Source organism: Chinchilla lanigera, unplaced genomic scaffold (assembly GCF_000276665.1).
Source record: "Chinchilla lanigera isolate Chin_1 unplaced genomic scaffold, ChiLan1.0 scaffold00093, whole genome shotgun sequence".
Taxonomy (NCBI): Eukaryota; Metazoa; Chordata; class Mammalia; order Rodentia; family Chinchillidae; genus Chinchilla; species Chinchilla lanigera.
The window spans coordinates 7,059,571-7,166,912 of record NW_004955494.1 but is presented as its reverse complement, the minus strand read 5'-3'; the positions used below and the strand labels follow the sequence as shown (position 1 = coordinate 7,166,912).

At 40.0% G+C, this 107,342-nt stretch overlaps 2 protein-coding genes across 4 annotated transcripts; both read left to right on the top strand.

Moving 5' to 3' along the window:
• The first annotated feature begins 18,648 nt into the window (after positions 1 to 18,648).
• Nup205 (nucleoporin 205kDa) lies at positions 18,649 to 82,763 on the top strand. Of its 3 annotated transcripts, XM_005405474.2 has the most exons (43): positions 18,651 to 18,873; positions 21,353 to 21,495; positions 23,361 to 23,532; positions 24,567 to 24,711; positions 25,065 to 25,224; positions 25,763 to 25,991; positions 26,805 to 26,969; positions 28,022 to 28,197; positions 31,906 to 32,022; positions 32,206 to 32,343; positions 34,352 to 34,502; positions 35,618 to 35,823; positions 37,086 to 37,268; positions 38,955 to 39,005; positions 39,562 to 39,771; positions 43,556 to 43,655; positions 44,088 to 44,225; positions 46,563 to 46,752; positions 47,509 to 47,629; positions 49,185 to 49,266; positions 49,613 to 49,777; positions 50,499 to 50,623; positions 54,071 to 54,185; positions 55,198 to 55,347; positions 55,969 to 56,040; positions 56,350 to 56,507; positions 56,999 to 57,079; positions 57,912 to 58,103; positions 58,583 to 58,853; positions 58,959 to 59,057; positions 61,850 to 61,998; positions 63,296 to 63,487; positions 64,754 to 64,875; positions 66,941 to 67,079; positions 68,858 to 68,984; positions 70,191 to 70,267; positions 73,079 to 73,207; positions 73,577 to 73,703; positions 76,734 to 76,900; positions 78,561 to 78,684; positions 79,267 to 79,395; positions 80,155 to 80,228; positions 82,413 to 82,763. In XM_005405474.2, the coding sequence occupies exons 1-43, from the start codon at positions 18,846 to 18,848 to the stop codon at positions 82,563 to 82,565; spliced, it is 6,042 nt and encodes a 2,013-aa protein (XP_005405531.1). In that variant the 5' UTR covers positions 18,651 to 18,845; the 3' UTR covers positions 82,566 to 82,763. The 3 variants fall into 3 exon arrangements, with proteins under 3 accessions (XP_013360454.1, XP_005405531.1, XP_013360453.1); XM_013504999.1 differs by lacking the exon at positions 38,955 to 39,005; XM_013505000.1 differs by lacking the exons at positions 76,734 to 76,900; positions 79,267 to 79,395; positions 80,155 to 80,228; positions 82,413 to 82,763 and having other exon boundaries at positions 18,649 to 18,873; positions 78,561 to 78,678.
• Positions 82,764 to 89,860: 7,097 nt separating this feature from the next.
• Positions 89,861 to 103,539, top strand: LOC106146750 (chromosome unknown open reading frame, human C7orf73). The gene is made up of 3 exons (XM_013504998.1): positions 89,861 to 89,969; positions 101,917 to 101,970; positions 102,868 to 103,539. Exons 1-3 carry the CDS (start codon positions 89,955 to 89,957, stop codon positions 102,940 to 102,942), a joined length of 144 nt encoding a protein of 47 aa, XP_013360452.1. The 5' UTR covers positions 89,861 to 89,954; the 3' UTR covers positions 102,943 to 103,539.
• Positions 103,540 to 107,342: the final 3,803 nt, after the last annotated feature.

Genomic DNA, 107,342 nt, shown 5'->3' with positions numbered 1-107,342 from the left:
TTTTAAAAATGTAATTGTAAGCCAGGCATGGTGGTGCACACCTGTAAACCCAGCACTCAGGAGGCTGAGGCAGGAGGATCGTTGTGAGTTTCAGGCCAGCCTAGGCTACAAAGTGAGCTCAAAGCCAGCCTGAACTGCATAGCAAGACCCTATCTCAAAAAGACGAAGGAAAGAAAGAAAGAAGGAAAGAAAGTAAGAAAGAAAGAAATTAAATAATATTTTAGACTTTTTCCCAGCACTATCAGAATAGCTTTTTCCCCAACACTATGAAAATCAGTTCTTCAGTTCTTTTCCAAAGATTTATACAACTGTTTCCACTTCAAGACACTTGTAGAGACTCAGTGAAAATCAAAGCAAGTGGGACAAAAATATGTGGCGCTTCACTGAGCCAAGTTGCAGTTGGATTCATCAGCCCTCCATGGGGAAAGATCAGTGAAAAATAATCCACCTGAGCCAGAAAGGAAGCTATGATGCCACCGGGAAAATTAATTGACCCCAAAGCCTAGCAAGAGCAATCCCAGAATGATGATTCAGATTATATGGTGTGAAGCCTCCCTTTCACTTCTCGCCCATCCAGCCTACAAACCTTTTGGGTGGTGCAACCTATGCCCAAGGTGCGCCTTTCCATTATCCACACCTAGAGCTATGATAAACTAATTAGTAGACTAATCCAGTACCACACACTCTAGAACCAGCCACCTCCAAAAAGTCCTATCTAAGAGTACATGAAGCTTTGGGGGGACATCTAGACACAAGCCATAACAAAAGTGTTACAGTGTGGAGGGTCCTCCTACCCCAGATGAAACTTGGTAGGCACCTGAAGAGGCAGTAAGGTACATGGTCAAGTGGCCAGCTGTCTACGTTTGTATCATGGTTCCATCATTCATCAGGTATGTGACTTGGAGCAACATATTTAACCTTTTTGTGTCTCAGATTTCCTTTCTATAAAATGGAAGTTATAATTGTATCCACCTCCTTAGAGTTATGGCAAGGATGAAATGTGTTTACACATCTGAAAAAAAAAATACCAAAATATGGTAAGCACTAAGTGATCTAAAAGTTATTATGAAATGAATATTATTACATGTGAAAATAGGATAATAATGTGATAATATTTTGCAGGTGATTTGGCCTACTTCTCCTCTTTAACTAGAAAAGCTCTCCCCCAATTCTACCTCTCTTTTATGAGATGGGTAAAAGTTTTAGAGGATTATAATATTTGCGGGGAGAGTGCTAGAGATTGAGCCCAGGGCTTTGTACATTCTAGGCAACCACTCTAACCATTGAGTTTCACTCCTGACCCCTACACCCTATGCATTATGTATATTTTTGTGTACCTTTTGCTTAAGTTATGTACCAGATATTGCCTCTTTCCCCTCACTCCTTTTTAGTTTAGCTTTTAGTACAAGTTTGAAGGAGGCCCCTTTCAGTTTTTTGCTCTTTTTATAGCACATTCACAGTTTTTAATTATTACACATAATACTTTACAATACATTTTTATAGACACATTCATAAAATTTTTCATGAAATTTTCATGAAAGAAATGCCCAGTTTCACAGCTTGCTGCACTTCGCTGTGTTGGCTTTCAGAAGGATCAAGCCACTTTGTACTTTAACATGAGCACGGGACAAATGTCTGTTTCGTACTGTTCAAATGTCACTTGGAAGTCAAAGGGGAGTCTCATTTGAAAGCATGGCCGTGAGCGCTGAGTGTGCCGTGGGCTTTCATGGAGAAGTGGGAACACTGACCAGGGGCTCTTCTTCACCAGGACCTGGAAGAGCATCGAGCTGAGGAAGAAGGGGCCCGGCAGAAGCTGCAGCAGCTGGAGAAGGTGATAGCAGAGGCAAAACTCAAGAAGATGGAAGAGGAGATTCTCCTTCTCGAGGACCAAAACTCCAGGTTTGTCAGAGTAAGGGACTTGTTTCATAAAGAGCTGATTTAGAATCCAGGAGATACCTGTGCCAATATGCTTGAAGGAGGATTCTTCGGAAATATGAAAGTAAATTCTAAAAGCTGGAACCATTGCATGCACAGAACTACCAGCATGATTTATAATACATTTTTACCCTCTTCTGGAGCAGAGAGTGAGTTTGTAGTCAAATGACTTAGGTTTTATGTCTATATAACATTCTGGGTGGTATTAGGCAAGTCACTTGTCTTGTCTATCCATTTCTCATCTGCAAAATGGGAGAATAATAATTCCTCACTTGCTGAGTTTTTATGAGGAAAAAGAAGGTAATACGGGGGGTACACATCCGTAATCCCCACACTCAGGAAGCTTGCCACAAGTTCACAGTCAGCCTGACTTACATAGTGAGAACCTGCTAAGAAAGAAAGAAAGAAAGAAAGAAAGAAAGAAAGAAAGAAAGAAAGAAAAAGAAAGACGGGCAGCCACAGGCATTTACCTATAATATTTTATCTAGTTTTCTTTTCTTTTTTCATTCTTTTTCTTTTGTGTATGTGTGAGGTCTGGAGATTGAACCCAGAAATTTCACTCTGAGCTATATCCTGAGTCCTTCCCTCCCTCCCTTCTTCCTTCCTTCCTTCCTGCCTTCCTTCCTTCCTCCCTCCCTCTCTTCCCCTCCTCTCTCTTCTCCCCTTCCCCTTTCCCTTCCCTCTTTTCTTCTCTTCCCCTCCCTACTGCTCTCCTCCCCTCTCCTCCCTTCTCTTCCCTTCCCTCTCTCCCCTCCTCTCCCCTCCCCTCCTCTTTTCTCTGCTTTTCTTTTTTTTTCTGGTACTGGGAATTGAACTCACAACCTTGCACTTGCCAGGCAGGCGCTGTGCCGCTGAGCTAAATCCCGAGCCCCTGCTTTTCTTTACTTTTACCTAAATTCCCCAGGCTGCATTTAAACTTGCATTCCTCCTGGCTCAGCCTCCCGAACATGGGCTATAGGCATGTGCCACGGCATCCCATTTATCTAGTTTTCTATGTGGCTGGCCACTTTGTGGGCTGATTATGTTGCCAAATTCTTCACCATCTGCCCCAGAGCTTTGGCTGTTTACCACAATTTTAGATCAATCCACTAAGCACAATTAAGGTTTAAATCATTGAGAGGGTAGATCTGTGGGTCTGAGAAAGAAACCAAAGTCATTTTCTTCTTTTTCACCCCACTTTTTCCTCTTCTTTCCCCATTACTTCCTGAAAAGCTCTTCATTCACCCATGCAACAAAAGAAGAGGTAAGGAAAAGGTTTCTTCCTTGGCTGTTGTCTGGATGGCTAGGTACAGCTGCATCGCGGGGAGGCATAGTGTGTTGTGCTTACGTGAATTATGTGTTGATGTATCTGTTACTACAAAACCGTTCTCTTTTTCTTTCTTTCTTTCCATTTGTTTGTGCACGGTGGGTTTTCAATACACGCATTTTGGATTGAATTTACCTGAAAAGACTATAATGTAACTGAAGCTATTCAGAATTCAGGACCTATTTCGTCCATTTATATTAAGTGATTTATTGAAGGAGTCTTTCAAGAGAGTTAAAAATAGAGATCTGGATCCAGACAATTTTGTTCAGAGAATTTTGATGGAGTAAGGTAGCTCTGGCTGTAGGGTTGGGTTTTGGTTACTGGAAAAATGTAATATACAGAGAGTTGCAAGACACCACCAGGGAAATGCCTGGGCAGCTGTGAACCTTTTGGCAAACGTATTTCTGTCTGGAGTACACTTTTTTCCTTTCCCTCCAAACTTTAATCTCCATCACAGTTTCACTGAGTAGCACATAATAAAAATCAAAATTTATGGAAATTTGTTCCTAAGTCTTGATTCTTTGAAATTATGATCTGGTAATTCCTTCTTTCACCAATAATTTGGAAGTCTGCATGGTACATAAATATGGCAACTCTATGTCCTGCCTTTTTTGCCATAGTTTTTATTTAAAATATTATCTTTTTGTATCATATTTGTCCAGGTTTTGGTTCATATTTATCAAAATCCTATAATAAAGAGTTTATAATAGACAGAATACTGGGTCACATTATTTTTCAGGCATCATGCTTTATTTAAGTATATTTTATTTGTTTTTGTTTTTGTTTTTGTCTTTTTTGAGGCAGGGTCTTGCTATGCAGTTCAGGCTGGCCTTGAGCTCGCTTTGTAGCCCAGGCTGGTCTGGAACTCGCAATGATCCTCCTGCCTCAGCCTCCCAAGTTCTGTGATTACAGGCGTGTACAACCACACCTGGCTATTTAGGTATATTTTAAAACAAAGTAGGGCCAAGCATAGTGGGGCACACCTGCAATCCCAGAACACTGGGAGGCAATCACGAGTTCGAGCCCAGCCCATGCCACTTACTCAGGCAATGTCTCAAAATAAAAACTAAGAGGGCTGTGTATATAGCTGAGTGTGAAGGCCCTAAGTTCAAGCTCCGGTATATCCAAAACAAACAAAGAAACAAAATGTAGGGAAAGAAAAATATTTGTATTTAAACAAATTAAAAACCTTCACCAGCAATCAAAAATGGAAGTTGAGATGAGATACTGTTTGTAAAAAAACACTTCCAAATTACATCCACTTAAAAATTTTAGTATTTGAAATTGAGTAAGGTTGGAAAATCAGTATAGTCTGTGACAGGAACGTAAATTGAAAGTCCTTAAAAAGCACTATATGTATATATGGAGAGCCCTAAAAAGTTCACTTAACTAATCATATTACTTCTAGGAAACATTTCTAGTGGTTGTAGACAGAGATTTATACATAAAGATGTTTATCAAATTATTGGTGATAAAATTCAGAAAAAAATCTAAAATATTCAGTATTAGGAGATAAGTCCCATAAATTTAGGATTATATATCCATGTTGGCTTGAGTCTTCAGCACATAAATGTTCTCTGAATGAAGTGGAGTCCAAATGGTTATTTAAGGAATATTGAATATTACAAATGATGTCCTACTACCTGTAGAACACAGGAACAAATTGCATTTATAGTATTAATAATTTTTACTAATACTTTTGTAACCAGCGGGAGTGAAATCAAAATCTCTGACTATTGGATTGTAACTAGTTTAAATTTTTATTCTTTGCACTATTTTGTGTTTTCTAATACCCTGTAGTGAGCATGTGTTACTGTTATAATCATTAAAAAAAGATGAGGCTGGAGACTCAGCTAAGTAGTAGAACATTTACCTAGCATTCACAAGGCCCGGGATTCAGCACCCAGCACCTATGATTATAGCCATAATAAGACATCATAGAGGTTATCCTTGAACTTTACCATAGAGATTATTATGTTGGAAGCCAAATGGGATGAGTGAGAAAGTTAGAAGCCAGTTGCCAAAGTAATTCTTACTTGGAAAGGTTAAGACAGGCCAACACAGCAGACTGATGAATTCAGCTTTGCCAGTTAAAGTCCACATACATGCTGAAAACTCAGAACTCAGCCAAGATCATAGAAGAATTTGGTTTTTTGGTTTGTTTGTTTTGTTTATTGTCTTTTTGAGACAGGGTCTTGCTTTGCAGTTCAGGCTGGCCTTGAGTTCACTTTATAGCCCAGGGTAGTCTCGAACTCGCAGCAATCCTCCTGCCTCAGCCTCCCAAGTGCTAGGATTACAGGCGTGTACCACCACACCCACCAAAAATTTGGTTTGAGCATAGTTTAAAAAAAACTCAAAACTCCTTTGTCTAGAAGGTGACATGGTCAGAAGAAAGAGCACCACTCATTGCTGTGCAGGAGAACATATATAATGGGCAACTGTGAGGCCCACAGTTGGTGTTAGAAAGTGTTAGAAATATTCAAATCTGTTCCTAGACATACATACCTATGATAAAGGTTCAAAACTGTGAGGCTCTCAGTAAGGTGTTAGAAAGGATTTAAAGAATTTGAGCTTTAGCTGGGCATGGTGGTGCACACCTGTAATCTCAGGAGGCTGAGGCAAAGAGGGTCGTTGTGAGTTCGAGAACCAGCCTGGGCTACAGAGCAAGCTCAAGGCCAGCCTGAACTACAGAGCGAGACCCTGTCTCAAAATTAAAAATAAAAAAAAAAGAATTTGGGCTTTGGTTGGGTAGTTCTGGGTGAGATCTAAGGAAGCAGTCGGGATTAGGTGCTTTCCAGACAAGAGTAATAAATCTAGGACTGCGGATCATAATATATCTTACCTAGAGGGAAGGCATACCAGAGCAAAGCTAAAGCTATACAGCAGCACCCCTTATCTATAGGAGATACATCCCAAGATCTCTTGTAGATACTTGCAACCACAGAGAGAACAATATGTTATGTACGCTACGGTTTTTCCTAGACATACATACCTATGATAAAGGTTCAATTTATAACTTAGGCAATTAAGATGTTTACAATAACTGATAATAAAATAGAACAATTATAACAGTGGGAACCTGTTTTCTGTTTCTGTCTTCCACCTACAAATATAATGCTCTTTCCATCTTTGCTAAGTGCTTATCTTGTGCTGTGGACATAGTTTTTACAGTGTGAGGTGTGACAGCAAAACCAGCATGGCTTTCTTTTTCCTTGTTGTAATTTCATAGATAGATTTGTTCTTATCGAGCCGGGCGTGGTGGCACATGCCTGTAATCACAGCACTCAAGAGGCTGAGGCAGGAAGATCATTGGGAGTTTGAGACCAGCCTGGGCTACAAAGTGAGCACAAGGCCAGCCTGAATTGCATAGCAAGACCCTGTCTCAAAAAGACAAAAAATGGGCTGGGGATATAGCTCAGTAGCACAAGGTCCTGAGTTTGATTCCTGGTACCAAAAAAAAAAAAAAAAAGATTTGTTCTTATCCTAGCTTTGAGAAACTTCAACATACTTTTTTTCTTTTACTTAATAAGTGAAGATTTTTCTCTTAAAGGAAGCACTTTAAGGCTTCTCTTTGCATATCTGAATTGCCAAAGTTGCTTTTGTGTGTTGGGGCCATAAGTAAGTAAAATAAGCGTTACTTGAACACAAGTACTGCTCTACCAAGACAGTCAAGCTGATAACCTCTACAGCTACTGACTAATGAAAGGGTAAAGGAAGGTTAGCATGTATAGCTCTGGTACACTGAATAAATGGATGATTCATGACCCAGGTGGGGTGGAACTGGATCCTATAATATTTCATCACATGACTCAGAATGGCCCATAATTTAAACCTTATAAGTTGTTTCTGAAATTTTCCATTTTGTATTTTCAGACCATGTTGATTGCAGGTAACTAAAACCATACTAAGTGAAACCGTGGATAAGAGGGACTGCTATCATGGGTGGAGAAGTGAAAGTCATCCTATTAGCCAGAGAGGATAGTTGGTGTTTTATAGTTCAGAGAAATGTTTTCTCTGTGTTCAGATATGACCATAGAGTGGTCTTGTTTTGGTCTCGATTCATCTTGGTCACAGAATACTTTCATCTGCTCCTGTTCTGTGACACTGTGTATGTTCAGTGGGAATGCATCAAAACCTAGCTGTGAGACATGGGCTTGCTCATAGCAACATCAAACCCCAAGTGATTATGTCAGACCAGCTCTGGATATCAGAAACAGCTTTTCTCTTTCTCAAAAGTAAATTAGTAAATGCAGAACTGCAAATGGTGTCAAGTGCTATACAAACTGAATTGGATATAATAACAGAGAATCAGGGGTAGGGTGGAGTCTATTTGCATAGGTTGGTTGAAATATTAGGAAATATTCAAATGAAGAGCAGAAACACATTATTTTTACCTGCATGCTAGTATATCATGAATATAAAATGCATCTCTTATTATGGGTTTCCATAAAAAACTTTACAACCATTGCATGGTGAAATGTATCACCATAAACACAAAGGTAAACAGAGGGTGGGTCCAGAAGATACAAGTCTTTATAGATAAAGAGTTTCTATTTTATTTTACATACTTGTCAATCAATTTAAAATTGTTGGCCAGGCATGCTGGCACACACCTATAATCCCAGCACTCAGGAGGCTGAGGCAGGAGGATTGCTGAGAGTTCAAGGCCTGCCTGGGCTACAATGTGAGCTCAAGTCCAGTCTGAACTGCATAGTGAGACCCTGTTTCAAAAGGCACAAAACAGGGGCTGGGGATTTAGCTCAGTGGCGCAGCGCCTGCCTGGCAAGCACAACGTCATGAGTTTGATTCCCGGTACCGGAAAAAAAAAACCAAAAAAAAAAAGCACAAAACAAAACACAAATAAAATTGTTGAAGCTGAACAAGGTGGTAAATATCTGTAATCCCACGCTGGGCTACATAGTGAGCTCAAGGCCAGCCTGAGATACATAGCAAGACTCTGTCTCAAAAAAAAAAGAACAACAATAAGAAAAGAACACGTATTTATATATTTATTGATTTTCCTTTCTAACTAGAAGTTTAACTTGATTCAGCCTAATAAGTTGAAACATGATTAAGGGGTCTAAGTAGGAAGGTGTCATGACTGGGTTATGTTGAAAAAAGATCATCTTGGCTGCTGAGTGGCTGATCAGTAGACAGGAGGCAGTCTAGAGGACAAGAAAAATGTCAGTTAAAGATGCAGTTGCTATGAAATAGACCTAGTATCCAGTCTTCAGATTAGCTGGATTGGAGGAGGGGTTTTTTTGTTGATTACCTAGTACAGTACGGGGATAAGGACTTTGACCCGTGATAAGAAAAACTCATAAGAAACTGATAGTAGTAAAAATCAGAATGCCAATTTATGAATTTGTAAAAAGAAATAAAAGCATCAAGTAGTTTTAATTTTGTGTTAACTGATTAGTGCATTTCTTTACATGGAAAGCTAAATTTTTTTTTGGGGGGTACTGGGAATTGAACTCAGGATGTTGTGCTTGCCAGGCAGATACTTGTGCCACTGAGCTATATCCACAGCCCAGAAAGCTAAATCAAAACCAACAGGTTGTTCCGTGAGATTCCAAGAAATAAGAACATGAGGAAATAATAACAGGTATAGTTAGCAAACTTTGTTGACATGGCCCCTATTTGGAAATATGTTCTGTATGATGACCTAGTTTACACTATAAAAAATATAACTGAAACACAATTTTTTTTTTTTTTTTTTTGCTTTTTTGAGACAGGGTCTTGCTATGTAGTTCATACTGGCCTTGAGCTCACTATATAGCCCAGGTGGCTTCAAATTTGCTGCAGTCCTCCTACCTCAGCCTCCCCTGAGTGCTGGGATTATAGGCATGTGCCTCAGTACCTGGCTGAAACAAAACTTTTACAAATCAAAAACACATAGTCTTATTTGTTTTATTTGCTTATTAATTTGCAATATTGGAGGTTGAATCCAGGGCCTTCAGACTGAACTCCAACCCCAATCCCTCATTTTTTATTTCGAGACAGGATCTTGCTAAATTGCCTAGGCTGGGCTCAGACTTGCAGTCTTCCTGCTTCAACCTCACAGAGTTCTGGGATTAAGCCACATCTGCTTTAAAATTGAATTTTTAAGGTCCACCTTTCACAATAGCATCTCCCCAGAATGAAATACCTAGGAATCAATCTATTAAAGAATGTAAAGGACCTCTACATTGAAAACTACTGTACTCTGAAAAAGGAAATTGAAGAGGCTGGGGATTTAGCTCAGCAGCATAGCGCCTGCCTGGCTAAGCGCAAGGTCATGAGTTCGATTCCCGGTACCGGAAAAAAACAAACAAAAAAAAGAAAAAAAAAAGAAAAAGGAAATTGAAGAGGATATTGGAAAACAGAAAGTTACCCCTTGTTCTCAGGGAGGAAGAACGATATACTGAAAGTGGTCATATTTCCAAAATTGTTATACATATTTAAAACATTTTCTTATTTTGCTTACAATTTTTTTCCTGGAGTTTTGTTAAGGTTTAGATCTAACATGTTTCCCAAAAGTCTCATGTGTTCAGTGGCAGGGCTTTGAGAAAGTGATTGGGTCACAAAGGCTGTAAATTTATAGTGGATATATCTATTGATGGATTTATAACTTGCTATTATAAGGAGATTATGAAGACTTTGGAGGTAGGGCTTAGGCATATGACCTTGAGGGTTATTTTTTGTCACTAGACCCTTCTCTTCTGCCTTTTCCCCCTTCTGCCTGTTTTCTGGATGCCATAAGGTGAGTAGCTTTCCTACATCCTGCCCTTCTGCCATGACGTTTCTGCTTTGCTACAGGACTAAAGCAGTAGAGCCAGCCAACTATGGACTGAATCCTCTGAAACCATGAGCTGCAATAATTCTTTCCTTCTTCATATTGTTATTCTCAGGTATTTTATCACAGCAATGAAAAACTAACACAAGCCTTCTGTGTGGTTCTTGCTTTATCAATCTGTCTCATGCAACAACTTCCTCCTGTACAATCATTCGCTCTATACATATTTGCTTATTTATTCATATATTACTTTATTTTTTTACTTTACAAAGAGTAGGGATTTATTTAGTTCACAGTCTGGAGGCTGGAAAGTTCAAAAGTAGAATGCTGGCACTATATCATAATGTGGTGGAGGATATCACATTGGCAAGAACTCAACAAATACTTACCAATTATTTATACAGGTGCTTGATACTGTTCTAGGTACTTGGGTAGCATGAGTGAATAAAATAATATCCTTGCAAGAGGTGGTGGCTTAATTACTTTTCTTGTTGCTGAAACAAAATACCCAACACATAAGTTAAAAAGGAAAGGTTTATTTGACTCACAGTTTGCAGAGGTTTCAGTTCATAGTTGGCTGGCTCCAACTCAGGGTGGCATAGCAGAGGGGCATCGCAGAGGAGAAACAGTGCATGGCAAAGCAAGGCAGGCAAAAGGCAGCAAGCAGCAAGTAAGCAACATGTGACCCCACTAGCCCTGTTTCTGTACCGTATATTTTTATCCAGGCTACCCACCCTTAGGATGGGTAGCACTCACCCCTAGGGTGGGGCACCCTTTCTCCTAGCCAGAACTATGTGAGACCAATTGGTGTACTAATTTAGTAATCAGGATCACACACTCTAGATCCAGCCACCTCTTAAAAAGCCCCACCTATGACTACATGAGGCTTTGGAGGGACATCTATATACAAACTATAACAGAGAGTTGTACATTTATTCTTTGGCCCATATTTATCCCTGAGCAATGGCTTTCTTCCATTTGAAATCTTAATAAGGCCCTAATAATTTAGTGGCTAGAATCTGGCACTTTGTGCCAAACTCTGTGGCCCAGTTTTAATTCCCATTCAGGGAACATGTGTTTTAGCAGGGCATGATGGCACACGCCTGTAATCCCAGCATTTGGAGACAGAGGCAGGAGGATCACTGCAAGTTTAAAGTCAGCCTGAGTGAGTGAGACCCTGCCTGAGAAAAACAAAAAACAAAAAGAAAGAAAAGAAATCTTTTTTTTTTTTTTTTTAAAGAAAAGAAATCTTAATAAACTGTTTCCTTCCTACATCTCTATTATGACTTTACAGTAGTCACTTGAAACTATGAAGTGATACAAGTGATGTTTACGTTTAAAAGTACTTAGAGGCCAGATGTGGTGGTGTATGCTTGTAATCCCAGCACTTGGGAGGCTGAGGCAAGAGGATGGCAGTGAGTTTGAGGCCAGCCTAATGAAATGCATAGTGAAACCCTATCTCAAAAAGACAAAAAAAAAAAAAAAAGTAATTAGGTGTGGTGGTACACACCTGTAATCCCAGCACTCATGAGGCTGAGCCAGAAGGATTTTGGTGAGTTTAAGGTCAGCCTGGGCTATTTAGTGAGTTCAAGGACAGCCTGAACTGCATAGCAAGACCCTGTCTCAAAAACTCAATCCATCAATATTTGTACGCTTAAATTCATAGCAGGATGATTCACAATAGCCAAAAGGTAGAAGCAACTCAAATGTCCACCAACGGATGAACAGATTTTAAAAAGTACACCTATACAATGTAATATTTATCCTCAGGAAGGAAGTTCTGACACATTATACAACATGGGTGAACCTTGAAGGCATCATGCAAAGTGGAAATATGTCATAAAAGGATAAATATTGTATGACTGCAGCTACATGAAGTATGTGGCCAAATTCATAGAGACAAAAGAGACCATAGTGTTCCCTGGGGGTTGGCAGGGAAGAATGGGGAGTTAGTGTACACTGAGAGGCTCATCTTGGTACAAGAATATTTTGAAGCTCATGGTGGGGATAGATGCAGCTCAGTACAAATGTACTTCATACCACAGGACAGTACACTTAAAAAATGGTTAAAGCGATTAATTTTAGGTTATGCATATTTTACACAATAAAAATAACACCCAGATTTGCTGTGAGGTATTACACAGAGTTAATTTTAGGAACCAAGAAGCAAAAATATTTTAATTCTAAATAGTACCATTTTTTCCCCAAAAATTAATTAATTAATGTATTTAGTTATTTATTTATTGTCTTTTTGAGATGGGGTCTCACTACGCAGTTTAGCCTGGTCTTAAACTCACACTATAGCCCAGGGTGGTCTCAGAGTCATAGTGACAATCCACCTGCCTCAGCCTGGAGTAAAAAATTTTAATGATTGCTTTATTTCATAGTTGTTATGTTTATACCAGAGAGGAAAATCTTAAAATCCCAGTCAAATCCAAGCTTTGAGTTCCTGAGGCCACATGCACTTTCTATCCAGTTTGGGGCTGGGGGTATAGCTCAGTGGCACAAGTGCCTACCTGGCAATTGCAAGGTTCTGAGTTCAATTCCTGGTACCAAAACCCCCCCAAACCCCCACTTTCTATCTAATTTTAAATGACTCTAATCTTGTATTACTTATATGCTTATTAAATGTTCAATTTAAAATGTATAAGATTGCCAGGTATGGTGGTGCATACCTGTAATCCCAGAACTCAGGAGGCTGAGGCAGGAGGATAGTTGTGAGTTCGAAGCCAGCCTGGGCTACAGAGTGAGTTCAAGGCCAACCTGAACTGCTTGGCAAGACCCTGTCTCAAAAAGACAAAAAAAAAAAAACCAAAAAAACAACAACAACAAAAAAACGTATAAGATTGTGCAATGTGGTAGAGTCAATACTGGTATGGAAACTTCACTAATTTCATTAATACTGATGCTATACTGTTACGAGTACTGAAATGATATATCTGTCACTTTGTTCAATAGCTCCTTTCCTCTATATTTTACTCTTTCATCCTTCAGTTTAGTTATTTAATTACTACTGCGGAATATCTTCTAAGTGTTTTATGTTAAATTTATATGTTATCAGATGACGTAGTGACACATGTCTGTATTACCAACACTCGGAGGGGCTCAGGTGGGAGAACTGCATGTGTGAACCCTGCCTGGGGAAATTAGTGACTTAGAGAGACCCTGTCTCATGGGATACCATGAGGACCCTGCTATCATGACTCTTCATACCAGCCTACCCTGTGTCTTCCATACTAGGGTGTACTTTTATCTTGCTCTTCTTCTCTCTTGTTTGGCCCAAGTTCACTCTGCAGAGCCAGTTTCTCCCTTATCCCCTTATCCCTTTACCTCTCACTTTTCAAATAAACTTTTGGCACCATTAGGAAGAAAGAAGAGAGCTGGGTGTCATGGCGCACGCCTGTAATCCCAGCACTCAGAAGGCTGAGGCAGGAGGATCTTTTCAAGTTTGAGGCCAGTCTGGGCTACAAAGTGAGCTCAGGACCAGCCTGAACTCTGAACTGCATAGAGAGACCCTGTCTCAAAAAGACCAAAAAAAAAAAAAAAAAAAAAAAAAAAAAAAAAAAAAAAAAGGATAGGGTTGTAGCTCAATGTGAAGTGCATGTGTTTAATCCCCAGTAGTAGTAAAAAAAAAAAAAAAATCATATGTATTTCACTAAATCTTTAATGCAATCCAGGGAAAATGTTATTAAGTATTATTTCAGTTATAATCAGTGAGGAAATGCAGGCTCAGGGAAGTTGACTAACTTGCTCACGATTGCACAGCAAGTCACTGGTTAAGGAGGAATTTAGTCTTACGGCAGTCTGCCTCAGGAGTTTCAGCTCTGTCAGTGCAGGACACCTTGCACTTTACCATTCCCTACCTGGAACCTCAGCTCTCCCTGAAGTGGGAAGAGAAAACACAAAGCATACATCGCTGAAGAACTGCACGAACCATGGGAGGAAGAGAAATGGTAACAGCTCTGTGTGCACCTGGACTCATCCTTCTCTTATTATTTATTTAGTTGCACTGTTGTATCTGTCCTGCTTCTTGGTTTCCATCATGTCCTGAACAGTTCGGTCATTTATTGCAATTTGTGCTTTCTTGTTCTTGTGGGAACATAATTTCATTGTGGGTGGGTGAATTGTGAGGACAAATGCTCTGCTCTTGGCTCATTCTCAGAGAGAACTGGGCTCTCCTCAGGAGCTCCTCACCCTCCCCCCACACAGCCTGCCCAGGCTGAGAACTGTGCAGTCATGCTGTGCCCAGAATACCATCCAGATTCTTCCTGATCATGTGAATTGATTTGCTGTCAGCATCCTTATTCTGTCCCTACTTAGTGTCCTGTTTTAGGTCACGCACAGATGTGGGTAGGGCCTTGTTAGGACCAAACCCTGACCTGGAAGGACATAGGAAGTGCTTTCCCTCCTTCGCGTCTATATTGGTCACCTGTGTATCAGGAGAGCAGAGACCCAGCCTTTTACCCAAGGGTGAAGGGAAATCTTCACCCTGGGGAGAACGTCTATTTTTTTTTTTTTTTTTTTTTTTTTTTACCCTGGGGAGAACTTCTAGCAGTGCAACTGGTCATACAGTTTTCTTGGGGAAAAAAAAGTGGCCCAGATATGTGACTCTATACCAATTCATGGGCTGTAGCCAATGGTCTGGCTGGATGGTCAGGGGGTTCCAGGAAATGAGTAGAAAATTGGTTACAAAGACATCTGGAGAACAGATATGTGGGAGACCTCTCCATGTGGGTGAAGGATGTGAAGATATTTGTGTTCCATGTAATGGTCACCAAAAGGTGACCTCAGCAGAAGAGGACTTTAATAATCAAGTAGGTAGGATGACCTGTTCTGTGGCTAGAGATCAACCTCTTTCCTCAGACACCCCTGTCATAGCCCAATGGGCTCATGAAAAAAACTGCCCATGGTGACAGGAAGGGAGGTTATAAATGGGCTCAGTAACACAGACTTCCACTTCCCAAGGATGACCTGGCTACAGCCACTGGTGAATGCCCAGTCTGGCAGAGACCAGAGCTGAGTCCCTGATACGGCACCATTCCCCATGTCTCTGGGGGGTATTTCCAGAGATGATTGGTACTTGGGCCAGCAAAATGCACGGGGAAGACCCACTGTGATTGTGGGTGGCACCAGCCAAGAGACTTGCAGCCTGGGTGAAATACAAGGGAAAGTAAAATGAAGTTGCTGCGAATTTTTTAGAAGCTCCATTCTGCTTGAACAGGTTCCTCTTTTGCTACTGCTGCCGCCTGTGCACATCAGGCTGCACTGTCTTCAGCTCTCCAGGGCACACTCATTCCAGTGACTCTTCGGGCACCTTCCAGGTGTTCATTCTCAGACTGGCCCTTCTTCCTTGATCTTTCTTTTCTTGTGGCTTCCAGCTTTTTGGGCTCAGCAGCGCTTGGATCTTCCAGCTCTCCAGCACACATGTGGCTCTTGCTGACTCATTGCTTCTGATCCTGTAAGCCTAAGTGCTCAAATCCCCTTGGATAATTATATGTATTTTTCTCTTGATTCTATTGCTCTAGAGAACCCTACCAACATAGGAGGCTATTAGAATAAGCCATCCTGTGGGTCTCTTGGGGGAAATCCAGGGCAAATTGGCTTCCTAGTTCACCAAAGGTTGCCAGTAATTCCAGGCACATGTGATTCATTTGGTTTATTTATTTAGGTACTCAGGTTGAACCAAAGTTTTTATGCTGAGCCACAAACCTTACCTTTTTAAAACATGTTTAAAAACTTGAGACAGCCTCTCACTACGTTGCTAAATTGTCCAGGCTGGGCTCAAATTTATGATTTTCCTGCAGCCTCAGCTGCTTGAGATTACAGGTGTGAACCACCACTTCTTGCTCATTGGGGCCTTTTTATAACAATCTACGACAAGAAGCAAAAAAGTTTTTGTGAGGGGCCAATTGCCATAGGACATAATGCCTTAATAAGGTGGGTAACAGTGTAATAGGGATGTGAGGAAAGACACCCCAAATGAGTTGTGGAAGTGGGGAGTGATCACATTACAGAGTTGTGGAAGTGGGGAGTGATCACATTACAGAGTCAGCACTGATACAGGCCCTGAGACCTGGAAGAACATCAGCGTTCAGAGGTTAACTTGATGTGTTGTCAGGAAGGGTTTGGAAATAGAGTAAAAGGAGAGGCTCTTGCTGCTTGTTGCTTCCTGCCTGCCAAGCCATGAACCATTTCTCCTCTGCAGTGCCACCCTGTCTTCGAGCCAGCTGACTATGAACTGAAACTTCTGCAAACTGTGACCTCTAATGAATCCTTCCTCCTTTAACTGTGGGTGTCAGGTATTTTGTCTTAGCAACAAAAAATGTAACTAAGACAGATACGAAGTAGACACTGGACATACAAACCTGAAGCTTAAAAGAGACCAGATTAGAGATGCAGATACAGAATCCATCAGCAAACAAGAGATAGTATGAAGCCGTAAGATTTCCCAGAGAGAGTATGGTAGGATAAAAGACAGAGGCTAGGCGATGACCAGAGGGAAAACTGCATCTAATAGGTGAGAAAGGAAGAGACGCCCACAAAGGAAATTTAAAAAGAATAACTAGAAAGTAGGAGAAAAACAAAGCATGGTGGTGCTCTCATTCCACAGGAAAAATAATTTCTAAAAAATCCGGAAGAGTGACCATGAAATTTGACAGTTGCCTACTGGTGACCATACTGAGAGCAGTTTCAGTTCCTGATTGCAAAGGACCGAGGAATCCATTGCAAAGAGAAAATGCTTATAAATTTAATGAGAGTCTGAGGAAGGTGCCGGAAGATCACGAATTCCTTCATAGAAAGTGAAGTAACTTACTGAAAGGGAAGTGTGTGGGCTTAAAGACTGTTCGTGGGGTGGGGTGTGTGATAGTTGTGCAGAGAAAGAAAATCTTTGAATACTACTTCCTGCCAAATTCCTACTCAGTATTATTCTTTTTCATGCTGAACTTTGTGAAAAATCCTTTCATTTCCTCTTTTTTGGTTTTTTGAGACAAGACCTTGCTACCTACTTCAGGCTGGCCTTGAACTTACTATGTAGCTCAAGCTGGCTTCAAACTCACAGCCATCCTCCTGCCTCAGTCTCCTGAATGCTGAGCACGTACCATCACGTCTAGCTTTCTGCCTTCATTCTTTAAAAACCACCTTCACTGTACTTTGGCATTTTTCTACATGTAACAGTTACTTTAAAAAAAATTACCAATGACTCATGTTTTAACTCATGTATAGTTTACATCTGATATTATTTGTTTAAAAGGAGCAAAATGGAGGATAGATATTGGGAAGGAAAGAGAACAAGGGAAGCGTGGGGAAAGGGAAGGAAGGAAAAAGGGATTTAAAAAAAGGATGGAAGAAAATATAGAAACTAAGCTTTTGTAAGTGGGGAGGAGAACAAGGGTTGAAGGGAAGAGAGAGAAATAGGAAAAGAAAGAAGAATTAAGGTGTATTATGTACAAGTACAAATTCCCTATGATGAATGCGATCATGATGTATGGCAAACATGTACCAATAAAAATTAATTTAAAAAAGAGTAAATTACTTGATATTATTTTTTGGGAAGTAGGGTATTACAAATTGAACATAAGGCCTCAGAGATTCTAGGAAAGTGCTCTACGACTGAGCTACACTCCTAGCCTTACGCCTTATTTTTTTCTTTTAGTTTTTATGCCTGATATTCTTAACAATATACTCTGACTTTGTCTAGATAATATGATTCTGATTCCTAACAGTGAGATCAAGACATAAGCTGTATTTCCTTCCTACCTCAGTAGAATGTTGGAGAGTTAATAAAGTGAGATTATAAGGGACGCAGACCACATCTGACATAGTAGCTATAATTATGTCATCTTCCCAATAGAATTGTTGCAAGGATTGAGTGAAATAATGAGGATTAAATTAGATAATGTATATAAAATTCTCCCTCTCTCTTTCCTCCCCACTCCTCCTCTCCTCCCCTTCCCTCCGTTCCCCTCCCCTCCCCTCTCCTGCCCTCCTCTCCCTTCCCCTCCCCTCCCCTCCCCTTTCTCCTCTCTAGGCGGCCAGAGATAACCTATCACAAAAACAGATTAAAAAGGCAGGGGGTGTGGTTCAGTGCTCCCTGGGTTCCCTCTCCAGCACCACAGAAACACACAAGCGCCCCACCTGAAAAAGAACCCCACCCAAACACAACCAGCCAAACAAAACTTTTATGTTGGGAGCCGGGAGGGAAGTGTTTCATGTTCTTGAAGCTAGGCATTTATTCCTCTAGTTTTGTATACATCTTAAAGTCTCACAATAAAACCTATGATTTGTTTTGCTCTATTTATTTGTGTGGACGACGCCGTACAATTGTAAACCAAAATGTGAGAAAACTTAGTGACACCCCTCTCCACTCCCCAAGGTAGGGAAGGAATGCAAGGAAGACTTGATTTGAAATAGAAATGATTGGAATAGTAGTATAATATCATAAGTGGCCTTGTATAATATCATAAGTGGACTTCATGCTAATAACTAGTCTCAGAATATCGTTTTCTAGTTCCTAGTCCATCTTTTTTCACCAGAGCCGTCCAAGTTCACGCATCACTAGAAAACTACAAATCCCAGGGCGCATCGCGCGCGAAGCGTCACAGCGAGGACCTCGCGTCTCTGCGCGGGTGGCCCTCGCCCCGTCTGAACTGGAATGGACCCTGTGAAAATCGATGACTGCGACTCAGAGTCTATTGGGAGTGCCTGGGTCTGCGCCGGTACCGCTGGCAGGGTACAGCGTGGTGCCTTTCTGTGCAGGCGTTGTCCCGGGCAGCCCCGTCCTTGCCTGGGGCCTCCATGCGGCGGGAGGCCCCATAGTGCGCCTCCAAGATGGCGACGCCGTTGGCGGTAAATTCGGGTGAGTGCGGCCGGGGAGAAGGGAGCCGCCGGGGAGAGCGGCGACAGGTTCTTCAGTGAGAGACCTGGGCTGGGGAGTTCCTGGGAGTCCAGACTCCCCCTTGTGCGCGGCGCCTGCTTGGTCCCGGCTCCGGGCCTAGCGCCCTGCCCCTCCCCAGTTTGAATGGCGCGCGCTGGCCCGCCGGCTCCGGCCCTCGCGTTGGAGTTTGAGAGGCGCGGGAGAGGGGCACGGTGCGCTCGACCCTGGCGTGCGGATCGAGCCGTCCAAGGCTGAGCCGGGTTTCTCCTATCCTCCAACTCCATTGTGCATCTGAGGCCCAGATTTCGCCCGTATGCATGATTCCGAGGCCAGAAGATCTGCGGTCTGCCCCAGCCCCGAGCGGAAGCTGGAAACTCACACCTCCGAGCGGGCACGCGGACCCCTCTCGGGGTGCAGGGGCTCCTCCAGGCCGCGAGGCCACGCTTAGGAAACCTCCAGCCGGCCGGTGGCGAGGAATCGGGTGTCCCGGGCTCGGAAGATCTAGCTCTGCGGCTGGGGTCCGCCCTAGGCGCTCCTGCACTTTTGTGGCCGTGGACTTTCGGGGTGAGGCGGAATCTAGGGAGCAGTGAAGGAACTACGGGAGAATGGGATGATTCGAAATCCCCGGGACGCTCGAAAGAGTGGCTGCGTTTTGATTGTCACAGTCCTTGGAGAGTGTGCTGGCTCTTAGTAGGCGGAGCGAGAGTGCCAAAAAGCCCTGCCCGGGGCTAAGCGGTCCTGTAAACAGAGCTTTTCCTGCTTAAAATCAGTCCCTCAGCTGACTCGCTGAACTCTGTAGGCACCTTTAGGAGAATTTCTGTGCGGTAAACGCTCGTAGAGAATCTCATTCAAGAGGACTCATCTCCTGGTACTTTTTTTGATTCTGTACAGTGATTTGCGTTTTGTTTTGATTTATTATTGGTTCTACTTTCCACGGGTCTGGGCTTTGTAAGTCAAGTTGTTTTAGAACGCCATACGTTATTTTATAATAGTGGGGGTTATGCTTGTTAAGCACCGACTATCTCCCAGCACTGGACCTAGTGGTGTACTTGCAGTGTCTCGTGCCCTTTATACCCCAAGAAGTCTTCGTCCGCCCCTCACTGGGGAGTGAACCCAAGGCCATAGTACTGAGCTAATTCTGAGTATTGAGCCCACTTTTTCTTTTTTTTTCCTTTTTTTTTTTTTTTGGTTTTTCTCCGGTACCGGGAACCGAACTCACGACCTTGCGCTGAGCTCACTTTTTAAAAAAAGTTTTATTAGTGCATGTTTTCGGTCCATGCAGTGTACAGTCATTTTGGGGCGTGGTTACATGTACACAGCATAGGTTTGTTTCTTCTCTTTTAAATACCCCCACCCACTTTTTATTTTGAGAAAGGGTCCCGCTGAAATGCACAGGTTGCGCTTGAACTTGTTATCTTCCTACCTCACCCTCCCAGAGTGTTGGGATTACAGGTCTGCATCTAGACTCCTGGCTAGTAGCTACTGTTAAATATGTTACAGATTTACGAATAGAGGCTTTGTTGCTTAAGTAATTTACCCAAAGTTAAACAGAAACGTAAGTTACTGAGAGGGGAAAAGTCTCCCAACAGCTGTAAGGAGGCAGCATTGCACAATAAAGCGTAGTAGTAAGAGTGTTGTTTGTGTGCCTGCTGGGGTTTAAGCCCACAGCCTCAGAGCCTGTGAAGCATGGGTTCTGCCGCAAGAAATACTCCTATCCCAGCTGTGGGCCCCTACCCTGCCTGGCCCTGGGGATCTAGGGTCTTTTGCAGAGGTACCTCCCCAGCCTTCTTTTTTGGGGGGGGACCCCTCCTATTCTTTATTTTGAGACAGGGTCTTGCTTGAATTTGTGATGTTCCTGCCTCAGCATCCCAGAAGGGTGAATTTAGGATTGTAGCCTGGTATGGTGACACAGGAGGTTATGGCTGGGGGCTCTCAAGTTCACGCCTAGCCTGCGTAATTTTAGCAAGATCTTGTCTCCCAGTAAATTTGGGTGTTTTCCCAATCCTGCCTTTTTTTTTTAGATGTGAGGGAAGGGAGGTGAGGCAGTTACTTGTATTGAGTGCCTGTGATATGGCAGGTTTGTAGTGTGTATTTTACCTAGTTTTCCTCATCCTTAGGAGCAGATGGTGACCCACTTTTGTATAAAAGGAAACTGAAAAGCAGTTCTTTAAAATCAATCAATCAAGAAAAGGTTCTTCTCATTTTCAGTCACATAACTAAAAAGGTGGTAAGACCAGGTTCAGTTGACACTCCAGTCAGGATTTATTTGATTTTTTTATTAAGAAAGCATATTTATATTGTTCCCTGAGAATTTCAGTAAACTGTGCTTTTATATTTTTGTTTTCTGTTTGTAACTTCTTGTATTAAAAAGTAGCCACAAATGGACAAGTCGACAGTGACTTACATTATTTTCCACATGTATGTTTTGTTTGATGCTGGTTTTATTTCTTTTTCCTTTAAGCTGCCAGTCTGTGGGGTCCTTACAAAGACATTTGGCAGACAGTGGGAAATGCTCTCTGGAGAAGACAGCCTGAAGCCATCCACCTTCTGGACATGATTTTGAAGAAACACAGACCTGACTTCATCTCATTGTTCAAAAACCCAGTAGGACATTTTCTTTTTTGCTTCTTAGATTCACCTTTTTTTTTTTTTTTTTTTTAAGGTCTAACGTGGAAGTAAACTCTTAATGCATGTAAATAAAATGTTACCTGACCTGTGCCAGTGGTTCAAGTTTTCTTTTAAACTGACTTCTCCTGGGAGCAGTTATTGTCTTCTTTTTGTTTTCCTTAAAAGTTACTACTGAATTTATCTTGGGTAATAGATAGACTTAATAATATTTAAAGAAAATTTGAGATATTCAGTATATTCCAGAAATACTAGCTGTTTTAGAATTTCTGACCTACAGTTAATGTAATACGCCTGTGTTTTATTATTTATTTCCAGATACATTTTTGCATGAGTGTATAGTATTTTATAAATTGTGTTAGCTGATACCCTTTGCAAATAGCAATAAAGTAAATCAGTGTAGGGGCTGGGGATTTAGCTCAGCGGCAAAGCGCCTGCCTGGCAAGCGCAAGGTCGTGAGTTCGGTTCCTGGTACCGGAGAAAAACTTAAAAAAAAAAAAAAAAAAAAAAAGTAAATTAGTGTAGGAAATTCACTCTTTACTGTTTAACAGTTTGCTTTTAAAATTTTCTGTTTTGAGGTGGCATCTCTCTAAATCTCTGGCTGTAGCTTGTGATCCTTCTGCTTTAGCCTCCCAGAATACTTGCATTTGTGTATCACCAATCCTGGCTTGCAAATTTGCCTTTCTATACTAAGCTGACCATCCAAGAACCGCTTATGGGATATGTTAGAAGATACGGCTTTTGAGATTTTGGGGCTTTCTTTAGTAGAAAGAGCCCTGGCAGCAAGCCTGAGAGCCAGCTGAGCTCCAGTCTGGGTTCTACCACTAGACTTGTGTGTGACCCCCAAGCAAGTTACCTGATTGAACTCGATGCCAGATTTCCTGTGTGTCATAGATAATCTGGTTTAAATCACCTATATACTTTTGTTAAGATTTTAAAAAGTTTTTCTTGAGTTTATGTAATGATCACATTCATTATAGAGAATTTGTACATATGCATGGTATATCTTAATTCTGTTTTTCCCTTATTCCCATTTTTTGAGGGTTTTTTTCTTTTTTTTTTTTTTTTTTTGTCTTTTTGAGACAGGGTCTCACTATGCAGTTCAGGCTGGCCTTGAGCTCACTTTGTAGCCCATTTTGTTTTTGGAGACAGGGTCTTGCTCTATAATTGAGGCTACCCTTGAACTCACTATGTAGCCCAGGCTAGCCTCAAACTCATGGTGTTTCTCCTGCCTCAGCCTCCTGAGTGCTGGGATTGCAGGCATGTGCCGCCACGCTACGCTTAAAATTTTAAGATTCTATGTTTTTAAAACCCTGAAAGATTGTTTTCTTTGCTAAGTTGCTAAATTTTTAATTTTTATTAGTACATATTTGTGGTACTAATTTTTAAGATTTCAGTTCTATCAGGTAATTTGGTGCTACATGTCATTTGTTGAACATTTGAATAAAAGAAAATCATATGAATTTTTGATATCAACAGGCTGATTTACTCTTGACATATATTTTGTTATTTTCCACTTGAAGACCTTAATGTTTTTATGTATTAGGTATATAATTGGAAAAATTCTTTGGAAATGCAAAAAATAAAGTGCTATTTTGTATATTTTCTCTTTATTTTGTAGTTCATAGTTTAGCAGAAACAGTTTATTGAGAAAGTAGTACTAGGCTAAAAGGTTGAAGGCAATGCAAAATGTTGCCTCATAAAGGTCTACTTCTAAGATCATCTGATAAGAAATACTTGGATTTACTATGTTATCAGTTTGTATTATGAAAAAGGTCTATAGCTACCATTGTAGGAAATGGGCTCCAGTGTACTATTTTCATTACTTGATTATAATTTTATAGCCAAAAAATGTCCAACAGCATGAGATGGTTCAGAAAGCCAGTACCGAAGGAGTTGCCATCCAGGGTCAACAGGGAACTCGACCTCTTCCCGAAAAGCTCATTAAAGAAGCCTTTATTCTCAGCGACCTTTTTGATATCGGGGAGTTAGCAGCTGTTGAACTTCTCCTTGCAGGTAGGTTGACATTTAACTGAAACTGTAGTAAGGCCATGCTGAATTATAAAGTTATGTGCTTATAGTTTTAAAATACTGTATTGTGTAGATTCCAGAATAGCTTCTGGGGGTATAAATTATTTGACGTAGAGATAATTGACAACAGCATATTCAGAATTTCTTTTACTTAGCTTTGGTTCAAGGGAAGGCTTTAGCTTAGTGATCAGAGTTGTTAAAGATAATTGAACTGCTTTAGGGTAGGCTTTTCGTTGCTAATGCACTAGAAATTCAGTGCATTCATTCAGGTTTGTGCATGATTCAGTTACAGGCTGGAAGGAATTGGGTTAGTTAGCTTGACCTTGGATTGTGCAGAGAAATCTTCACAAAGATGGTAGGGTTTAAGCTAAGTGTTGCAAAGTGGGTAAACTTACGTCAGGTGAAATAGAGGTGCTTAGAAGATAAAGGCCATAGGCAGAAAAAGTCACCTGTACCTGGAGACAGCAAGGTGACCGATTTGGAGATCCAAAGGGAGTACTGAGGAGGAATGAGAAGGGGAAGGAGAGAAGGGAGTGGTAGGAGACAAACTGAAACTGGCAGGGTGTGCTCAGTAAGACAAAGTAGGGGTTCACTCAGAGGCACGCGGGTTATAGTGTTAGTAACCACAAAATGAAAAAGGTTCTTTCAGAAAAGACTGGGAGAGAAAATTTCCAGCTATTTGAAAGATTTCATGTTAGCAAAAGCAAGGGCATTGAACAAAATTGGATTCAGTAGACAGCAGTGGGACCAAAAGATTCACACAAGCAAAGGAAGTCAGAGATGAAAGTGAAATGGAGAGTTTGAAAAGGATGGAATTCACGTTACTGCATGGGGGTGTGGCCATTTGTGCACAATGTGCAAGGAGTGAACAAGGAGGTGGGGAGATGGGTGTTTGAACTCCTCAGGCCCCTTCAACTGGCGTTCTGTGATTCCTTGAACTGAACGCTGGTGTGGTGATTTTCCTTTTTTTTTTAATGTAGTGATTGTTTGCTAAATTACTTCTTACTGTTCTTGCCTAGGAGAGCATCAGCAGCCACATTTTCCTGGCCTCACGAGAGGATTAGTAGCTGTTCTTTTGTACTGGGATGGAAAGCGATGCATTGCCAATTCCCTGAAAGCCTTAATACAGTCTAGACGAGGGAAGACGTGGACTTTAGAACTCAGGTCTGCTTAATGCTTGGGATTTCAGAGCTTCATTTGAAATTATTTGGAGAAGTACAATCTTAGAAATGGTACAAGCTTCCCCTTAGTATGTACAGTTTCAGTAAAATATGTAACATGCTGAGTGATATACTTCCTACCCTTCAAACTAACATAGCAGTTTAAACCTACTTTATTTTGTTTATAAATAATTATGTTCACAAGGTTACTGAAGCTCAGTGATCTAGAAGGATAAAAAGAATGCAGTAGTAATCCTCTTGTTTTCAATAATGTGTTATAGTCAAAAGAGCGTTTGCCCTGTTATTGTGGGGAAGTAGAACCATTAATCGATACAGCTTTGTTTCTTTCCCTTACAGCCCAGAGCTAGTTTCCATGACAACACGCTTTACAGATGAGCTGATGGAGCAAGGACTGACTTACAAAGTTCTTACTCTGGTGTCACAGATTGATGTAAATAATGAGTTTGAGAAACTACAGCGAGACAGAGGTCTGGGCAGTGAAAAACATCGCAAAGAGGCAAGCATTCAATGAGATCAATTCATAGGTTATCTGTATCAAATCCCGGGCAGAAAAAGGCATAACTCAAAGTCTTATTATGTGGGCAAAAAAAATTAATCGTGCGTTTCAAAGTATGTAGTTTTTTTTTTTTTTTTGGTTTTTCTCCGGTACCAGGAACCGAACTCACGGCCTTGCGCTTGCCAGGCAGGCGCTTTTGCTGCTGAGCTAAATCCCCAGCCCCTAAAGTATGTAGTTGACTGTGTCCATGAAATTGACTTCAGATTATTTCAGTTTCTGTATAGTCATTTATGTGCCATACTAGCTTTTTCTGGGATGAACTCTTTCAGGAATTGGTCACCCCAATTTCTAAAGAAGTTAAAGGGAAGGGGAATAAATAGGATTTGTTCAGAATCTCAGAGATGAGATTTTAGGATCACTTGAGTATTGATATAGGTTGATTTTGTTAGGCTTTATAAACAATAGCTTGCACTTTGTAGTAAGAGTAGGATTCACTGTAGTTTATTTAAATTGATTAATCATGTATTTTTATTTCTAGGTTTCTGATCTCATCAAAGAGTGTAGGCAGTCTTTGGCAGAAAGTCTTTTTGCCTGGGCTTGCCAGTCTCCTTTAGGCAAAGATGACACCCTCCTCCTTATTGGCCATTTGGAGAGAGTTACAGTGGAGGCCAATGGCTCACTGGATGCAGTGAATCTGGCTCTTCTCATGGCACTGCTGTACTGTTTTGACATCAGTTTTATAGAACAAAGCACAGAGGAACGAGATGGTACTGATTTTATACCTTTATTTTTAAAAATTTTTTAAAAATACATTTATTTTTAAAAATCAGATTTAAAAGTGTGGAAGTATCGTTCAAGAAGGGTGACGTAAGATCACATTTAAGGCTTGGATCATAGCTCGGTTAGAGTGCTTGCTTACCGTGTACAAGGCTGAGTTGGACTCCAGCACCATGTAAAACATCCAGCTCTTTTGTTACCCTGGGATTTGTTTCTTTATAGCTGTGGAATGGAAGTGATGAAGGTTATTTAATATGTGTTCATGAGGGGCTGGGGATTTAGCTCAGTGGCACAGCACCCGTCTGGCAAGCACGAGGTCATGAGTTCGATTCCCGGTACCAGAAAAAAAAAAAAAAAATATGTGTTCATGAGGTACACGTGCCTGTAACTTGCATCTTTATTGTTTATTGACATGTTTAAATCCTTCATGAAAAGATAGAATTGTGTTGAAGTTCTATAAAAAATATTTCATCTTTGACTTACAATTTTTGTGAGGTACATAAAACTTCAGATAGTATTTGTATTTTAGAATTATATGTAGAAAAATGAATGACCTCTTTTCTAATTTCTTTTACACTTACAAAAACGATTCAAAGTAGTACGATTAAAGTTTAGTCTATTTCTTCTTTCACTTAGTTTGTATACAATGTTTAGCAGTAGTATACTTTTTGTGTGGTAAACACTAATGTTAATTAGTCTTCTTTTCAGAAAATGCACAGGTTTTCTGACTTAAGACATTCCTTTGTGTCAGGAATGAGGATTTATGGACTCTTTGGGAGTGTCCTCTATTTTTGTGTTTTCAGATGTGATTCATCAGCTTCCACTGCTGACAGAGAGACAGTACATCGCCACAATACACTCTCGTCTTCAGGACTCACAGCCGTGGAAGCTGCCTGGGCTGCAAGCTACTGTTAGGCTCGCCTGGGCACTGGCACTCCGGGGAATTTCTCAGCTACCCGATGTGACAGGTAAATTGTAGGTAATTTTGGTAAGAGAAAGCAGTGTCAGCATTTAATGCAATTTCTAAAGAGGTGTTTTCTTTGATGTGTGTAATAAGGATAAGCATAGGAAGATGATCTAGAGTTATATGAGAAGAAATTTGGGAAGGTAGTAGTGGAGTACTTTTTTTCCCCTCTCATCTCCCAAAGTAAATTATATGAATTACTTACCTTTTTTTGATTGAGTGACAAAGCTCTTTCGCCATTTTTTTCTCTTTTATGAGACAGGGTCTCGCTATGCAGTTCAGGTTGGCCTTGAACTCACTTTGTAGCCCAGGCTGGCCTCAAAACTCACACCAATCCTCCTGCCTCAGTCTCCCAAGTGCTGGGATTACAGGTGTGCACCACCACGCCTGGCCTTCTTTTACCTTAGAGTAAGAGTTTAACATTGAAACAATGGTATAGCATTCTTTTTTTTTTTTTTTTTTTTTTTGAGGTTTCAGGAGTTGAACCCAGGGCTTCACTCACACATGCTAGGCAGCACCAGCCCTAAATAAAATATGTTTTAAATTAAAATTTACTGTAAATTTTATTTTTGTATATTTTCCTTCCTGATTTGTTTAGACAAACTAGTTTTTCACATTGTATCAAAATTAAAATTCATTATTTTTCAAAAGAAGATGCTTGGGTTTTAGAAAGGAAATATGTGATTAGTCAACAGATGTGGAATTGTGACTTTAATAATGGATTCTTTGTGCCATTTTGATTCATGTAGTTTGGTTTTGGTTTTTGTTTTTGTTTTTTTGAGACAGATAATAGCTCTCTCCTGTCTGTATTACATTGCACATCTCTAAATTAGTTTTCATCACTCGTTATTATAAAGAGCATGGATTTTTCTATTAGTTTTTCAGTAGTTCTTTGGTGTTTATGAGTCAGCTACAATTGTACATAGTCTCATTTGTGCTTTATACATGATAGAAGGGTGAGGAGATGTCTGAAATATGAGCCATCTGCAGAATATTGTGGGATAGAACCTGAACTAATGACTTTTCTTCTGTCTTCTTTTCTAAATATCCTTCTAGCACTGGCTGAATTCACAGAAGCAGATGAAACAATGGCAGAGCTTGCAATTGCTGACAGTGTTTTCCTGTTTCTCACTGAATCGGTAGTGGTGTCAGAAAATTTCTATCAGGAAGAATTTTATCTTCGTAGAACCCATAATCTTATCACAGATTTCCTTGCACTTATGCCAATGAAAGTAAGTATAATAATGTAGGATGAGTGAACAGTGTGGAAGAACTTTTATAAAATAGTTTAAAACTGATTTAAAATGAATATAACCTTCAGTGTAGAGTGAAATTTGACAATACTACAGTTTGTAGCTCAGGAAGATGAAATAATATAAGCCCTGTTAACTGAAATAAATCATCAGGATGAAATTCTTTTTTTTTTTTTTTGGTTTTTCTCCGGTACCGGGAACTGAACTCACGACCTTGCGCTTGCCAGGCAGGCGCTTTTGCCGCTGAGCTAAATCCCCAGCCCCCAGGATGAAATTCTTGACATTGAGAATGGTTAATGATGAGAAAGTAATACATGAGTGAAAATGCTTCCTTGGGTAAAATATTAACAAGCCCCTGCTACCCAAGGGATCGGTTCTGCCCTCTGGCTGTGAGTTCCGTAACTGTAGATTCAACCAACCATAGGTCACAAATACTTGAGAACAACAAATTGCGTTTGTACGGAACATATATAGCTTCTCCCCCCCTCTTGTTATTTCCCAAGTGTTATACCAGCTATTTATATAATTTTTGCATTGTATTTTAGATATTAGAAGTAAATTAGAGGACTGGGGATTTAGCTCAGCGGCACAGCGCCTGCCTGGCAAGTGCAAGGTCGTGAGTTCGATTCCCGGTACCGGAAAAAAAAAAAAAAAAAATTTAGAGATAACAAAATATATGGGAAGGTACACATAAGTTATGTGCAAATACTACATTATTTTAGATTAGGGACTTGTATGTGTGTGGTTTTGATATCTGATATATGTGGGGGAGTAGGTTGGGTTGCTGAAATCAGGCAGGAGACCGGTATATATATTTTTTTTTTTTTGGTTTTTCTCCGGTACCGGGAACCGAACTCACGACCTTGCACTTGCCAGGCAAGCACTTTGCCGCTGAGCTAAATCCCCAGCCCCGAGACGGGTATATTTTTAATATGATTTGGAAGAAGTACAGTCCATGAATGCCGAGGGATGGGTATATTTTTAATACGATTTGGAAGAGGTACAATCTAAAATTCCATTTTATAGGTAATTGTTTATGGAATGTTAATTATAGTGTATAAGTGGGTTTCAGTGTAAATGCAGGCAAAGTAATGGATTTTAGAAACCAGTACAAAGGCTGTTTTTAGCAGATGGCCTGTGATGTACCTGTGATCCCCAAAAGGGTTGTTGGAGCCGCTTCGCATGGTCTTTGCCAGTATATGTTGTGTGTGCCATCATATGTCAAAGGAGCCACCTAAAAGGTGGTAGGAAGTAAATAAAAAAGCTCCCTTTTTTCTACTTATTTAGTGTATATGTCGTAAAACTACTTTTTGATACACAAATTTAAAAGGAAGGATTTACATTTGTAATATATTACACAGGTCTGATACCATACCCTCTGAAAAACATAAAGCAAGTGGAAAAAGTACCAAGAATGGCAAAAGCAAGGCGTCAGATACTTGTTACTTAATGAATCAAGTGTTTATTGAGTTTCTCCTGTGATCCAGGTACTATGCTAGATACTGTGAAGAAAACAAATAAGGCTAGTGGTGTTGCCCCTGGGCTCAATCCCCAGCACCAAAAAAAGATAAATAAGTATACTTACTGCCTGCCAGCAAAGAACTTAGAATCATTGTAGAGATAAGATATACATGTAAAGAAAAATACAGCTTGTAACAGTAAATGATTGAGAGGTACGGACAGTTAGATGGCTTTCTTTAGCTGAGTGGCTCACTCAAGGGCTAGAATGGTCAGAGTGTCCTAACAAGTAAGTTGAGCTCACTCAGTGCTGACTCGGAAAGCTTGAAGGACTTGACAGATGAGCATCGCAGAACTTTAGGACTAGAGAAAGGCTAATCCTTTCATTATATGTTTGTAGATATGAACCCTTAGGAAGTTTAAAGTTTAGAATTTTTCCCAAATTAATAGGTCAGATGAGACTTTGACTATAGAAAGATAATGAAGATAGAAAGATGAAGGATACTAAGAGGAATTTGGATAGAAGAATCATAAATGGCTTGGGTAAGAAGGTAAACAGTGAATTTGTTTACACAATTCTGAGATAGTGGAGTTTCTTGAATAGATACAGAATTTATTCTGTTTTTTTTTTTCCTTTTAAAGTATTTGCGAACCCAGGACCTGCACACTAAGCCACAGCCCTATTTTACTTTATTTTATCTTACTTTATTTTATTTATTTTTTTATTTCGGGACAGGGTCTTGCTAGTTGCCCAGGTGGGCTGTGAATTTGCACATCCTACTGTTTCGTTGCAGGGATTACGGGTGTGTGCCACTGTGCCCAGATAGGTTCTTTTCTTAAATGCGCTTTTGTAGTTTGCGTGTTAGTGAATATGTCCACGTCGTTAAAATTATCAAACTGATGGACATAAAGTCATTCGTAACTTTCCTGGATTGTAACTTTTGTTTCTATAGGATCTGTAGTAATATTTTCTCTATAATTCCTGATATTAGTAAAATGTGTCTTTTCATTCATACAAACTTGGCTAGGGGTTTAGTAATCTTATGTTTCCTTTGAATCAGCTTTTGGCTACATTGATTTTCTGGTATTTCATTTTATGGTTACTGATTTGTACTTTTGTATTTTCTTCTTTTTGCTTTGATCTTAATTTACCCTTTTTATTTCAGTGCCCTACCCCCTTTCCCAGAAGCACTCTACCAATGAGGAACATCCCCAGTTATTTTTATTTTTTATTTTATTTTTCTTGAGCTTTTGAGACAGGGTCTTGCCATGTAGTTCAGGATACCCTTGAATTTACCATGTAGCCCAGGCTGGACCCAAGTTCATGGCAGTGATCCTCCTGCTTGTCTCCCAATCCCTCCTGGGGTTACAAGCATGCGCCACCACACCTGGTTGTTTGTATTTTTTATTTTGAGACAAGGTCTTGCTAAGTTGCTAAGTTGCCTTGTTTGTAGCTCAATTATGTTTTGGCTAGAGAACATACTTTATAGGATTTGAGTTGTGTTGAGGTTTCTTCTATGGCTCGGAATATGGCCTGTCTTGGTAAATGTTCTGTGTATATCTGAAAGGAACATGTATTCTGCTACTGTTCTATGGATTGTTCCATAAATATCATTTAGGTTAAGTTGCTTGATACTGTTGTTCAGGCTGTCTATATCCGGGCTGGTTTTCTGTGTACTTTTCTATTGAGTATTGAGGGGGAGTGTTGAAATCTCCAGCTGTAATTGTGAATTTGTCTGGCTGTGATTTCTTTGTAAGGAAGTGGCTTATTTCTGTTGGCATCTAGTTTAGACAAATGTTTTAAGTCTGTGTGGTTCTCAAGCAGGGTTATAATGTTCTTCACAACATGTGAGAAATGGGTAGTGCTAGTTTTGCTTGTTACAGTTACTGTAGTATGGTTATTGGTTGGTAGGTGGTTCCAGAAATGCTGAATTTACTATCTTGTTCAGAATAATCTAACCTAGTGAAGAAATTTTCTGCCCAAAATGTCAGGAATATCCCCATTGAGAAACACTGAGGTTAAACTCATGTTTGTTCTCTGAAGTTTTAAGATGCTGTAAATTACAGGTGGTATGTAGCAGTAACATTCCTAGCATACTTTTTCACATCACTAAACAATGTTATTATTGTATGTAATCACTTTAAGACATTTGCTTAATTTCTGATTTCATTTCTATTAGCGCTTATATAAGAAATGTACATACTGACCATGTCTAATAAACTTAATAGGTGAAGCAACTGAGGAATCGGGCAGATGAAGATGCCCGAATAATTCACATGAGTGTGCAGATGGGTAACGAACCGCCCATCTCACTGAGGAGGGATCTGGAGCACTTAATGCTCTTGGTAAGCTTTTATGTCACACAACTTGTCATTTCTTTTTCCTCGCATTATCTTTTCTTTTGCTTTGGAAAATTTCAGCTCTAGTGTTTTTGAGTCCACAATGAAATCCAACATGAAGATACTAAGTTATGTTAAGGTGATGTTTTAGCTGCAAGCATGTACCCACAACCTTTGTCCACTCTGCAGATGGGTGAACTATACAAGAAAAACCCTTTCCGCCTGGAGCTCGCCCTAGAGTACTGGTGTCCTTCGGAGCCTCTGCAGACTCCCACTGTGATGGGTTCCTACTTGGGAGTGGCCCATCAGCGACCCCCTCAGCGCCAGGTGAGTCCGTAGCCCTTCTGTTTTTATATTCTGTTACGGTAATTGGGAGTTGTGAAAACATGGAAGGTGTTCTTCCTGATGTTATTGTTGTTAACACAAATGTCCACTGACGCCACAGTTAAAAATTTATACCTTTCTCTTTATTTAGGAAGAATTGAAACCACTAAACTTAGTGTCTGATCATTTTGTTTTTTTTGTATTCAGCCCTTTATTCATACTAGATATATATCAAGTTGTTAGAGGCACAAAGGCTTCTAATCTATTTATATATCACTTACTTGAGTTTTATTTTAGTATTTTAGTCTGTCCCCTATTAGGTCTAATAAGAACCATTGTTGGTAATTCCTAACAAATTGGGAAGATAAGAGAGGTATGAGTATTAAAGGAAAAGGCTTAGAAGTTTTACTTGGTGACTACATGGATATTAGCTTGTGGATAATGTAGGAAGAGTCCATTTTCCATCCGGAATTATCTAATTATGTTGTACAGGAGTAAATGGATCGCCTGTCAGTATTCATGTCTTGGGTGATTTTTTTTTTTTTTTTTGGTTTTTTTCCGGTACCGGGAACCGAACTCACGACCTTGCACTTGCCAGGCAGGCGCTTTGCCGCTGAGCTAAATCCCCAGCCCTGTCTTGGGTGATTTTTGTTTAGAAGTTGTCATGCTACATGCTTTGTTTTTTTCCTAGAGTCTAGCAGCAGATGACCCCTCCATATTGTATTTATTAGATTTGTTTCAGTTTTTTTTTTTTTTCATTTAAAAAATGTTTCAGAGAAGGCTATATGAAAACCTTTTACTGATTAAAATTATTTTTCTGTAGCCGGGCATGGTGGCACACACCAGTAATTCTAGCACTGTGGGCTGAGATAGATGGTATGCTTGAGCCCAGTCTGGGCAACTTAGAAACTTTGCAAGAGTATCTCAAAATACAAAGTCAGTGCAAAGACCCTGGGTTCAATCCTTGGTACCACACACACATATACACATGCACACACGCAGTTTCTGTTCCAAAAAATTTGAAACATATGGAAAATAGAATGAGTATAATGAGTACATAACATCTTAATTCCACATCTTATGGTTGACATGTTTGCTTCCTTTGCTACTATTACTTTTATTACTTACATTTTTGCTAGAATATTTTAAATTATAAGTAACATGACTTTTCCCCTTCAGTGGTTAAGTAAGCATAATTCTTAAAATTAAACATACTTAATTATTACAAACCCATTGTTCTGCCTAACAGATTTAACATTACTTTGCAGAAAACTGCAAACATTTTCATCTTTCTTTTCCAAGTAATAGGTATGAACAGTACTTTTAGTTACTGATAACAGATTTAAAGTATAAGAAAGCAAAAGAAAAAAACTAAGAAATAGAATAGATAGCAGTGTAGAAACATGGTTATAGTGAGAAAATAAAAACAGTAGATTTATGTTACCATTGAAATGATTTCAGGTTGATAGGTTTTCATACTAATCCAGCTGAGATTTAGGGACTCTGGGTTCTAAGTATACCTTTGAATTTTCTGGTTAATTTTGGATGGATACGTTTCTTCAGTTGCTTTATATATTAAAAATCTGTTGTAATCTTGAGATGTTGAAAAAAATACTTTTTAATTCACAAAAGGATTTTGAAGTTGCATTAAATTGCTGCTGAGCAGCTTAAAAACAATTTTTCATAAATAAAATACCCTTCATTTTGTCTTCTGCCAGGGTTAAATCAAAACACTTAGTTTTGATTTATATGTAGTCTTTATTAGCTAGTCCATGTTGCTTTATAATAAAGACACTTTTTATTTATATCTATAATCTATATTGGTCTTTTTAAGACAGGGTCTCAATGTGCAGTTCAGGCTGGTCTTAAATTCATTTTGTAGCCCAGGCTGGCCTTGAACTCTCAGCAATCTTCCTGCCTCAGCCTCCCAAGTGCTAGGATTACAGGTGTGGGCCACCATGCCCAGCTAGGATATACTTTATGTAAACTAAATGGTTTTATCTTATTTCAGGTTGTGTTATCAAAATTTGTTCGGCAGATGGGTGACCTGCTGCCTCCAACTATCTATATTCCTTACTTGAAAATGCTCCAGGGATTGGCGAATGGGCCTCAGTGTGCCCACTACTGCTTCAGCCTGCTCAAAGTCAATGGTAGTAGTCATGGTAAGGAAAGTCTGACATTGTTGAAAATTCTGTAGCAGTTTTGAGGTTAATGTCTTACTTGTTAGTAAAGAACATTGGTTATTTGTGCTGGATTCTACCAGAGGTGTGAATTGCTTTTGCAGTAACAGAAGGAAAGAAGAACACTGGTTGCCTTGTGCACAGTAATGCTCTGATTATGTCTTACATATTGGAGAATTTTGCCATCCCTATTATAAAATACAGGGATGTCACAAATCGTAGTTAATATTTATATATAAAATTCCAAGAACATATCTGATACACAAAGCAAAGTGTATACCTTGCCATATACATTTGATTAATTTGTCTTCATAAAAACTTTTTTTACATTTTTTTCTTAGGGCCAGGGATATAACTCAGTGGCACAGTGCCTGCCTGGCAAGCACAAGGTCTGAGTTCGATTCCTGGCACCAAAAAGAAAAAGAAAGTAAATTTTTCTCTTGACTTTATCCCAATTTCCTCACTTAATTTTCAGATACAGGTCTGATTAAAACAAAAATACTGCAAAAGAAAAGTATAAGTGCATGTTTGTTAAGTAGCCATTACTTTCCTTTTTACTTGTGAAGAACTGCGGCTTCGAGAAGTTATCTAAGTTACTCTGGTAACAGGTCACTGGGGAGCCACCCTGGGCTCCAGAGCCGGTGTTTGGACTGCGCTGTCAGGGCTTGTCTGCCTTGTATGCTATGCTCTTGTTCCTGTCCTTGGAATGTGATGGACTGATAATTTACAGATCTAGACCACCACTCTCTCTTTGGGAATTCAGGCTCAACATTTGTGACTTATCTTTTGGGAAAACCAGCCCTGTGTAGGTATTGACAGCACAAAGAGCTCTTCGGCCTGTGAGGCGAGTAAGTAACATGCAAAGTAGTTTATATTTCCACGGACACGACCCCATCATTAGCTCTGAGGGAAAATGAGTGCCGAGGATTTTCACCCTTCGGGAAACCGCATACGTAGGCCAGACAACACACTGCTTATCTAGGACAAAGATTGCACTTGTGCTAAGACAAAGGCAAACAAAGTTTGTTACACATTTTCTCTGCTTTTGAGCAAATGTCTATTTCTGGAAAACAGTGCTGTGCTGCCTTTTTTTACAGTTGAAAATATCCAGGGAGCAGGTGGCAGTCCGGTTTCCTGGGAGCACTTCTTTCACTCCTTAATGCTGTACCACGAGCACCTTCGGAAGGACCTCCCCAGCGCAGACAGTGTCCAGTACCGCCACCTCCCTTCACGCGGCATCACCCAGAAGGAGCAAGATGGCCTGATTGCCTTTCTGCAGCTCACATCCATCATCATCACTTGGGTGGGCAGCCCCTCCACTGCGTTGTTTATATTCTAGCACCATGGCATTTGAGGGGCTGGACATTCCTTCTAATACTCAGAGTTCATGAGTGCTACATTTAGCATTTTTTCTTTATTGGTTTTCTTGACCTTGGAAGGTATAAATTGTGGTATCCTTGCTTACCAGCATCATCTTCGTATGAAAATAAGGGCCTTAACATGAAAGACGTAGTCACAGGGGCAAGTAAGAATCAGATTTTAGCAATATATTAACCATCGTTACCCTCCTGTTACCTTGTTTTGAATTTTCTTCTTTGTTAAAAAAAAAAAAAGATCAGTTGTTGGATGTGCATCCTTCCAGAAGGTTTTCTAGAGTAGGTGTGGAGGCGGTGGTGGGGCACATGGGCAAGCATGTGTGTGTGTTTGTGTGTGTGTACACAGAATGAATAGCTTTAATTAGAAAAATTATTTAAGGCGTTTTTTTCTCCTTATACCAAACCATTTTACTTGTTACTACTAAGTTAGTCTTTTTGGAAAACATTACTTTCATTACATGATTTTCCAACTTAGAAAAATCTCAGTTGTTTCTGTCATTCACGAGTGCAACGTTGTTACTCCATCTGTTTTCTCTGAAAGTCAGCATTAATCCTGTCCTAAAACAAGCTAGAATTACCAAATTTTTTATTATATCTCATTGAATTAAAATGAAATTATACCTGATTCCATATATGGTATTGTATCTTCATTTTTTTTTTTTTTCCTCAGAAAAGACAAGGTATTTATTCATTCATGGATTCTGTTACAGTGTAAATATTAGCTGTTCCAGAAAGGATTTTCAGAGTGTAGGTAAGATTTATGTGACCCTGGCAGATCCTTTATTTCTGTTTATAGCATTATTTTCCGTATGTGGATCTGCAAAGGTAGTTCTATGAGAGCTGTTTCTTCTCCTTTCTTTACAGTACCCAAACTAGTGATGTAGTTTGATCCCCTGGCAGACTTTAAGCATAAATGATAGGCTTTTCTTTGTTTCATTTTATATCGAACCTGTGCAGGCTCAGTATAAATGCTAGCTGCTTAAATGGTTGCTGGTCATTTTTCTTAGCTCTTAGAAATGGAAAGCCAGATTCGGTGGATGTGCCTGTAATCCCAGCTGTGTAGGAGGCTGAGGCAGGAGGATCACTTGAGCCCAGAAGTTGGAACTCAGCCTGGAAAAACGTAGTCATACCTCATCTCAAAGATAAAATAAAAACAGGAAGTCTCGTTCTTCTTGTGCTCAATTCCCAGAGTGAAAATGCTCGTCTGGCACTCTGCGAACATCCTCAGTGGACGCCCGTTGTGGTGATACTGGGCCTCCTGCAGTGCAGCATACCTCCTGTTCTAAAAGCTGAGCTGCTAAAGACACTCGCTGCCTTCGGGAAGTCCCCTGAAATTGCAGCCTCCCTGTGGCAGTCGCTGGAATATACACAGGTACACTCACTGAAGGCCCCGTGCATGTTACTTGGAAAGTGAACCTGATGATACCGTAGACATCAGGGCATCTGACTGATCAGGACTCACACCGGGAACTTCCCAATTACAAAGTTAAGCTTGCGGGGGCCAAGCATAGCATCAGAAGCTGTTTGGCTTGGGTTTCTGTCTAATTGTAATTGACAGCCTTACTCGGTTACCAGAGACTGAGCAGTTCTTCAGATAACCCTCTTAGGATTGTATTTTCCGACGTCTGTAAGATATTTCTAAATGAACAGAACCTGCAAACCTTTCAGCTAGTACAAGCTTTCAGAAGTCATCTGTACTCATTAGATGTATGAAGTGTCTATTTTTCTTTTCTGCTCCTTTTTTTCTGTGCCTTTCTTGTCTAAGCAGGGAATGAAATAGCTGTGAAGCTGTGTGTCATCATGGGGCTTGTTTTTCCATTAAAGGGTGGATCCAACTGTTTGCCAAGTTTGCAGAGAAAAATTTTTTTTTTCTGGTACCGGGAATCGAACTCACAACCACGCACTTGCCAGGCAGGCGCTGTGCTGCTGAGCTAAATCCCCAGCCCCTGCAGAGAAATTTAAACAAAAGTCAGAGGACTCTCTTGGTGGTTATGAAGGCTCATAGACAGAACCATAAGCTTTGAGAATGGGAAAGTATAGAAAGTGAGCATATGATAGCAGAGTTCTTTGACTACTTCAAACTTAGGGAATGCCTGGGTTATATGTTTGGGCTCTGAATGCATTTTTCTTCTCTAAATGTAAGCTGTTGGAATTTTTGTATCACAGCTAGTTTCTTCTGGGTGATGAAGTGAAAAAGGAAGTGAGGATACACTTCGTAGCAGTACCTGTGGTGAAATAGTCGGGCAGAATATGTGTCTGTTTTGGGGGCCTGTGATTCTAAGTCATTCACAGAAGCAGCCATTTCAAAGTAGTACAGTATTATAGATTATTTTGTAACAGGTATCCTGAATGAAGATACTAACGATACCATGTAAAACAGTTAATGGAGTTGGTGTGTGAGAGGCTGAGTCACTTTGGGCTCCCTACTGATACTCCCCATTTTGATTCACGAATATACCAGGACTTAGTACTGTCCTCCATACATATTGCTGCTTTAGCCCTGACATGAAATGTAATTGGGTCCTTAGAGCAAACGCTGTCGCTTTTTATAGGAGTCTGCCTTACGGTGTACTCTTCGTTAGAGGAGCGTGAAGGATGACCAGTATAATTTATTGCAGATAGTCTGGCCCTGTAGGGAGGATAGGACAGAACATCTCAACTCGGAACTTACTCTCACTTTCAGAAATCTATTCTTAGTGAAGTGTGCTTGTTGGTTTGAATAAGGCTGGTTGTAAACAGAATAGTGTCTAGAACACTGGTGAGATTTCATCCTGTAAATCATCTTAAAGATTCATTCTTGGAAAATCTGAGAGAAAATTGACTGAAAAAGGTCTAATGTGCTGTTAGAAACTCTTGAGTTTTTTACATCAAGCAATATTGGGAACTCTGTTTGAATTGCTGTTGAAAGGCCGTCAGGGACTCTTCCTCTGTCATTTCTCTTGGCCCCTGTGAGAAGTGTGGGTATGGTGGGTGAGGTGTAGGACTGTCACATTGCACAGCTGCTGCTGCCCTTTGACAAATGCAGAATGCTTCTGACATCTACTTCTTATGTTTTAAGATACTGCAGACTGTCAGAGTTTCAAGCCAGAGGCAAGCTATTGGTATTGAGGTAAAGTTTTCCTTTAGTTTTAAATGCTATATTCATTCATACATGTACCAATAAAAAGAATCTGGAAAATTATTCTTACTCCATTAAGTTTCTGTAACTTTCAAATTTAGTGTGGTTACATTTGCAGAGTTTTCTGATCATTGTTGAAAGGGAGAGGAAACTCTTAGTGAAAGAAACCAAAATATTTAATGTTTCAAAATTGGAAAAGGATGTTGAGTGGCAGTCATCCAAACTCTCACAGTCGTGTTTTCAAGTTAATTAGGTCACTTGAGTCAGCCTGATGTGACAATTATTTTACTTTCTGTTCTCAGTCTTTTTTAAACACACATTTAAGGTTTCTCTTTAATTCAAGGTAGGGCCAATATGTGCGAATTTGAAATTATTCCATCTGACTCATCTGCATTGATATAATAATACTTTTGTGTCTCTCAGTGAGAAGAGGTAATATCTATTCTAACTTCAGTGTGATATAGAGCTATTAATAAGTTAATGTCTGCAAAATGCTGTGCACATCAGGGCTGACAGTTTGATATTACCATTTTTTTTTTCTTTGAAGGTTGAACTGAATGAAATAGAATCACGGTGTGAAGAATACCCATTGACTCGGGCCTTTTGCCAGCTTATTAGTACCCTGGTCGAGAGCTCATTTCCTTCCAATTTGGGCGCTGGGCTACGGCCTCCTGGCTTTGACCCTTACTTGCAGTTCCTCAGAGACTCTGTGTTTCTCCGATTTCGCACAAGAGCTTACCGGAGAGCGGCTGAAAAGGTTATGTTCAGAGAAACTTTTCTCTTCCTATTCATTTACTGTTGCTTTTACTTTTTTCCATGGGGTAAAGGGCTGTAAATTCATTTTAGTTTTCAAGTGAGTGAAAAATTAGTCTTAATTCTGAACATTCTGTGGTTGGACTAATTTACGTACATTAAAAATAAGTTTGGGCATTACAATCAAAGCACCAACATTTTAGTGGTCAGTAGTGTAACTGATAAAAAGTTCATAGTCACGTCCTTCACTGAACAAATTTTGACTAAAATTGGACCGGAAATATTACACCTTTGTTTGAAACACACTGCTGCCCCTTGTTGGGATGATCTAGGTTAGGAATTGAAATGAGCTGAGACTTGCACTCCAGTTTCTGTTAGCATTCCCGGGTTGTGGCCTGTTGGCATAGAGGGAAGGAGTGTCCTCACCCCTTAGGTTTGGCTGACAGCGTTGCAGCTCAGGGAGCACTGACATGTCCATATTGGTGGTAATTGTAAGACACCACCAACTTCATCATACATTTCGATGTGTGTAATTCCAGTGTTACTTTGATTTTGGTTTTTGGTTTTCGGTTTTTTTTTCTGGTACCGGGAATGGAACTCACGACCTTGCACTTTCCAGGCAGGCGCTGTGCCGCTGAGCTAAATCCCCAGCCCCTCCAGTGTTACTTTGAGGCAGGTACTATTAATATTCCCATTTTATAGGTGGAGACTTAGCAAAATGAAGGAGCTTGGTTAAGTCCCAGGACTAGGATTTGAACCTAAGACTCTGATCCCAGAACCAAGCTTGTAACCACTAAGCTGTGTAAGAGACCCTTCAGGTGCTGATGTTACTTACTTTAGTCTATAACACTGCTTATTACCTCACAGAATACCTTTGGGTGTGTGTTGTAGGAACACTTCTGCTTTATTATTATAGTTTGCTGTTTTTGAACTTACTGGGTTTTTATTATTGTAGTATTAGTGATTATAAAAATAGCTTAGTTCATGCTAATTTGGGACAGTTTGGAAAATACAGAATAATAAGAAATTATATCACTCATAACTTTGTTGGCAAAAGAAGGATAATTACTTCTAGTCTACTGAATGTGCACGTATAATAATACTTGACATAGCTTTATTACTTTGTATTCGTTTTTCATCATTTCACATGGTGAAGATTTTTCATGCAAGTAGAGATTGTTTGAAGTCTTAGTGACTACTATACGTCGTTTCCATTATTTGTATCTAGTTTCTGTGATCATAGGTTGTTTTACAAATAACTGAAGTTCATTTTTTGTCAGTTGTTTTTATAATTTTTATTCCCTTGTAAAAATAGATACTGAGAGAAACTTTATTTAAGCTCTGGAAGTACCTCATTAACATAAATTTCCTAATCTGATAAATAGCAACTATGCCTCATTAGTAAAAGTCATTTCAGATAATGCCTAGTGATATGAATAAGTAGTGAGTGTTGATCTTGCAGTGCCTTTAAGAAAATGTGCAGATGCTTCTTTGTACTTTCTTAAAATGTCTTTTCTGCTTTTTCTGGAAAAGGTCAGTATGACCTGGGTGTTTAGAGCTTTTGTCAGCCCTGATCTTCCCAGATGTCTTACTTTTGCCCAGGCATAGCTATACTTCAAGAGCTGCTGCCTTCTGAGGCTGCTGTTGATTTCAGTTCCATGCTCACGTATTTACCCTAAAAAACTTCCACATAGTTTTTAGAATTTATTGTATTTGGAGATCTTTTTGAGTTTAACTTACATATTTTAGGGCAGTGTCTTCTCACAGAAATAGGCTTTGGATTGAGATAAGCAATAAATATTGAACTTTAGCTGGGTATTGGTGGCTCACGCCTGTAATCCTAGCTGAGTACTCAGGAAGCGGAGGCAGGAGGATGGCCATGACTTCAAGGCCATCCTGGGCTACAAAACCCTGTCTTAAAAACAAAATGAAACAAACAAAAACCCCAAAACAAAACAAAATATTGAGTGTTAGAGGCAATGTGTATGTTTGTCCATCCTGAAGTCCATTATTATGTTACAATACACCATTTTTATTTAAATGAACTTCCTTAAAAATTTTGGAAAATACAAAAAGTAAATAATTTCCACATAATGATTAAAAAGCTACCCTAAAGTCCCATGATAAAACCTGGACTCTTGACAAAATTTTGTATGGTGGAAATAATGATTCCAAACAGTAATTTAAAAAGCCAACCCGTATACAGTAACTAAAACTAGTCTTACTGCATTTTATGGATTTATTTGATTTGATTTCATTCTTTTGAATCCCAAAACAGGACCTGCAGTTCTGAGCCTCTTTGGAGTCTGCTAACTGCTTATTGAACACTTCGTGCCTGCTGCACTCAAAGTACAGTCCCCTCGGCTCTCAACTTGTGCAGCTTCTCTGTGCTCAGGCTGTCCTTTCCCAAGCCCTTCGGTCGCACTGTCTCGTACTTCACAAGCCACTCACTCAGTGTTTCCCCATTTCCAGTCTTTTTTTTTTTTTTTTTTTCTTTGAGACAGGGTTTTACCATGTAGTTCAGGCTGCCCTTGAACTCACTATATAGGCCTAGCTGGCTTTGAACTCACAGCAAACCTCCTGCCTCAGCCTCCCAAGTGCTGGGATTACAGGTGTACGCATTTCCAGTCTTGACTCTTCCACTCCTTCCTTCCATATCCAGTCTGGTTTAGGTACCTTTCTAAAGTCTTCCAAAGGCCCTGTCCTCTCTAGCTATAGTCTAGTCCAGAGTTTTAATGATTGATGATTGATGGTCACTTTTTTTTTTTTTTTTTTTTTTTTTTTTTTTTTTTTTTTTGTGTCTTTTTGAGACACGGTCTTGCTATGCAGTTCAGGCTGGCCTTGAACTCACTATGTAGCCCAGGCTACCCTTGAACTTGCAAAGATCCTCCTGCCTCAGCCTCGGGGAGTGCTGGGATTACAGACATGTGCCATCACACCCAGCTTTTTTTTGTTTTTATTTTTGTGGTACATGGCTTTTAAATTCATATCTAACAAGGAGGTGGTAATGGGGTAATTTGGAGCAAGCCTATGAGTGATTGTATCGACCATTTGTGACTGTTAAGAGTTAAATACCTGAGCTTGACTGCCACCTGGTTTGCAGCCAGGCTGTAGGGTCTTGGGGTGTTCAGTCACTGCTCTGAGCTTTATTTTTGAAATTACAAGGGCTAGATGAGATGATTTCTCAGACCCTTTATAGCTGAGATTTTTTTTTTTTTTTTTTTGGTGTCAGGAATCAAACTCAGGGCCTTGTGCTTGTCAGGCAGGCAGTGTGCCGCTGAACTACATCCCCTGTGCAGCTGAGATTCTTAAGAGTGAAATATTTGACCCCTCAAGAAATCTGTTGTTATTTAGATTTGTTAATGAATCCAAGCCTCTCCTGTAGAAATGTTTCTTTTTTGTTGGTTTGTGGTTGTTTGTTTGAGACAGGTTTTTGTCAGGTAGTCTATGGCTGACAGTGAGCTTACTATGTAACCCAGGCTAAGTCTCAAGCTTGTGATTCTCCTGTCTCAGCCTCTTGAGTGTTGTGATAACAGGCGTGTACCACCATGCCTGACTTAGAAGTGTTTCTTCAGTAATACTTTAAAAGATACTTTATATGGAAAATGAGCTAATACATTATCCTTCAGCAACCTATAGCAATATGATTTAGGCCTTCTCTGTTAATTTGTGTAAGTTAAGAGATGAGGGACTTTACTCATTTTCTGGAGGAAAAAATAGGAATTCAAAGTATAGTGAGGTTATTACCTTGGACTGTTTGTTACTGAAATACTCATTTCTTTCTGTAGTGGGAAGTTGCTGAAGTTGTTCTGGAGGTGTTTTATAAACTACTCAGAGATTATGAGCCTCAGCTTGAAGATTTTGTAGACCAGTTTGTGGAGCTACAAGGTAATTTCTGTAATTTTTCAGAGGCAATGCCAGCTATTTATAAAGCTTTTTTTTAATAAAGCTGTTTTTAATTTATAAATTATGTACATTTTATGTAAAATTTATACTTCTGAGTTTAATTGGAATTTAGACTTTTATTTCACTGTTTTAATCATTTTAATGTTATGTTCAAGAGAAAATAAAATAAAATTTTACTGATGCAAGAACGAGAGCACTGTATTATAGGTTCTTCAATGCGTCACCTATAAAGGTGACTCACTGCCATGTGTAGATGAGAATTTTTGCTCTGTGGAGCTGGTGTCACCATCTCTAAATTGAAACTTGCCTTCCTCTAGTTAGAGCCCATTTAATTTATAGATATACATTTCATAGAAATCAGAGGCATGGCAGTTTCCTAGTGCCCCACCTTCTGGACTGCATTATGTTGTTTAGGAGAAGAAATCATGGCCTATAAGCCGCCTGGCTTCAGTCTGATGTATCATCTTCTGAATGAGTCTCCGATGCTGGAACTTGCTCTTAGTCTGCTGGAAGAAGGAGTGAAGCAGCTTGATACCTATGCCCCTTTTCCTGGTATGTGCCTCAAAGACTTCAGTTTTGTCATTTTCGTTTTGTGTAAACTGAGTTTGAAATAGATGATCTCTGAAGTTCTTTTTCACTGAGAACATCTCTGTATCCACAGTGGTGTTTCCACTGTCATTTAAAGGGGGGCATTTTAAGTGAAAACAGAATCAAACCTAGACTGTCGCTGTAACTGCATCTCATTGGAGGGCCTTTAAAATTTTTTTATTAGTCCACGTTTGCAGTGCGTAATGATTACATTCACTGTGTGGACTTCGGACTTGTACATGACACAGTACGTGACATGTCTTTTTTTTTTTTCCCCTCACTTCCTCTCCTTGCTGTCCGTCTCTTAGCCCCCTTCCCATTTGCAAAGATCTACCTTCCTACCTGTTACCTATCTTGTATTCTGCTCCTTGGGTTATTTATACTTCTGGGTTTGCTCGTGTGTCTGCTTTATTTCATTTAACATTATGGTCTCAGTTACTTTTCTTATTGCTGAGACAAAATACCTGGCACCCAAAGTTAAAGGAGGAAAGGTTTATTTGGCTCACAGTTTGTAGAAGTTTTAGTCCATAGTCAGCTGGCTCCAAGGCAGAGTGCCATGGTAGAGGGCATTGCAGAGGAGAAACAATTCATGGCAAAGCAGGGCAGGCAGAAGGCATCAAGCAACAAATGGCAACCTCTTTCTGTCCTTTATATTCCATATAGGCTACCTTCTCTTAGGGCGAGTAGCACTCACAGCCAAGGTGAGGCATCTTTAATCTTACCCAGAACTGGGCCAAACCAATCAGCGGATTAATTTAGCAATCACACACACTTAATCTCACCATCACACACTAGATCCAGCCACCTCTGAAAAGCCCCACCTATGACTGCATGAGGCTTTGGAGACACATCTAGATATAAGCCATAACAGCTCTCAGGTGCATCCACTTTTCTACATGATTCATATTTATCCTTTATGGCAGAGTAGTATACCATGGTATGTGAATACCACATTTTCTTTACCCATTCATTTGTTGATGGACATACAGGCTGCTTCCAGGATTTAGCTATTAGGAGTTGTGCTGCTATAAACAGGTATATATCATTGTAATGTAACACATGTATCACAAGCATATGTCATTATAGTATGATGTCTTCACCTCTTTTGGGAAGCAGGGCCTTATAGGTAATTAAAATTATCTTTGGTATCACTTTCCCCCTTTTAATATATCTAACTTTTTAGATCTGAAGTTCTTTTTTGTTTTCTCCATAATACCTGCAAAAGCACTTACTATAGTGCTTGTACAGTATTCAATAAATTTAATGTTATTATCATGAATATTTATTGAGTACTCAGTTTCCATTTGACTCTTGAAAGCATGTTATGTGTATGAATACATTTGATCTCGGGAGACCTTATGTGGGAGGCCTTACTTCCATGTAATAAATAAGGGAATTGAGGCAGAAAGTTTGTGCCGACTTCATGCAGCAAATGTGAGATCTGGGCTTGGGACTGAGACCACTAGATTCCAGAGCCCTTGCTTTGTACAGTTGTCTGTTTAATGTAGCTATGATCTCAAAGAGAAAAGACGGACTCTGAACATTGCAATTACGACTGTAATCCGAGTTAAAAAGTAAGAAAGCATGGAAAGAATTAGGTCACAGCTTTAAGTTGGAAAGATGGGATTACAGGTGAGCTTGTCTATATTTTCTGCTGCTTTGTTTTCTTTTTCTTTTGGTCTTTTTTGAGACAAGGTCTCTCAGTGGAGTTCAGACTGGCCTTGAACTCACGTTGTAGCCCAGGCTGGTCTCAAACTTGCAATGATCCTCTTGCCTCAGCCTCCCAAGTGCTGGGATTATAGGCGTGCACCATCATGCTTGGTTTGCTTCTTTGTTTTCTGTAGTAATTATGTCTTCCTCAAAATCAGTTTCTTAACCTTGACACTGTTGACAGTTTGTGATACCAATAATAACCCAAGGAGCAGAATATAAGATACCAAACCATTCTTGTGATACTGTCTGGTGTGTTTTAGGCTTCTGTCCACTAGATGCCAGTTGTACTTCCCCGATTGGGACAGATGTGTCCAGGCACCTTCAGCTGTTCTCTGGGGCCACATCCCCTCCGTGTGAGAAGCACTGCTTTAAAGGATCAGGGAAAAGAGAAGCTGTTCAGTGAAAGTAACCTGGGTCAGAGAGTAACTATGATTTATGCAGTTGAATGGTTCTGTGACGTTGTTGGTCAAAGTTTGAAAAATGAAGACCTTTTGAATCTAACACTTTTCTTTTATCTTACTTTCCTGAGTACTGAAAGTGAGTTGCTGAGACTCACTTAGAAATTCCGAACTCCATTTTGGGTTATAGGGAAGAAACACCTGGAGAAAGCAGTGCAGCATTGCCTTGCACTCCTCAACCTTACTCTGCAGAAGGAAAATCTCTTTATGGATCTTCTGAGAGAAAGTCAGCTGGCTCTCATAGTTTCTCCCTTAGAGCAGCTGCTGCAGGGAATTAACCCCAGAACGAAGAAGGCAGACAATGTGGTAAACATTGCCAGGTAAGTGACATTTGCAGGGTAGAGAAATGCAGTAATGAATTGAATCAGACAGTCTGGCTTTGTGTTCTAAATCTTGTTGGATATCAGATGCATCACTTACTATTTTTTAGCCTCTTTTGAGTCTTGCTTTCTTAGACTCCTCTGGTTTTAATAACTCTGAACTTACCAGTCCCATCTTACTAATTTAGTTTACGCTGTGTCCTAAAAATCTGTAAGTCTAAAGAGACCAGATATTTTTTGTTTCCACCTCTAGGGAAACCGATGCCTGGAGGATAGTGTGTAGGAAGAAAATCTCCCTCTCCCCCCACCTTCCGCCCCTCTCCTCCCTTTTTCCATCGCGCCCTCTCTCCCTCCTTCCCTATCTCTCTCGCCTTTCCTTTCGCCTCCCCTGTCTCCATATGTACTAGCTTTCTGCCTCCTTGGTGTTCATGGCTTGCTTCAGATTAACCTAGTGAGTCCTTGTGCATGTGCTGTGTACACATCTTCCCTTTCTTGTGAGCTCGCAGTTCTGTTCTGTTAGGGCCCCCTTCGTGACCTCATCATAACTGTATTGGCTGCATATGCAAAAACCCTAAACAAGGTCACTAGGAACTACGATTTTCAACATAGGAATTTTGGAGGGACACGTTTCATGCTAAAGCCGTTTCTAGCTAGAAGAGGGCACCCTTTTCCAATTTATCTACGGTGCTGTATGGGCAGGGGAATAGTAAGAAGCCACATCTGATCACGTTGTTCTCAATGTTTTCTGTTCCAAAGATATCTGTATCATGGGAATACGAATCCGGAACTGGCTTTTGAAAGTGCCAAGATCCTCTGCTGTATCTCATGCAACTCCAACATTCAGATAAAATTGGTTGGTGATTTCACACATGACCAGGTAACTGATTTTGTTCCTGTTGGTTTTGGTGCATTTTGGCACAAGTGATGATATCCATGGAGAAATGATATTCTTGTTTCTGGAAGAATTCTTTAAGAGTTAATATGTTTATAAAAGACGGGAAACGCCTGCTCATTGTTTAGCTGTGATTTGTCTTGGAAGCTCAGAGCATTCACAGTAATGCTACATGTATACTATGCATACTGCAGTGTGTGGCTGTGTAGCCTATGGTGTGGCTGCTGCTCTAAGCATATTTGAAATGATTGTTGGTGGTTGCAAATTCTGTTTGTGTTCTGCTCCCTGCCTGTCAGTTGTTGCGGTTCAGGATGTGTCTCACCATCGTGAGTGTTCCCTTCTGTGGTAGCCTTGTGAGCCACGTCTGTGCTATGGGCTGCCATGGGCTGCCACCTTGGAGAGTGTTTAAAGTGTTCCTCTTTCAACACTATTCATAGTAGTTCTACTTTTGGTCACTGAATAGCTATAGCTGGAGAATCTGCTCCTTGTTTCTTAAGCATTTACTTACGGTGTCTTTGTGTGGGAAATGACTGCTCTAGCCAAAGGATTTTATTTGTGTTGTCTTGCATAGTGTTTAAAACAAAAGCTCTGATGCTTTGGGTGGGACAGATCTTTATTTTGTGGGTAATTGTCCCTGATGCTGCAAAACCTTTGACATCACTGGGTCTCCTGCTCACTACCTGTTAGGAGAACCTCTAATTGTGGCACCTTCTAATGGCCCCACATCTTTTTAGGTGCCTTCTGGGTGGTACCACCCACGTTGAGAACCACTGTTTATAGCGGGCATAACCATCTAGTTGAGAACCACTGTTTATAGGAAGTATAGATGTCTAATCAGTGGCTTTGGAATAGGGCTCATGATACCATGTGATAATCAAGGCATCCTGAAGATTCTTGGTTTCTTGACATTTATTTTAGTATGCAGTATTACTGATTTTAACATCTGCTTGATTTCTTTTTTTTTTCTTCTTCCTTTTTTAATTTTTCAGTTTTGAGACAGGATCTTGCTAAGTTGCCCTGGCTGTCTTTGAACTTGCACTTGTGATCCCCCTGCCGTAGCCTTCCAGAGTGCTGGGGTTATAGAAGTGCACCACTGTGACTAGTGGATCCTACTGATTTTTGAGGGAGAAATTAGCCAAAATATATAAAACTTTTAACGAGTAATACATTTCTAAGAAGATGATGAAAATTTTATTTTATATTTTAGTTATAATCTCATAACATTGAGTACATAATGAAGATACTATGAAACACATTTAATATTTTTAAAATACTAATTTGATTCTTAGGGGAGAAAATTAAGTGAAGCAAATTTTGACAGCAATGAACTTTTTGTTTTTTCATTTGTATAGATATCTGACATAATGTAAGATAGAGTTTTCTATTTATTAAAAGTATAACTAGAACCTAAATACTTGGAACAGCTTTGCCTTTTTTTAAAACAGACAAATGGATATAAGTATACTGTATTTATTAAATTTTCTTTAGTACTTAGAAGCTTTATATTAATTTTATCATTTTTCTGTCCACCTGTGTTTAGAGTGTAAGCCAGAAACTGATGGCTGGATTTGTGGAATGTTTGGATAATGAAGATGCAGAAGAATTTGTACGTCTGGAAGAGGGTATGTCTCATATTAACTGCATGTTTTATGAAAATGTATATGGCTTTTAGGATTTTCCTTTAAGAGATCAACCAGTATAATGGCTAATGAAGTAAACTGGAATAAAGAAAACATAGAGGGTTGGAATACTCTTTTTTCCTAGGACTGGGGATTGAACCCAGGGCCTTCACACTGAGCTATATCTTCATCCCTGTTTTTAGTGTTTGAGACTGGGATGCAGCTTTGGACCCTCCTGCCTCTGGCCCACAGTGCTAGGATTACAGGAATATGCCACCACACAGCTGGAATACATGGTTTATATTTTTAAACTTGATACGTTAACTTTTAATTGTGTTTTGTGATGAAGGATCAGAGCTTGAAAAGAAATTAGCTGCAATTCGTCATGAAACAAGAATCCACATCTTGAATCTTCTCATAACTTCTCTGGAACGCAGTCCACCCAGCCTTGCTCTCTACCTGTTGGGCTTTGAATTGAAGAAACCTGTCAGTACCACTAATCTGCAAGATCCAGGTATAGACATAAGACATATGGGTATGTATTTGTTTTCCTATTTGTGTATCTAAGTAGTCATTTTTGAATTCTGGGCCCATAACATGAAAAGTAATATATGGATTAGTCTTTAGGACTTAGATCAATACTGGAGAAGCATAGCTTTGGAGAGTTGACATTTGTCACTTTTCTCTATCAGTATTTGAAAAAGTTGTTCAGTAGAACATATGTTTACAGATTTTTACTTTTTTATGTGTATTTTGAAGTACCAGGGTTTGAACTAGGTCTTCACTTAAGGGAGGCAAGTGTTGTACTGCTGAATTACTCCATACTGCCTTTGGGTGGTACTGGGGATTGAACACAGGGCCTTTGCACTGAGTTACATCCCCAACCCTTTATAAAACAATTTTTTAATTTTGATACAGTGTGTTGTTTAGTTTCTCAGGCTGGGCTGAAACTGTGCTCTTCCTGCCTCAGCCTCCCAGATGGTTGGGATAGCTGACATATGCCACCATGCCTGATGGCTCTGGCCCTTTCTAAATTGTATTTTGAGACATGGAATCATGAAGTTGCCCATGCTGGCCTCAAATTGCAGTCTTTTTGCCTCAGCCTGCCAGGTAGCTGGGATTAGAGGTGCATGTCACCTGCTCTAGAATTTGACTTTTGTAAAGGCCATCACTCCAAGGTTTCTAAATGCAGAGTTTCTACCAGACGCAATGAATTCTTCTTGGGTTTCATCTAGGAGTGCTAGGTTGCCCTCGGACGTGTCTGCATGCTATCCTGAACATCTTGGAGAAAGGGACGGAAGGGAGAATGGGCCCAGCGGCAGCGCGGGAGTCTCCTCAGCTGGCAGAGCTGTGCTACCAGGTAGGAAGGAGGACGCGCTCTGTAGTGTTAGGTAGAAGAGGCTGGGTCACGCTCCAGTCCACTCCCAGTGTGGGAGTAAAGCATGTGACTAGTTTTCTGCTTATGGATAAAAATCGATAAAGCACAGACCCCAAGATCTTACAAACCTAAAGACCCTAATCGCTTGGACAGAGAGGAAATTAGAGGAAAGCACTCTCAGGACCACGCCCACCACGGGGTCCTGGTTATGATGTGGGAAGTCAGGTGAACCTAAGGCTGCAGTTATACTGAGGACTCATTCACGTTCATATCTCGCATCATGTATTTTTACCAGGTAGTATACGAACCCTGTAATAGTAAGAACTCTCCAGATATATTTATGGTAGCTTTTCCTGGCAGCAAGAGCAGGACTTGTAAGTGTGTCTTTGGGTCCCATCTCTGCCCCATGACACCTTGAGTGCGCTGTGCGACCCCTCTGGATCTGAGCTTGTAATCCGGGGAGTGGGCTGTTGTGAAACTTACAGAGAATGGAAGTGAAAGCACTCTCAGGGCCACGCCTACCATGAGGTCCTGGTTATGATGTGGGAATTCAGGTGAAGCTAAGGCTGAAGTTATACTGAGGACTCATTCATGTTGATATCTTGTGTCATTCAGTGTGTGTGCTTTAATAACCAGACTTCCTAAGACAGGACTGCTTTCTCAGTCTAAGTACACATTGATTCACGTTGCTGTCATGTCATCATGAGCCTCTTAGTGACGGGGAGACGTTTCTTTCTTACTCTCTTTATTTTTAAATGTGTCCCTGTTTTCTTCAGTCTCCACTTCGTCCACACCCTTTCACTGTAAACACTACAGCTAGGTCTGTTGTGAGTCAGCTCTTCCTTCCTGGGGGAGCAAATGTGTGCATTTGACTCAGTGCTGCCAAATTTGACACGTAAGCAGAAGCAACTGGTAAGCTTAATCATCTGCCCCAGGCAGGTGGAGTAAGTGAATGGAGCCGGCTGGAGTCAGCAAGGGAGGGACAGGGTGAGCTGGCTGCCCGGAGAGCGTGCGCCTTACTCCTCAGCTCCTCGTTTTTAGCATTCCAGAAGGTTTTGCCAGATTTTATTAATTTTTAAGAAAGGTAGAAATCCAAATTTTTGTGAAATTTTTTCTAATTTTTGGGACATTGTACTGTCGAAACAGAACATTACACCAGTAGTCTACCAATTTATAACATACGCTCTGTGATGCTGCTACTCACAATAAGGTCTGGAGTTAGCATCATTAGCATCTTCTCCTGGAGGTTTATAGTACTGCAGAATCTCAGGCCTCATGTTTGACCTAAGTCAGAGTGTGTATTTTTACAAGAAAACGCCTTCCATTTTTAATGAAAGCTATTTCATACACCTGTAGGTTTGTACCTTACCTAAGTTCAGAAATAAACTTAAACCTGTAAAACAAGCTTGTTAGCTGGATGTGGTGGCACACATCTCTAATCCCAGCACTCGGGAGGTTGAGGGAGGAGGGTCGCTGTGAGTTCCTGTCAGCCTGAACTATATAGAGAGACCAAAAACAACAACAAAATACAGATGAGCATGTTAGTTTAAGAAAACCTGATCGTACCAAAGGGAAATTATTGGAGGCTTTTCTTTCTTACTTTGTACTTTTGCTTCCTTTCTTTAAGGTTGCAGATATTTCCTGTCTCAGGAACTAGGAGGGGTCCCATTGAGTATACATTAGTACAATGGCTGTGCTTTTTGTGGTTTTTTTTTGTTTTTTGTTTTCTGTCATTTTGAGCACAAAAATGGAGAAAATATGCTCAAAAAGACCATGTTAGAAACCCTTGCTTGCAGTTGAGAGCTGGAGTAAGAAGGCAGAGTGGTGCTTTAATTGCTTGTGAGTTGGGTAGCTGAAAGCCTGTCCCCGTGAGTGCCTGCAAAAGCACTCGAAGCGTGATTTGGGGCTTATAAGTCAGTTTTAGCACATAGACAAATTCATGTGTATGGAATCTCTGAATAAAGAGCATGGATTATGTTGACATCTCTACATAAAAAGTATTGATGATGTTGGGTCAAAAGATATTAACCGTTTTATGACTTCAAGTTTTAACTCTCAAATAACCGTGTCACACTATTTGTCAAGTGTGCCAATAATAGAAGAGCCTTAAAAACCTGCTACATAGAAAGCACTTAATAATGAATTATTTATAAAGTGAATCACTCATGAATGAAAGTTTCCACTGCCACCTAGCCAAATACTGAGATTTGCATTTTACAACTAGAAATTTTGATGATTTGTAGGTAATATGGCACCTGCCCTATTACTACCTTTTTTTGTTTTATTTAAAACTTTTTTATAATGCTAGAGTTCAAACCCAGAGTCTCATGCATGCTAGGCAAGTGGTGTATCATCATGCTTAACTTCCAGCCTGCTTTTAATTTGGTAAGAACTGGAGTCTCTTTATTGCACAAGTTAGCATAAAACTCCTCAGCTCAAGCAATTCTCTTGCCTCACCTTCCTGAGTAGTGGGTCTATAGAGCATGCCCTGATGCCCACCTAAAGTGTTGGGTATCACTGAAGAAAGATGGACATTTTTACTTGATTAGGCGTTAGTTTACTTACATAAAATTTTTTGCCAGTTTTTATTTAGATCTTTGATATTGATATATGTCATAGAAATCTTTTATATAAGAGCCATTTTTTGTTTGATATAAAAGCTTTTTTCTCGAAATCTGTTGTTTTCTCTTAACTTTTTATCTAGAGTTCATATTTGTTACATGATTCAATTTGTAGATCTTTGTAGTTTTTGCAATTGCTTCAATTCTGGTAGTTTATTATCCTTCTGAGACTGAGGTGAAACAACTGGTCCTCAAAAGTCACTGCCAAGTAGTTGGCTACTAATAATGGCTAAGACACTAAAACTTGTTAATTAACTACATGTGCATGTATTGATAAATGTATTTAGAGTGATATCAAGATTATTCCTATGTCACCGTCACTTTAAATTGTGTATCGGTATATTTTCTGGAATGGAGAATGCCAAGGATTGTAATCTTAAATGAAGTTTTATACATGTTTATCTGTTTTGCTTGAGTTGTTGATGCATCTTAATTTTAATCTTAATGCACCCTTAATTTTAGTAGCTCTAAGTCATATTCTGTTACCTTAAAATGAATAGCAGAAAAAACTGATTTAGAAATTTCTTCTCTAGCCGGGTGTGGTGGCACATGCCTGTAATCCCAACGCTTGGGTGGCAGAGGCAGGAGGATTGCTGTGAGTTCTAGGCCAGCCTGAACTGCATAATGAGACTCTGTCTCAAAAAGACAAGAAAAAGAATTTTTTTTCTTCAAAAAATTTTTTATTATTATTGGTTCATGTTTGCAGTACATAATGATTGTATTCCTCATGAGGAGTTGGTGCATGACACAACACGTCTCAATTCCTTTTCCTCCCCTTCCCTTTTGCAATCTTTTCTTACTCCATTAGGTGATATATCAGCTGTGTGCATGCTCTGATACTTCTGGTCCTACTATGAGGTACTTAAGAACCAGCCAGGATTTCTTATTTTCTCAGTTGCAGCATTTGCCTTTCTCTAACAAAGGTAGGACATTATTTTCCTTTATTATTACAGAATGAATGTTCCTTATCTGAAAGACTTGGTTAGCAGAAGTGTTTCCAATTTTGACTCTTCGATTCTGGAATATTTACGCATACATAATGAGATATGGTACCATGGGATGGGACCCAAATCTAAACAAGAAATTCATTTCTGTTTATGTACCTTACACGCATAGCCTAATGGTCATTTTACACAATATTTTTCAGTGTGTATACATTTTGACTGCAAATATAAAAATAATACTGAATTTACAAAATATTGTATAAGTCATTCCTAGTACTAATTATATGTTAAATCAGATGTCTTTAGTTATCTTAAGAGATTGCCAGGCATGGTCGCACATGCTTGCACTCCCGGCATTTGGGAGGCTGAGGCAGAAGGAGGATCACAAATGTGAGGCCAGTCTGGGCTGCATAGCAAAGGCCTATCTTAAAAAAACCAAAAGGTAAAAAGACAGAGATAGCATAAAATGATGCAGCATGGATGTAATTTCTTCTAAGTATGTGTTTTGTGAACTCAAAAATCAACTTTATGATAGTTTTTAATGCATTACGTATTTGAAACCTTTTAAAAACAAAATATTAACATATATTAATGTTAAATTATGGAATACTCAAGATTTTTATGCAGTTATCCATGTAATAAAAACTGATTCATTTGTCCCATCATTTTGCCTTAGCTTATCTTTTGTGGACACATATTAGCTTATTTTTCTCCATTGTATCTTTTTTTCAGCTTTTTTTTTTGTGGCACCGGGAATCGAACTCATGACCTTGTGCTTGCCAGGCAAGTGCTGTGCCGCTGAGCTATATCCCTGGCTGTATCTTTTTTTTCTTTTGTAGTTTTACAGAGTGAGAAATTGTGATGTTGCCAAGTTTTATACATTATTGACTATCACATGGGAAAGTATCTGATGAATTTTGATCTGATGATTTAGATCTGTTCTGATCTTGTGCTACTACTCTGAGCAATGAAATTTATGTTTAAATTCCAGAATATGAAATCTCTATGCTGAATCAAATGTCATGGCTTATGAAAACTGCCTCAATAGAACTCAGAGTGACTTCTCTCAATCGTCAGCGGTCACATACCCAGAAACTCCTCCACCTCCTACTGGATGACATACCAGCAAGACCATACTCAGGTGAACACGACATTGCCTGCACTGTGCAGGGGCTGGTCCTCGTTAGTTACAGTACCAGTCTGAATCTTACGCTGAGTGTGTGGTTAGAGACCAAGTCAGTTCTCTCACCTTTGGAATGTTTTCCTTAAAATTAATCTCAGGATTATTATTTTTGTTTAAGAATCTGTAATACAAACTGCTTAGTGGAATTTGTCACACTGAGGCAACATGACCCAAGCTATTTCAGTATGTGGTATATATGCAAATTAAACATAAGTTTTTCATATCATCTATTTCTCATGATTGGGTCTTGCCAGTTTTGTGGTGATAAGATCGAACCCAAAGTGTTGTGCATGCAAGGCAAGAACTCTACCACTGAGCCACATCCCCAGCCCCTGTCTTGCCAGTTTTGAAATACTGATACCTTTTTAAAATTGTGAATGGTTCCCAGAAAGATGGAAAGAATTAGATATATGCTGGTAGTGAGTTTTCATCAATCCTTGCAGTTTAGTTACGCATTTGCAAAGGGCTGTTTAACCTAGAAACAGTGACCTAGAAATAAAATACACGGTTTTAATTTCCGAATAAATGTACTTTTGAGTGTATTCTTCACTTCTCAGTCTATTATTTCTGCTCCACCAGATGGGGAAGGAGGAATGGAAGATGAAAATAGGTCTGTCTCTGGGTTCCTTCTTGTTGACACTAGCACAAAAGGTAAAAGTTCGTTTTTGCAATAAATTTATTTTATAGACATCTTCAGTTGCTTGAAACTTAAAGATATTGCCGTGCCCTTTCAGCAAACCTGGTACAGAAAAGTTACTTAAAGGATTGTCAATCACAGACATTTTTTAATGACTAGGATTATAAGATGGAAGGAAAATATTTTGTAAGTGGGTGTAGCAGAAATTAAATCAGATTTACGTTGAAGCATGGTTGTCAGTCTGAGCACAGCACAGTCTTTGAGTGTGAAGGTTTGTTCTTCAATATGCCGTGTACACATGGTTTACTTCTTATTGTTTTTAGTACGTCGAAAAATTCTAAGCATTCTTGACTCGATTGACTTCAGTCAAGAGATCCCTGAGCCTTTGCAGCTGGATTTTTTTGACCGGAACCAGATTGAGCAAGTTATTGCAAACTGTGAACACAAGAATTTACGGGGACAGACTGTCTGCAATGTCAAGGTGAGGAGTGCTTTGAAAGCGTCTACTTTGTCAAGTGGTTCATACATTGAACCACTAGGAAAAAAACGGGCTTTTGTTCCTAGATAGAAATTTTGGTTGCTAAGTTTTGGACTGAGGTTTTTGTCAAATAGCCAGAAATTAAAACTTAGTAGTCCACACTAACCTCTTTAAAAGGTTCCTCCTTTAATAGTTATAGTTATCCCACCCAACTAGAAATGGGGAGTGCTTTTCAGTACTTAATTCTTAATCAAGTAAAAGTAATGGCCTCACCAGAAGGAAGAAGATATCCCAGGCATTACCTGCTAGAGACTGTTTGGTATCACTCCTGGGGTTATGAGGGATACTTAGTATTTTATCTGGAAGGTCGACAGTGCCATTGTTAGATCACTATATAAAAAGATTCTGGAACTTTTCCCTTCAGGGTAGTTTATAGTTACTATTCTACCAGTATCTGAAACAGCCTTATTTTCTCTTTTTCCCTAATTGTGTAGCTTCTTCATAGAGTTCTAGTGGCCGAAGTAAATGCTCTTCAGGGTATGGCAGCCATCGGACAGAGACCTCTACTCATGGAGGTAAGCTTTATTGAATATATGTTAGTGTTTGTCCTTTTGTCTACTTAAACTACTTGTTTGCTGGCTCAAAGACAAAACTATAACTAGACCTGTAGTTTGTTAATTAGTGAACGATGTAAAAATTAAACTTTCATGGGAATCACTCTCTTTGGATGTTATAATTTTTATAAACTGAGTTTAATGCCTAGTATGCCAAAATAAATAACTTCTGGTATACTAGTTAGGAATTTAGAGTCCAGGTGTTTCTCTTTCTGTGAAAGAGTGAATTGGTATTCCAGGTGGGGAGTTGTGGATAAGAGGTCAAATGGAAAGAACCACAGCCATGGAAACATAGCTGGCCAGGCCATGTGGGAAGGAAAGAAATAGACATCTAAGGAGAACAAGCCATTAAACTTGGGCTTTGGGTGATTATAGTGCTCTGGAGTTAAGTATAAGTAGATGGTTGCCAAGAGAAAGGAGCACAAGATAGATGTCCATCTATGCTACCTCTGTCCCTTGCATTAAATGCACACAGGCTGGGTGTGGAGGTGCACACTCGTAATGCCAGCATTAGGGAGGCTGAGGCAGGAGGATCGCCATGAATTCTGCATAGTGAGACCCTGTCTCGAAAAACAGCACCAACACACAGCTTGTATGTTAGTTTTATATCTTCATTTTTGCAGCTGTGGCTTCCAAACTAACATAGAGAGGATATACTTACTACCCAGCATGCATGTAATTTTTCAAATAAATGTTTTCCGAATATCTGGCAATGTTAAACAATAAGAACCTATGAATAACAGACATTTTATCTGTATGTGTTGACTTTGCATTTCCATTTCTGGGACTTTAGGAAATTAGCACGATTCTGCAGTATGTGGTGGGAAGGAACAAACTGTTGCAGTGCCTGCATGCGAAGCGGCATGTGCTGGAGTCTTGGAGGCAGCTGGTGGAAATCATCCTGACAGCTTGTCCCCAGGACCTCATTCAGTCTGAGGACCGGCAGCTGATTATTCGTGATATTTTACAAGATGTACACGATAAGGTGGTGTAGTTTCTAATATACTTCACACTGCTCAACAAATGTATGTTGCATATATGTAATTTAAACATATTTTGGCCCCCTAACTTTTTTCCATTCTAGATTGGAAGTAAAATAGAGTTGTGTAGTACCACTCTTTGGGCATCAGTCGGGGCTTTGGGCTGGAGTGTGTGGATCAGAGATAGGTAGCTTTGTAAAATGTCTATCGACTGACCTCACCGCAGACCTAATACAATGGTGTGTGCATTTCAGAAAGCAAAGCCTCCCTGTCGGTTCGGATGGGACTCTCTTCTGCTTAAGAACACCTGTTAACCCAGGATCACATTTAAATTTCTCACTCGTATGTTCGCCTTGTTTCTTCGAACAGCTCTTACATTCCGTCCTGATAATGTTGTAGTAGTTGGGAAGCTAAACGCATATAAAACACTAGTTGCTATGCTGGCTGGGCGCAGTAATCACTATGATTTCCTTTGTACTCTAAGATCCTGGATGACGAAGCCGCTCAAGAGCTAATGCCGGTGGTCGCCGGCGCTGTGTTCACCCTGACAGCTCACCTAAGCCAGGCGGTCTGCACAGAGCAGAAGCAGCTGGTAGTCTCGGGGTCCGGAGAGGCCCACTATGCGTTCATGCTCGAGAGCTCTTTCTCCTCACCTGCTCCAGCTGAAAACCCGCTGCTGGCCTTCGCTGCTTCTGTTGGAGATTCTTCACTGCACATCATACTGAAGAAACTGTTAGACTTCATTTTGAAGACAGGTTTGTTTTTTTTTTTAAATCTAAATTTTCTATAATTACAACTTTGTATTTGTTTTACCATGATTGGGAAAAGTTTTTCACCTGAGTGCATCTCTGATCTCCTAGGTGGTGGATTCCAGCGAGTGAGGACTCACCTGTATGGCTCTCTGCTTTATTATTTACAGATTGCCCAGAGACCGGATGAACCAGACACCTTAGAAACAGGTAGAACTAGGTCAAGTCTTAGTCTTTTCTGTTTTTAGAAAAATCCCTTCTCTTTTTGCTAAGCACAGCTACAGTTAATGAATCTTGATAATCACTGAAGCACTCACAAGTTGAGGATACATGTTTAGCTTTTGAGAACTATGAATTATACAAAGATTTTAAAAACCACTATGTGTTTAAATCTTACTTTGTCTCATATTATCCTTATTGTGGTTATATATTGTGCCTTAGTACCCTAGTGTATTATGCCGTAATAACCAAGTGGTATGTTTATGCCAGACAGGTTTGCACTATATAAAGGATACATTCTTCATGAGGAATTTATTATCATAATCTTTCTACCGCCCTTTCCTCTCCTCTGCCTCCCTCTCCATCTCTAGGTCCCTGTCCCATCTACAGAGGAACTAAATCTAACTTTCATTTTGCTCTTTGAATTATTTATACTTTGGGTTTCTCATATAAGAGAACCATGTGATAGTTAACCTTTTGGGTCTGATTTATTTCACTTAGCATTATAGTCTCAAGGTGCATGCAGTTTGCTATGAATGACTCAGATTTATCCTTTATGGCTAAGTAATACTGTGGACATATACCACATTTTCTTTATCTTTTCATCTGTTGGTGGACATATAGGCCATTTCCAGGATTTAGCAATTGTGTGTACTGCTGTAAACATGGGTATGTATTCATCACTGTGATATGATGTCTTTAACTCCTTTGGGAAGATACGCAGAGGGGAATAACTGGTTCAGATGGAATTACAATTTTTAGTCTTTTGAGGAATCTTCATACTGGTTTCCATAGTAGTTGTAGTGCTTTACATTCCCACCAGCAGTGCAGAAGGGCTCCTCCCCAAAGCCTTGCCAGCATTTTTTTTTTTTTGATGTTTTGATAGTAACCATTCTTTGTGCAGTAAGATGATATGTGTGTCATTTTAATTTGCACTTCTGTATTAACCAGAGATGCTACACATTGTTTTATGTACTTATTGGCCATTCTGTACTTCCTTTGAGAAGTATCTGTTGATTTCAATTACCCATCTTTGGGGCTGGGGATTTAGCTCAGCGGCAAAGCGCCTGCCTGGCAAGTGCAAGGTCGTGAGTTCGGTTCCTGGTACCGGAAAAAAAACAAAAAATAAATTTAAAAAAATCAATTACCCATCTTTGATTGAGTTTCATTTGGAGGAGTCTGACTTTTTGGAGTCCTTATACATTGGTCCTCTGTCCAAGGAATAGCTGGTTAAAATTACTTCCTGTTGTTCCTTGTCTCCTCACTGTGTTGGTTGTTTCCTTTGCTGTGCATAGGCTTTTTAATTTGACATAATCCTGTTTATTGATTCTTTGTCATTTCTTGTGCAGTTGGGCTTCTATTCTGTGGGCAAATATTTTTAAGGTCAGGAAAAATAATGGATTAGTTCAGAGAGGCTTTTTAAACAAACATGAGTTTCTTTTAAAAAGATATAACAGTGAGATTCCCCTATCCTGCTCACATTTTTCTCTTTAAAATTTTTTATATTTTTAGGATGCTGCAGTGGCACAATCGGTTAGCGCGCAGTCCTTATAAAATTTTTTATATTTTTAGTCAAATTGGCAAAATCACCACCAGGTGGAGCTCAACAACATGCTTTTTAAAGGAAGTCTTTAAAAGGCCAATTTAGACCCTGCTGGGATTGGTAGTGAATACCTATAATCCTAGCACACTGGTAGGCAGAGGCAGGAGGATCACAAGTTCAAATGCTGCCTGGTCAATTTAGAGACTTTGCAGCATACACTGTCTCAAAATTAAAAGTAAAAATGAGGGCCAGGGATATAGCTCAGTGGCACAAGTGCCTGCATGGCAAGCACAAGGTCCTGAGTTTGATTCCCAGCAACGTGCCACCCCCGTCCCCCAGTCATACCAAAAGTAAAACCAGGCTGCGGATGTAGCTCTGTGCAGACACTTTGAGTTTAACCCCATAGCCACAAACAAAACAGAAAAGCTCTGCTGCTAGTAGTAGTTGGGGAAGAAAATCATGAGATTAATTACAGCTACAGGGTATTGCTTTATTTGTAAACTTTTCTAAGGTTTGTTTACATGACTCTTATTTTTCCAAATGAACACACTGTTCTCATTATGGAGACTTCCTTTTCTGCATTGTACCTGATCTTCTTTAGCCACTTTGTCAAAGATATCAATGAAACTTAAAAACAGATGGATTGGTTAGTGGGATAAACACAAGATACTGATTCTCTTGAATGCTTGCTTTGACAGCACGTATACTTAAATTGCAATGATTTTCTTGAAGACTCATAGTTCATTTTGATTTCCTTTAATGTAACACCTTTAAAGAAATCAAGATTGGGCTGGGGATATAGCTCAGTGGCACAGGCGCCTGCCTGGAAAGTGTAAGGTCCTGAATTCAATTCCTGGTACCAAAAAAGAGAGAGAGAGAAAGAAAAAAATCAAGATTGTTATTTCAGGCCCAAACTGATTCAGGAGACCCTTTCTCAAATGAAAAGTGGGGTGTAACTTAGTACAAAATCTCTGGTTCAGTCACTGTTAGCACACACACAAGAGGAAAGAAAAGGACAGAAAAGAAAAGCTTATCCTTTTCCTGGTACTGCTGTCATTTCTGTGTACAAACGTGGCATCTGTGCGTTGTACTCTTGAGGTTTGCCTGCTCAGACTCATTAATCAGCAGCCCTTTCTGGATGTACAGTGCTGGAAGGATTTTTTTGTTGCTTATGAGGTAGAATTACTCAGTAACTGAGCTGCTTTCTAGGGAGTGTTTTTTTCTGTTTTAATCCTTTCAGCTAAGAAAACCATGTGGGAAAGGCTGACAGCCCCTGAAGATGTGTTTAGTAAACTGCAGCGAGAAAACATAGCCATCATTGAGAGTTACGGGGCTGCCCTCATGGAAGTGGTCTGTCGCGATGCCTGTGACGGTCATGAGATTGGAAGGGTAAATTACTCTTGTTTTTTTTCCTTTTTTCTCCTGCCCCCCACCCCTCTACTAGGGATTTAACCCAAGACTCACACTGAGCTGCATCCCTAGCCCTTTTTTATTTTTATATTTGAGACAAGGTCTCTCTAAGTCCTTAAGACTTAGATGGGGCTCATACTTGCAGTCCTACTGCCCAGTCTCTTAGGGTACTGGGAGTGTATGTGTATGCTATCCCAGCTGTAACTCTCCTGTAGTGTTGTTATTAAGTAATTGGACTTTTTGAAGATAAAAACTCCATCAACTTTTACAGTGAATGTTACACATTGAGAACTACTTCCTTTTTAAAATATATTTTGGTGAATTTGCTATAATATGGCACTTCTGTTTTGTTTATTCAGATTTTGCTTAAATCAGTTTAGAATCTTCAATCAGAATTTCCTCTTAGAATTATCTTTTTGCTAGTTTTGAGGTTAGCTGGTGTAACAACACTGGTAAAAGCAGTAAAGATGCTAGTTAACAGAGTTCTTGGGTTAAGAGAATTCTGAGTAAATTGCCCTTATACTGAATATATCTTTCTCTGCCTAAATGCTTTGTGGAAGAGAATTTGCATTTATATTGTGGCATGCTGCTGCTAATGTAATGAGGAGATAATTTCCTCATACTGGAAAATTATAGGGGCCGGGGAGATAGCTCAGTGGTACAGCACCTGCCTGGCAAGTGCAAGATCCTGAGTTTGATTCCCAGCACCAAAAAAAAAATTATATACATTCGAGTCATGTTACTTGAAGATCATCAAAAATAGAATCTTGAGAAATAGGATAAAATATAAATTATGTAATAATCTCTCAATTATGCAGAAACATTTTAAAGTATTTTTATGCCTAGGAAAAATACTGGAAAGACATAGGCCAAAATGGATAGCCTATCATCCATATATTAGATTGTGAGTTTATGTACTTTACCAGGTTTTCTGTAGTGAGCACATCAAACCGTAGAATTAGGAGGGAAAAAGCTATTTGAAAAACTTCTCTAACAAGTAATGTCTACCCTTGATTAAGGTATATTTAGTGTTATTATATTGATGCGTTAGGTTTTGTTTCAGAAATACAAGTTGATCCTGAAAGTTTTTCTTTTATTACTAAGTTGAGATTTTGGATACAGAGTTTTCAGCTTCTAAAAAAAACGGGAAACTTTACTGCAAGCAACTTTTCTCCCCCCCATGAGAAAAGCTCTAAATATTTTCAGTTACAAGCAGTCACTGTTGTTGATTTTGGTCGTCATCTGTGAGTGTAGCCTTCGGTTTTTCTTCCTTCAGATGCTGGCCCTCGCGCTCCTTGACCGGATCGTGTCTGTGGATAAGCAGCAGCAGTGGCTTCTGTACCTCTCCAACAGCGGCTACTTGAAGGTTCTCGTGGACAGCTTGCTAGAAGATGACCGTACTCTACAGAGCTTGCTCACTCCGCAGCCTCCCCCTTTAAAGGCCCTTTACACTTACGAGTCCAAGATGGTAAGGCTCGATGGACATGTGATGTTAGATGCCACAGGTACTGTATTTCTACAGCATGAAGTGTAATCTTTTTAAAAGAATTCTAAAATTTGGGGATCTGTGCCATTAATGTATTTTCTGAAATATGCAAAAAGATGAGTTGAAATTCTGAGAAGGCTAATCGGGTAAAGGGTTGCTGCTTACTCACTGAGGCTGGGGGTGATGGCAGTGAAACCCCCAGTGTTCCGTGAGGGAGAGCAATGAATTCCAGAACGTTCTGAACGTGTTAGTTAACTATTGCAAACTTCAGTGTGCTGGTTCTACTATTTTTTCCATTCCCTGCCCTCCCTTCAACCCTTCCTCCCCTTCCCCCTTTACAAAAGCTTTGTTTCCATTTTTTTCTTTTCTCACTTTTTTTTTTTTTTTATACTTTTTCCTTTACCCCTCTGTGCTGGTGCTACTTTAAACACAGGATTTTTTTTTTTTTTTTTTTTTTTTTTTTCGTTTTTCTCCGGTACCGGGAACCGAACTCATGACCTTGCGCTTGCCAGGCAGGCGCTTTTGCCACTGAGCTAAATCCCCAGCCCCTAAACACAGGATTTTTAATAGAGCATATACTTCTCATTTCTTAGACTCCAAATATTTTAATTTTCATTTCTTCTGGTTAAGCTTACCATAAATGTTACAGTATTGGAAGCAGTAAAGACGTAGATTTTTATTAGTTTCTCTCCTTTATTTATTTATTAAATATTTATTAAATACCTACTAGATGCCGGGTATGATATTGAGTAGTAGAGACACAGCTCTCAGCATAATCAACTTACCTGCCTGCTTTGAGACTACATGATGATGACAGAGACTAGAGTTTGAGTATTTAAGTCCTGCAAAGCATTGTATGCAGGCCCTGCAGATACATTGTGCTGAGTCCTTATAAAAGTCCTATGAGAAGGGAGGAGATAGGGCCCCTGTAGCATTTACTGATAGAAAAATATGCTATCTGCTTAAGAATCCTGCAGTTATATTGAAATAGTGATTAAAAATAAGAAATGTGGAACTGGGCATGGTGGCATACACCTGTAATCCAGCACTTGGGAGGCTGAGGCAGGAGGCTTGCCATGAGTTCAAGGCCAATCTAGGCTATATAGTGAGTTCAAGGCCAGCCTGAACTACACAGCGAGACCCTGTCTCAAAAAAAAAAAAAGGAAAGTGCCGTGAAAGTGTCTCATTTTTGCAGGGGGCCCTTGGATATCATTACAGCCCTGGTCATTTTCTTCTGTGACTTTCTAGGCGTTTCTCACGAGAGTGGCTAAGATACAGCAGGGTGCTTTGGAGCTGCTGAGGTCTGGGGTGATTGTGAGATTGGCACAGTGCCAAGTCTATGACATGCGCCCAGAAGTGGACCCACATAGGTAAGTGGCCACACTCACTGGCCTGGGTAAGCTCACAGTAAAGGCTTTTTTTTGTTTTTTTCTGGTATCGGGAATAGAACTCACTACTTCGTGCTTGCCAGGCAGGCACTGTGCCGCTGAGCTAAATCCCCAGCCCCCGCACTAAAGACTTTTTAAGGAGAAAAGAAATTCTAGGGCTGTAGATATATCTCAGTTTTGGGGCAATTACCTACCCATATGTTAAACTGTAGCTTTAATCTCCAGTATTAAAAAAAGAAAAACAAGTTAAAAAAAATTTCTAAACATAATGTTGCCACTGATTTATACTTCTGTTGGCTTTAAGCTGTACTCTTCCATCTTTTGAGGAGACCAGTCATAGGCCCCTGTTGTTTACTAAAAAATGGAAGTTGCTAATCAGTGTCAAAGTAAGTCCCTAATGCTTTCAATTTAAAGTAGTAATATAAGAGAAAAGCAGGAGAGAAGTCTGTTAGTAAATGTGTACCTTCCCAACCTTAGTGTTTTGTTCAGTAGAACTACTTATTTTCAGTTAGTGGTCCTTTGAAGTAGTATAGTGAATTATAATTTGTGAGTTTCCTGTTCCTAGTAATTTGAATGGTATTTCAGAGCTTCCCCTGCCTTATTTTAATATTTCACCTACTGTTTACTGCTGAAAGCTTCAAGTAAAATTATTTTCAAGTTGAAAGCATTTCAGTCCTTTCAGTTTGAATATTGACTATTCAATGTGAAATTTTATTAGTGTATATTAGTTTTACAAAATAATGGGTTTATTTCGAAGTATTCATGCATCAATTTGAAGTTCTTTCTTTCACTGTAGCTTTTTGTGTGTGTTGAGACAGAGTCTTGCTATGTAGTTCTGTCTCGCCTTGAACTCACTATGTAACTCATGCTGGCCATGCCTCCTGAGTCTGGGATCATAGGTGTGCTCCACCAGACCCAGCTATAACTGCAGCATTCTTAAGCAGATAGCATATTTTTCTATCAGTAATTGTTAATTTAAGTTGGGGCTTAGTAATTGTTTTCAAAAGATTCATTGCCAAATTGAATATTTGAGTTTTTCAGGCTTACCTACAGAATTTTGGCATTGCTTTCTAAAGTTTTGAATAGTTGGGCATGGTGGTACATGCCTGTGATCCTAGCAGTTGGGAGGCTGAGGCAGGAGGATTGCTACAAATTTGAGGCCAACCTGAGCTACAGATAAGACCCTGTCTCAAAAAAACAACATAAAGTTTTAAATGTAGAGTTTCTATTTTTATCCTATATAGAGTTGAGTATCCTCAGTTCATGGCATATAATTGTTACTTCTCTGTGCAGGTCCTCTCATTTATTTCCTTTTATTTCTATATTCTCCTTTCGTTCCTTTTTATCAGGCAAATAATATATTTTCTTTTGTCTAAAACTTTAAATATAAAAAATAACACTAAAATAGTTTATTAATAGTGGGAGGGTTTTTTGTTTTTGTTTTTGTTTTTGGTCTTTTTGAGACAGGGCCTCGCTATGTAGTTCAGCCTGGCCTTGAACTTATTTTGTAGCCCAGGCTGTCCTCAAAACTTGCAGAAAAGCTCCTCCCTCAGCCTCCTGAGTGCTGAAACTACAGGTGTGCGCCAGTACGCCTGGCTGAGACCTAATTTTAAAGATTTAAGTGATTTTACAACCTGTTCGACTTTTATTTTAATTTCATTTTATATAATGGAACATGCAGATTCATTTTTGCCTTGAAGAATATTGGGGAAAAATAACTTGTTTTTATCAATTTCTTATTCATAGTTTCTATGGCTCTAGGCACATTGGAGAAAAATAAATGTGTATGAGACGTTTCCAGCATTAACTTTGTTTCCTTAACAAGCTTTTTGAGAATTCAGCTAGCTGCCTTTTACTAAGATACAGGTTTAGGTGAACACCTGAAGCACCACAGTGCATATGGGCTGCAAAGCCCTCCTGCCTGTAGCAGTGTCGCATCTTAATCAGATGGCTTTGATCTGTTTGCCATGTGTATGGTGAGGAATTACTAAGAGCAAACCCGCATTCTCGCAATGTGGCTCTCTCCTTGTGTGGTTGAAACGTCAAGTGTGTTCGGCGTGAGAGACTCCCCGATGTTCATCCCGTCGCCCGTGGATCGCTACCGTCAGGTTCTCCTCCCTGCCCTCCAGCTGTGCCAGGTGGTCCTCACGTCTAGCATGGCGCAGCACTTGCAGGCTGCGGGGCAGGTAAGATGAACTCATGTTTGTTTAGACTCCGCACAGTACAGAGTCCTCTGAATGCTAATGCAGAGGCCTACAGCTAAGACAGCCTGAAAGAATTCGCCTCCATCCTCCTCTCTGAGGCAGAGCAGGGTATAGAAACAGGTGCCTTGGACGTGGGGGTGAGCTCCAGGGACCCCACTTTGTACTCTTGTTTGAACAGAACATGCTGCCATTTAATAGCACTGTGAGATGGAAAGAAGAGACTGAACTTTGTTCCTCTGGAAAGAAAATACTTATTATAGTAGGCACAACCTGACCTTTAAGATACAATTTAACCGGGTATTTCTTGAAAGATATGCCAGGCCTTGCAGAAAATATAAGGTAGTACCACATTTGTATGTGATTTCTACGGAATGAAATACTCGGTCTGTAATTTAAAGAAGTGAATTTTCTGTCAAAAATGCTTTTCATTAGGAAATGTCAACACACTTTAAGAGAAATGTTGTCATTAAGTACCAGAAAGTAGTTTTATTATTACAACTTTCAAACATGTATTTCTGTTTGCTTATATTAGTACTATAATTTTTTTTTTTTTTAAACCAGGTTTACTGTGTGGTTCAGGCTGGTCCTGAACTCTCTATGTAGCCTAGACTGGCCTTGAACTCTTGGCAATCCTCCTGCCTCAGCCTCCTGAGCGCTGGGATTACAGGCGTGCACCACCATGCCCAGCAATATACTATATATTTTAATCATTGATGAATTAGGTTTATCATCATAAATCTCCAGTCTTTTATTATGTTACTTTATGGTGATGCCCTCAGGACCTGGATCCTGAAATGCTTTGTCTTCTGGTAATTCTGTATGCTTTCCCTGCTGTTGCTCAGAGCCATGGTAGTGGGGCAGGTGTGTGCTGCTGTTCCTAAAGTGACAGCCTGTGTTACACTGCAGCAATCTCAGGGACAGTGTGCCCTTGCACAGATGGCTGCCACCGGAGTTCTCTTGTCTTTTTTATTGAGACCAAGAGTTTTCGGTAGCATTGGGACATTGATGTAAGACATGGTTCCCTACACCAGTCCTGTGTGGAGTGTCACAGAAATACCTGAGGAGCTGCCGATCTCTGGGTGCAGCGACTGTGGGCTGAGGCCAGGATTCTATTGAATCCCTCTGATTGAGATGCACAGCCTGCTTTGGCTTAGTCTCTGCCTTGAAGGCAGAGTTGAGATACTCAAGGTGAAAGTGCTGAGAGAATGTCATGTCATGGCAGTCAGACTTTGCATAGAGCAGCTTCTTGAATTCAGTTGCCATTTTATACCCAATCCCATTTAAACAAACGGTAAAAGAAATAAAATAGGTATCAAATATGCCAGGCATGGTGGTACACACCTGTGATCCCAGCATCAGGAGGCTGAGGCAGGAGGATCGCTGTGAGTTTGAGGCCAGCCTGAACTGCATAGTGAAACCCTGTCTCACAAAGGCCAAAAAAGAAAGAAAGAAATAGGTGTCAAATAATAAGTTTTCACTCATCGTTCCAAGTTAGACTCTTCTTTAATAGCCTCCAGTGGTACAGTACAGTATAATTTATAAACCTTGAAATAATTCTTACCTGTGGCTTTCTTGTGAATTTAGTTAAATGTTTGCTTCTTGAAGAAATAAACTACGGGAGCGTAGAAAACAGTTGGTTCTGTTACTTTTCCTCATTACGCTGCATTATTTGCGATAGTATTGTGAAGTGAGTTATACATTTATCATGTAATTGCCTACTCTTCTGCCTTCCTTTGTGCTCGGCCTGCTCCATGGCTCAGGTGTTGCAGTTTCTCATTTCGCATTCTGATACCATCCAAGCCATTCTGCGCTGCCAGGACATGAGTGCTGGTTCTTTGCAGGAACTGGCTCTGCTGACTGGAATTATAAGCAAAGCAGCGCTTCCTGGTGAGTTGAGTGTGTCCAGTGGACTTTTAAGAATTCTTTACAGACTGACACAGCAAAATAGAATCAGTTTGTGTGATACAGGACTTGTGAAAGGGGTACTTCTAACAATCAGCTACATTTAAATAATGTTTTATTTGTAAAAATGACCTTGCTGGGGAAATAGCTCAGTGGTACAGTGCCTGCCTGATATATTTTCCTTATAAAAAATTAGAAATGTTCAAGTAGATAATTAACAATGAAAATTGCATTTCAAAGAAATTAGCAAATAGAGAGAGAATGGACACACAGTACTGACTTATAAGAAGAGGACCACCTGGTACTTCTTACATGCTATTTTAGAAAACATTGAATGGAAGGAAGAAATTGCTATATTCTAGGCAAATGTTTCTTCACAGCAGAAGTACAGAGATACTAGCTTTTAAAAGGTCACTATGATTAAGAATAAAGATGAGAAATTAAGACTTGTCACTTTTTTCTACTATAATTTCTTCACTACGTATAAATTTCAAAGTCAGTTAACTCCCAGATGTAACTGGTGAAGGGACGGGTACTTTTACATTTCCTCTTCCACTTTCAGATTTTCTTATATTATTTTCACTTTGTCAGATTTTATAACATTTCCACCCAGTCTTACACCCACAGTACACTTTCAGCTGTTGTATTTACATAACTTCACTGCAGAATGTCCGTCCTTCCGTCCTTCCTCAGTAAAGACTCAGACTTCAGTCATGAATTCTTGCTTTTCACTTCCCTCATGATATTTTACTTTGTGTTGCAAGTCTCCCTTTCTCTCCCCCACCATCATCCTCAGTTTGACAGTGTATGTTGGCTCCTTTTCTGATGAACTTCATTCATTTTATAAGTGCTGTATAAGCACTTGAATTAGAAAATAGTTAATTGTTAAGTTTAGAAAGTCTCAACTTTTATGGTTATAAGTAAAAGTTTGAATTTTCTTGAAGACTTAAAATGGGTTTCAAAATCACCAATCTGTATTCATATAAATGTACGTGTGCTAGTATTATTATATGAAGGGCTTTTAGCTGGTTTTATATGAAAGGCACCTACAGCGTTTGAGGAAGCATATTTCTCAAGACTTCTATGCCCAGGTTTCTCAAGTCTGTTGGTTCACAGAAAGAATATAAAAAATGAGAACCCTAGCTTTTTACTTTAGCATAAAACTGTACTAAAAGTTACCCAAATTTTTAGGTATATTGAGTGAACTTGATGTGGATGTAAACGAAGGATCTCTGATGGAGCTCCAGGGCCATATTGGAAGATTCCAGGTAACTCACCCTTACTTGTTTAGCAGTGTTAAGCTGTCTTAGGAAACAGCGGTCCTCTGATCCTCCTCCCCATCCTGTTCCCAGTATTGGGCAGCCCCTCTAACTGTTCGGATTCTTTGTTATCTGTAAATTCCGTGCTTATATTGCTACTACTTGATTTTTCTCATTTTCTGAATCACCTTTTGGTTTTCCGTTGATGCTGAGAATTTAGATTGCTTTATTCCTTTTCTTCTACCATGCAATGTATCTATTTTCGATGACATCCCCCATAAGTCAGTGTGACTATAATTTTGGTTATATTAATGCATAATGCTTCAGTATTATGACTGTGCCTTTTTTTTTATTAAGCCATGAACAACACTTTTTTGTGTGGTGTTTTATTTTTCCTAGAGTTGATAATTGCTGCTGCCTTTTAAAAAAATTTGCTTGGTATTTATTTTGCATTTATCTTTTTAACTCTCCTCTGTGTGTGTACTCTCTGTGTTCAAACATACCAGATAGTTTATCAGATATTTTGTGGGTCTTTCTGGAAGCCTCCTGCCTTGCTCTGATATGGGCATCTTCATTTTTTATTGGCTATGGAATAATTTTATATTTGAATGTGTATTCTGGTTTGTTGTTTGTTTTTTGCTTTTGTTTCATTTTGTGTTTTGAGATAGGGTCTTGCTTTGTAGTACAGGCTGGCCTTGAGCTCACCATGTAGCCCAGGCTAGCCTTGAACTCACAGCTACCCTCCTGCCTCAGCCTCCCAAGCTCTGGGATTACAGGCGAGTACCACCACACCCATCTAACCCATCCTTTTTTTTCTTAACTTTTTTCCAGTTTTCGAAAGAAAAATGCTAGGGCTGGGGTGAAGCTTGATGGAAGAGTATATGCCTAGCAAGTGTGAAGTCCCAGGTTTGGTCCTCAGCCCTATCACAAAAGAAAAATACTGCCATTAGCATTTTTGTAGACATATTTTAAATTCTGAACCAAATCACGTATAAGGTAGAACTGGGTCTAAGGATATGTACATAGTACATTTTGAAATCAAATGTTTATTAAATGTCTCTCCAGAAAGGGTTGCACTTTTTATTTTTCTTTCTTTGCTGTACTGGGGATTGAACCCAGGACCTTTGCAGTGAGTTATGTCCCCAGTTTCTATTTTTTATTTGAGGCAGGGTCTTCCTAAGTGGCTAAGGGCTGGGCTTGAGCTTGTGATCCTCCTGCTGGGATTGCAGTGTGAGCCACTGTAGAGTACTTGCCTAGCTTCACACTTGCTAGGCAAGTACCCTACCATCAGGCTACATCCCAGCCCTAGCATTATTCTTTTGAAAACTGGAAAAAAGGATGCGTTAGATGGGTGTGGTGGTACACGCATATAATCCCAACACTTGGGAGGCTGAGGCAGGAGGGTAGCTGTGAGTTCCAGGCTACCTTGGGCTACATGGTGAACTCAAGGCCAGAGTGCTGGGATTGTAGGTGTGAGCCAGTGTGCCCAGCTCAAAAAGAGTTACACTTTTTCCAACAAAACCCAAATACTGTTTTATTTTTGTTTTTGAGTTTTCTAGTGTTTTTCATCAGCAGGGAGAAAAGGATCTTTTTGGTAAATGATAATCTCTGGGCATGTTTGAGCACATGTGTTTTTATCTGTAAGAGGAACAAGCACACATTTGTAAGGTTTTAAAATAGGACCATTTCAGCAAAATAAGTTTGTGTTACAGTCTCATTAATAACCTTTCCCCTCCCAATTAAACTAACATCAGTTCAAATAAGACATTGTGTTTATATGTACTGTCCATATTTGTGTGTGTATATATATACACACATGCAGAGTCTGCCCAAAAATGCATATATAATTCAGTTCACTATCCTAATAAATACCTGGAAGCTAATGCTCTTCACTTTTAGCACCTCTTGTAATTGTAGAGGCCAGAGGTAAGTTGTGTTAATCTCATGATGTCTCAGTAAACTTAGCATTAAAATATTTATACAAGTTCTTTTCCTGATAGGTCCTTTTTTGGTTGACTGTGTGTAATGTTAATCAATTTTATAAAACTTGTTTTTACTGTATGCTAAGTACAGAATGTTGTGCTAAAGCACATTAAATATAAAACAATGTCTCAGGTAATCTTAACAGTCTTGTAAGATAGAAATTATTACCACTTTAAAAATGTGACCATAAAGGGTTGAAGAAATGAAGTAATTTTTCCCTGATCACATAGCAAAAATTCCACTTGCTGCTGGAACCCACACTGAATCCAGACCCATGTGCTATCACTTGAAAATCTTGTCCTTTTCCTCTGAGAACTAGAGGAACAATTGTATCCTCAACATTTTCAAGCTAGTAACAGAGGGATTTTATCTGCCGCAGCAACCTGTATGTTCGTAACCCCTTCCCGAAGTCCTTGCAGTCATCCACAAGAGGAGCAATCCTGTCCTGTCCTTTTCTTTCTTACATTCTTTAAACATGTGACTTAGACAAATTATCATGGTTTGTTGTCCTCTTACCCTTTCTTTGCTTGCTTTTCATTTATTTATTGACTTGTGTGCATTTAATGATTGTTTCCCAGAGAATGATTCGTGCCTTTTTTTGATCTGACACATAAAGATTCTTTGCCAAACGTTCAGACTACTGGGGATTAACTGCTGAGCAAACTGGTAACCTGCTAGTAAGTGCTACCTCTCACTGGCTCAGTGGGAAGTAAGACACCAGGTGTTTTCAAGGGTGGAATCATTTCCCACTGTTTCTTTTTTCCATCCCTCAAGAAATATGTCCCTAATTTAAACACAGTCAACTAGAGAGGAACAAAATACCTCCTTGTTTTTTAGCGCCAGTGCTTGGGACTGCTAAGTCGCTTTGGTGGTTCTGACAGACTGCGGCAGTTTAAATTCCAAGATGGTAATCTGGATGGCGACCGCGTGAGCAAGAACGATGAGGTCGAGCTGGCCATGCAGCAGGTAGGAGGGCGAGGGTGAGGGAACTGTGCTGTAAGCTTTTCGTGTTTTGAGGGAAGTGTGATAAAAAGAGTAGATGTCACTTGGTAGTGCGTGTCTATAATCCCAGCTCTCTGGGAGGCTGAGGCAGGAAGATCACAAGTTTGAGCCCAACCTGGGCAACTAGATGAGACCCTGTCTCAAAATTTAAAAGGGGGCTGGAGATAGAGTTCAATATAAAGATCCTGAGCTCAATCCCCAGTATTGCCAAAAAAAAAAGTATATAATTTTATAAATTGATTTATATTCTTGTTCCTCTGTAGATCTAGATTTCTAGGACATGCAGTCACTGTGGGGGCTAATATTTTCACTACTGCTATTCTTTCATTGTAGATTTGTGCCAATGTAATGGAGTATTGCCAGTCACTCATTCTCCAGAGCTCCCCTACCCTCCAGCACATCGTGTGTCTCTTCACCCCCAGCCTCTCAGAAAGCAGTAACAGAGAGGGACCGCGCCAAGGTGAGCCCGCTTTGTTTTTCTGTGTCTGCAGAATGGTGCTGTGATTATGACAGCTCTCTGTCCTTGCTCTAGTGAAATGCAGCTCTTTTTCATTATACGAGTCATTAATGAGGAAATTTTAAGTGACTTTTTAAAGCAAATGTGGGCAGTACTACTGTCAGACCTCCGTGAGCCTGGAGAGCTCGAGAAAGAAATTCAGGATTTTCTGTATCTGAAAGAGCCATGTGGGAAAGTATACTCTTAAATAGTACTTAGATCCCAAAGAAAATAACTAGCATTGGAAAATAAGCTGGGTAAAAAAATACAAAACAGGGCTGGGGCTGGGGATTTAGCTCAGTGGCACAGCGCCTGCCTGGCAAGCGCAGGGTCATGAGTTGAATTCCTGGTACCAGAAGCAAAACAACAAAACAAAACAAAAAATATATAAAAATACCACAGATAGTTTTGCGTGTTAAATCAGGTGAAACTGAATTCAGTGTCTAAATGGAATTTTGTATTACAGCTCCAAACTTCTATAATAGAGCAAAGTAAAATTGAAATACTAGGTAGGCTGACTTAGCCTGTGATTTCCTCATGAGGTGGAGAAGATTTGGAATATGGGGCAGGACTGTGGTTTGGTAGGCACTGTTGTCCTGTGGACAAGGCCCATTGGTATGTTCGTGTAATGGTAATAGAATGAACTGGTGGTAGATTCAGGAAGCGTTTGGTAGGTTTCTGAGGATGTTATTTTAGACTTATAACCTTATTATATATACATTATGGGAAAAACTCTAACTCTTATAAAATATCCTAGCTAACAGGGTTACAGTTTTAAAATTGAAGTGTTAGTTACATACAACAAAATGTATCCATTATAGGTGTACAGTTTTAATAATTTTGATAATAAAATAAACAGTTGTGTAACCACTACCACAGTCAAAATCTAGGAACAATGTTCTCTTCCCTGTTCTTGCCATTTGCATTTGATCATTTCTTTTGAGCCCTGGCTCAGCCACCTACTGTTCTGATTCCGGATAGTAGTTCTGCCTTGTCCCTCCAGCATCTGTCTTCTGCTATTTGATGGAGACCTCTAACTGAAACTAATGCTTTAGAGCAGGTTCAACCTGAATATCAGATCCTCAAGCAAAAACGTAATTTTTTCATTTGTTCTTCAGAGACATTTATCATATTGTAACAGGGTATTATTGATGAGGATGATATTTTCATTTAGTCGCCTCTTTTGAGGCATTGTTGCACATTATATTATTTGTATTAAATATTTAAAAGGTAAACTTTATGAAGCTTTATAAATTAATCATCACTTTTCCTTAGACTTTTTTTATATTAGACCACACTTTCTTGTGCCAGTTCTAGACACCTGACCACGTAGGTTATGTGGTAGTCTTGAGAATAGAGAAGCAGTTTAACCTAGTGGTTAAGAATACAAGTTGGCTGGGCATGATGGCGCATGTCTGTAATCCCAGCACTCAGGAGGTTGAGGTAGGAGTTTGAGACCAGCCTGGGCTACAAAGTGAGCTCAAGGACAGCCTGAACTGCATAGTGAGACCCTGTCTCAAAAAGACCAAAAAAAAAACCCCACAGGTTGATGATAAATTACCTTGATTTGAATCCCAGTTCTTCTAGTAATGATTGGTACGACTTCAGAAAAGTTGCCCTCTTTGTACCTCAGTTTCCTTATCTGTGAAATGGAAGCTCTCCTTCGATGGCTTGCTATAAGAATGTACTAATGTGTGGAAAGTCCTTTAGAACGGAGCCTGCCAATTAGCATACCTAATGCTAGCTGTTACTATTTTGATTATTACGATTGTAATTGTTATCACATAGTACAGTTATTGTTTCTGGTGATCCAAAGACCCTTTCCTATAGCACTTCAACTTCTTACTCCGTGTGGTCCTATACCCGTGATTCTGTACTTCAGTTTCTCAGGAATCATCATCATCTGGTGTCTTGTAGCCTCTGAATGCTCTGATATTTTCTAGACTTGAGCAAGTTAGTGGGTGAGAACTCCTGAAATGCTTGGGGGACCTCTTGGCATTAGACCGTGCTCTTGGTTGAGATCTTCATCAGGAGAAGCTCTGTAACCACCACCATTTTGAAGGTTGTCACATCCTCACTGAAGACTGGCAAAGAAAACCTAAGAAGACCTAGGAAATCCAGTTTATCTAGCAGATCCTGACTGGAGGAAGCTTCCGCAGACAATATATCCCCTCATAAGATTTATGAAATCTTGCTTTAGAACAAAGTTAAGGGAATTGGTAATGTAAGAAGCAAGGCCATTAAACGATTATGTCCAAATTAAACTTAACATTACCAGTATTTTCAAGAAATCTCTTAATCATTAGAACAAGTTATTTCAGTTATGCTACACAAATTTCTCTAGGATGGTACTGTTATTGCTCCTTAATTCTTCCCTCTGATTTTGACTTTAATGACATCCCAGTGTTCCTTTGCATTTTCACGGGAAGGTAGCCAGGTAAAAGGCAAATCATTGTATATTGCTGCCCAGATGGAGCTGTAGTAAACGATGTGTTAAAATTCAAATCCAGTTATATTTTTGGAATATTTCAGTTAGCATTATTGTGTCTTTGAACTATCAATTCGGTAACTAGAAAGATGCAGACTAAGAATTAACTCATGTAACTGGAGCCATTAGTTGAGGAAGGAAATTATTCACCTGGGGTCAGAAACCCCTCAGATTACACATAGGGTTTGTGCTATATATATGGGGCAGGTAGAGGTGTATAACTCTCATAAAGTTCTCAGTGAAAGAAGTCTCTAGTAAAAGAAAAGCTCTGCTGATGTCCACCAGCTGTACTTCTCTCAGGTCTCTACCCTTACGCATGGACCTGGTTGCACTAGCTCACGGTGTACCTTGAACTGTCAGTGATAGTTTAAACATTGTCTTAGGTTCCTAGCTTTTAATAATTGTTTACATGTGCTTCAATTCTGGGGCATCCATTGTTTTAAGGAGATCATTTAAAATTCAGATAAAATTCTTAAGCAGAGCATTGTTCTCTGTCCTCGTATTAGATGCCCAGGTTCCAGTGGTCCCACACTGGCACCTGCCTGGTTTGGGCATTATCGTGTACCTGCTGAGACAGAGTGCCCGTGATTTCTTCAGCTATTACGACAGTCACCGACGCAGCGTCAGCAAGCTTCAGAGTGTAGAGCAGCTTCCTCCGGATGAGATAAAGGAGGTACGAGCCTTGAGGCGGGAACTTGAGAAACTATTGCGTTTACTGACAAGGAGAGGGTACGGTCTCGTGTGGGAGTGGAGGACAATATTTACTGTGTTACTAAAGGAACTGGCGAGATTCTTCTCTGTGCCTGGAAGAAGAGCCTCGCCTTTGCCCCAACTCCGTAAGTGTGGACACTCTACTGAAAAATGCTCAGGTGGTCCCATTTAAAATAGAAAAGCAGCTGGCTTTTGAGAGTTTTGAGTAATTTACATTCTAAAATCTGTGCTGAGAAATTGTGGTTTTTTATTGCGGATGTTTTTGTAGTAGAAAGTAGGTAACTGTCTCTGTGCCTTCGGCATCTTCAGTGTCTGTGTAGTGGAATTTTCAAACAAGTGAAATAGCACATCAAACTTCATGCCTTTTCTGAGTGACCCAGTCTTTCTCTTGCTCTGTAGCAAACAATGCCGACTTACTAGGCTGCTTCCCTAAGCAGCTTGCCTTCTTTTCCACTTGGGATAGCTGCACTACATGTAAGACCTTTCTTAGCCACTCCCTGAGCAGTGCTGAAGCTTCGTGTCCTCCGGCAGCCTGAGTATGGAGCCATTTCACCAGTCCTAGTTCACACCAGCCTTGCTGAAAAATTCCTCAGCACTCGTGCAGACAGGCTGTGAGCTGCATGTTCTGCCTGAATAAGGAGGCAGGTGGTGTTGGTACTCCCATTTCTCAAGAGGGGAAACAGGCACAAGTCTTGCTGACTTGCCCCAAGACACACGCAGCAGGCACAGGGTGAACCATGAGTGACTGAGTAGGTTCAGGTAACGCCTGAAACTGTGTGGGTTATGTCTGGCTGTTTTCTCCCTGTTGTGTATTGACAATGCCAGAGTGTTTGAGCCTCAGTATAACCAGGCTGTTGATTCCAGGACTCCTGCGGGTACCAAAGTCTCAGGGCGGTAAAGTCCCTTAATAAAGCAGTGTAGAGTTTGTATACAGCTTAGCACACATTCTCCTCTGTACTTCAAATGATGTCTAGATTACTTAGTTTGCTGCTGTATTTTTTTAGGGAATAATGGCAAGAAAATGTTGAGTACAGACACAGTTCTTTTTAAAAATATCTGTGACCAGTAAGTTGGTTGCATCTGTACGTGCAGAACCTGGGGCTGTGGAGGGCTATGTCTGCAGGATGAGTGGCCATCATATGCAGCACACAGGTTCCGCCAGTCACTGCAGTCTGCCTTCTGTCAGGCTGTGTCCACGAGTGTGTGTATGCCAGGGGAGGCTTCGGTTGGTCATTGCGTGTTCTCCGTGCCGTAGACATCTGCATTTCATGTTCTTCAGAAGATGCCTGACAGCCATTGGGGAAATGCTCCATGGCATTGTTTCACCTGCTCTTGCACAAGTAGGCTCTGTGCCCATGTTACAAGAACTTGAGGCTGGCGAGCCCATTAACAGGTTGGAAGTGTCGCTGCCTGGACAGGAGAAGGTAGTAGGTAAACACTGCTATGACTCTGACTGCTTCTTTGGCTCTCATTTTCGCATAAAGAGACTCTTGTCTGCAAGGATATTTAAATGTGAGTACTTTTCACAGCACTTAACACAGTGACCTACCAATGCTAGACAAACTTGTTAAATTTGTTACAGTTTATGTCATTCTAATAGTACATTTATTTTTTTCTCCTAGTTGTGTCAGTCCGTGATGCCTGCTGGTGTTGATAAAATCTCCACTACCCAGAAGTATGTTCTGGCAAAACGGTGCTTGGTGAAGTTGATCAATAATAGAGCTAAACTGCTTTCCCTGTGTTCTTGTATCCTTTATAAAGTCATAGGCTTGAGTGGTGACCTTTCAATATAGAAACTGTTGAGCCTGGTGTGGTGGCTTATGCCTGTAATCCCCCTACTCGGAAGGCTGAGGCAGGAGGATCTCTGGGAGTTCGAGGCCATCCTGGGCAATAAAGTGAGCTCAAGGCCAGCCTGAACTGTATAGTGAGATCCTGTCTCAAAAAGGAAAAAAAAAAAAAATAGGAACTATTTACAGACAAGTCACATTATTTGTCCACTAAAACTAGATGGGAGGGGACATAATTGCTGTTGTTTTCCTGTAAATGCCTGATACATTTTCAAGTTGTAATATTCTTTTGAGTAGCCAGTAATATTGGATATCCAGACCCTTTGTGTCGGCAGGGGTAAGGACTCCAGAGGGCTAGTGCACACCTGCCTGTCGCCCGCGCAGCCCCTTGCTGCTCTCTCTGGAAGCTCCTCGTGGAACCTCACTGTCTGGCAGGCTGCAGCTGGGCTGCATCACTGTGGGAGTACAGCCTCTTTTCTCCTCAGAAGCTGGGGTGTAAAGACACACCATGAGGTTATTGTCCTTTACCTGGAATGCGCAGTTATCATAGAGACCTGCCTCTTTGTTCTTTGGCGCCACCTGGAGTACTACTTGTTACACTGCTCGCCCATGAATTCCCAAGATTCCTTATTTGCCTCCAGACCCTTATTTAAAAGCAGAAGACTGCAAGGTAAACTTTATTTTGCGGATAAGTGAACCATAAATGCTGATGTATTATAATGCCTTGAAAAAGTAGTCACTTTTTTATTTTAGCGACAAGGTCTTGGTATGTTGTCCAGGCTAGTCTTGAACCCCGCCCCCCCCTCCGGGCTCAAGAGACCCTCTTGCCTCAGCCTCTACAGTGGCTGGGCCGCAGGTGTGCCAACTACATCCACTATTTTTGTTTGTTTTTGGTTTAGCTCTGCCACTAAACAACAACTCCAGCTCAATTTTCATTTAATTTTTGTGTTTGTAGGTTGCTACAAGTGAATGAGGTAATTAAGAGCTACTAATAGACGTAGCTATGTTTTGTATTTCTGTCCATGGGAAATGGTGCTGAGCACAAGAGTGTTTGAGAGCCATCTCATAGCGGCTCTTCACCTTCTTGCACAGAAGGGCTGACTCTGCTCAGGCATCCCCTGGTCACAGTTCTCCAGAGGCACAGAAGCAGGACAACCATTAGGCTGTGATGCTGTGATGCTCGTGGCTGAAGTGAGTCTGTGTGGCTCACAGGTGTCTAGGTCCCTTCACTGTGGGAACAGAAGGAAAGTGGGGGAGCCTGGGCCTGGCCCAGGGAAGCGTGCCGAACCTTCTGTGGCCAAGAGCTACAGACGGGGTTCCCAGGCCGTACCACTTCTCCCAGGCCTGCTGCTCTGGTTGGCAGGTTCTCCCTCCCATTGTGCTGGAGACAGATTAGCAGAGCTCCTTTGACTGTGTCTCTTATCTCTAGATTCCTTCCCCTCAGAAGCCAGTCTGGATTTTAGAATTGGGCCAACTGTAGTGAGCCAACATGATATAGAGCAGGTAAGGCTGTATTCTCATACTCTGTTTTTCTCCTCATTATAGTAAAAAGGAATGCCAGTGGTGTTACAGATTGTCATTTTCAGGACTGCATACAGAGATCTAGATGAATTCTGACTTGGCCCCTTAACAGCTATGTGGCTCGGCACGACTTAGTTTCTGAGCCTCCATTTCTTTGTCTAAGAAACGATAATTCAACCTCAGAAGGTCTTGTCAGAGCTAGGTGAGGTTTCATGTCTAGGGACCTGGACACCTGTGAAGTTCTCAGTGGTTGAGTAATTGGTAGGTGTTGTGGGCTGTGTTTTAGTCAGCTTTCCATCATCATAGTTAAATACCCAAAATAATTATCAAGAGAAAAGATTTACTCTGGTTCACAGATTGTGAGGTTCCAGCCCAAGATTGGCCCCATGGCCGTGGTGGGCATGCTGGACAACAGGTGAAATAAGCTACAGATCCCATGGCAGGGCGCAAAAGAGAGAAAATCCATGGTCCCGGAGTCCTCACTTCCAGGGCATATTCATCATGACCTCAGGACTTCTGTGGGAACAAAGGCTTTATAACACAGGGACCTCAGGGAACATTCCCTACCCAAACTATAGCAGTATATACATCTCTACTATTAGGTTTGCAGAAGTTTTAGGCACAAAGTATCACTTGACACTTAATTTCTCAGGAAATACTTTTGGTGTGAGATTAAGGGCATCCAATAAAAATCCCACTGTATTAAGTCTATTATAACATGAGGCATTATGGTCTTAGTGTCCTCTTCATCTGAAGTGTTGCAAAAATGAAGAATGTCCCAGAAACAATGAGTGTGCTAAACTAGTAGTGAGGGCTTGTTTCTAACCAGACAGGTATGAGAGTGTGGATTAGGGAAGATGGCTTATAGCTAGATCTGCTGCTAGGCACCTGATATCTTTAGCTATGATTTCAGAAGGTGTCTTTTCTTCTCAAATCCCTGTTTGCTGCCTTTCTTAAAGCTGATGATTGGGCCTTAAGCAGGGAAGAGAGGTGCAGTAGCCCTTAGACCAGTTCCCCAGATGTCCTGGGTAACACACTCATCCTGGGCCTGCCTGTGTTTGCCCCTCAGTGACCTTTTTATAAAAGGAAGCAAGGGTTGAGGCCATGTACAGAACTGGACAAAAAATAGATTGTCCAGAAGACGTTTAATAAATGGCTGTTGAATTAATGACCCTTACTGTCCCAGTTAGATTGTCTGTCATAAAGCTAACCCAAAAAATGGAGGATGAATCATCTCACTCGCTGTAATTTTAATGCAGAACTGAAGGCAGGTAGACTTGTCTACTTTTGTGCTTAATTTTGTCCTTTCAATGTGACATCAAAAAGATAATCTGAACCTACCTATGAATGGTGAAGTGCATACCAACTCCCTCCCTGCCGGGCCCCCATTGCTATTTCTTAAAAACAAATGCATGCAGATGTTTTAATTGCAAAATAAAGTGGAAAGTAAATGCCTCTCCTGCCTATGCCTTCCTCCTTCTCTTCTTTCTCCTATTTTTTCTTCTTTTTTTGAGGTCCGGTGTTGCTATGTTTCAGGCTGGCCTTCAACTCACAACATTCCTCCTGCCTCAGCACCTCTTCTTTTCCCCACAAAGGCATTTACTCTTTAACTTTTTTTTTTTTGAGGAAAGATTTCACTCAGTTATTTTGAGGAAAGATTTCAACTGGGTTTTGAGGAACTTGCTATCTTCCTCCCTTGGCCTCTCAGAATACTAGGGATTATAGAAATGTGTCTCCATGCCTGACTTCTTAACTCATTTATATGGCCTTTTTGGAATTGTTTTTGCATATATGTCAGTATATCAGTATCAGTTTTTGTTTGTTTGTTTTTTATTATTGGTACCAGGAATCAAACCCAGGACCTTGTGTTTGCCAGGCAGCCATGGTGTGGCTGAGCTGTATCCCCAGCTCAGTATCAGTAATTATTGTAATTTAAAATAGATTCATATATATAAGAACAGAAAGAGGAACAAGCACTAGGATCATAAAATTCTAAGGTAGAAAATGTGAATGTATGGTTAATGTGGTACCACATAACAAAAATCCAAAAGTATTTTACTTTGAAAAGATCACATTACAAAAATAGAAAGCTGCTTTAAGTTGGAAGCCATAGAAAGAAGATATTTGAGACAGCAATTCTAATAATCTTATCTGTGTTGCCTCTAGCTTCAGGCTGATGCCATCAATGCATTTGGAGAATCACTACAAAAGAAGCTTTTGGACATTGAACGATTATATTCAAAAGTCCGATCTCGCTATAGTTTCATACAGGCTCTTGTCAGACGTATCAGCGGCCTACTGAGGTTATCGAGGAGTTGAGAGCCTGCATCTAGTGCTCTTCTATGGAAGAGATGAACTGGGGACAGCTATCTCCTTTTTATAGATTACTTTGTTTCTAAATTATGACCAAAATATTTTGCTATGTCTTTATATGTGAAATCTTTTCTGTAAACGTCTTTGCCTGATTCTATCCTCACTAGTAAAAAATAAATACTTTTTAAAAAAAAACAAAGGAAATTTATGGTCAGTTTTTTGAAATTTTTATCTAGGAAGTGATCAACATCATTGGTAATGTTAACATAGAAACCTTTTTACAGTGATGGTTTTCCCCTAGAGATATTTTGAATGCTAAGTTAGGCATCATCTGGAAATGCTAATTTTTTTATCCTTTTATATCACACTTCTGGCACTTTTTACCCACACTACATGGGGTAGAATGGATAAAAAACTAGCAATGCCTTCCACCCACGAGCTACTCAATACTGCAAACATACACTGTGGACATGTCTCAAAAAGGTAAACCATCTCTCTCCAGAAATTAGCTTTTGCCATTTTTCTACATAAATGACAATTTGGTGATTTGCATTTGTAGAAATTATTATGAAATTTTTCATTAGAATGATGGCTACCTCTAAGGCAAAAACCTTAACCCCCACTCTGTTTCTTGTCCAGTGAAATAGTTACTGTGGTATCTGAAAGTGCATTTTCCTTTCTAGCCAGCAGTTATTCAGCCCTGGTACACAAGTGTCTTACTTTGCTCTCATTGCAGGGACAAAATACCCAAACGGAAAGTTAAAGAGGGAGGGGTTTATTTAGCTCAGTTTGTGAAGGGTTCAGTCTATAATGAGCTGGCTGTAAGTGGCATGGCCTAGGGGCAACAGTTCAAGGTGTTAGAAGACAGCAAAAGCAACAAGAGCAGAAGTGGGGAGAGCAAGCCTCTTTTCCTCCCTTACATTGTAAGCAGGCTATCACCCACTAGGGCAGGTATAGCACTCATACCATCTCCCTTCCCTCTTGCACAGGATGAGGATGTTTACAAAGTGAGGAGCTTGCTGAGTTGATTAGTTAAACTTCTCAAGTGGACACAATGTATCAACCATTACAATCCACCCCTTGTCAGCTTGGCAACCAGACCCATTTATTTCAACAGGTTTCCAGATACAAAGACATGCTTATTATCATTTCACAACTTGAACATTATAGCACAGGTTCAACAATCCTTAAGAACCAGTTTTAAGTCTATTCAACATTATATTACATTAGAATCATAACATTTTGCCCTTTGCTCCCCAAAGACTCATGCACATCCCTTTATGTAAAAGGCATTTAGTTCATCTGCAAGAGTTGGGATAACAGTTTTAGCATTGCTGAAATGTCCAAGTCTGAAGTCTCCTCCAAGGTGTAAGGCAAACTCTTAGCTGCAAGCCCCTGTACAAATGAGAATGAAGTTAAACACTTCCAACAGTTAAAGGGACAAGGTAAACATTTTCATTCCAAAAGTTACAAACGGAGATACAAAGGAATGGTACCAAAGCAAGTCCACAATTCTGCAGGACAAACATCTGAGGAAATCTGTGGCAAGTTGTGAACTCCAAAGGGATTGAGTGGCTCCACCCCTATGGCACTTGCGGTGGTTGTAGCTCCCATGGCTTCTTGGGCCCACTGTTCTCCCTTCTTGAAGCTTTCCTCAAACAATCTGAAAGACAAAATTCCTGCCAAGAATGCCCAGCAGAACCAGATGGACATGTCCAGAAAAGCCTGATAACAGGACATTTCTTCCTTTGTAACCCATGCTTGTTTAATGAATTGCCTAGCAATGTAACTTCCAATATAATGGGAACTTCCAGTATACTACCTTTGTGAAACCCATGCTTGTTTAACTGATGGCCTTGCAATGTAACTTGAGATGTTTAAACTCCCTTAGCAACCCATGATGTCACCCAGCCCTCCAATCACAATGTGCCAAATCTACCTTTTTACTTCCCAGTTCGCTCTCCCTATAAAAGCCCCCCAAACCTTCGCTAGGTGGGGCACTGACTCTTTGGAAGCGATCCCAGGCAGGCTCACTGGTGTAATAAACTATGTCTTAAATGTTTGGTCTGTTTTCTGTTACACATCCATGTTCCTGGCTTTCCCAAACTTGTGGGGTCTCCATTGCACCTCTGGTTTCACCCTCACAGCTTCACACACTGCCCGGCCCCCCAGGCCTTCTGAAATTGGGATGGAAGCCTTCTTAACCCCACGACTCTTGGCATTTTGTATGTACCTAAAACCAATGCCATGTGGATGATGGCCAAGGTCTGCTGCCAGCTGGAGCAGTAGCCAGGTTTTCCTCTCTTGGCTGTAGGGGCTGAGTGCCTGGATCACTGGGCACTCTGAATCCAATTCTAAGGAACAAAATTTCTATGCTGCTGCTATTCTGGAATATGGTGCTCTGTGGCTTTCTCTTCAAAGCAGTCTTTCACTTTTGCAGTGTTGAGGCTGCAAAGGGTGGAGACTTGCTGCTGCTTGTGATGCTCTCAGGCCGTCTTTTCTATTCTCTTGTTCCTTCTCAGCAATCAAGATCTCCTCAGCTTTATCTTTGTAGGCTACAGCTTTACTAGAACTTCCTTTCTGGCCAAACTCACAACATTTTAAATTATTCTCCTGGGCTTCTTGCTCTTGATTCTTACCATAGATCTAGCTAAAAGCCCCAAACAGTAGCCATGCCACTGCCTCAACATTAGACTACCTTGAAATTTCCTCTGCCAGATTAATCAGTCCGCTGCTCTTAATCTCAGTCTTAGGCAAAGTCTCTGGATACAAGCAAAATGCAGACAAAATTTTTGCCAAGCCATAACATCATCTGGAGTCCAACAACCAATGCAGTCCTTCCTCCCAGCAGAAACCTCCCAAGCCTGGTCTTTCCTGGCAGGATTTCTATCAGTCTTCCTGTCTTCTGCGCTCTGACCAGGATGTCCCATATAATACAACTGAAGGTGTTCTGGCTCTACTTTTTCAGCTGGCATCTCTGAACCTTTTCCAGTGTCTTCCCACAAACCATTCCCAAAGGCTCTTGAACCACATGATCAGGTATAGTCACAGCAACAACCCCACACTTTTCTCTCGCTGAGACAAATACTCAATGCCCAAAATTAAGGAAGGAAAGGTTTACTTGGTTCACAGTTTCTGGAGGTTTCAGCACATACTTTGCTCCAAGGCAGGGTGGCATGGTAAGAGGCAACAGCTCAAGGTGGCAGAAGACAGTAAATGCAACAAGTGCAAGGGGAGCGCAAGCCTCTTTCCTCCCTTATACTGTAAGCAGGTAGCACTCACACCTACTTGCTGCCCTCCTCTTGCACAGGATGAGGATATTTACAAAGTGAGGACCTTGGTCCCCTGCTGAGTTGCTAAGTTTTACTTCTAAACTTCTCAAGTTAACACTGTATCAACTATTACAACAGAAGATACTGCTGAGAGGGAAAGGAGCCTTGACCCATGTAGAAGCAGAAAATAAGCAGCAGGTCCTGCGTGGTGTATTGAGCTTTTTTAATCTTAAAATTAATGTGGCATCTTTTAAAACAGGCTTAGCCATTGTTATGTTTTGAAATTAGTTCACTGCCCATTAGTTGTAACCTAGTCCAGTCTTTGGCTGGAAAGTGTCCTGTCGGTAAATGGATGTCTTGGAGGGAGATGAATGAAGATGTGGTCAGATCCAGAATAGAGTCCTTGAGCCTGCTGCTGCACTACTTGAGCCTAGAGCAAACATTTTTGTTTTTGGTTGGTTTGTTTGTTTGCAGTGTTGGGGATCAAATTCACGGTCTCATGCAGGCTGGGCAACCACTCTGCCCCTGAGCTGCACCCCTGGCCCATAGGGAGTAATCTTAGCTAGGATATAACCTCTGATCCAGCAATAATTGACAAAGCCTGGCATATTAAGCTGCAAGTTTTTATAAACCTGTGGTGTGAAGTCTTCCACAGCAAATTTTAGCCAGATCTGCAACTAAGAATTTTGGATTTACCAAACATGATTGTCTTGTTTTCTGTAATTTCATTCAAAAGTGCCTCCTACTGGCTTACAAGCTAGGGCAGTGCGGAGGAGCTCCCTGTGGTGCCTGCTGACCAGAAGTGCTGTCTGTCCACAGCAGGTGAGGTTAAAGTGGGTTCAGAGAACTCAGCCTGACCTAGTCACCTGGGGCACAGAGAGGTGTTAGATACTTTAGAAGTCTTCATTCAGCAGGGCAAAACAAAGAGAGGAAACCAAGCTTTAGAAACTTTCACAATGTTCTAATCTTTAAAGGAAAGGCTTAGCTCATGCATTCCTCAAAAATATCAAGTAAATGTGGGATTTTAAATCATTTTAAGTGAGTTGATAAGTTGGTTGTGTTGGGAAATCAGAAGGTGGTACCTTCCCTCTTGCTGGTCATCATTATAGTTTGGACAAATTTATACTCACATTTCTTATCTATGCTATACAGGCTGTGAATACTTTTTCTAAATATTTTTCTGTTGTTTCCCTAACTTTGAAGAAGTCTGAATCTTCAAAAGAATTGAAAGCAAAGTACAATGAAACCATATACATATGGTTTCACCTGGATACCAGTTGTCCTCAGCACATTGCTTTATCTTTTTAGGTGTATATATGTACTATTTTTCTTCCTTAAGTTGTAATCTTTGTGGCACTCTATCCTTAAATATTTTAGTAGGGATAAACATAGCTTCTTTCCTAACAGCAAAACAATCACATTTAAGACGGTTGATAATAAAACAATAAAATTTTCTAGTATTTCACCTATATCCAAATTTATTTAGTTGTTTCAAAAATATACTTTAGAATTTTTTTTAACCTAGGATTCCATCAAGAATCACACATTACATTTAGTTACCTCTTTCTTCACTTTTATTCTCACATAGTCCCTTACCATTTTATTTGGGGAGCGATGGTGACATATTTTAGCTGATTTTTAAAAGCTTGCATATCTTACGTGATTAGATTCAATGTTTACATTTTTGGTCAGAATTCAGCTGATTCTCCGTGGTTGTATTATATCAGGAGGTACATACCAGTGAGTTTCATGACTATGCCTGAACACTTGGTCAAGGTGGTGTTGACACATTGCAATTTAAAGGTTGTTTCCCAACCCAGTAAGTAATCTGTGGGATGATACTTGGAGAGTGAATCTCTTGTTTCCAGAAAACCTTTCCACCATTGCTTTAATCATTTCTCTTAAATATTATTTTAAAAATCATGTTCTTTTTCAACATACAAATAATATAGTAAACCTCCAGATATTCATCCTGCTTTCATGTCAAAAACCTAATTTTATCAAATCTTAAAATTATTGCATTTGTTCCAGGTCTTTTTTTGTGTGTGACAAGAAACAGATTCACCATTGTCAGGAACTCCTTGATCCCCCTCTTGACTCATCCTTTTCACTACATATGTGTTTTCTACGTCCTCTATATTTGTGTGTACTCACAGGCATTAAATAGTATTGTTTTGCACACTATTAATCCTTCTATGTGTTTATACTGTATGAAGCAATTTACAGGTTGCTTTTCCATTTGATACTGTGTTTTTGTTCTTTCATTTTTTGAGACAGGTCTCACTATAGTCCTGGATGACCTTGAACTCATGATCCTCCTCTCTCAGCCTCCTGAATGCTGGTATTACAGGTGTGCATCAACATGCCTGACACAACATTGTGTTTTTGATAACTTCTCATGATCATTTATTATGATTATTGAATAGTGACAGTATCCCATTGTACAAATATCCTGATTTATACCCATACTACCAGTGGATTGGCAGACATTTACATTTCCAGTATTTTGTAAACTGGAATGATGATTAGCATACTATCTCCTTGGAGAAAACATACAACACATAAGAGGACTTCTGTGGGTAGTATCACTAGAATTGGAAATCCTGCCTTGGAGCTTAAATGCCTTATTTCACTAAAAATTATAGTAGTTTTGTGAAAAAAATTGCAGTGTACTCTCACATACAGGGTAAAAAGTCTTGTTTGTCCACACTGTTGATAACACTTCCATCTGTCTTTTTAATTTTTACCAATCTGGTGGGTATCAAGTGATATATCAATTGATTCACATATTTTGTGTATTACTGGCCATCCTCCCCCAACCTTTTTTTGTTGGATTATCTTCCTTTTTCAGTGTGTAGGAAGTAATTATAAATTGCAAATAACTTTAATTTTTTTGTTTTCAGGTATTTTTCTCCTAGTCTGTTATCCTGCCAACACTGGTATAGATATTTTATACCTTAATGTGTCAAATTTACCTTTTCCTTGCTTTTTTTTTTTGTTCTGTATGTTTTATGTAAACTTCTTCTACAACCTAAGATCGTACAGATACTCTTCTGTAGTTTGTCAGAGAGAAGCAGTGGAGCAGCTGTATGCAGAAAACAGGAATAGACAAAATGCTGTTTACATTCCTGCAGCTTTCCTGTACCCGTCTTTGTCCACTGTATTCATGTATTGCATTCCCACTTGGTTTAAGCTGTTCTAATTTAGTTTTCTATTATTTGAAACCATAGTTCTGCTCATAGTAAATTAGTAGGTAAGTGAATTCAGATAATTTAGGTAAGAGAGAAGGATGGTGTGTGTGTGTGTGTGCGTGTGTGTGTGTAGGGGCATTTTGAGAGACATGAAGACCACGAGCAGGTGGTGGCCAGCAGTATGACCGGTGCAGCTGGGAGAGGCTCCCGGGCAGAGCTCACCATCTACACTGATCCCTTATCTCACTTGGTTCCCACCATAGTTTGGTTCCCACCATACTTTGGTATCTGGTGTACGCCTCCTTTCTTTATGGAGGCAGAAACAGCTTTAGAGAGGTTAGGTTGCTGCTTGCGGCTGCCAGGCGGTGCAAGGCCACTAGGACTTGAACCTATCTGTGCCAGGCACACATCAAACGCCTCCATCCTAGCAATTAAGCACTTGACCTCTGCCATGGGTCCTCAACTCAGCTGCACACACACTCCCGGAGCTTTTGAAAAATACAACCCTTCTCCCTTTCCCTCGGGGTCCGCGCGGGCCTAGCGAAGGTCGACGTTGCAAAAGCTCCCAGGCGATTCAGGTGCGTACCCAGAGATGAGACCCGCTGCTTCATCCCGTCTCCTGGACCAGAGAGCCCTGTGCATCAGAATCACTGACGCTCTTGGAATAACACAGATTGATGTGCAAAACTGCCCAGCCGGTCTTGTAACTTGCTTCTCCGAGCCCGGCTCAGGCAACTATTCTAGAGTACCCCGTTAGGGGGCGCTGCGGCACCGCGAGCCGCTTCCGGGCAACAGTAAGCGGCGGCGGGGGTGGGAGGGTGTGACCCGGAAGTCGACGGCGCGGGTTTCCGCTCTTGTGCCGGGGAGGCGGCGTGAGCGACTCACGTAGCTGTGGCGGCCTGGGCGCCCTTCCGGCTGTCCCCACCGACAACATGCTCCAGTTCCTGGTGAGTGGAGCCCTGTGGGGGTCTCCTCTGCCTCCTGCACGCCCCCCGGCAGTGTTTCTCTGCCGGCGTCCGGCTTCCTGTGAGGTGGAGGCGTCGGGGGAGCGCGCGTTCGCACTCTGCATTGTGCGTCCCGCGAACCCGCGTGCGAGAGCCCGGGCCGCTGAAGGCCGACGGGCGCGGCCTCTGGGAGCTGAGGGCCGGCGACCCCGCGCCTGCCTGCGCCTCCTCCTCACGCGGCGGGGCTGAGCCCTCTTCCGCCCTTTCAGAGTGGCGGAGTCAGACGCTGGCAGTTTTCACCAAAGTCCTTTTTTGGGGTGGGGGGATGAGTATTACCGTAATACTCACGGTTTCTGGAGTTAGAAGCACCTTCTCTGACAAACTCAGTTATTTCCAGAATTGCCTAGTGAGTGTTCCAACGGACTTAACCATATTTCCAATGAAAGTTTTTCCACCAAAAACTTACTGTGCAGTTCAAAAACTTGACGCCTTCAACCTCTCTTGAGGCAGATACTGTCTTTCAGATGGTCCGTGGAGACCTGGTGTTCTAGGAATGAGTTGCTTCCCCAAATGTACTTTTGAAACATGGAGATTAATGGTTAAATTTCTTTTGTCAAAAGAGGATCCTTGACCTAAACTTCCTAATTAAGACGTTGTTGCTCTTTTCCCTCTGGGAGTTTCTTCAGAGCCCTAACTAGATTTCAGGGGTAATTAATGTTAATTTATTTTAGGAAACTCATAGTTAAAAGCAGTATCAGCCCCCCAGGTATAAGGTGATATAATTGAGCGTCCTACTAGTACATTTATTCCTTATTTTTTTCTTTCATCTATTGCTTATTGATACACTGAGAAGACATTCATTTACAGTTAACTTTTGAAATGTTTCTGCAGAATGAACTTATCTGGGACTATTTATATATTGCTATATATAAATATGTTATGTTTGAGATTTGTGAATTCACAAAATTATCAGCATTTAAGAAAAGATGCTGAAACAAAATAACATATATATTGCAGTTTTTAAAAAAATGATGGAACGTGTAATTGGAAGTATTTGAACTTGTCTCTATAAATTATTCATCGCTTTTGTTTTGCTCTGTGTGTGTGTGTGTGTGTGTGTGTGTGTGTGTGTGTAGTGTTTCTCATATAAGAAAAACCATAGAATATTTGAGCTTGGGGGTCTGACTTATTTTAGTGTTATGTTCTCAAATTGTATCCACTTACCTAGGAATGCCTGAAGTTTATCTTTATGGCACCGTAGTAGTCCATCTTAGTTGAAAAGAAAGTTTGTGTTATGTTTCTTTTTTGTAAGAATCTTTTCTGCTTATGTCTTATACTGATAATGTGCAGATAACAATACACAGTGTAATAACTTGTTCTCATTATTTGGTTATGAAAATTTCTTTTGTTTTTTCATAAAATAAAAAAGAGATACTGAAGTGTTTATTAAATTCCTAGCTCAGAAGTAAAGCCAGCGTATGTAGTGTTGAATAAGAGGACAGCCTCTAGACTCACTCTTGTGTTTGTATCCTGCCCCATCATGCTCAAGCTGTGGGAGTTTGGGCAGGTTATTTCATTTTTCTGAGCTTCAGTTTCCACACTTGAAAATGGGAACTTATCTCATGCTTTTGTTGTGAGGATTAAAAAGGGAAGTTAATCCATTCAAATATTTTTCCATCATTCCTACTTAAACAGTGTGTTCATAGAGTAACGACAGTTGTTTTAAGAACGCTTTCCAAGAAAAAGAGCTTTGTGCAGTGCTCCTGACACTGTTACTGTTGTCGTCTTACCCTATAAAGTCAGTGGCACTTGTTATTCAAACCCCCTCATCTTTCATCCCGCCTCCTTTGGCTTTCAGACCCTGAAGCTGGTACTGTCACAGTCAGTCATGTTATAATGCAGTAAAATTACTTTTTAAGGAAAGACTTGCACCAAGTGAAGGTGACTGGTGTTAGTGCGGCTGAAGGATCATATCAGGGTGCACCAGTTGGGAAACAGCTGTATCTAATCTAATCTCTCCTGTTTTACTGGTTGTTTTTTCCTGCACTCAGTTACTGTGCTGCTCAAGGGTCAGTCCTTGACCACCACCACCCTTCTTGTCAAACTTAGCCTTAGGGAGTTTGTTCTTCGGCCTTCTGTCAACTTTCACCTCTTTGTGACAGCTTCCAAAACTACCTTGGGCTCTTGTTCCCTGGTATCAACCAGCAACTGAACATGTTTGGATCCATTATCTCTTCCTCCCAGTCTCTAACCCCACCTAATTTCTTTCTGCCCCTGCTCTGAATCTCCTAAACTTGAAATGTTGGTGTAATCTTTCATTTCTTTCATTCTCCATGTCATTTTCCTGCTGTGAGCCTGGCACATAAGTTTACCTACTGTAATCTTGGGCAAATTACTTAGAGGCTTTGTGCCACATTTTCTTAATATATTACTGGGCAGTGAAAATATTTGCTTTATAAGGTTTGTGAAGAACATGAGTTAACTCATGAAAAAGGAGAATGTTACTTTGCATATGGTAAGCACTTACCAAATGTTATTTTTTTCTAAATATTATTTTAAAAGTCATTTTAAGACTTGTTCATTATGCAAAACTCTCTCCCCATTGCTAACTTCGAAGAGTAGGTACTTTTCAGCCCCTCCTCTCATACTAGCTACACTGTGGTAGCTGGTATAGGATTTAGGTTTTGACTTAGAAGATTATTTTTCTTATTCAGTTAATATGCTGATGCTTGAGTCTTCACTAAGGTCCTCAGTTTGGAGACATGTAAAGCATTGTAGTCAATACTTTGTGATTAATTTACAGTACATATTTATACTCCACATCTGCAGATTCAACCAACTGTGGATTGAAAATATTTGAAACAAAATGCAGATTTTTTCCTGTCACTATTCCTGAATATTACAGTGGAATGGCTCTTCCCATAGCATTTGCATTGTAATAGATACCACAAAAACTTTAGAGATAATAAATTAAAGTATATGGAATGATATGTGTAGGTTGTTGTGCCATAAAAAAAGGGACTTGAACATGTGCAGATTTTGCTATTTGTGAGGGTCCTGGCACCAATCCCTGTGGGTAGCAGGGATTTTTTTTTTTTTTAATTTTAGGTCTTCTTTTTGCCTCATTACTGTCTCAGTCTTAAGATATGTGAGTATTTGCATCAGCTTCTGCCTTAGTTACTTTTTTTGTTGCTGAGACAAAATACTTAACACCCAAAATTAAGGGAAGAAAGGTTTATTTAGATCAGTTTGTGGAGGTGTCAGTTCATGGTCAGCTGGCTCCAAGGAAGGGCAGTATCGCAGAAGAGAAACAGTTCATGGCAGGCAGAAAGTAGCGAAGCAACAAGGGATGACTATAGTTCTTTCTAACCCTTATATTTTATCCAGGCTACTTAGGACTGGTAACACTCAATCCCAGTGCCCTTGATCCTAGCATTGTATCATGAATCAACCCCAGCATCACATACTGTAGATTCAGCTACGAAAAAGTCCAATCTATGACTGCATGAGGCTTTGTGGAGGGCATCTATACACAAGCCATAACATTCCACCCCTAGACCTCCAAAAACTCATGCACAGCCTTTTATGCAAAAGGCACATAGTCCTATCTCTAAGAGCTGCCAAAGCCTAACAGTTTCAGCATTGCTGAAAAGTCTTTTCTGAGATGTAAGGTAAACTTAGCTACAAACCTCTGTACAAATGAAAAGAAAGTTAAACACTTCCAACATTCAGTGGCACAAGGTAGATATTTCCATTCTAAAAGTTACAAATGGGGATAGCAAGGAATGGGAACAAAGCGAGACCAAAATCCAGCAGGGCAGCCATTAAATCCCACAGTTCTACTTCCAGCAAATCAGGCAATATGTGGCAAGTTGTGAACTCCAACAGGCTTGGGTAGTTCTGCCCCAGTGGTACTTCTGGTGGTTGTAGCTCCCATGGCTTCTCTCTTGGCCAGGTCTGCTCCCTCCTTGCAGTTTTTCTCAGATGATTCATGTTGTTCCTGGCTTCTCCAAACTTCTGGGGTCTCCACTGTACCTTTGGCTTCATACTCACAGCTTCACACACTGCCCTCTCAGGGATGCACTGTCAGTCCTTGCAGGCCTTCTGAATTCTGGGTGGAAGCCTTCCTGACCCCACAACTCTTGCATTCCACATGCACCTAAAACCAACACCATATGGATGCTGCCAGAGTCTGATGCCAGCTGGAGCAGTAGTCAGGCTTTTTTCTCTTTTGGCTGAGTGAGTGCCTGTGAGCCAAATTGCTAGAAACAACTTCCCTAGGCAGCCACCATTCTGTAACGTGCTCTAGGGTTCTCGTCTCAAAGCAAAGTCTTTCACCTTTGCAGTTCTGAGGCTTTAGATGCTGGAGTCTTCTTGGTTCTTGTGATGTCCTTAGGTCATCTTTTCTATTCTCTTCTTCTGAAATACAGTACTTGGCTTTTTCTTGCTAGTCTTTTTGATCGACCAGTTTCTCCTCTGTTCCATCTTTGCAGGCTGTAACTTTATTGGAACTTCCTTTTTGGCCCAATCATTTAAATCATTCTGCTGAGCTCTTTGCTCTTGATTCTTAACGTAAATTTGACTAAAGGCCCCCAACAGTAGCCAAACCACTGCTTCAACATTAGACTGTGTTAAGATTTCTTCTTCCAGATAAATTAGTCTACTACCCTTAATTTCAGTCTCAGACAAAGTCTCCGGATGCAAACAAAATGCAGAACAAATACTTTCTGTCAAGGCGTAACACACATTTCCTGGAGTCTAACAGCCTTTCCCAGCAGAAACATTTGTCTTTACCAGCAGAATTTCCATCAACATTCTGGTCTTCTGAGCTCTGACCAAAAATCTCCCATCAAATACAGCCTCAGGTGTTCCAGCTCTGCTTTTTCAGCTGGCATCTCCAAACCTTTCCTAACTCTTCCTCTTCCCAAAGGCCAGCTCCAAAAGCTCCTAAACCACACAGTCAAGTACAGTCATGGCAACAACCCTGCTTTTCTGGTACCAGATTTTGTCTTAGTTACTTCTCTCCTTGCTGAGGCAAAACCCAACATCCAAAGTTAAAGGAGGAAAGGTTTATTTAGCGGACAGTTTGTAGAGGTTTCAGTCCATAATAGCTGGCTCCAAAGAAGGGTGGTAATGCAGAGGAGAAACAGTTCATGGTGGGCAGAAAGTAGCAAAGCAACAAGGGACAACCACAGTTCTTTCTATCTGTTATATGTTATCTAGGCTACTTAGGGTGGATAACAATAACACTCACTTTTTTTTTGAGACAGGGTCTTGCTATAGAGTTCAGGCTGGCCTTGAGCTCACTTTGTAGCCTAGGATGGTCTCGAACTTGCAGTGAGCCTCTTGCCTCAGCCTCCCAAGCGATTACAGGTGTGCACCACCATGCCTGGCTAAGAAAGAGTATTGAATAAAAATCCTTGTTTACCCCTTTAAAATTAGTAATTTGAATTTGGGTGTGTTGTTTTTGAAAGTGTAATTTGATGAGTCATAGTTAAGATTTTTCAGGTACTTGTGTTACTGTCAAGCATGAGCCTTTCCCGGATAAATATTGTAGCTTTATCTGGTTATCTGTGGGGTTAAGCAAATGATGAGAGGAGTCAGTTTGCTCTTGAGTTGGCTTTGTCCTTTATGAGTTAATACTTTTTTATATTAATAAGTAAAATATTGTTACTAACGTGATCATGTGCTTTCATACATTAAAAAAAGATGACATTTTCTTTTAAGCTCTAATGTAGAACCAACTGTTCAACCCTTTTTTTTTTTTTTTTTTTTTTTTTTTTTTTGTTTTTTGTCCCGAACCGACGACCTTGCTTTTTTGAGACAGGGTCTTACTATGTAGCTCAGGCTGGCCTTGAACTTACTGTGTAGTCCAGGCTAGCCTTAAACTCATGGCAGTCCTCCTGCGTCAGCCTCCCGAGTTCTGGGCTTAGAGATGTATACCACTACGCCTGGCCAACTGTTGATCTGTTTAGTTCTCCCTTTTTTCTTCTCATAGTTCTTGGATTTTTTAAAAACATTTGTCCAGTCTAGAAGCCTTGAAGTTATTTTTGATTTCCTCAGTTTCATCCTGCATAACGGACATTGTGTTTCCAAATACTAGTGAATTTTACAATTTGAGGTATGACGCACCCACTTAAAGTGGTTTCTAACATGTTCATAGACCATGCAGCCATCACCATCTCATTTTATATAATGTCTCATCACCTTAAAAAGAAATTGTGTACACGTTAACATTCATTTCTCCCCTCTTCCCTAATGCTGGACAACCACTGTGTCTGTGAAATTGGCTATTTTGGATAGTTCCTTTAAGTAGACTCAGACAGTAATATGTTCATCTATATTGTAGCATGAATCTTTTTTTTCTTCTTTATGACTAAATAATTTTATGTTGTATGGATATACCACATTTTATTAATTTCATCAGTTGAACAATTGTGTTGCTTTTGCCTTTGGCCTGTTAGGCATAATCTAGCTACGAATGTCACGTACTTGTTTTTCTGGGGTTATATATTTCACTTCTGGGAATACATCCTGAGAGGAATTGCGCCGTATGATAACACAGTGCTCACTTTTGTGGAGAACAGCTAGATTGGTTTCCAGAGTGTCTGTACCATTTTGCATTTCTACTCAGCAGTATAGATTCCAGTGTCTTTATATCCTTACCAGTTTTTTAAAAAATTTAAAGCCATTATAGTAGGTTTGTATGACATGGTATCTCCATATGGTTTTTGATTTGTCTTTACTCAGTGACTAATGATGTTGAGCTTCTTTTTGTGTGCCTGTCCACCATTTGTATCTTCTTTGGGGAAATCCTTGTAAATCTTTTGCCCAGTTTTTAAATTGAATTACTTGTCCTATCATTTAATCATGAGTTTTTTTTTTTATTCTAGATAAAAGTACTTTAGATACATTACTTGCAAATATTTTATCCTGTTATATGGACTTTTTCTTGATGTTATTCTTTGAAGCACGTTTTTAATTTCGATAAAGTCTAATGTCTATTTTTGTTTGTTTCTGATACTTTTGGTGTTATATTTAAGAAAACCATTTCCTAACTCCAGGCCATGAAGATTTACTCATATGTTCTTTTTTCTGTTTTATAGTTTTAGCTTTCTGATCCATTTTGTGTTAATTTTTGTATATGATGTGACATAGGAATCCAGCTTTATCTATTGCATATGTGTAGCTAGTGATCCCAGCACCATTTCTTTTTGCATTGTCTGTCTTAACATTTTGATTTCCAGTCACTTGACTATAAATGTGAAGATATATTCCTACCTTCTCTATTCCATTGATCTTTACCATATTTTGCTTGCTGTCTGTTCTGTATGGCACCACCCTGAGGTGGTCTGTCTTTACTCTACTTTCTCAGCCTTATCTGTGTACAGCTGCTGGCAGAGTGTTTCCAAGGCAGTGGTTTCATCACATCTCTGCAGAAGGATATTAGTCAGTGGCTTCAGACCATTATTACCCCAAAAGGAAATAATTCCTTTGTTTGCTGCTGCTTTTACTGCAGCTGCTTTTTTTTTTTTTTTTTTTTGGAGACAAGGTCTTGCTGTGTAGTTCAGGCTGGTCTTGAACTCACTGTGTAGCCCAGGCTGACCCTGAACTCAGTGATCCTCCTTCCTCAGCCTCCCGAGTGTGTGTGCCACCATGCCTAGCTCTCTGCTTGCTTTTTAAAGTGCATCAGCTTGATGGCACTGCCCTCCAGGCATATTGGTCTCCATTTCTGCCCCAAGTCTTTCTAATTTGGCCTATTTCTTTTATTCTAGTCATCATATCCTTCTCCCCATCTTGTGTCTTGTTTCTCTGTGTTCAGTTACCTTCCCAGTTCTTTTCACAGTTTAAATTTTAATAGCATGTTTAGAGTCTTTAAACAACTTGTGATACGCTTCTTTCAGGCATATTTCTTAGAACAACTCCTTCTCTGTCATTTTTTCTGTCACTTAATGCATGACCTTGTTCTGGGTTTGGAGTATCTGTACTATTCAAGATCCCATGGCTTTTATGTTTATATGTAGCTTTTTTTCCTGTATACCTAAGAACAGAGACTGTTTTTGGTCCTTTCATAGGGCTGAATATGAAGTTAATTTTAGTATATAGGAGTCTGTAATCCCCTGAACTCTTTAGGTGTGGTTGTATTTGGGAAATCAGATTTCTTTCAGATTTTAGGAGGACAGTAAGCTACATATAACTTGAAATAACGCTAGCAGGGCCTCAATAGCACTTTGTAATCAAGTACATTATTATTATCATTATTAGCAGTAGTAGTAGTAGTATTGGAGACAGGGTCTTGCTATGTAATTTATAGTCTGGTATTGAACTCACTGTGTTGCCCAGGCTTGCTTTGAATGACTGGTGACCCTCCTGTCCCAGCCTCTCATGTGCTGAGATTTCAGGCATGTGCTGCCATGCCTGGATAAAATTTGTATTGTTGAACATATTTTCCAGGAGGGTTGAGATCAGGATCCTATATTTAAAGATTTCTATTTTCATAGCAAAAAATGATTATTCACACTACAGTATGATGTAGACTGCAGTCACATACCAGTTCAGGGCAGGTGTGATGTTGCTTCCATGTGAGCTACAAATGAAAAGATTGGATGGGGCTTAGGGGTGTGGAGGTGTGGGTGATAGACCTAGGCTTCATGGATGCTAAGTGTATTCTCTGGTTGCAGAGCTGGAAATGCCCTTTTGTCTTGCACACAGTGCTGGGCTCTTCTCCGTCTTCTCCATGTTCCTGTTCTGGACATTAGCTCCCTGTTTCTTTCTAACATTTGTCCTGTTCACTGCTTTCCTTCTGTCACCTCTGTCCCCAGACAGCTAATGTGGTACCATGTGTTTCCAGTGTGTTTGTGAGCTGGGATAACTTTTTCATACCCTGAAACCTTAGGATTATTACAGAGAGTGTGACGGTAATGTAGTCAGTGCTGAGCTGAGCTTGGGAGGAAGGCATTTCACTTTTTCTGTGTCATCTTCTTTCAGAAATATTTTTGGGAGAGGGGAATGTCCATGTGATGTGGAAGCTAACCCATTGATGCTTACAGAGCTTTTTTTTTCCTTCAAATTTTAATTTTTATTAGTACGTGTATGCAGTACATAATTCCTTGCAGGGAGTTTGTACCTGTATATAATTCAATTCTTTTTCATCACTTTCCCTTCCCTCCTGCTGCTTCCATCTCCTGGTCCCTTTCTTATTTACAGAAAGATCTATCTCCCTATTTCCTATTATCTATTTTTTATTTTGCTGTTTTATTTTGTGTTCCTCATAAAAGACAAATCTTGTAATATTTAAGCTTTTGTGTCCAATTTCTTTTACTTAACATTATTGTCTCAGGGTGCATCCATTTTCTTACACATAACTCAGTTTATTCTTCTTTATGACAGAGTAGTACTCCATTTTGTGTACCACACCCAACAGCTCTGAAACATGAAATAGATGTGATTTATCTGTAGACCCATGGTATTTGTTTTGTTTTATGTTTTAAAATAACTGCTAGTTTTTCGTGTGGCTGATGACTGGTAAATTGGCTGAAATGAAGCCACATTAGATAGGCTGTATTCATTTTGGGCATATGGTAGGAATCAGGAATTTTGGGATATGGGAGCTGAAACATTACATTTGCATTGTAATGGCTTTTAAATCAGGAAGCTCAAATCAGTAAAACTGGAGAAGTTAAATGTCTAGCTTCAAAGTACAGATAAAAAATAAAAGCAAAACTTTATTTTTTGGTCATTTTTTTCAATCTCATATAGTTTCCTTTTGGTATTTAAATTAACATTCTGGTTGACTTTTTTCCTCCTTTGAAGCAAATTTGGGTATCTTTCTGCATTTGGAAAACCTCTGTCTGCCTGGTTCCACTCTAGAGGGGTGAAAAAAAAGGCGTTTTGCTTGTTGATGACACCTTGGTAAAAGTATGATTTTGCAAGCTATCTGGTTAATAAATGACTGAAAACAGTCAGTGATGAGACACTTGGGAGCCTCTTATGTGTCTTAATTTGATAACACTGTATTAGTCAGGGTTTATTAGAGAAACAGATATAACACAAGATAAACAAATGTATAAGAAATTATAAGTTTGTCTTATAATGGTAAGCCACAGAGTTGGATGAGAAAGTGTGCAGAGGGTGTCTGCACACTGGAGATTGAAGAGCCAAACCCCACTCCTGCTACCAAGTTCTATCTTGGTTACTTTTTTGTGGTTGTTGTTGAGACAAAATACCCAGTGCCCAAAATGAAGGAAAGAAATATTTATTTAGCTTATAGTGTGTGGAGGTTTTAGTCTATATTTGGCTGGCTCTAAAGCAGAGTGGCACATAGCAAAAGGCAGCAGTTTATGGCAGCAGAACAGTGAAGAAACAAGAGAAAAAGGGAGGAGTGGCAGAGAAGAGCAAGCCTCTTTTTCTCATATTGTAAGCAGGCTACCTCCACCCAGGGGGTGTGTAGCACTCACATAATCTCTATGCCCTCCTCTTGCACAGACTCAGGATGAATATAAAGTAAACACTCTGGTGCCCTGCTGAGTCACATAGTTAACCTTTTAAACTTCTCAGATTGACACAATGAACAACATCACAGAAAGGGGTATGTCCTTTTTACCCCAAGATGCAGAACTGCTGAGTTACTTAGCCAAATTTCTAGACTCCCCAAGTTGACACAGTGTATCAGCCATAACAAACACCAAACCAACTTAAATTATGCTTTTGCTGTGTAAAGTTCAGAAAGCTGAATTACAGTAAGGAGGCATGAGAAGTTGTATTCCACTCCCACAAAGGATTCTCCACTTTGAGGATAAGGGTGGACCCTACCATGTCTGATTGATAATGTATTAAGGACCACGCTTTCTCTTTTGTAACCTGCCTCTTGTGTTTGCACGGAAGTAAAATTGACTACCCAAAATGATGAAAAAAGTGAATGCCAATTTGAATTTATGAAATGAGAAATTAGGCTTTAATTGGAAGCTCTTTAATTAATAGGGGGAGAACCAAACGACCATCATTAAACCTCAGAGCTAAGGAGGTTTAGCCCTCTTGATATGTAACGAATACTCTGAATTTTCATTAAGTGATATTTACTCAGGAAATTAGTCACCCAGTGGAGTAAATGTATTTTCTAAAAGTTGTGCCTACCTCTCTGTCACTGAGGTGGAGCCCTCTTCCTGAAGACCCTACCCTGGAAGTGCTAAGGCTGGAGATGTGTTGGAACTTTCCCACTCCTTTCTGTCATTGCACAGTTTTACTTTTGAGTATGTATGTAATGTAGGTTGTCATGTGCTCCCTGTTGTGAATGACCGTGGACAAGTCAGTTTACCAGCCTGGACCGTACATTCCTCTTTGAAATATGAAGAGATTATACTGTGAGAGTCCATTCTCTAAAGTTCTTATTCAGCTGAATATATTTTTAATGGAATATTAGTTTTATTTGATATAGAGAGGAATAGCACTCATAACCAAAGAAAGAAAAAATATTGAGTTACGAGGGGAGAAAGAACTTGGGGTACGTTTGTTCATTGTCGCCATTTTTTCTTTTTCATTCTCTTTAACTTTTTGGGAGAGAGTGTGTCTCTGTTTTATAGAAGAAAAAATAATTTCATGTTCTACACCATTTTAGACTAGATACCAGGGTCTTTCACCTGTCCTGAGCCTCACAGGAAGGTACTGTTCATATGTTTCCATTTTAGACTAGACACCAGGGCTCTTGGCCTGTCCTGAGCCCCACAGGAAGACCCTGTATGCCATCTTAGACTAGAAACTAGGGCCCTTTACTTGTTGCAAGCCCCACAGGAACCGCTTGTTTTGAGCCCCCCAGCAAGATACTGTTCATGTGTTTCTATCTTAGACTAGACGCCAGGTTCCCTCACCTGTCCTGAGCCCCATAGGAAGACACGTTCATGTGCTTGGTTTGGACCCACAGTGCAGTGTGACTCTTCCTGTTCTCTTCTTTCAGCTTGGATTTACTTTTGGCAACGTGGTGGGAATGTACCTGGCTCAGAACTATGACGTAAGTGGCCATATTCATTTCTTCCTTGATTCTGTGTAACTGTTCCACAGTTAGTCTCTTTTCTTTGTTGAGGTAACTTGTTTAAGGCCATAAACCTGAGGGGAAAATCCTAAATTTTATAGAAATTTATAGAAATTCTACTGTATTTGAAAAATACTACTGTATTTGAAATTGTACTGTATTTGAAAAATATAATCTAATGCCCAGAAGCTCTGTCCTACAAATCACCACAAGAGGGCAAGAGTCCATCGGTTAAGGTGGTCTCAGAAGGAGCCTAAGCTGTTGTGTGTGTTAGTCCAGAGTTATTCTAAGTTGGCTCTGAGGAAAGTCATGATCTGTGAATGTTTAAAGGTTAATCGATGATCTTTTCAGTTCCCTTGCCCAGTAGGAGACATGACTTAGAATTTTGGACGTGGATCTGAACAGTGGGAAGTGGGAAGCACAGCATTAAGCTTATGTGTAATGGGGAAGCTGAAGATCAGGTGGTGCACCTGCCCATGGGTAAGGGTTCTAGAAGGTATTCTAAACAGACAAGCAAGGGAAATATGAACTTGTGTGGTAAGGCTTTTCTGTTTGTCAGCCTTTGAGTCATGATTTTCTAGGAGCTTTGTTACTTTATATCACATTTTCTGCTTATATGTGCAGCTTTCACTTAGCTGGATTGAGAGCTCAGTGTGTCGCTGCAGGTGAAAGTCAGTCTGATTAGAAAGGGACCACTAGTTTAAAACTTCTGCCATCCTTCACATGCAATTAAAGGCTAGGAAACAGCACTGTTAAGCAGGTCTCCTTCAGAGGAAAAGAAACACTTGTGAAACCATTTATCCTTGGAGGAAGGGCAATCAAAGACTATTTAGTAGGTAAATACAAAATTATAATAATCCTTTTTTCTGTTTAAAGATACCAAACCTGGCTAAAAAACTTGAAGAGATTAAAAAGGACCTGGAAGCCAAGAAGAAACCCCCTAGTTCCTAAGGCTGCTGCAGCCCTGCATTCTGTACACACTGTCTCCTGCCCTGCAGCGGCCTCCCTGATCTTCTGTTACCACAGTTTCTGTGTTGTCTCCAGCATCAGTGATTTTCCTCTTTGCTAGACTGCATTGCCTCAGAGCAAAAACGGAGGCCCCAAATCAGGAACTGTTCTTCACAATTTCAGCTCCTCACATCTTTCCATGTCTTCCTTCCAGCTCTTCAGGAGGCTCGAAGACTGGAATTATGGTGCTAGGTTGGCAAACATGACCTTTATTTAGTAGTGTCTACCTTGTTTTGGGGATTCCTGTTTCTTGTCAAAAGAAAAATTGCGAAGTTGTATAGCTGATCAGATACAAATAATGCTGAATTCACAGTTTAGTGATTACAATGGGTGCTTGTTAAACATTTGTTACTAAACTTTTTGTTTCAAAGTATTAAAATTAATATCTAGAACCCAGTTTCTAGTGAATTATCCATTTATTTTGTACTCCTGTCTGGCAACTCCATAGTTGATCACCAGTAAGTCAATTTTTTGTTGATTAATTGAGAAAATATTTTCTAAGAATCTGATAGCTGAGGAATTAAAGAATATGCAAAGTAATATTTTTTGTCTCAGTAGTATTGATAGTTAATTGTGAAGTATGTATGTTTTTCCTTAATGGTGTATTTGTTCTGACTTTTCCTTCAAAAGAATCATTCTTGGGGTTACAGGTACACTTGACATTACATGACAAAGTTGATAAAAGAAATGTTAATGACTTCCACATTAAATAAATTATTGTCAGGCATGGTGATACACTCATGTCTCAAATGATCCTTCTGCTTCAGCTTCCTGGATGCAGAGACTGTAGGCACAGTGTGGCTAGTCTGTACCTTTTTTTTTTTTTTTGGAGACAGGGTCTTACATATTTCAGGTTGACCTTGAACTCAGTATGTAGCTCAGGCTGAGCTCATGGTGATCCTCCTGCCCCAGCCTCCTGAGGGCTGAGATTACAGGTGTGGATCATATGGAGCTTGTGTTTTGTAATTAATAATATTTTAACATAACTTTTCCCATAGGTGAAGATACAAAAGTGATTTTCTGTAAAGGGTGTCTTCCTTCTCTGCCCTCCTCTTATCTCATACTGTTACCAGTTCCCTGTTTGCTTTGAGAAGAAATCTGTGCCTAACACACACATGCACAAGGCTTTGTCTGTATAAATCATCAAAAACCATACCTAGAGGTCTGTCTGCCACTTCCTTTTTTTTTTTCTGGTGGTACTAGGGATTGAAGCCAGTGCTTTTGCATTGAGCTGTATCCCCAGCCCTTTTATTTTTTATTTTGATTCAGGATCAGGCTGGGCTTGAACTTGGGATTTTCCCTTCTCAGCCTCCTAGAGTTCTAGTATTAAAGGCATGTGCCACCATGCCTAGCTTTCTTTTTCTGTTATTAATGGAGATCATTCCATACCAGTATGCAAGGAACAAGGAACCTCATTCTGTTTAGGGCTGCATAAGATTCTATTGAACGGATATACCGTAATTTAATCTGCTACTGATGAGTTAAAGTTTTTTTTTTTTTTTTTGGTTTTTCTCCGGTACCAGGAACCAAACTCACAACCTTGCGCTTGCCAGGCAGGCGCTTTTGCCACTGAGCTAAATCCCCAGCCCCATGAGTTAAAGTTTAGTTTGTTCCTTTGGTGTTATGGTGATAACATTGAACCTAATGTATTAAACATATCTATGAAGAGTATAACTATAAGATAATATCATAAAAGTAATTTGCACTGGTATAGGTAAATGTCCATTTCATTAAGTATATTTTTAAAGTTGTTTTTTTCTTCAAGTACTGGTGATTGAACCCAGGGCCTTGCATATGCTAGGCAAGTGCTCTACACTGAGTTACATCCCCAGCCCTGTGTTTTGTTTCAAATAGGCTTATTGGGCAGCTTGACCTACAATGCCTTTCTGATGAAATTTTAGCTGAACTGATAAACTGAAAGAATTAACAATACTTTATTTGCAGACAGTGATCACATTGATCTTGTATATTATTGTAAAATAAAAGTGATTCTGCTTCCCTTTAAAAACATGAATCTCTCAAACATGGAGATAAGTTGGATCCCTGTATGAGTCATCCTTGTATGTGAGACACATTGAGATTCATATGGTTTGGCTCTCCCTAGCAGCCTGTGCTTTGAGAAACTCTGGCATTTTATGTAACAGGGGGCCGTACTGCCTATTCATAGGGTTTTCATAAGAAATAATTCAAATGTACATAATGTTACACAAATTTTGTAGTAAGTAGATATAGTCCAGACATGCTGCTTTTGGCCAAAATGCTTCTTGTATTTCTGCAGTAACCTATGGGAACAGTTCATGAACCATGCAAAATACATGTTATTAGATTCTGTGGTTAGTTTCCTAGATTGATGAAAATACATGACATACCACCTGGTTCACAAGATTTGATCTTGAAGCACTAGGTTAGTAGAATGAACTGCAGCCTCAAAGGGGAAGATTTAACACCTTTGAGGGTAATCAAAGTGTCAAGCCTTACTTAGCAAGCTATTTTCAAAAAAGATCCTTATTTTCAGCTGTGAAAGGAGTGCTACTATGTATGTGGTCTCCCAGAGTTGCTGCTTGGTGGGCACCGGTCACTTAGAAGATGAGGTCTCTTTATGTCATACTTTGTAGTCTCAGCTCTCCTGGATGTAGGGCTTCCTCAGGAGTGACACATACCTTTGCTGATAATAAAGTCATTTCTACCAGCGGTACCATCCAGCAAATCAGTCCTTAAGTTCAGCTTCACCTCACAAATCAGCACACATAGCCAAACAGGCTGACTTCATGCCCACCATTCAGATTCCCTCCCAGTTTTACATTCTTGAAGCAGTGGAAAGAAGTTCACAGTTCTCAGGCAAGATAATCTATGCTGAGATGCATATTTGAAGAACGTAGAATCGTCATGGGTTTTAAGGTGTTGGATGGGTTTATGGAGACTGTGATGGGGACTTGTAGGAACCCTTGCTGCATAGAGGAATAGAGCAATAGGAAGAAGGACCACCACGATGTGCCCTTTGCTTTCCCTTAAAAAATATTTGAAAACTATTGATGTGATTTAAGAAAACTTGCTGCCATATCACTACAAAAGGAGGGTTACTGAAAATACTGTAGGTTACTCTGATGTGTCGGGATTAATTTTGGAAACTTAATAAACACATTGACCTGAAGGGCTTAAAACTAATCCTCCCAAGCAAAGGAGAAGGAAAGAAATTAACCATATTTAAAATAAAAGAGCAAAATTTTACGAGTTGAAGTTGACAGTATTTTTAGACTTTTTCTTCTGATTTGTTTTATGAAATTAAATAATGTATCTGCTTTTGATTTAAAGGAATAATTTATTTCCTTTTTTCCAACTCAGTAATTCTCAGTCACATGAATACAGAGAAAAGCTGTGATTTTCCTAGTTGTCTGTGCATATAGGTCATAGAGCATATGGCCACATGTGTAATGTTTTCATTTCCACCCTACGGTTCCCTCCCTAGACACTGTGCTGTTGTTCTTCTGCTCAGATCTCCCACATTTTAAATGCATTTTCTGAGCTGTTCCTCCTGGAGGAACGCTGTATAACGTACTGGAGCAAATGAGATGTTTCTTTAACTGCCAGTCTTGGGTTTTGCACATAGCAATTCCATTTCTTGCATAGATGAATGAGTTCTTTTTTCCTTACTATTAGGGCCTTGCCTTGTGGAAAGGAACAGGGTGGTGAAGGGAAAATGTTTAGAGACCTTGCCTGGTCTTTTTTGTTTTTAAATTTTAAAGAGAAAAATAAAATTTCAAAACAAGGTAATAGGGTAACAGTGGTTAATACATTGTGTATTGTTATCTTTACATTAGTTACTCAGAGTACAAGATATCAGCATTTAATTGTCCAAACAATATTAGCACAAACCTTTTTTTCAATGAATTAAGAGAAATTAGTAGTATAACTATCTTAACTATCTTACATATATATATTTATTTTGTTTTTGTTTTTTGCTTTTCTCCTTTCTCCATTCCTGCATCCCAGTTCCCTTTTCCTTTTGAAGTTTCTTCCCATTTTACAATATTTATTGTACATTTTGGATCTTAGTTTTTCAGCTTCTCATACTAGGGAGACAATATGATGTTTATACATGTGTCTGGTTTATTTCACCTATGAATAGGGTCTCAAGTTACATCCATCTACCTATAAAAGTCTACAGTTTATCCTTTATGTCTGAGCTGTACTCCATTGTATTAAAAGATCACATCCTTTTTATCCATTCCTCAGTTGATGGGCATTTGAGTTGTTTCCAAGATCTAGCTATTACAGATTATGCTACTGTAATATGTGGGTGCACATATATTGCTGTGGTATGATGTTTTTAATTATGTTTTTAA

Excerpts from the sequence above, each read along its gene's own strand:
- Nup205 (XM_005405474.2), top strand. The coding sequence starts at position 18,846 with ATGGCGACGCCGTTGGCGGTAAATTCGG. Across the intron at positions 24,712-25,064 it reads ACGTGGACTTTAGAACTCAG|CCCAGAGCTAGTTTCCATGA; the intron begins GTCTGCTTAATG and ends TTTCCCTTACAG. Across the intron at positions 58,104-58,582 it reads TACAAGATGTACACGATAAG|ATCCTGGATGACGAAGCCGC; the intron begins GTGGTGTAGTTT and ends TTGTACTCTAAG.
- LOC106146750 (XM_013504998.1), top strand. Across the intron at positions 101,971-102,867 it reads ACCTGGCTCAGAACTATGAC|ATACCAAACCTGGCTAAAAA; the intron begins GTAAGTGGCCAT and ends TTCTGTTTAAAG.